The following is a 112,599-nucleotide window of genomic DNA, read 5'->3' on the forward strand; positions in this document are numbered from 1 at the left end:
ATTAACAAAACTTTAATCCATTATATTTGTAGTGTTTGTTTCAAACTGTCAAAGCCAAATCCCGTTTCTAACCAAAGTTTAAATTGTGAACTAATTGGGAATCAAGACCTAAATGCCCAAGAAAAACTGATCTTCAAAATGTGGCTCAGGTTTAGCCAAGAATGCGTTAAACACACTTTAAAACAGTAGACGGCTCCCCCCACGCACCCCAGCCCTGGAGAATCTCTCCGCAGCACAGCAGAGCCAGGGAGCTGCTGCCGTCCCTGGAGGGACAGGGCTCTTCTCCAGTTGCCTGCAGCAGCACCTCCTCCACTTCCCAGCTCACCAGCTTCACCCCCATCAGCTTCTGCCTTCCAGCCTCCGGAGTCAGTGGCTGGACAGGACACTGGGTGTTCCAGAGATGGCTCACGCAGTCCCACTTCAGACTTGCCCAACACTGAGAGGTAATCCTCTCAAGTGGCCTGCTATCTGGTGGCACAGCAGGAAGAGTTTGCGAACAAACAAGAGGAACCACTGATTATTCTACCAAGTGCTAGGCCCTTTACCAACAACGTCTCACATCATCCATCATGATGATTCTTCAGTATAGGTTTTTTCCCACTTTACAGATGAGCTTAGAGCTACTGGCTCAGTTTCAAATAGGAGCCAACAACTGACCTAGAGCCAAGATTTCAATGTGCTCCGACACCACAGCCCATGCTGCCTGCACGATGCTGCATAGCTTCAGACACGAGCAAGGCCCTGCTGCTAAAACCAGAAGGGTTTTGGAGGCCTGGGTACACAGGTACCAATAACCCTTGGGAGAGGTGAGAGATTACTTCGCCCCGTTTTTAGAAGTCACACGTAACTCCTGGGGTCTGTGACTGAAAACTCTGACCTCTGTCTTATCTGCTCAGGTTCATGTTGTAGAATATTTCACCCAAAATATTAGTGGATAAGCAAATGGTCTCAGCTTGGAGACGAGTGTCACCTCATCTGTGGTAAACAGACCATATCATTTGCACAGTTTCACTCTCCCAAATTAAAAATACCACCTGGAGGCAATGAAAGAAATGCCCATCCCTCTACATCAGACAGAAATCTTCTCCTGACCTTGAAACATTCATCCAGGTCTAATCAGTTCTTGGTTTGAAGGCTCCCCAAAGCTCCAATGATCAAATAAGGCTGCCTCATAAATGGTAGGAACTTCACCTAAGCATCAAGTACTGAGAAAATGTGCCTAATGCATGAATCTCTGTGGCCTGACCAGGAACTATAAATGTAGGTCGAATGACACGAGTTCCCCATTCTCCTTTTGGGGAACTGCTCCCCGTTCCTCCCCAAACGCATCCACCTTAAGTGGAGGCCCCGACTGCGATAACCTCGCTCCAGTGGCTATCATGACAGGGGGCACAAGAGGGCAAGCTAACTGCCACTAGGAACATCTGAACTGAACCTGGCGGAAGTGGACGGTTACCGTGGGAAGGAAAAGGCACGAGGGAGGATGATTGCAGGCGCAGGTAGCCGTGCTTATGAAAGAAGTCCACCTCAGTGAACCGGGGAAGTCCTACTGAGAAGTCACTAAATTCATTACCTCTGCCACCAAATTACCTTTGCCCAAGCTTGGTAACGTAGTAACGTCCTCTGGGGAGGACAAAAGTAGTCAGGTTCCAGGCCATGGTTCACATTTCATGTTGCAAAGTATCTTCCATGGAAAATGCAATGATGAAAACGGGGAGCCCGGACGGACGAAAGTGCACGTACACTACTCAGTGCAGCTGCCTTGGTCGCCTCAGGCCCACTTAGGAATTTTTTCAAGCGAAAGAGTAGAAATGGAAGTGTGAAAAATACGTTTATGATTTTGAAGACACTACTATGACCATCCTTGCCATCACATACGTATCAGCTAGCTCAGGAGACAGGTTTGACACCACAACTTGCTACCAAAACCTTTACTAAGAGATTACAAGTAGTTAAACTCCTTGCCAAGGTTTGTAGTGGAGGTGGAGATGGATAGATGGGAAGCAGTTATGTTTAAGGAATGCTCTTTCAGTTCTATGGCAAGCAGAAAGGATAATTACATGTACATAAACCCCTGTCATTTACAGCATGAGCGCTGGACTGAGCTGTTCTCAATTTCCAACCATGCCACTGGGGTTATGACCTTGCTTCCTTATCCTGGTAGTTTTCAATCCAGTGGCACCCTAGAATCACCGGGAAGCTTACAAAATACTGCTCAGGACCCACTCTGAGAAGTTCAAGCCAAACGCCAACATCTCATAATTCTAGTAAAGAAGTTCCTTAACACCTACTCCATAAAACTGTTGTTAGGAATGACGCTTTTAAACGGCTTTGGCAGTTACATGCTCTGCATAGCATGCACTTAAAGGTCAGAGATGTAGCCCTTGATACTTCAGGTCGCATACAGCAAATGGAATGCCTAATGCTTATTATTACGTATCAGAGTCCAATACAAAAACAATGTAGTCAGAATCTTTTGGAGAACTTACACTTTCTTCCAGTTTTAAAATTATGGAGTTAAGGGACTTCCCTGGTGGCGCAGTGGTTAAGAATTCGCCTGCCAATGAAGGGGACACGGGTTCGAGCCCTGGTCTGCGAAGATCCCACATGCTGGGGAGCAACCAAGCCTGTGAACTACAACTACTGAGCCTGTGCTCTAGAGCCCACGAACCACAACTACTGAAGCCTGCATGCCTAGAGCCCGTGCTCCGCAACAAGAGAAGCCACTGCGATGAGAAGCCCGCACACTGCAACGAAGAGTAGCCTCCGCTCGCCGCAACTAGAGAAAGCCCACATGCAGCAAAGAAGACCCAATGCAACCATAAATAAATGAATAGAAAGATAAATAAAAATTTTTTAAAAATTATGAAGTTTAACTTAAGACTGTCACAACCAGTACTAATACTTATTAAGGCAAACACATCCCAAAACAGGGAATAAGAGACAGATGGTAAAGGACAGATATGTGCTAAAAACTTCTTTGACAGCCCAAAATTCTCAAGATTTTCCTTCCGACACTTAGAGTAGACAAGGTTACAAATGTACTTGTAACAGACAGCATAATCTGAATGTTTTCTGGAAGGGTCAACCATCCCAAAGCCCTGTGCTACTAATCAAAGGTAAACGTGCAGTTTTTTGTTCTGCACTGGACTCCTGAAAACACAAAACACTGTGCACAGGGGCCTCGGATGTTACCAAGTGACTAAGTTCACTCCAGCACTGTGGCCTTTCACTGCAATACAGCATACAGGTTCTCCGGGGTGGACTGGAATTCCTGACTTATCTACGGCAGGGAAAGGGTGGTATCTTCTCTGTTGCTTTTAAAAGTGTCAAAGCAAGAATGCACCGACCAGTCAAATTAGCATTTCTAAAACTTGTTTTGCTAGATAAGCAGTAAGATGCAGGCTCTGTGGTTCCTCACAGCTAAAAACTATTAACAGTGTGGCTTTCTTTGCTATGTATATCTAAATTAGATGGAATAGAGAATTAAATGAGCTACCCACCTCCAGCTAGGTGGACTTGATCTCCCGGGGACAATGTCTCACTGCCATGATTAGAAGCCAGGAACCTGACCTCCTGACCCTGAAACTGCTACATGCTAAGGACAGCCTGTTCCATGAATAATTTAACATATGAAATAGTCAAAATAGCTGAAGCTCAAGAGACACAATCTTCCCAGATAAAATCCTTCAAGGCACTCTTTTCCCTACAACTTCAACAGAAATTTGACTATTTCTATTAAGAAAATCAACTTTTCCTTAATGGGTAATATTCAGTATTTACCAGGAACCTCAAAACCATGAAGGGCACTGTATCACTCAGTACAACCTGGTTTTGCTGAACCAGGGAGCGACATTCTCCATTTCTCCCAACTGCGTAACAAGTTTATGAACTCAAATCAATATCTGCACGGGGCACTAAATAAATGCTAAAATCATCAAGTGAATGGATAATGGAGACCAAGATATTCCTAACTATTCAAGGGAAATGCACATCACTACAACGAAAAAAAAAAAGAGGCTGCCTTAAATGATCAAGTTCTGTATCAAGAGTAAAACTGATGTAATGCAACATTACACACTTTGAAGACATTCTCGCCAACACAAGTTAAAGCTGACCCTAATAATCAAGCCTGTAGACCAGGAAATAAAGGGGATATAAACCAGTGAAATGACACCAAAGAAAATCAATTAGTAAATATAGGACATTCAAGAAAATCGTGCCAGTCTCAGGAAAAAAAAAAAAATCAAGCTTATGAGGCGGGAAAAGTTGGTAACTGTTAGGAGAGACTAAGGAAACGTACCAACCAAATGCAACTTACAAACCCTGACTGGATCCTGGTTTGGGAAAACTGGCTACGTAAGGCTTTTTTGATACAACTGGGGCTATCTGAACAGTTGTATTAGGGGTCAGATGGTACTAGGGAAATAATCTCAGATTTCTTAAGCATGACAGTGGTACCGTGATCCTGAGAGAGGACATCTTAGTTCCCACAAGATGCATGCCAAAATAGTCACACCTTCAACTTACTCACAAACGCCTCTGAACAACTGTTTGCTGTTAAATCTAGGAGTGGGTATACGTAAGTGTTCATTGCACTGATTATTCTAAACACCACTTACAAAATTCTTCAGAATAGGATTGTAGGCAAAAGCTCCTCTTGATCCACTCACTGAAGTCACTGATGAAGAAGCTTCAAGAAGCTGAGGAGAAACAGCTATTCTAGAAGTACACAAAAGGGAGGCAGACCCTAACAGGTGAAAGATGCTACCTCCAAACAAGCCTCACTTTTGACAAAACCATTCATGTATCAAGGCAATGTTACTATCTGAAAACTGTTTTTAAAAAGTAGCCTTAAGGACTTCCCTGGTGGCACAGTGGTTAAGAATCCGCCTGCCAATGCAGGGGACATGGGTTTGAGCCCTGGTCTGGGAAGATCCCACGCCACGGAGCAACTAAGCCCGCTCGCCACAACTACTGAAGCCCATGCACTCTAGGGCCCGTGTGCCGCAACTACTGAACCTGTCTGCTGCAACTACTGAAGCCCACACGCCTAGAGCCCGTGCTCCACAACAAGAGAAGCCACCGCAATGAGAACCACACGCACCGCAACGAAGAGTAGACCCCACTCTCGCTGCAACTAGAGAAAAGCCCGCACGCAGCAACCAAGACCCAACGCAGCCAAAAAATAAATAGGATTAAAAAGAAAAAGATATCTAAAGAAGCATTTAAAAAAAAACAAAGTAGCCTTACAACCAAGTTTGACAGCAAAGCATTAATCCTACACAAACTGCTCATTGGCTCCTAGCAATTAGCTCAATATCCCTGTAAAACACATTTTCTCACTGGACTTGTTCAGTCATCAAGGTCAATGCAAAGAAATGCTACCTTATGAAAGCACACTTTGTGGTATGTTTCAAATAGGTCCTTAATTATGTGCGTCAAAGGGTCTCGAACAAAAGGCAACTGCTAGGTACTACAAATGTAGCACAAAGGATGGTGCTACGTTGGAACAAAGCAGTTCTAAATATCTCGTTTGCTGTTTTATGTTTCCCACTTGAGGTTGGAAACCTTGGGAGAAAATAACCTCATGTGCACTGGCCCCCAACCCTGAATTTAATTACATGTAACAGTGATGCCTTTGAAAACAGGGCTTCCCTTACACTGTCTCATGCTTGTGCTAGAAACTAAAAAAAAAATCAAATAGAAAGTAAGCTTGTACTCACAACGAAATGAACCCATGTCGTGTTTTCATTTTCTTGCCTGCTCTGGACTATTAATTTGACCAAGCTGGAATTAGCACAGCACAGCTGAAACACCAAATCTTAACACTGCAGTGATACACCAACATAAACTGACCAGACTTTACATGGAGGGTGAAAAATGCACGCTACATCCAAGGTGAAATCACATGGCGGTGTGAAGGGGGAACAAATGAACTAGCCTGGGGAAGCATGTGCCACTAACTGTATGTAGTTTGGGGTGGGGTGGGGGGACGACAAAAAAGTATAGAGGGCATAGGGTAGGAAGCGTACTTCAAGTTCCCGGCTCTAGGCAGTTGCACACCCTTCAAGCAAGTTAAGCTTCTAGTAACTCACCTATAAAGTGAGTTCATTAAACCAGATGACTTCTAAGGTCCATCTCAACTCTAGCTCAGACCCTAGGGAAAAAAGAAGGAATCCAACATTTCAGATCCCCGTGAAGCCCAGGAAAAATATGAAATGCTAAAACAGCAATGGTATTAGAACTGTTCAGAATGAACACGGAGCTAAAGGCTATCGTTATAATGGATTAGAAAGAATTAAATTTTCTATATCCTTGCAAAACAATTGACCCCAAAGTATCTGAAGCCTGTGCTTCCTTGTAACAGCTATTTTTCATTACTGAAGACATGACTTAGTACAAAAAGAAAAGTCCAAACTGTGAGCTTTCAGTCCTCCACATTCCCCCGTTTAATATGGCATTTTGCACTATATACATTAATGAAAATCTGAAACAAACAGAAAGAACTTTAGTCAAACTCCCCTTCCTCCTCCAGCTTTATTGGATAGTTTAAAATTACATTTCTATTTTCTAGGACTTCAGTTGCTTTTTCCATCTGACTTTTAAAAACTGATTACAGCAAATGAAACACAGTTGTCTAAGTGATATAGTATACAAAAATAACATCTTGATTTCTGTGAAAATGCATTTCTCTGCAATTCCTGAATAGCTCCAAATTATGCTAGCTCTGAGCATAGATGTTTACTCTGGGTTTTAGATTTAGTCTTTGAAAAAATGTGTTCTACACCTTTGCCATCGCCATCTGTTTACCCAGCATCAACGCTGCGGGGAAGTTGTTCCTGTTCAGGCTTTTATCCCAAGTTTTCTCGCATAGCCGTTAACACGCATGTTTGGTTTTTATTTTGTTTACTCCCAGTCAACTGTATGTCCTATGTAGGGCCTGATACAGATGTTACTTGATGTTATTTAACAGCTACTGAGGTCAGACAATCCAAGGCAGTCATTATGCTAAAATTAAAGTTACTTATGGAAGCTCATGGACACTTCCAGGATTGGTTTTTACCTCCTACATGGGAACATATTCGAGAAACCCAGAACGGGCTTACTGGTCTGACTCAACTCTTCCCATTCATCAATCCCTATTCACCAGTGGCGCGGAAAGGGGGTTCTTTAACAAAGCATTATACATAACACCTCTACCAAACTAAACATAAACTTTTTTTTGTAGTTAAATGCAGGAAGTCGGTTTTTTTCCACCCCTTTCCTCCTTTTACACGGCAAGTAAAGCTCACTGGCCTGGGAGTAGCCTCTATCTGCCAACCTTTGGCCAGTGAAGAGGATTCAATCAGAAAAGGAGGGGCGACAGAGGACAGTAATTAAGCCGTGGCCTCGATCGTGCACTCCCGTGCAAGGTGCCCTGACTCGCCACAGCGGTAACAGTTGACTTCACTCGTCTTGCTGCAGTTGATGGCTACATGACCAGTCTCGCCACACCTAAAGAAAGGAAAGTAGAACAACTTCATAATAGCGCTCAGAAAATGCCAAACTGGACTAAAGCAATAGTTACTGCAGAACAAAAAGCAACAATAAACCAGTACAGCTTTGTTTTCAGGACAGTAAGTCTTATTATCCCCTAAACTAAGAGCAAAAAGGAGGAATTTGATAGCGAAGCTACCCAATTGTGCAGCCTAAGGCATAAGACCAAAACTTTTGCCATAAGAGTCCAACCAACACCACAACCAAAACACTGGCCAATGTTATAGTTTCACACAAATTAACCCCTAAGATTTCACAGGCATATACATATCAAAACTTATAAAATTTTACACTTTAACGTGTACATATTATTATATGTCACATTCACAGACAGGCAGAGACTTCTGGTTTCATGACAAAAGATTTGTGTGTGTGAATTACACGGTTTTCTACAAAGTCTCTGAAAACCCCAAATTATTATAACAAAACATTATTTTTGGCGGGGGGGAGGGAGCCCACCCTGCACAGTTAGGCGGGATCTTAGTTCCCTGACCAGGGATCAGACCCATGCCCCCTGAAGTGGAAGCACGCATGGAGTCTTGACCACTGCACCGTCAGGGAAGTCCCAACATTCTTATTTTTAGAACATTAAAAATTCCAAAGTTGTGCTGCGTGCTGCCCAGCTGCCATAACCCACCAGGCATCACGGCAGGACACTGCCCAAGGTAGAGACAGTTCGGCTGCGCCAGCCGGAAACCTCTCCTACGGTCGCAGCCACCTCAGGGCATGTACTATCCCCAAGGCCCTCCCATTTATAGCCAACTCACTCTCCAGGAGCCCCTGCCATGAGCTCTCGGCCAGCAGCACGCCGGCAGCTCACCTGTAGCACTTCACTTTGGTGCAGTCTTTCTGAATGTGCCCGAACTCGCCGCAGGAATAGCACTTCTGCTCGTCGGCGTGGTCGCAGTCCCGGGCCAGGTGGCCGGGTTTGCCGCAGTTGTAGCAGCACTGCTCTCGCTCCCTCTTGGGCTCCTTGCAGTCCTTGGCGATGTGGCCTCCTCGGCCGCAGTTATAGCAGGCTTCAACAATAAGGAAAAGAAGCAGACCAAGACTATAAAACCTTACAGACGCCGCTACGTTCCAAACCATACAGCACACACCCTCAGAGGTGGAAGATCTCTTCCAACACAGCAGTGCATGCTCGTACGAAGAGGAAGTGTTAAATACTTACCATCCTCCTGAAGATCACAATCCTTGGCAAGGTGACCAGACTCACCACAGCGGTAACAGATGTCTGGAAGAGACGAGGAAACAAACTGGAAACCTATTTTGGGCAGAAACAAAAAGAATTTGACTAATTAGACCAGCCTTGATACTTATGAATGCTGAAGTACTTCAAAATTTTTTATTCGACAAAAATACCTCTATCCGAGGTAAAACCACCTCTGCCACGGCTTCTCATTCCACGACCACGGCCCCCACCAGTGGGGCACTCCCGGGCCCAGTGGCCAGATCGTCCACACTTGAAGCATTCATTACTGCTCATGGCTGCAGCCAGATCTTCAAAACATTAAAAATGACCACATTAAACCACTTGAAATTACTTTTAGCTTTTATTCCCCGTTTAGTGTATTTTTGGATAATTATTCCGGAGAAAAAAAAGGCAACCAATATACTGGTTAGAAAAACAATCACATAACTATATATGTAGGCATTATATATCTATTATGAAATATATTAAAAGTGAAAAACACATTGAAAACATTATGTATTTTCATAAACTTGTGATCTTTACAATCATTAAGATTATGCATACATGTTAATCCAATTATTAATGGGATGACGGGACTTACAGGGTTAGTATCCATGAATATCCATTATTAGAAATAATTAGTAACACCTCATTCCAGGTCCAACTTAATGGACATTTTCATGGTTACAAGCCAGTAAACTTTATTGTGGGCAACTGGAAGTCATTTACTGGCTATAAAACGGGAATAAGCCAGTGGAGCTGTAGTATGGACTCTGAGAGTGGATGAAGAAACATTCTCGTCTGCGCCCTTAGCACCTAACACAGTGCCCAGTTAAACTGCAGCACTACGTGCCAATTCAGTATTTAGAGCAGGCACGTTAGAAGAAATGCAGGCAATTCTGTCTCTAGACGGCACAGTATGTTAAAAATATTAGAAAAATGACAAAGAGGACACCAAAGTAAAATACCAGTAGCACTGGGACCATTTTTTCCCTCTTCTAGTCTCCCATTTCCAAATTTTTCTGTAATTTTACATTTAAAACAAGGCAACTTGGAATTTCATAGACGACTCCTTTATTGGGTATTGTTTCAAAATAAAAGCAAAACTCCAACTAAAGCAAATGCATTTTATACTTCTTATGTAACAATCCAAAAATAAGCACGGGCTATTCCTAGAATAGAATAGAATGGAATGGAATAGAACAGAATGGAATGTTGCAGGACAAAGTCCCAGTAAAGTGGCCTTTAAAAAACAAACTAGTTAAAAACAATGTAACCTTTACATTTCCACACTTCCATATCTAAACATTTTTACCCTTATTTCCAGTGTCAAACAATGGTAAACAAAGTTTTTAAAACACGTTGTAGAGCAATCTAGTGACTAAAAATTATGCTCAAGTTTCAAGTCTCCATCATCAAATATTGAAAAGAACTCATTACCTTTCCCAACTCTCTGCAATCAGAGCCAGGATAAATCTTCAGAGGAATCTTTCTACCAACTCTTGCCACTTGCCGTATAAACTTATTACCAATAGGGGGTAGGGGAAAGTGCCTGAATGCATAATGCACGTTTCTAGTCGGATGAAACCAGTCAGTGAAGATTAAAAACGTATTTTTGCAAAATTACATTTGCTTTCTTATACGGGTGCTGGCATTCTAAGTCATGTGCGGGGCTGGTTTCCACCAGAGAGAATACTCATGATTAAAAAACGAATGGCACATAAAATGATCACAAAAAAATGCAGCTTATGGTATGTCATCCTCCCCTCAACCCCATTTTCATTTTGCATCTTCTGTTTACTCGGGACCAATTTGAGCACATTAACTCTTGGTCCCAAGGAGTTCTTTGCACAAACGATCACTTCCTTTCACAAGGTAATCCAGGCAATTTGACAAGTTCTGAGTATTTTATAATTCTCTTATTTCAATAAGATACTTATCTTTTCGAAAAATGACAACCCAATATTCAATATGCATTTTCAAAGCTAAAGAAATGATAGTTCCGGGCAACCTCCCTTTTAGACTGCTGCTTTAAAAGGACCTCTTGTTTCATAATTGTGAAGTACAAAGGAAATACGTTATAATGAATCATCAGATGTTTATCAGTGTATTGAATAAACTCAGCAGTTAAAATTTTAGGTTTACTTTTAGCCTACAAATATTAGTTTAAAAAATTTAGCTACTCAAGAACTGATTAAGCTAAGTGTGGATTTTCCATGAACTGTTTCTCTCTCTTTGGCCAAGCCGACCTCAATCAGCTGGTCTACATTTTCACCGACTCCTTTATGACAGAGAGCTCTTTAGTAACATTAACCCAACTGATTCCCACTATGTTTTTAAGGCATGCTACTGATCCTGGTACTCATCTTACATACAAATGTATTTATAAGGTTATAAGGTCTTTAGAGAATGGCATGCTATTATTCCTTAGGAAAACTAGAGGCGGTAAGACAAAGCTGCAAATCTATCATGGCTCCCTGACTCCCACAGCTCTTGGCTGCGAGTTTGCGGCATGGCACTGCCCTGCCCCCGCCTCTCCCGCCTGTCACAACCTTTTGCAGCCTTCAAGGGCCAACTCTATAAAAGAACCTGACCACACCACCCAGCCTGGAGCTATCCTTAATCCCTAGTAAGACCCAGGGCACTCTGCACTACCATTTTGCTTTTTATCATATTCCTTCAGAGTAGACACCAAGTAATTCACCTTTGAATCATAATACCCCATACAATTATCCTTTTAGTAGCAGTATAACTCAGTATTTTAACTGCTGGGGTCTTTCGGTTTTTTTTTTTGTGGGGGGGCACCAATAGTCATTTGCTGAACGAAACAATTTGTGTTTCTTGTACAGACCCGATCCAATCCAATAAGTACTGACAATAAAACACCTGAATTCTTGCTATCACAAGAGTTGTTGCACCATTAATTTAAAGGAACGATGCTGAGAATTCCCTGGCGGTCCAGTGGTTAGGACTCAGCGCTTTCACTGCCGGGGCCCGGTTCAAACTAAGATCTCACAAGCCGCGTAGCACAGCCAAAAAAAAAAAAAAAAAGTTAACGATGTATTTTCAACTACGTACTCAATGAGGACTGACTACAATCACTCTAAATTCAGTATGTAGTTCAGATTGTCTAGTAAAATCCCCACATGTAACTGAGAAATTTTCACTCCAGGTCACTAAAATCAGCAACCGAGCCAGGACCCCTAAAACTTGCCATCCAGACTCTCAGCAACATTTTATGGAATGCTACAAAACATACATACGAATTTAAAAAACAAATACCGTATTTTCACTGTTGCCAGGCAGCAGGGGAGCATATTTTTCTTCCTTCTGCTGCTAAAAATCATTGCTGTACCTACACCCATGGATCCCTCACACAGTATAAAAAGACTGACCACTTAACCCAGCTTAACCACTTGCTGCGTTACCTCAGGACACCTGACCCCTCTCCTGTCTTGAGGAAGATAAAACTGATCTGTAACCAGATTACTACCAGGTGCCTTGTGCTTAATAGGTGCTCAATTTAAAAAAACGTATGGATTTATGCCCACTGCTTACACAGTTATTCCTGCCTTTCCACTCTTCTCCCAGTTAAGCTGGATTGTAGACAGAGAGGTGAGCACTCAGTCCAGGGAATTCCCTGGTGGCCTAGTGGTTAGGGCTCCGGGCATCCATCCTGCAAGCCGCACAACACAGCCAAAACAAACAAACAAACAAACAAAACCAATCTACACAGCAGGCTTGAAGTGGGCCCAACTCTGCTTATACTCAAGTTTCCCATCTCATAAAATCTACTTCCTGAGTGGAATGGATTAGAGGTAAGACAAGAAAAAGGGTGAATTCCTAATGACTCCACATTGTCAGTAACAGGAATCAGGATCTGTTTCCATTTCGACTGCTGTGTGTCGAATTTTCATTGACATAAATCACACGTACAGACGTGGTAGGAGCACAGACATGCCAGGCAGGAGGAGTAAGGCAGTCAGGACACGGTCTGCAAAGATTCACTGTGAGGGCCACGTAAGCTAAACTATGAGGCCTCGTTTACACATACTGCACTCGTCTAGGCTTTAAGGCTTAAATCCTGGAATTGGTACCAAAACGCAAATGGAATACAAATGTCTTCGTGAATGTAGTTCTACCATATTTTTGATACTAAGAACAAAGCCAGTAAACTACTTAAATCTTAACAGCACACGGTCAAGACTAACAATGCGTTCCAACGAATAAGAGACCATAACTCTCTATAAATACGTTTAAAATAAGTAGCAACAGGCAAGGGGGGAGGGGGAACGTGACATAAAGCAGTTGATGAGGATCAGGTTAGACTGTTTTCCTAACACAGCCGTATCGATTCACATCTGCTGTGTCTCCAGTCACCTTCCCCAAACTCAGGGTTACCCCTGACTCATCCACGTTGACCTAACCTGCACTGAGACCACAGTGGAGCTTCTGCCCCTTGAATGCACTCACCCATTTTTACGCTCTAATAAGTTGGGTCAGAGTTCCAACATGGTACTGAAACACTTCAAACTGCTGAAATAAAGATAAACTACAGATAGAATGGAAGGAAGCAAGTTATATTGTGCACTACCTGCATTCTGGCCAGAATACTGTAGAACAGAGTACAGTCCTGGGAGCAATGCTACTCACACCCATCTCTGCATGTCCCGAAGGGCTTCAGTCAGTAGCTGAACACCTACTGTAAGTCAAGGATTGATAAACACATTATCTGTAACTCCTACAACCTTGCTAGTCATGTATTCCTGTCCCCATTTTACAATAAGGAAACTGAGGCTCTGAGACCAAATGACTTCCCAAAGCCATACAACTACTGGGTTGGCCACAAAGTTCGCTCGGGTTTTCCCATAACACCTTATTTCTAGAACTTTTTGGCTAACCCTACAGAAAGTTCTAGAGTCAGGATTTCAACAGTTGGCTCCAAGTCCTCTGCAGAGGCTTTTGTTAGGGTTAAGTGATACAGTACATGAAAATGCTATCAGAAAAGCACACCAATTTAGAGAAGTCAAAATAAAACTAGAATCGATACGTTTCTAAAAATCCACACCCATGAATGAATTTAAAGCCACTTTAGATTTTAACCTTCTTCCTGAGGCAGAACTTAGGAGTGTCACCACAGACCAAAGACTGGCAACCTGACTTCACTAGTTAAAACCCTCATCTGTAACTATGGGGCCACTCCAGGCGACCACCATACTGCACTCTCAGTCCTAATTAACAGAGCCCATCCACTCACAACGCGAATGTTGGTAGCCACAAGCTCTATTTTATTATTCCAGCAGTTTTTTACAACATGAAAATGGTGGACACTTTACTGTGAATCTCTCAACAGCATGCCCTTACTGCAGCGGCATCTGACACTGGCAGAAGAAGAGTTCTATTAAATGAGACAGTACAGAAAGAGTGTTCTCCACATAGCAGGCCAGGATGCCTTGGCATCAGTCTTCTGCTCTCCACTTACTGTCAGAAGGCTAGGAAGAGGAAAGGAGCCAGCAACTCTTAAAAGAAACTCTCACTCCTGCAAGGGGGAAAAAAAAAAAAAAAAAAGCAAAATCTCTCTTGTGGTCAAGAGTTTAGACAACAGACCAATCATTCCAATTAGTCAAACTGTGGTTCTACTGCCTTTAAGTACCCATTTTAAGCTTCCATTTAGGTACCACAGACTTCAATTAGATTTTAAGAAAGGTAAAAAGAATCCAATCACAAAACTGTATTACAAAACTCACTTATAATACCTTAGAAAAGACAGCATTCGGCCTGTTCCAGATGTTCAAATGCAAGTGTAATAAATGCCCCTTAAGTTTTCCACTAATTTGGCTCAAAATATTTTAAAGAGACTGCACGTATGAAACACCTAGCTTGTTATCAATAGGAAAAGGAATGTGGACCTTTGGTTGCTGAGAAAAACTTACCCAATTTATCTGTGACATATTAGATAAGTACATAAATATATACTGTTAGCTTTTTTCAAATACTGTTGCCAAGAGTTGCGATTTGTAAAAATCTTAAGTCCTTAATTCAGCCCTTGGGAACCTAATAAATTATTCCTTTTATATTCCAGTACAGAGAGCTCCTTGTAGACAAGAATCAGGCTCAACAAACTAAAAACAGCATGAAACTACGTACGCGGCACTTTGTAGGTGTTTAAGCTTCCATCACGGTAATTTTTAAGAAGCATTTGAGAATAACTGCTTTGCAGAGGGGAAAAAAAAAGCCTAAGAGGTAGGAACTTCTTTTCATCCATCTCTTTAGAACCTCAAAACCTTACACTCAACTTACAGGTCTTGAGCAAAAGAATAACAAAGTTCTTAATTTAAATTAAGATTAACTCACTGATGCAGAAATTAACTGGTTATGTTTCTCTCCCAAAACTGGGTCAAACAATAGGAAAAAGGGAAAAACCTGTTTTTAAAAACTTATCATTTGGGGGTACAAGATGAGGACGTAAATTAATCCTCCTGAAAAGAAAAAAAACTAATCCCGACTCTTGGCTTCTTTACCTTACCCTTTCTGTGGATCCCTCTGAATAATGCCTGAAACACACTATCTGAAGTCACAGAGGAAAACTGAGCAATGTTTTCTTTTCCTAAGACCCCCAAAACCAGATGTAATCACTTCCTTTGGAAGTGCCCTGTGGCTGCGGCCATGTGGTTAACATGTGGCAACAAGCACAAGCTTTACCAATAATAAAATCAACACCCAAACCCAAATGTGGGCCATTATGCCATTCTAAAATAGGTTTTCACGTTTGGAAAATCCAAATGGAGGTTGGCTAATTAATCTTCTCGCCTCGTTTTTAGATTAAATTGTATTCGTTTCACCTATCCAAGAGATGATGCAAAGGTTACTGCTGCTGCCATGATTTTGGAAGTTTGACAAATTCATGCTTTTTTCTGATAGCGGGGTTTTTTAAAAGCCTCCGTAACTTAAATTAGTGTTGACTCAAGAAAAGCGGGCCTTATCTGCCCCTTCCCGAACTGCACCGTAAGACAAGTAACTTAGCATGTCAATGACGATAAAAATTCAAGAAGCGGGAAGCTATCGGGAAGTAGGCAGAACGAGTCCCGAAGCCTCACGGGCCTTCCGGCGGGGCGTCCCCCCACCCTAAACGGAGAGCTTCTCCAAGGCCCCACCTAAGCCCACAGAGCCCCTGGCATATGGCCCGCGCCAGGCCCAGCCCCCCTGCCCCCCGCCGCTCCAGGGCCCTCCCCCCACACGGCCCCCTCCCCGCACGTTCCCGCCAAATCCACCCCCGCCCTGCGTTCCGCGGCCCCGGAGCCCCCGCCTCGGCCCCAAGGACGCGCGGCCTCGTCCGCGGCGAGGCTGCGGCCTGGGCCCGGTGGCCCGATTGCAGCGTCCCCGCGTCCCGGGCGGCAGGCAGGGCGGGAAGGCGGCCGGCCGCGGGGCGCAGCCCGGGGCCGGGCGGCGGCGGCGGCCCGTTTCCCGCCTGACGCAGCAGCCGCGCAGGCCGGAGCGCGGCCGCCATCGCCGCCTCCCTGCTCCCGACCCTTCGCCCGCGGCCCCCACACCGCGGCCCCCGGCATGTTCGCGGCCTCACCTTCACCGTCGGAGAGGCCCGCAGCGGCGGAGACTCGGACGCAGGCCGAGAAGGCGGCTCGCGAGGCAGCGGCTGTTTATTTTCAGGGTCCTCGCCTGCGCCACACGCGGGTCTGCACACGGCCCCACACACGCCGCTGCGCACGGCTCTCCTCCGCCTCGCCCACGCGGCCAATCAGCGCGCGGGGCTCGGCCGTCCAATTAGGGCCGCCTGCGGGGAGGGCCGCCCCGCCCGACGCGGCGCGGCGGGCGGGGCTCTTCCCCTGAGCGCGCGGCCCTTCCCGCCGTGCCCCGCGCGCGGCCTTCCCGCCCCGAGACCCGGCCTCTCAGGATCGGGAATGTCGGGGTCCTGGCTCGGCGACCGTTCTGGCAGCAGCGCCGAGGGGCGCCGCGAGGGGGTCTCAGGAAGGCGGTTGCGGTGCGCGTGGGGCCGGGAGGACTCCTCCCCGTGGCGGGCTCCGGAAAGCGTGTGCCCGCGGACCCTGAGCTCGGCGCGGCCGGAGCCCGGCCCCACTTCCGGGGCCTCTCGGTTTGGGGAAGTCGGACTGCCCAGTCACGCAGGTGGCCGTGGCTGCGGCCCGCAGGCCTGAGATTCGTTTGGGTTTTTCTGGGGCCCAGGCAGAGCCCCGGAGGCCTCATAGCTCCCACTTGCAGGACTGATAACACCCCCTTTCAAATAAAAGTCCCTCCCTGGGGAGCGGGCGGGGGTGGAAGGACGGCCCGCAACCTCGGTCCCAACACCCTTGTCACCGGAGGAGCATGTGATGAGTGACGTTCCCTGCGACAGGAGGGCCACCCGGCCTGGGCTGTCACGGTCCCGAAAGGCCTTTAGATTTTCTCCAAAAGACATTGTATATATAGCATAGATATTCTGTCATGGTGGAATAAAGTCAAACTGTTCAGTGGTAAACTAAGAAGTCACAGAATTTTGTGTCCCATTTGGGAATGGCCTTTATTAAAAACATGAAAGAAAAAAAAAAAGGAAGAGTCCCCAGTCTCTTGAGCCCTAAAAGGCCCTAAAATCACTTCAGTCTCATACTAAACTTGGTGTGCTCTTGAGGTTAGTCTGCGGCCCACGTTGGCTGATGCCTGCCAGGAGTGTACTTTTCATTCTTTTAATGACTTACACTTGGAAAGTAAGCGCTCCTATCTTTTGTTATTAAGATGTTAAAACTGGGGTGATCAGTCCTTGTTGGTCGCGTTAGCTCCGCAGGTGGCTGTGTAGACTTGAGCTATTCATTTGCCCCCGGTTTCACCTCATTTGAATCCTAGTCGCAAGGCTGTATGGCTTCTTAAATCATGTTGTGAGGAGGTAGTATAGCAGAGTGGTTAAGAGCTCAGATGCTGAGAGTCAGGGTTAAACCTGATTAAAATCACTTAATTATTGTAAAGCATTTAGCAGATTGTGTCCAACGTAGTGCTCAAGAGAGGGTAGCAATTATCAGAGTGGATGGACTATTTTAAGGACCGATGATTTTTTTAAAAACTTTTGTTAAGGCAATTTAAAGTAAAAATATTTTAAAATTAAGTATGAAAAGTCCCCACTTCCAATAAGATTGAGTTGCCTGGCACTTTATGCATTAAGTTGCAACACCAGAGTTACCAATAATAAAACGGTATTTTGTGCTTACATAGTTTTATTACCAAGAAGCTTATACAGCTTCATGGACTTCCCCTCCCTAACTGTTGAATCTTTATAATATCTTGAGGTAAGGCGTAGTGTGCTAATTGCAGACACAACTAGTGATTTCCTAAGCCCTAACAGTGAGTCAGTGCAACACAAGAGCCTATGTAGGAAGTCCAGCCTGGGTGCCTCCACACCACACCAGGAGGATGAATTAAAATTGTCGTAGGAACCATAAATTAATATTTTCTGACTTGATTTTTGTTTACCATTCCAACCACAGTGCTACATAAAATATTTGCTATTCATTATAGACGCAGGGACTGAATGTTCCTAATATTAAAAAAAAATTTTTTAAAAAGGGTGGGTGTGAAATAAAGATATTAGACATAATGTTCTTCTATAGGTTTAAAAGACTTAAGTAGAGGAATGGAAACATAATGTGGTCTTTGCTGTTTGGCTCTGGGAGGAACAGCTAATGTCTCTCTACCTGGCGTCCAGCTTTCCGCAATGACTACTCTCTACCTGGTGTCCAGCTTTCCGTAATGACTATTATTAATAGAGCCAGTCTGGTCATGAGGCATTCTGACTGACCCAGAGAAGGTCTGGGATGGAGCTGAGCTACAGTGACTCGTGTTGCGTGGATATGCGCCTCGGTACACCTGTTTCACTAGCGATGTTTGAAAATAAAGGGAAAAGGCCACCCCACTCAAAAGATAAGCTGCCAAGTGTATTTGAAGGAAGAGGCTCCTATTATGTTTCCCTCCTCTGGAGATGTATTTTATCCCCTCCTGCCCTCCAGTATTCAGTCTAACCCAGGGTACTGTGCGCAGCATTGCAGGGGTTACAAAGGTGAGTTAAGACACAGACCATGCCCTTGAAGATCTTGCAGGATGACACGGGCCAAAAGAAAGTATTCAGTGTCCTCAAAGGACCAGCTAAAATGCTGTGATTCAGCATGATTCAGGATTCTTTCAAATGAATGCCAGTTGAGCAGCGATATCTGCCAACTCCTAATTTCCGCCTAAAATGCCCGACTGTCCAGCACAAGCCTTAGATCCTGTTGTTAAATGGAGATGATACTGTGTATATCCTTCTAAACCCTTCCGTGTCTTGTTTTCTCTGCCAACAGGGAAATAGTCTCTGACTTTGCTTGGAAAGTATGCAACTAAGGTTAAGGAGAATAAATTGTTTCCACCTCTCATGTCGGCTTCTAAAGCAGAAACATAGCTTACTAAGCTAAATCCTGAAATAGGAAGCAGTTATACAGTACTAATAATAGCTAATAGGTAATATAGAGAGAGTTCTTATTACAGTGCCTGGCATAAAGTAATTACTGTAAAGTATTATCCATCATTATTGTTATTATCATTATCTACTGAGTGCTTACTATACACCAGGCATTGTTTATAACCTCTTTGTAAGTTTTCACAAAACCCCTGTGAGATAAGTACTTTTATTATCCCTATGGGGAAATAGGTTCAGAGAATTTAAGTAATCTGCCCAAGGTCAGAGAGTAAATAAATGACTGGGCAGGCTTCAAACAAGGGCGGCTGAAGTGCTTCACACAAAGCTTCCAGCCTCCCAGTAGTTACTGAGACCGAATCCTGCCATTTCCCATTGACTCCTTAAAGTGACAGAGTGGGGAAGGATAGCTGATGACAAGGAAAGTATGAAACACTGACTAATCATTTAGTGAGCTTTCCATTGGTTGGCTTCCTTCTCTGTGACCTTATGTTGAAACTATCTCTACTTCTGCAAACTAACTGGTAAAAGAAAAACTTTATTTGCAAATAGTTTTAAAGTTTCAAAATAAAACCACCCATCTTTTTTTCTTTAATAGAAAAGTAGATGCATTCATTTTAAAAAAGTAATTTTGGGACTTCCCTGGTGGTCCAGTGGTTAAGACTCCACACTCCTAACGCACGGGGCCCGGGTTCGATCCCTGGTCAGGGAACTAGAAACCACATGCCACAACTAAAAGATCCCGCATGCCACAACTAACAGCCCGCATGCCGCAATGAAGATCCCTCGTGCTGCAACTAAGACCCGGTGCAGCCAGATAAATAAATAAATAAATAAATAAATATTTTACAGTAATTTCATGTCAAGCACCTACATTATTTAAACTTTGAAATAGGTAGTGAATAGCAAGATAATGGTGTGTTTAAATTGTTTCCAAAGAGTATTTTTCAAGATGTCTTATGTTGTGTTTTGAGAGAGCATGATACAGTGTAAAATTGGATCATGTAGCTCTCATAATCTATAAACATAATGTAATTGATTTTTTGGGGGGGGGAAGGATTTTTTATTTATTTATTTATTTATTTTTGGCTGTGTTGGGTCTTCGTTTTGTTCGAGGGCTTTCTCTAGTTGCGGCAAGCGGGGGCCACTCTTCATCGCGGTGCGCGGGCCTTTCACTATCGTGGCCCCTCTCGTTGCAGGGCACAGGCTCCAGACGCGCAGGCTCAGTAGCTGTGGCTCACGGGCCCAGTTGCTCCGCGGCATGTGGGATCTTCCCAGACCAGGGCTCGAACCCGTGTGCCCTGCATTGGCAGGCGGATTCTCAACCACTGCGCCACCAGGGAAGCCCAATGTAATTGATTTTTAAAGATTAAATTTAAAAAGAACTATTATATAATTGGGTGAATAGGATCTAAAATCTAAAAGGACATTTAGTCTAATCTCAGAGTATTTAGTCTAATCCTCTCATTGTAAATTTAAATTTAAAGAAGACCTATAGAGTTGCACACAGTTCCTACAAGTGCTAAAAAGAACTGATGTTTCTTCAGCCATAAAAAAGAAAGAATGCCATTTGCAGCAACATGGATGGACCTAGAGATTATCATATACGTGAAGTAAGTCAGAGAAAGACAAATACCATATGATATCACTTATATGTGAAATCTAAAATATGACACAAATGAACTTATGTATGAAACAGAAATAGACTCACATAGAGAATAGACTTGTGGTTGCCAAGGGGGAGGGGGTTGGAGGAGGGATGGATTGGGAGTTTGGGATTAGCAGCAAACTGGTATAGATAGAATGGATAAACAACAAGGTCTTCCTATACAGCACAGGAAACTATATTCAATATCCTGTGATAAACTATAATGGAAAAGAATGTGTATATATATATACACACACACACACACATACACAACAGAATCACTTTTCTGTACAGTAGAAATTAACACATTATAAATCAACTATACTTCAATAAAATACATTTTTTTAAATATGAAAAAAACCCTGATGTTTTTAATATGAAAACAGGTGCCACCCACATGTCATAAGGGCTGTTACCTGTGCTTGTGCCCTGATTAGTCCAGTTAACTGCAGTGGAGGTAAGAAAAGGAGGGCCCAAATCTAATACTATACATTTCTTCATTGTGTCTCCAGCCCTTTTCTGTGGAAATTTACACAAATGGCCATTCTAGTTTATAAATTAGTAACTTATGAGTTTGGCAAGGATGAATCAATTTCTCAATCTTGAGAAATATACTCAGACTTCAATTTAAGAAACATAAACTTTAGACTCTACATTTTCATAAGGACTATGAAAATGTCCTCCAATTATGAATTATAACTACAAAAGAGAATGTTTGAATTTATACCTGGCTGAAGAATGGCTTTTAGGTAATTAAATATTACAGTCCCCACCCCAAGTGCCACTTCCAAGTGCCCAAATATTACCATCCCCACCCCAAGTCCCACTTCTTTCTCTTCCTCCCAATATCATGCAAATGGTATATATCCTTCTGGTCCATTTTTTATATTACATAAATAAATGTATGTATACATTAAATGTATAAACTTGGGCAGACTATTTAAATATAAAATTTTTATAAATATGTAAAATTTATAATATTATATTGTATTATCTATTCTGTAATATATATTACCATATGTATAAATTATATAAAATTTATATATAATCTATAATATGAATAATTTAATTATATAAATATAGGTTATATATAATTTTTATATATGGTTTATATATATCAAACAATACATACATAGTATCATATCTATCTGCTTACTTGTTTGTGTTCCCTTACAAGAACCTAAGAGCTGCAAGGCAGGGACTTTGTCTTGCTTTGTCTGTTTTCTGCTGTACTTCCAGCTCCTAGAATGGCTCCCTATACATGAAAGGCACTCAAACAGTTGCTGAATGAATAAATATCAATCTTTATCTTGCTTTTCTAGTTTGGTATTATGTTTCTGAGATCTATCCATATAAATGTATATACACACATATATCTGTATTCTTTTTTATAGTTCATTATTTTTTACTGCTGTGTATTATAGATATACTATATTTTATTTATCCACTTCCATATCCATTTCCCTAATGGAGGGTATTTATGTTATTTCCACTCTTTTGCTATTATACAATGTTGTAATAAGCACCCTTGTGTACAGGTCTCCTCAGGCACGTGTGGGAGAGTTTCTCTACGGTATACAAACCCAGAGGAGAGGTGCTGGCAGTGAACAGGCTGTATTTTACGTTTCACTGGTTGCCTGCCATGTGACTCTCAAAGTGGCCATACCAAATTATACTCCCAGCTGCAGTGGCTAAGCGTGCCATGTTTCTCAAATCTTTGCCAACATTTTATACTGTGAGATGATTTAATTTTTGCCTATCTGACGGGTGAAACATGGGGTCTCTCTTGTTTTCTTGCTTCTATTGAGATAATTGTAGATTCACGTGTAGTTGAAAGAAATAATACAGAGAGATCAGATGTACTCTTTACCCAATTTCCCCCAATAGTAACATCTTGCATAATACAATGTCACAATCAGGATGTTGAAGTCGATACTGCCCACTGATTCTGTTCAGCTGTCCTCAATTTTACTTGTACTCTGTGTGTGTGTTGTTTAGTTCTATACAAGTATGTCTCACGCATAGGTCTGTGCGTCCATCTCTCCGCTCAAGAGACTGAACGGCTGCAACGCTGAGTTCCTTCAGAACTCAAAGACATGTATGTTATGTGTATCTCTTGAGGAGGAACTAGGACTCTATTTTATTGCTGAACTATTGTTTCTTGACTGCTTTTCCTTTATTCCTGCATTCCCTCACTTCCCTTAAGAGCCTTAATTACTGAGACCTGTTCAAGGGCAAGCACTGTGGCCAGGCTTCGATCCCAACATGGCTTAGGCCAAAAATGGCTTCTCTTATGTCAAGAAAGCCATGCCGGGGCTTCCCTGGTGGCGCAGTGGTTAAGAATCCGCCTGCCAATGCAGGCGACACGGGTTCGAGCCCTGGTCCAGGAAGATCCCACATGCCGTGCAGCAACTAAGCCCGTGCGCCACAACTACTGAGCCTGCGCTCTAGAGCCCGCGAGCCACAACTACTGAAGCCCGTGCGCCTAGAGCCTGTGCTCCGCAACAAGAGAAGCCACTGCAATGAGAAGCCCACGCACCGTAACGAAGAGTGGCAAGCGTGCGCAGCAACTAAGACCCAGCGCAGCCAAAAATAATAAATAAATTTAAAAAATAATAATTAAAAAAAAAAAGAAAGCCATGCCTGGTTCTCTTTCTCCAGAGACCACCTGCCCTACCTGGTAACACAATCTTCAAGTATTACAAATAAAGCTGCTGTGAACATTTGTGTAAAGGTTTTTGTGTGCACATGTTTCCACCCGGTATCTTGTCTTTTTCCCACATCACAGTGAGGTTGAACATACTTCATACATTTGTAGGCCATTTAAGTTTCCTCTTGTGAGAAAGGCTGATTTGCTCATTTTTTCTATTTTGTTGTTTGCCATTTTCCTACTGACTTGAAAGGGTCCTTTATATGTTCTGGATACCAATCCTTTGTCAGTTATACGATGGACGTTGTGTTTATTGATGGTTTAGTGATCATTGTTTCTCAAAGTGATGTGAAGGGTAAGAATTGATAAAGAATTTCTGAAACTTGCCTTTGGATGAAGGGACAGAGGGGTTTCATTCAGGCTGCCCACACTGTGTTTGGGGAGACGGCTGCCCTACTCCCCAACGCTCTGTAGCACCACCTTTGCCTCTGTTATATGCCAACTATATGTTTTAACGGTGGCATGCAGGATGCCAGCCAGAGAGCATCAAAGCCTCTGCCTGCTGCAGGGCAAACGCCAGGCATCCTTACGTTTGCTTTTAACAAACCCTTTGCCTCATTCAGAGGAGGCATTCAGACGCGTTATTGCATCACAAACCCATGCTTCTCAGCATTTCGACCCTCGGAAGCTGCTGACTTCATGATATACTTTCTTCACGATGCTGCCATTTTCCCCAGCGCTGCAGCCAGAATTTAGAATCCTGACTCACCCTCCAGCCAGCCACCGAGAATGCTGATTATTCTGGTACGGTCAGCGCTCTCAAAGTGACTTTGACGGGGGAAATAGCTTCTGGACAAGCCCAAGCCAGTGCAACCTCAGGTAACAGGGAGGCCTTTTCTTTCCTGACTCTCATCTGCTCAGCCTCTTGTTCTTTCTGCCTTGGCAGATGCAGAAGCCATGCTCCTGCAATCCTGGCCAGAAAGCTGCGGATTGTACGAGCTGGCAGAGCCTGCACTGTCCTTCTGAGCTCAGAGAGTTGTCTTTCCCATCAGCACTGAAGTCCCGGCTGGGGGCGGTACCCACGGTGCAATGGTCTGCAGAACTGAGTTACAATTCCAAATTCGGCTTGCATTTCGATAGATTACCTCATAAAACATTCACTCACCAAAATTATCTTGATTATCTTTTATGCACATTGCACTTCCCCAAATTGCCAATGGAGAAACTGATAACACAGAGTTTCTTACAATTTCCCCTCAACCCACAGCAAAAACATAAAGGCAGGTAATAGGATTTCGAGGAGCATGAAATTTATACCTATAAAATGTTATACCGAATAAATATTAAAGAAAAGAAGCTTTGGATATTCAAAGGTCTGCGGTGAAGGTCAAACAGTTATAATATATGAAAATGCTTTGCAAATTCCACACAGTTTTACCAAGGTAAACTGTGATTAAGATCAGTTTCTGTTAGCCTGACACATGTCATGAAATTCTTTTTCTAGGGCTTCCCTGGTGACGCAGTGGTTAAGAATCTGCCTGCCAATGCACGGGACACGGGTTCGAGCCCTGGTCCGGGAAGATCCCACATGCCGCGGAGCAACTAAGCCCGTGCGCCACAACTACTGAGCCTGAGCTCTAGAGCCCACAAGCCACAACTACTGAGCCCACGTGCCACAACTACTGAAGCCTGCACGCCTGGAGCCCATGCTCTGCAACAAGAGAAGCCACGACAATGAGAAGCCCGCGCACCGCAACGAAGAGTAGCCCTCGCTCACTGCAGCTAGAGAAAGCCTGCGCGCAGCAACAAAGACCCAACACAGCCAAAAATAAATAAATTAATTAATTAAAAAAAATTTTTTTTCTACACTGATTTATTACAAGTAAATAAAATATTTTGGACACATGAATAAGCAATCACAGTATTTCTCTTGCATTTGAAGAATGATTGGAAGTAATTTTTCCCTTTATTTAGGGGTTGGTTTCCTCATTTGATGCAATAAAAGTTCTCGGGGGATTACAACTGACTCTAAAAGTTACTGGTGCTGAAGATTTACCCAAAATGAAGTCTGCTTTGAGTGGCACAGAATTCAAAGACAGCTCTGGACCAAACTGAAGTGAGTGGTGAATTCGATCTTTTCTGTGCTTCCTCCTTTCTTCCTTTTGGAAAATCAAATCCACATCTAGTTTCCTAGGGATTTCCTGAGTTGACCAGGGCCACTTCCTTCTCTCTTCCAGGTTGACCAGCCCCATTCCATCAGGGACTGTCATTTTACAACCCACGTATGCTACGATAATAATAACCTCATTTACATAGCATTTCATGGTTTGCACATAAAAATTCAGTCAGAATTTATCGTGAGATTATTATGTGCCACACTCTGCTGGGCAGCTCCACCTTTGTTACATTATTCAGTCGTTTGTCATCTTATTATTTGAACCTATGAGGTTTTTTTTAAAATAAATTTATTTATTTATTTTTGGCTGCGTTGGGTCTTCGTTGATGCACGGGGGCTTTCTCTAGCTGCGGTGAGCGGGGCTACTCTTTGTTGCAGTGAGCAGACTTCTCATTGCGGTGGCTTCTCTTGTTGCGGAGCAAGGGCTCTAGGCACGCGGGCTTCAGTAGTTGTGGCTCGCGGGCTCCAGAGAGCAGGCTCAGTAGTTGCGGTGCATGGGCTTAGCTGCTCTGCAGCATGTGGGATCTTCCTGGACCAGGGATCGAATCCGTGTCCCCTACATTGGCAGGCGGGTTCTTAACCATTGCGCCACCAGGGTAGTCGTAAACCTATGAGGTTTAGAAATCTCATAGATTCAAGCACCACCTCTCTAGGTGGGATCTAGATATTTAAGTAGGAGACATTAGCACCCTAACCTACTGTTTTTCACAGGGTGAGATGCCTGGATGCTTTAGGTGGTATACGACAGAGCATCAACTAAAATTGTGCCGTATGGTAATAAAGTGTCATCTCAAGGAGAAAGCCTCAGTTTGGTGCTTACCAGACTTTAACTCCTCTGTGACACTTTACCTACCCTATGTTGAGTAGCCGTCTTGGATGTTATCATTTTATTGTGATAACATAATATACAAGTTATGCTGTTTTCTCACTTGTGCAGTAGGGTCTCCTCTTTTTTTTTTTGGACATACACACATAGATGTTTTATTTTATGGCTGAACCATCTGAGAGAAAGTTGCAGATTTTGTACATTGTTTTTACAGAGATATAATTGACATATAACATTATATTAGTTTCAGGTATACATCACAATGATTCCATATTTGTATATATTGCAAAATGATCACCACAAAAGTCTAGTTACCATCCTTCACCACAGTTACTCATTTTTTCCTTGTGATGAGAACTTTTAAGACCTATTCTCTCGGAGGGATAAATTAGGAGTTTGGGATTAACACATACACACTACTATATATACGTTAGATAACCAACAAGGACCTACAGTATAGCACAGGGAACTCTACTCAATATTTTGTAATAACCTATAAGGGAAAGGAATCTGAAAAAATAGATATATATGTATGTATGACTGAATCACTTTGCTGTATACCTGAAACTAACACAACACTGTAAATCAATTTTACTTCAATAAAAAAAAAAACAAAAACACTTCATACCAAAAAAAAAAAGACCTGTTCTCTCAACAACTTTCAAATACGCAATACAGTATCATTAACTATATTCATCATGCTGTACAATCTATTCCCAGGACTTATTTATTTTATAACTGGAAGTCTGTACCTTTTGACCCCCTTCACTGATTTTCACCTACCCAACCCCTGACAACCCAGCAACCACCAATCTCTCCTCTGTTTCTATGAGCTCGATTGTTTTTGTTTTTTTAATTCCACATATAAGTGAGATCATATGGTATTAGTCTTTCTCTGGCTTATTTCACTTAGCATAACGCCCTCGAGGTCCATCCATGTTGTTGCAAATGGCAAGATTTCCTCCTTTTCCTCCAACTGAATAATATTTAGTTGTTTATATGTACCACAATTTCTGTATCCATTCATCTGTCAAAAGACACTTAGGTTGCTTCCAAAAGTTTCCACTTAAAATAAGAATAAAATGTGAGTTAATCTAAAAATAAACATGAAGTAAATAAGAGCAGAGGAAGTACACAAATGTGAAGAGTCAAAAGGATAGGTGGGTATGACAAAAGGGAGTCACGGCTGTGCCAGTGGAGCCAGTGTGGAAACCTAGTGAAATCCAAAGGACCGTCTATCGGCGGAGGAGGAGAGGAAAGTACCCAGGGCAGCATCTTGAGAGCCTGTCGCCTGGCCTGGGGTCTGCCTTTGGGCTCTGACGGGCCTTCAGGGTCCGCTGTCAGAGTAATCTGTGTGATAATCAGGGTGGAAGAAAAGAGCCTCAAGAAATACACTACTGCCATTAAACGTAAAACCCAAGATTTTCTTGAATATGGCAAGAAAGCTGTTGAAGAATCAACACAATGGTCAACTATCCTGGAGGACTGACAGTGTTTTAAATTAAGGGGAAAATAAGAGGACAGAACCAAGCTCCTGCCGCTTCCGTCTTCTGTGTGCAGAGTCTTCAGACAGAAGAAGCCGGAGCAGGGCTGGCGCTGGGACACTCGAATGTCTGCAGACTCGCAGGTCCATCAGCTTTTCCTGCTGCCTTGCTCTTCAGGGGCAGCTGTCTGCAGGGCTGTTGGGTGGGGGTGGGGAGGGGGTGAAGTGTTAGCAGAAGGGACTTTGGAGAGGTCCAGCCCCTGCATGTCGTGTATGTCTAAAAATTCAGTGTAGGCGGTAGGTGGAAGGTCTTTTTAGCCACAGGCGGCATCTCAAGTGCAGAGCAATAGTCTCACTCTGTGTGTGTGTGTGGTGTGTGTGTGCTCACACACATACGCCTGCATGCAGCACCTTACACGCCCTTCATGATTGGAAGATTGGAAGAATAACACAGACGGTAAAAACCCCCTCTCAAGATAAACAACCCCAAGTGTGTTGACTGGGCCTCAGGGGGATCTAAGACCCCACTGGAGGTGAAAGTTGTCTTTGATTTCTGGTTTTTATTTCCTTTTCACTCCCTTTCCCCTTCCTTACTATTATCTTTCCGGTACTCTTAGGTAGTGGCCCCAGCTGAATAGAGCCAATAAATCACTTTCCCCGGAGAGGTTAGGGGACATTAGCCAACAGTCTTAGCTTTTCCAGGGTTTCATCCATGGGTCCTTCTTGGAGACCCCATTAAACCCTTTGTGGTAGATTTCACGGAGAGGCTAGCAAATACAATCTCCTCAAGGCTGTTCACATCATAACCACAGACCCTTACCTACTTTCTTCTCCTACCATCTTTTAAGACCTTTATACATTCTTCTATAAAGGACAGAACTTTGGATTATTATGTAGGGACATAAACAATAAAACTGTAGTTTAAGATCTGCAATAGGGAAAAGAAGAGAATTCTGAAAAGTCAAATCATAGGAAGTTTTGGAAAACACACGGCTTAGTTTCATTACATGATTCTAAACTGTAGACCCTCCAAGGTCAAGGGTAGGCAAGATGTGACTAAGGTTTACAGTAGCAGCTCCTAGCAGAGGCCTACAGGGGATCATTACGGAGTGCACGAGGACTGTCCCCGTCCGCATCACTCCTGAGATTGCCCAAACTGCCCGTGATCCTCAGAGCCAGCATTTCTCAGATCTCACTAGAAAGTTGCTAAGACAAGGCATCTTCCACAGGCTTTTCCTGTTTCCTAAGTACCTTCCAACACCATACCGGTGACAACGTCATTGGCATGGGTTTTATGCTGCCTTTGCGATGATACAGCAGACAATGTGGAATCTCCAGAATCGATATTAATACAAATAGTTTTTAAATGGAACTACCACACAAAGGGAAGGTTGACACTTACCTCACCAGAGAGGGTTGTGAGTTTAGAATAATGTATGTCAGAAGCGCTTTTTACACTGTAAAGTGCTATCCATTTACTAGTTATTACTTGAATATCAGAAAACAACCCACAGGACCTTACAAAGAGTCATTATTCCAGGTCATTTTTACTCTCTGTAACAAAGCATTGATTCTCCAACATTTGTGGTCAGTTAATCATTTTGACAAAAATACCTCAAGACTTGCCATCTCGTTCACTCTTACCATCCAATCCAAGACTTTTATGAGAATAAGTGGGAAGAATAGAGCTATTTTTAATATCCAGATATGCTATAAAAGTCACGCTTTTAGGTCTTCCCTGGTGGCGCAGTGGTTAAGAATCCACCTGCCAATGCAGGGGACACAGGTTCAATCCCTAGTCCGGGAAGATCCCACATGCCGCGGAACAACTAAGCCCGTGCGCCACAACTACTGAGCCCGCACGCCTACAGCCCGTGCTCCCCAACAAGAGAAGCCCCACCGCAGTGAGAAGCCCATGCACCTCAATGAAGAGTAGCCCCCGCTCGCCACAACTAGAGAAAGCCTGTGCGCAGCAACGAAGAGCCAACGCAGCCAAATATAAATAAATAAAATAAATTAAAAAAAAAAGTCACCCTTTTATAGTGTACAGTTCACTGGGTTTCAGTACTTTCACAGAGCCATGCAGCCATTACCTAATTCCAGACATTTTTTTTTAGGGCAGCTTTAGGTTCAGAGCAAAATTGAGTGGAGAGTACAGAGCTCCCACACCCCTGCTCCGGAAATCCTGGCAGCCACCGCTCATCTCACTATCTCCCTAGTTCTGCCTTTTCCAGCGTGTCCGAGAGTTGGAATCATACAGTTTGTAGCCTTTTCAGATGGGCTTCTTTCACTTAGTCATATGCATTTCCGTTTTCTCCACAGCTTTTCATGGCTTGATAGCTCCTTGCTTTTTACTGCCAAATAATATTCCGTTGTCTGAACGTACCACAGTTTATGTATCCATTCATTTACTGAAGGATGTCTTGGTTGCTTCCAAGTGTTGGTAATTATAAATAAAACTGCTATAAATGCCTGTGTGCAGGCTTTTCTGTTGACATAAATTTTCACCTCCTTTGGGTAAATACCAAGGAGTATGATTGCTGGATCATACAGTAAGAGTATGTTTACTTTTGTACGAGTCTGCCAAACTGTCTTACAAAGTGACTGTACCATTTGCCTTCCCACCAGCAACGAGTGAGAATTCATGTTGCTCCGCGTCCTCGCCAGCGTTGTCAGTCTTTGGTTTTTGGCTCTCTGACAGGCGTGTAGTGATATCTCATCACTGTTTTTTTTTTTTTTTTAAGAAATTCACGTTCTTTTATTTATTTATTTATTTATTTATGGCTCTGTTGGGTCTTCGTTTCTGTGCGAGGGCTTTCTCTAGTTGTGGCGAGCGGGGGCCACTCTTCATCGCGGTGCGTGGGCCTCTCACCATCGCGGCCTCTCTTGTTGGGGAGCACGGGCTCCAGACGCGCAGGCTCAGTAATTGTGGCTCACGGGCCCAGTTGCTCCGTGGCATGTGGGATCTTCCCAGACCAGGGCTCGAACCCGTGTCCCCTGCATTGGCAGGCAGATTCTCAACCACTGCGCCACCAGGGAAGCCCCTCATCACTGTTTTTAATCTGCAGTTCCCTGATGACGTATGACGCTGAGCATCTCTTCACATGTGTATTCGCCATCTCTACATCTTCTTTGGTGAGGTGCTTGTTCAGCTGTTTTGCTCATTTTTAAATTGAGTTGTTCTTTTTCTTATTGTTGAGTTTTAAGAGTTCTTTGTATATTCACAATATTTAAAAGTTTCTTTGAGATTTCTTTAACCCACATGTTATTTAGAAGTGTGTGGTTTAATCTCCAAGTATCTGGGGGGGCTTTCCAGATCTCTCTCTGTTACTCATTCCTATTTTAATCCCACATGGTCTGGGAGTAGGCTGGCATCATGTGGCCACCCCGTGTTACAGGGCAGAGTCATGGCCCTGAGTACTGACATCACTGAATCTGCAGCATCGGAGCTGAGTCCAACAATAACTTTAATCTGGAAGGATTAACCATCTAAAAAAAAAATGTCCAAATCTCCACCTCTCTGTGTTTTAAACTGATTTATACAATTTAAAATAAAAGGCTCAGTGTTCAGTAAAGGAAAACTAAGCAGATTTCTGTTTAACAAACCATGGCCTAAATGTACCAAGCCACACGGATTGGGGGTAGATTCCCCTTCTGAATTTTTTTATTGTGGTAAAATATACCTAACATAAAATCTACCTTCTGAACCATTTTTAGTTGTCCAGTTCAGTGGCATTAAGTACACTCACACTGTTGTGCACCCACCGCCACCATCCTCCTCCAGAACTTTCTCATCTTCCCAAACTGACACTCTGTCCCCACTGAACACTAACTCCCCTTCCCCCTCCCCCTCCCCCAGCCCGTGACCCCCCACCCCCCCCACCCCCGCCATCCTTCTTTCTGTCTCTATGGATTTGACTGCTCTAGGGACCTCATGCAAGTGAATCATACAGCATTTGTCTTTTTGTGACTGGCAGAACTTCCTTTCTTTTTAAGTCTCTATCTGACTTTTTATTTCTCCATTTTGTTTCAAATTAAAACTACAACAGTACAAATCAGTCCTGATTTAGCAAATGAACGTGCTGTGTGGAGGTGACCTAAAGACAGGGTAACCACCGTCTCCAGAGGCTGCTGCCTTTGCAAGGATGGTCATTTGCACAAGGAGCTCAAACCTCTCTACTGACCGTGGCTGAGAAGCGGCAGAGCATTATTTAGTTTTTTTTTGCCAAAAGAGAATCTAAATTGTGCTGAATCAGAGCAACTATGAACATTGCTTGCTTTTCGATATTTTACTTTATCAGGCAGGCTCTGAGATAATCAGCCTGTGTCCTGGAACTGTGCTTCTGAGAAACAGATACAAATGAGTTGGCAGAGTCCATAAGCAAAATATTTCAGGCCCTCCTAATCTAGGACAAGCCAACTAACATAAGTTGTGGTTTGTATTATACAAATCTTTATAAAAGGCGAGCATTAATTGGTGCAAGGAAATTTTTAGTCTATAGAAAACGGCAACATATAAAGCAGTTAATGATTTATTCTTGTACTTTAATATTTTACTATATATACTTTTTCATATAATATTTTCTAAGTACCGTAATTTTATCACCTCTTCCTATTGTATATTTATCAAACTGAAAAGTCAAAGCAATAACTGCTGGTGTGTCTAGAAAAAAAATCCAACTTTCTTACATTGTATCACCATAAAAAATGTGGTTATAGTCTGTATGTATAAGTGTATATATTATATATTTATATTATTATGAAGAGTGTAAATATATATTTATGTCTGTGTATGTATGTAAAATTGCACGGTATTTACTGGTTTTGACCAAATTTAAAAGATGGCCTCCAAGTGTATAAATTGTGACAAATAAAAGCTGCCTTGATGATTTTATCAACATCCACCATAGGAGGAAAATTCAAGACAAGATAAATACTGTTATTTAAAAATGGATATAGCCAGGGTAGGGGAGGGAAGGAATGGGAGTTTGGGATTAGCAGAGGCAAACTATTATATACAGGATGGATAAACAACAAGGTAATACTGTATAGCACAGGGAACTATATTCAATATCCTGTAACAAACCATAATGGAAAAGAATATGAAAAAGAATATATATATACACATATATGTATAACTGTACACTTTGCTGTACAGATGAAATTAACACAACATTATAAATCAACTATACTTCAATAAAATTTTTAAAAAATAAAAATGAATACAAATAATTATAACAATATTTTAACTGCATGTGGAGTGTGAACTTGAATGATTCCATATGGACTGAAAATTTTTAAAAATGTTTAAATATAATTAGGAGCTCAGTTTTAAAAGCTCAACATGAAACTTGAGAATATCAGAAATATTGTGAAAATATACTATATAACCATGTTCTTTTATTCCAAGTAGCAAGACAGTCTTCTGAAAAAAATAACTTAGACTTCACACCTCCCAACGTCCTCCACAAAGCAACAAGCCCAGAAAACTTCAGCGACTTGCTGATGGTCACAGAGACAGGACACCAACCCTTTCCTGAAATCCAATAGGCTCTAATAAGAAGGTTTTCAAGGACAGGAGAAAATATACAACAAAACAGAAATATTCTGGAATAAGGGAAATCTGTTTTGCTGACCATTTTTATACAGTGAGATGTATTAGGATTAAGGAGAGAGGTAATCACTACAGAATTAAATACTGACACCAAAAAGAAAAGAAACCCTCAGGTGTGGCACTGAAATAGCCCAGAAATAAGCAGTTTATACAGGAGAAGTGATTTCCTAATCCCTGAAAAATGCTAAAGCAGGCTAGGAGGGAGGTGGCTTGGAGAAGGTTATTTTCTTCACAACACTGGAGTGACCCTTGTACATTACTCCTGGGAATGTAAAATGGTGCAGCCACTGTGGAAAACAGTTTGATGGTTCCTCAAAAAGTTAAACAGAGAACTATTGTATGACCCAGTAATTCCACTCTGATGTATATCCCCAAAGTAATTGAAAACAGGGACTCAAACAGATACTTGTAGGCCAATGTTCATTGGAGCATTATTTGCAGTAGTCAAAAGGTGGAAACGACCCAAGTGTCCATCGACAGATGATGAATAAATAAAAAGTGATATATACATTCAATGGAATATTACTCTGCCATAAAAAGGAATGAAAACAGAAAACAGCAAGTGTTGACAAGGATGGAGAGGAATTGGAACCCTCTTGTATTGCTGGTGGGAAAGTGAAATGGTACAGTCACTGTGGAAAATACTTTGGTGGTTCCTCAAAAAATTGAACATAGAATTACTGTATGATTCAGCAATTCCACTTCTAGGTATAAACCCCCAAAGAATTGAAAGCAGGGAGTTGAATAGACATTTGCACACCGGTGTTCACGGCAGCATTATTCACAGTAGCCAAGGGGTGGAAACAACCCAAATGTCCAACAATGGATGAATGGATAAACAGAATGAGTGGATATACAGTGGATAAACAAATAGTCTGCTTTAAAAGTGAATGAAATTCTGGGGACTTCCCTGGCGGTCCAGTGGTTAAGACTTCCCCTTCCAATGCAGGGGCTGTGGGTTTGATCCTGGCTGGGGAACTAAGATCCCACATGCTGCGTGGCATGGTCAAAAAAAAAAAATGAATGAAATTCTGATACATGTTACAACATGGATAAACCTTGAAAGACATTATGCTCAGTGAAGTAAGCTGTCACGGAAGGACAAATACTGTATGATTCCACTTAGATGAGGTCCCTAGAGGAGTCAGCTTTATAGAGACAGACAGTAGAATGGGGGTTGGCAGGGCGTGGAGCAGGGAGGGGGAAGTTAGTGTTTAATGGGGACAGAGTTTCAGTTTGGGAAGATGAAAACATTCTGGAGATGGATGGTGATGGTTACACAACAACATGAATGTACTTAATACCACTGAACTGTACATTTAAAAATGGTTAAATGGTAAATTTTATGTTCTGTATATTCTACCAAAATAAAAACAAAAGCATGATATATTCACCACCAAAAAAGGGGGGGGGGATGGGGGAATTGAATTCTGACACATTCTATAACATGGGTAAATCTTTAAAACACTTCTAAGTGAAATAAGCTGGACACAAAAGGACAAATACTATACGATTCCACTTACATGAAATACCTATCGTGAGAAAATTCATAGAGGCATAGAGTGGACGAGAGGTTACCAAGGGTGGGAAGCAAGGGCGAGTGGGGAGCTATTACTTCATGGGGACAGAGTTCCTGTGTGTGGTGATGGAAAAGTTTTGGAAATAGATAGTGGTGATGGCTGCACAACACTGTAATTAATGCCACTGAATGGCACACTTTAAAATGGTGAAAATGGCGAATTATATATATTTTCCCCCACCAAAACAAACAAGTAAACAAAATCAAATGAACAAAAAACCCTTCAGTGGCTCCACAGCTTTGCAGAACTCGAAGTGCCTGCATCCTGGCTGGCGGGCAGGGCCCTTCTCTGCCTTTTCAGGCTTCTCGGCTGGTCCTGGCCGACACCCAGTCCTTCTGGCCCAGCTCAACTGGGCCTTCTCCAATTCCCAGTCTGAGTGTCTCACCCAATCCAGTGAGTAACTGGCCAATCCTGAACCACCTACGGCCCCACCCTGCCCCCTCCTAGGCCTCAACTCTGAGTCATCTGGGCTCGCACAGGGGCTGTCTGCTCAGTCATCTTAAGGACCCAGAGAGGAAGGAGAGAGAGCAGAGGTAGGGGCTGGCCAAGGTCATGGCTTAGGACACAGTGTGTGCTCCAGCAGAAAGGCCACAGGACTTGGCATCCGAAGACAGAGGTTCCAGGTCCCCTCTGCCACTAGCTAATAGGGTGATGGTGGACCACCCACTGCCCCTCTCTGGACCTGCTTTCTCTTCTGTAAAATGAGAGGGTTGGACTGGGATCTCCAAGAGTGCTTTCAATTCCAAGCTTTGGGGAATAAACTTGGGCACAGAGTACAGCAAGATAAAAGCAACCCTTTTCCTTTTTTTAATTTGGCTGTGCCGGATCTTAGTTGCGGCATGCAGGCTCTAGTTCCCTGACCAGGGATTGAACCCGGGCCCGCTGCATTGGGAGCGTGGAGTCTTAGCTGCTGGACCACCAGGGAAGTACCAGAAGCAACCTTCTTCAAAGGAGAAAGTTTTCCTGAAATTTTCAATTGATGATTTTATTCTCATCAGAACACCTGGGGCAGCCTTTAAGGTTTCTTGAGAGAGAAATGAAAAAAATTTAATGTGTCCAAGTTAAGAGTTTTGAGGCTGAGTTACACAATAATTTTAGTTATGCAATAATTTCAGTCCATTACAATATTAGGATTTTCATAAAAGAAATTTTCCAGAGGAAATAGCAGTTATTCTTTCTACTCTTAGCCTACAAATGTAAACCTAAGATGTTGAGTAGAATCTGGATATTAGTAATGCATTGTTGAAGGTAGAAGAAACTAAGAGGAGGCAGTAAAACAGGTGTGGCAGTGGAATACTATACAGCGGTGACTCGGAACTCAGCACAACTTCCTACCGCAACGCAGATGAGTCTCCCAATCATAGACTCTGTACGACTCCCCTCTGTGAAGCGTTAAGAAGTGGGTGAAATTAATTGACCGTGCTTTTCCTGATTCCACAGCATTCCAGCATGAGTTAACTTTGGTTTTAAAAATAAAATATGTAACAACTGGAAAAATATTTAAGATAAGATTTTATTTAACTCATCAATTTCACTTCTGGGTATTTATCCTAATGAAATATTCAGTGATGTGCACAACTATTACTTATATGCATTTTCACTGAAGGATCGTTGTTACAGACTGAATGTTTATGTCCCCCCAAAATTTGTATTGAAACTCTAATCCTCAGTGTGATAGTATTAGGAGGTGGGACCTTTGGAAGGTAATTAGCTCATAACGGTGGAGACCTCATGAGGGGGATTAGTGCCCTTCTAAGAAGAGGTCAGGGAGCGAGCATGCTCCTTTTCTGCCATGTGAGGATACAATGAGGGGACAGCTGTCTGCAAACCAGGAAGCGGACCCTCACTAGACACCAGCTCTGCCAACACCTTGATCTTAGACTTCCCAGCCTCCAGAACTGTGAGAAATAAATGTCTGCTGTTTAAGCCAGCCAGATAATTTGTTATAGCAGCCCAGATAAGACTAAGATAATTGTTTATAATACTGAAAAAGAAGAAACAACCTAAATGTCTTAAGGAATTGGTTTTATATGTATAATACATATATGTATTGATATAATAGCATACATATAAACATACGGCAGTATATACATATGCCATTATACCAATATATCAATTCATGTGCCAGAGATATATCACATATATAAGTAAATATAATATAAATTACATGTAAATATATTTGTATTATATCAATATATATTTATTTAACAGATGTCAGTGTATCAATACAGTGGAATGTTATATAGCCATTTAAACTATTGGAGAAGAATATTTAATCACTTAATAATAGTAACTAACATTTACTAGACTCCAATTAAGCATATGTATTATCTCATTTAATCCTTACACTATAACTCACTGTGATAAAATACTTGTATTTATAGATGAGAATACTGACGCATAGGGAGTGAAGTAACTTGCTCAGGACAACCGAGTTAAAAAGTGACAAGCCCAGAAACATATCCATTGATTTTTGCTTAAGTAAAAAATCAGCTATGTAACAATATGTGCAGTATTATCCCATTTTTATTGCTGTAGTTTTTGTTTTAATTTTTTCAAAATATGTGTCTGTGCACATATGTAAGACATAACAACATATACATACATACACAACACACACATAACCTCTACAAAATGCAGTGGTGGGATTATGAGAAATTATGCTTTTCTTCCTTTTGGTTGATGTGTGTCGAGTGGGTCTGTCGAAATATGGTGCAGGACCTTACCGATTACCAGCCCCTGGGGACTGCCCTATCCGAGGGTGAGTCAACATAACACGATACGCGGGGGTTGCTGTTTGCATGGTCCTAAGACCTACAGCAGGGCCAGAGGTGCACCTGTCATCCCTAGGACCAACGTGCCAGGGGTTGCTCATTTGCATGGAGCCTATCAGATCCGAGGGCCACGCCCCACTCTGGAGTTCAGGATCCCTGAGCATGGTGGCGTCTGTACCCAGCGCAGCAGGGCGGCATGCTGTCCTCCACGCTCCAACTCTGGAAGTGGGGGGAGTCTCTGGCTGCGGGCTCTGGCCCTCCCTCCGGTGGGGGAGCCCTTGTCCTGGATCCAACCCACAGTGAGCAAAGGCCTAGACAGCTGCAAGGAGGGGCCACCCTAACATGATACCACCTAGAAGTGATGGTACCAGGTATGGCCTCTGCCCCCACCTCACAGAAATCTGCCGCGTGTGCTGCTGCTCAATAGGATGCCTGGGTAGATTAGATACTCGTATCAGTATGTTGGACAATTTTTGTTAGGTTGAATAATTTTACAATAAATACAAGCCATTTGAAAAGGCTGCCCAAGTTACCACATCACTCTATTACAGCAAGTGGTGCGGCTATAACTCAATTCACTAAATAGCTTTGACAACGTCTACTGTCTAAAGTTTCTTTGATGAAGCATTTTTTCATAAAAACATAATCTGGGGGGAGGGGCAACGTAGGGATGGGGGGAGTGGGAGGTACAAACTATTGGGTGTAAGATAGGCTCAAGGACGTATTGTACAACATTTTGTAATAACTGTAAATACAAAGTAACCTTTAAAATTGTATTAAAAATTTAAAAAAATTTTTTAAATAAAAAAATTGCAAATATTTTTAAAACATTTTGGAAGCATTCATGCATTTAACAAATATTTGGGAGCTGGCCACAAGGAGAAGACACAAGATTCATAAGTTGTGCGTTTACGGTGTGCACATGGAAATCCCATTTTCCTCTACGCCCCTGACAAGGAAGCCCCTAGATTCTCTGCGTCTGTGTCTCTGGGGTGCAGGTGCCCTGCCCTCCCTCTGGCTCTTCTCTGACTCACTCTTATGGCTGCTGGAGGCCAACAGGAGCACTCCCCTCCCTGGGATAACTTGTAATATTCTGATACCCATGATACCTTATATTTATTGGCTGCTCCGTGTGTGTCAAGCACTTTGCCTCCCTCAGCTCTTACCCCTCCCAACAGCACAGCGAGATGCTCGATGCTCTTCTCACTTTAATGCTGAAAAGCACTCATACACAGAGAGGTCGGGTATCGGCCCAGGCAGACCGGCCCCAGCGCCTGCACCCAGTCTCAAGCCCTTACCTCGATGCCATGTCCACCCCCAAAGCATGTATACAGCCCACCCTGGCTGGCCTGGAAAGTTCTCAAGGGAGAAATCCATCTAGGCGTTCCGAATAGCAGCAGACACTACAGTGGCCAAGACTTATTGTTTCAAAATCCAGTTTTTCTCTTGCACTGTTGGTGGGAATGTAAATTGATACAGCCACTATGGAGAACAGTATGGAGGTTCCTTAAAAAACTACAAATAGAACTACCATACGACCCAGCAATCCCACTACTGGGCATATACCCTGAGGAAACCATAATTCCAAAAGAGTCATGTACCAAAATGTTCATTGCAGCTCTATTTACAATAGCCAGGACATGGAAGCCACCTAAATGTCCATCAACAGACGAATGGATAAAGAAGATGTGGCACATATATACAATGGAATATTACTCAGCCATAAAAAGAAACGAAATTGAGTTATTTGTAGTGAGGTGGATGGACCTAGAGTCTGTCATACAGAGTGAAGTAAGTCAGAAAGAGAAAAACAAATACCATATGCTAACACATATATATGGAATCTAAGGAAAAAAAAAAAAGGTCATAAAGAACCTAGGGTCAAGACGGGAATAAAGACACAGACCTACTAGAGAATGGACTTGAGGATATGGGGAGGGGGAAGGGTAAGCTGGGACAAAGTGACAGAGTGGCATGGACATATATACACTACCAAACGTAAAATAGATAGCCAGTGGGAAGCAGCCGCATAGCACAGGGAGATCAGCTCGGTGCTTTGTGACCACCTAGAGGGGTGGGATAGGGAGGGTGGGAGGGAGGGAGACTCAAGAGGGAAGAGATATGGGAACATATGTATACGTATAACTGATTCACTTTGTTATAAAGCAGAAACTAACACACCATTGTAAAGCAATTATACTCCAATAAAGATGTTAAAAAAAAAAAAATCCAGTTTTTCTCTGGAATCCAGACCCTTCCTTTTCTTTCAGCCCAGCTGCCTCTGCTAGGCCCTCACTGTCACCAGCCTGCACACAACCACCACTCACTCAAGTGGAGTCATATTTAAGCCCCTCCACCAGCTCCATACTGACCCGGGGACAGAGTCCAGCCTGTTGCGTGGCAAGCAAGGTTCTCAGTGACCCAGCCCCAGCCAGCCTTCCCAGCTCCATCGCCCACCTCCATCCTGCCACCAAGCTGATCTCACCATGCTGGACCCCTCCTGAGGCTCCACCTGCAAAGGCACTTCCTGCCCTCCTCCAGAGACCCACTGGGCCAGAGGAGCCGGGCGTAGTCAGGGGGACTGATGTAAAGGACAAACTAAAATACAGTGTGTAAATGTTTAAGACCATCCCGAGAGAATGAGGGAAGACTGCTCGGAGGAGGAGATATTTCCCCTGTGTCTTGAAGAATGAGAAGGCATTCACTGGGCTGAGAAAAGCAGGGAGGGAATCCCGTTGTTAATGGCTGTGAAAGGGCCTTTGTAAACTGTAATGAGATCTGTGCTCTACAAACATTACTTTATTCACGGACACAGGCTGAGGACCAGGCTTTGGAGTCAGTTCAGAGCTGGGATCCAGTCCTGGCTCTACCCACTCAGCTCCGAGCTTGTTTACGCAGCTGTAAAGAGGAGGTGGGAGCGGGAAGAGGGGAGAGACGGGACCCCTAAATGAGGTATGGGGATGTGCAGAGCAGGTAACATCGTTTCTAGTTTTTTTCTACCACAAACCAGATAGCAGAGGGTTCTAGGCACACATGGGGCTGCTGTGTCATCCCTTGACCCTCTAGGTCTATTATTAGCCCCGTTTTATACTCAAATATGAAATCATTAATGACGCTGTGCCGGTATTTCTCTAGATTACTGATATATTTTTAAAAAGACATAATGGGGAATGCCTGGTGGTCCAGTGGTTAGGACTCTGCACTTCCCCTGCCGAGGGCCTGGGTTCAATCCCTGATTGGGGAACTAGGATCCTGCAAGCCCGGCGCAACCAAAAAAAAAATATATATCACATAATACATTCAAAACCTAGGGTGGCTCTCTGGGTTATGAGCCCGTGTCTGTGGCCAAGGGTGGAGTGCTGTGATTGGCAGCCTTAACCAAACCACATGGTTAAAGGGAAGAAGGATGGTTACCATCCTGGGCAGAAAAAGAACATAAAAGGCCACCATGTCTTATAAACATAACCAATATTATCTAAAATCTGAAATGTAAAAATGAGTCAAAGGGAAAAAACCACATCTAATCTAATCTCCCTACCAAAAGACAACTACTGATATTGTTTTGGTATATATTTTTTAAATTTTCTATGCATGTTTTTTTTGTTTTGTTTTTCCACCTGGTTTTATAATTTAAGCTTTTGCTCACATATGGCAATATAACTTGTAGATGGATTGTGAGCTAGTAGGAAAAAATAAATTGTGAAAATATTAAAAACAAACAAACAAACAAACAAACAAAAAAACCTAGGGCGTTATTCTTGGGAATTTATTGCAAGTAATTAAATTAATAACTAGAAAAAGGCATGTGCACAAGGATGTTTCACTAAAAAGTGAAAAATTGAGTATCCAAGAGAAGAATAATTTTCATTAATTTATGGGCTATCTCTGGATGCGATATTGTGCAGCCATTAACAATTATAATTTTGAAGACTGTAATACATGAGAAATGCTTACATCTTAAGTGAAGAAACAGAACACGAAAGTACATAGACATTATGCTTATCAGGGAATCCAGAAGCTATAAAAGCAAAGATACTCATATTTGACTACTTGAAATTTTAAGTTTTATGACAAAAAACACTTAAAAAGTTAGAAGACAAAGGATAGATCAGGGAAAAAAATGATAATATCTACAACAAAGGTTAACATCTCTAGTAAACAAAGAATTGCTAGAAATCAAAATCCAATAGAAAAATGGGTAAATGATCTGTACAGACAATTCATAAAAGAGGAAATCCAAGAAGCACAAACTCGGCAGTTGGCGAAATGCAAATTCAGGCAATAATGAGATACTCATTTTCATCTGTGGAATTGGCAAAAACTGAAAAGAATGAGAACACCCAGTGCTTGCAAAGATTCAGGGAAAAAGACATTCCTGTTCATTGCTGGTAGGATTGTGGCCAGCTATGACCTTTTTGGAAAGTAACTTGGTTCTCTCAAAATTACACTCGGCAGCAAAAAGGAAGAAACTTCCGAGATGAGCCACGAGGTGGATGAATGTCCACGTCGTTGGGCCACGTGAAAGAGCCAAACCCGGACAGCTACACACTGAGTGATCCCAGGTACATGAAGTCCCAGGAAATGGGAAACTACATGGGCAGTGGGGGAAAGGCTCTCCTGCGAAGGTGCAAGGACCTTGGGGGGTAGAAAGTTGTGTATCTGGGTTGTGTTGGTGGTGATACTGGTGAATACGCTTGTCAAAACTCACTGACTCATACACTGAAAAGGGGAGCATTTTACTGCATGAACATAGTATCTGCAAAAAGTTGATTTAAAAAACTAAAAATACAAATAAATATGTTCTTTGACCTTGCAAATCCCATTTTGGAGAATCAGGCCCGCAGATATAAAACTACCAGTATATCTTTTTTTTTTTTAAGTCTTTATTGAATTTGTTAAAATATTGCTTCTGTTTTATGTTTTGATTTTTTGGCCGCGAGGCACGTGGGATCTTAGCTCCCCAACCAGGGATTGAACCGGCACCCCCTGCACTGGGAGGTGACATCTTAACCACTGGACCACCAGGGAAGTCCCAAAGTACCAGTATAGAAGAATATATGTAGATGGATGTTTTATCGCAGTATTGTTTTTAGAGGCAAAAAACCTGGAACTGATAGGAATGTTTATCATCAGGAAAATATAATAAATTACAATAGATCCTTAATGTAAAATATTATAAACCCACTTCAAAGAATAAGTTAAATTAGTATCTATCGGCCTTGAGGAATATGCATGCTATGGTAAAAAAAAAAAAAAAAAGTGAGGTGTCAAGAAATGTGCATAGTATTCCATTTTTTTAAAAAAAAAAGTGTATATTTTTTGATATGTCGTTTATATCTGAAAGATATAGAGGAAAAAATATGGATTGAGCACTTCAGGCTGTTAATATTTATTTATTACTTCAGGGGATGGAATTAGACTAGGGTGTGGGGTAGATATAATTTTTCTCTCACAAAATTTTGAATTATTTCAATTGTAAAAAATAAGCATGAATTACCTTTGTAATTCTTTCAAGTCTTAAAGAAAATTTAAGAAAAAAATGATAACGAGTAGAAGGAATCATTAAATGTTTTATAATATAAAATAGGATAAAAATATTAAATGGAATTCGTGCTTTACTTACAACTGGAAAAATGAAATATGCATGTGGATAAGGACCGGTAAGGAGAACTCAAAACAGGTTTTTAGAGTTTTGTGGAGCGTAGGAGTGTGCATTCTTTTTTTTTAAATCTGTGAATGCTTCCGGGCAATAACCAGAATAGTTCTATTATGTAAAATATGCAAAATATGGACGCAGTGAACAAAGTATAGATAGAAAATGCAAAAACTGAAGTGGTTCAGTAAAGATGGCAGGCTTATGAATAATTTTCTTCCATTTCCCCATACTTTATGTAATATTACAACATCTTAGAATAAGAAGTAACTCCTCCCCTCTGAGGAGCTAGGTACTCTTTTCTGGAATCAATGACATTAGGAGAAAAGAAGAAACAAACGTCATCAGCTTTGTCAACATAAACCCCTGTATGGAGAAGGACTAGAAAGAAGAAGGCTGCGATGGATGAGGTTTCTGATTTCTCTTTCCTTCACTGTTACACTGCGAAAAGTACAAATCAGGAGTAGGGGGTAAGCCATTCGCAGCAACGTGGATGGACCTAAAGATGATCACACACTAAGTGAAGTAAGCAGACAGAGAAAGACAAACAGCGTATGATATCACTTATTTGTGGAACCTAAAAAATAATAATACAAAGGAACTTATATACAAAACAGAAACAGACCCACAGACATAGAAAACAAATTTTTGCTACCAGAGGGGAAAGTTGGGAGAGGGCTAAATTAGGAGTTTGGGATTAACATATGCACACTACTATATATAAAATAGATAACCAACAAAGACCTACTGTACAGCACAGTGAACTCTACTCAATATTTCGTAATAACCTATAAGGGAAAAGAATCTGAAAAAAATAGATATATATGTATGTATAACTGAATCACTTTGCTGTATACCTGAAACTAACACATTGTAAATCAACTATACTTCAATAAAAATTAATTTAAAAAAAAGAGTAGAGGGAATAACTTTTAATTTGTGTTTTCCCAGTTGCCAGAGGCTCTATGTTCTTTTTCCAATTATAAAAAGTCTCTGTTTTCAATTCTAGCTGATTGGGTCGTCCCTGAAACACATTACCTCAAGCTGCTGACCGTTGGAAAGCAAATCAGAGACCATGTGGAGATGTGATCCGGCTCCAGCTTCAGTGAGGGTGATTCACCCCCAGTTACAGCCCTGCCCTGGGCAAGGGGGTTGCTGGGTCCAACACATGGAGGGGACACCGGAGCAGGCCTGAAGCTGATGTTCCAGGAAGGAGGCCCGGGACTTCCCTGGCAATCTCTGCCAAGCTCGCGGAGGATGTTTGTGCCATGTCTAAACACGGACTGCAGATTGAACATGACCCAAGCAGGTCACTTTCCCTGCACTTTTTTTTTTTTTTTCCCCCTGCACTTTAAAAAACAAACTCAATCCAAGACTTGATATGGTTCAAATCAGCTGGATCAGGGGGCCTCTCGGGTTGAGAGACGCTCCAGCCACTTCTAATTCAGTTTTAGAATATGAAGAAATATCAAATTGGTATTCAAAATCGTGATATATTTTAAATATTTAGATAATTAACACTTTCAACACACTTGCATTTGTAATAGTGCTATCCTAAAGATGACTACAGAATTATATATACATATATATGGATGGAGATACATATATTTCCTTTCTGGAATGCATAGATACATTTTAGAGCCAGGAAAAAGGATAAGTTTATTTTATTTTATTTTTTTGCTTTTTGTTTTAGGCTGTGCCACGCAGCTTGCTTTAAAGCAATAGCTCCAATTGTTTATTTGAAAAAGTACAGTAAATACACAGGGAAATTTTTACACATATTGTGCAATATTCTCTCTCTATATATATCTGCTCATGGTGTACCACAGGTGTACTGATTTGATGAAGGAAGACAAATTCAAGGTAATATGATAAGCATTTTTTTTAATCCTTCTTTTCATCTCTGACTCACGCAGGCCCTTGTATGGAGATGGAGCTCTTGGAGAATGCGCAACCTGGACACCTGCCCAGGGCAGGCCCTGCTAGAAGACAGCAAGAGCTGCAGGGGGTGGAGCCTGTGACTCGGCATCAAACGACTCAGGTTGGAATTGCAGCGCTGCTCTTTCTTGTGTGACTCTGAGCCTATATCCTCCACAGCGAGATGGAGATAGTCGTAAGACCTGCACAGGCTTGTGGGGAAGGTAAACGGAGATCATGCGCAGAATGGCTTAGCACAAGATTTAGCACAAAGGTTGCTCAAATGTTTACTTCCTTGGACCGTCTCTCTCCGGCTGGACATGAGGATTACGTGGGATGATATATGTGAAAACAAATGTTGGTTATAATTAGAAATGGGCAACAGGGACCCGGAATCTGTGTCAAGACAGCACGTCTGTGTGTAAGATGGTGGTGGCAGGAGGTTTTTGCACTGCCTCTCAATTTCCAGCACAGGGATGCGAACCCTCAAATGCTAGGATATTTTTTTAGCTACCTTCTGAGCTCCCCTGACCTTTTGGCAGTTCCCAGATCTAGCTAGCTTCTTAGAATGCTTCTGGAAATGCAGAGGAGCACAGGAAAGGGGCAGGCCTATGGGCAAGGAACTACAGGTCACAGCTCCTGACGCTCAAGCAATACTTCTGGGCTGCATCCAGAGGCTCAGCAAGGCGTGGCCTGCTCCCTCTGACCTTCCCTCCCTTCTTTCATACTCCAGCCACCCTGGCCTTTCTTCTGTCCCTAAAACACGTCAAGCTGAGTGTTAGTCAAGGTGTATTCCTGCTCCTTCCTTTGCCCTTGGTTCCCTGCTCCTAGAACATTCTGACCCAGATCTCCACAAGGCCGGCTCCCTCTCATCATCTAACTCTCAGCTAAGCTACCTGCTGCAAGGAAGGCCTCTCCTGACCCCCATAGCTAAAGCATCCACCCCTCAACCCCTGCTCACTCTCTGTCCTACTGTGCTATTTTATTTTCTTTACAGCACTTGTCATCATCTGAAATTGTCTTATCTGTGTATTGGTTATTTGATACCTCACAGAAGCAAGAGCTCGCCTATCGTGTCCACACTGAATCCCCAGCATCTGCACACTCAAGAAATACTTGTTAAACGAATGAATGAGTGAAATCTTTCATGGCATCTTCATAGCCGAATGGAGAGCCTCCTCCTGGGTGATCCATGGCAGTTTATTTACTCCTGTATGCAGTACTCTTCCTGGTTGTGGTGGTTCGATACGTCAGTGGTCTCCAATGAACATCAGCCCCTTTGTGGTCCCTCAAGTGTAAATTCCGGGATTGCCCATGTGACTCGCTTTGGCCAATGGGACGGTAGCAAGTGTGCTGCGCACAGAACCTTGGTAAGTACTTGAATGCTGGGGTCTGTCCTCTTGGGACACTGTCTCTGAAGGTCTTGAGTTACTCTGTAAAGAGGTCCAGCTACCGTGATGAAGAGAAGAGACCACAAAGAGGGACAAGTGAGCCCAGCCAGCCCCCTTTTCCAGCCATCCTAGCTGAAGCCCTAGAAATGTGAGAGAAGACGCTCTCTTCACTCACCTTCACCACCGGAGATACCAGGTAGGGCGGAAGAACCACCCAGCTGAGCCCAGCCCAGAGTGCAGAGCCAGGAGAAATATGAAATCACTTTAAAAATAAGTTTGACTTGCTTACTTCAGCAGTAAGTAGCTGAAACACCAGCTTACCTTCCATTACGAATGGTCGTGTGTGAGTCTACGACCCAGAGCCCAAGGCAAAGGGCTGCAACATAGTTCCCTTTGTCTTCCGCACTTTGCCCGGCATCCCACACAAATAAAGTCAATAGTTCATTCAGAAGTTTACTGAACTCCTCTCCAAGCTAGTCTCTGTGCTACCTGTGTGATGGAGAGGGTGCCAGTCATTTTCTCCGTGATCTTTAAGGTCATCCCAGAGGTGTCAGTAGGGCCGTTTCCCAGCTTGTCCCTGGTCACAGAGCTTGTGAAGGGCTGCAGCAGCTGGGCCAGCAGGGGTGAGCTTCCTGCAGACTTTGCAGCTGGGTCACTGACCTCTGCCTGGGCCTTACGTCCTGTACTCTTTCCCTCAGCAACAACTGCTCCTGGGAGAGAGAGAGAATGGGGTAGGTCTGCCTAAACTTGAAGTTCATTCATGTCTTAAAAAACAAGAAACAAACCCTACTCTATACTGTCCCAAACCTATGTTTTTTGGGGTTTTTTAAATTTTATTTATTTATTTATTTATTTATTTATGGCTGTGTCGGGTCTTCGTTTCTGTGCGAGGGCTTTCTCTAGTTGCGGCAAGCGGGGGCCACTCTTCATCGCGGTGCGCGGGCCTCTCACTATCGCGGCCTCTCTTGTTGCGGAGCACAGGCTCCAGACGCACAGGCTCAGCAATTGTGGCTCACGGGCCTAGTCGCTCCGCGGCATGTGGGATCTTCCCAGACCAGGGCTCGAACCCGTGTCCCCTGCATTAGCAGGCAGATTTTCAACCACTGCGCCACCAGGGAAGCCCCCAAACCTATGTTTAATTAGAAAGTCTTATTTCTTCATTTCTTTTTCCCTCTTGGACGAATTAAATAAATCCGAAGTGATGACACAGTTTATCTCAGGTAGATTAGAAGCTATGATTGGTGATTTGAAAGTTAAAAAATTAATTTTACAGTTAAAAATAAATACATTAAAAAAATTTAAGGGAAGAAGTGGGGGTTCTTTTACCCCCAAACTTTTTATTATTAAAAGAAGTCGAATATGCAGACTTAAAAGACGAAAGAATTGTCATTATGTTGCCATATTCACTTATATGTGAATGTGTGTGTGTGTGTGTGTGTGTGTGTGTTTTCCTCAAAGATTTGGAGGAAACTTCAATTCTCCAACCACCACAGCACCATCACACCCACAAAAAGTAACCTCATGAGACAGAGTCTTTGAACACAGGGCTTGGGGGAAAGAGATAACACCTTTGTCTTCGCTTCTTACCTGGGAGCACAGGCTAGTTGGCCAGGGTGCTGGGCCAAGTGTGGGAGGAGGGAACGAGAGGGCTTTCTGATCCTCAAAGGCCGGGCAAAGGCGTGGACTTGGCGCCCTTCAAAGTGGTGTTTAAAACCATTTATGGGAGCGCCCCAGCTCCTGGATTCTGAGCCCGCCTGAGTAACTGCCTTTGCGTTAGCAAGCTCCGGGCTAGCTCACCCATCAGCAGTGTGGAAATGGCATGAAAGATAGAACTGAGTGGGTCTCTGAGAGACAAAACAAACTGTAGCCACAAGTCAAGCACGTGCGGGAAACAGAAAAGATTCAGTGCAAACCATTTCTGCTGTGAATGGACCCAGGTCTTCCCAGGGGGGCGACCTGGGTGGGGACAGTTGGACGGAGGAAGGACATGAGGCTCAGGCAGGGGGAAATTCCTAGCTGTGTTAACTGAGTACGGAATGTGCTGGACGGGCACCTCGCTCTTCCACCTCTGCCGGCTCGGGGTGGTGGGGGTGCCACAGGGGATGCTTCCTGGCCTGGAAGGTTTTTGCAGAAGCCCTCTGTGCCTTCTCTGCAGCCCTATCTCCGTTCCTCCACCCCTCTGGCTCCATCTCCCTCACAGACTGTTTTTCTTTATCTGAGTCCCTAAACGTCCCCATCCCTGTAATGCAGAGGCGATATCTGCTTGCAGGGCAGTTCTCGGGCAGGGCCACACGGGGTGGGGTGGGGTGGGTGACCGTGGCTAGCACATTGTCAGGCACCTTAGAACAGGCCCTAAGTAAACGGTGTCTGAGTCATTTCCTGGGGAACCCCCGCCCTGCTCACAGCTGGGTCCAGCCAATGGGAGATGCCAGTGGGGGCTGGGCAGGCAGGAGGAGAGAGAAACCAGGGTTCTTCTCCCCTCCTCCCTGGCAGGGGGTGGGGTGGGAGCTGACCCTCCTCTGTCGTTCTGGCACCTGCCAACAGCTCTCCCTCTGTGCCCCCGTGCCCAGCAGGCAGCCCCACACCTGAGCCAGCCTCTGGGCTCAGGCAACACCACCCCTTGTCCTGGGGCAGCAGAGGTCTCCCTGTTGCTGCTGCTGGTTTCTGGGTTCCCTGCTCCTGCGTGGCTTCCCAGCCTTCAATCACCTGGGAGACCAAACTCCTTGTATTAAATTCTGTCTGTTCGAAATACCTACAGTGGTTTCAGTTTTTCCTGGCTGGACCCTGGCTGGTACACATGGTAAGTGTTCAGATCAAGTATGTAGTAAATGGATAACTCAGCAGGCTTGGGTAGCCCAAACCCTGCACATTCCATGGAAAGCACTGCCCTTGACTGGCTCCTGGGAGCTAACCTATAGACTCTTGGAATATCCCGCCTGGTAAGAGTGCCTTTGTGTATCTGGAGTCTGGGGCCACGCCAGACAGCTAATGCTAACAATGCGATTTATGTATGGTGAATGCTTATTTTTATTTGCCTGGCGCCTTGGGCCACACTGTTTTAGTTCGATGTGGTTGGGGGGTGGTAGTGGAGACCGAATACCTGTGGTCAGTCATGGGGTTGCTCCCTGCCTACGAGACTGGCCCTCCAAAAAAACCCCGAACTCTGAGGCTCAGATGAGCTTCCCTGGTTGGCCACATTTTGTGCATATTGTCACACATGGTCGCTGGGAAAACTAAGTGCTGTCTGCAGGTCTCCTCTGGGTGAGGACAGCCAGACGCTCTCACTGGTCGCCTCCTGGACCCCGCTCTGTACATTTTTTCCTTTGCTGATTTTATAAATTTATTTATTTTATTTTTGGCTGCGTTGGGTCTTTGTCGCTGCGCGGGGCTTCCCCTACTTGTGGCGAGTGGGGGTTACTTTTCCTTGCGGTGCACAGGCTTCTCACTGCAATGGCTTCTCTTGTTGTGGAGCATAGGCTCTAGGCGTGCTCCATACGTCAATAGGCGTCTATTGAACTCTTCGACTAAGTGACCATTTGCTAGCCAGGGAGTGACCAGAGAAGGTTCGTGTGGGTGAGGCCACTCTAGCTGCAGAGTGAGGGAGGACCAGGAGTAAAACAGGGCGGAGGCGACTACAGAAGCCCAGAGAGACAGGCTGGCGTGTGGACCAGGGGGGCTCAGTAGTTGCGGTGCACGGGCTCAGTTGCTCTGCTGCACGTGGGATCTTCCTGGACACGGCTCGAACCCGTGTCCCTGCATTGACAGGCAGATTCTCAACCACTGCGCCGCCACTTCCAAAGTCCCTCCTTTGCTGATTTTAATCTCTGTTCTTCTGCTATAACGAACTGTAACCACGAGTTTAACAGTTTTCCTGAGTTGTATGAGTCCTCCTAGCACATCACTGAAACTGAGGGTGGTCCTGGAGACCCCCAACACACCAATTAAACAGGAAACTTCGTTCTTCCCAGAGACAAAATGTCTAGGGTCCCCAGAACTTAAGTAACTTAACTGAACTGGATGCAGGTTCCACTTGACTCCAAAGGCCTGGCCCCCGTCACCACACACCATGTACTGCCTCTGGCAAGGAAGGAATGTGGAAGCAGGAAGGCCACTTGACTGAGGAGCTGAAGTAGGGACGGCTGAGGCCCCTCCTGACTCCCACAACTTATAAAGCCACACGCCAATAGGCATCTATTGAACTCTTTGACTAAGCGACAATTTGCTAGCCAGGGAGTGACTGGAGAAGGTTCGTGTAGGTGAGGCCACTGGAGCTGCAGAGTGAGGGAGGACCAGGAGTGAAACAGGGCAGAGGCGACTGCAGAAGCCCAGAGAGACAGGCTGGCGCGTGGACCGGGGGTGGCAGTGGGGAGGGAGAGACAGGGTGGATTCAAGCCACCACACGGGAAGTGGCTGCTGGGCCTCTCCGCTGGGAATCCACCCCCCCTTTCCCAAACCGGTGGTGTCCCGGCTTCAGCACGGAGGTAGGTGATACTGGATAATTAGAGTGAGAAACACAGCATCCTCTGGTCCCTTCCTTCCCCTTGCTTCACCCACCCCAGCAAATCACGTCATGTCTGCTTCTGAATAGATCTGCAAGGGCCCTCTTTTTCTCGCTCTCCACCTCCACCCACCAAAGGTGCAGGACCCGGCACCCCCTCCGCCTCTGCACCACCCGCTCTGTCCCGGGATGCTCGCCTGGCCAGTTCCTTCTCATCCCTCTGGCTCCGCGCGAGATGTGGCTCCTCAGAGACGCTTTCCCTGCCCACCCAGGGAGAGGAGGCCACGCCGTCCTCTTCTACGGCCTCCTCTTTTGTTCTCATTTCAACTTCTTTTCTCACTTTCTCCGACAATCACAGCTAGGACTTGTTGAGCATTTACTGTGTGCCAGACACTGCTCGAAGCATATTACTTCATCTTAGCTCACTTGGTCCTCGTTTACCCAATTCCATTTTAAATTAACTTTACAACTAAGGAAAACAAGTTTAAAAACTACTGCCTCAACCGCCTGCGGGCACGAGGAGGGCAGGGAGCCCGCCTGCCAGGTTATTGCTGATCCAGAAGCCAGGCACACAGCCGGGTCCATAAGCAGGAACTCTGGTTGTATCTGCTGGAGAGGCAGAGAAGCGTGCGGATGGACTGGATGTGGAGACGGGGAAGGAAGGTGTTGAGGGTGGATCTCGGTCTCTGAGTGAGGCAACCGGGTGGCACCATTGACAGAGGTGCGGAGGTCTGCCGGGTGAGCCACTGTGCAAACCCTGTGCAAAGCCCTCTCTGAACGTGGGCTGGACCTGATTACTTGATTCTACCAAGTAGGACATGACAAAAGTGATGTGATGTCACATCTGTAGTTAGATTACAAAAAATTCTGACTTCCATCTCACTAGTAGACTCGCTCTATTGCCCTCCTGGTTTGCACACTCTAAGGAAGTGAGCCGACGTGGAGAGGTCCGCATGGCAAGGGGCCGAGGGCAGCGTCTGGCCAAAGCCATTGAACGACAGAGGCCCTTGGGGCAGTGGCACACAAGGAACTGAATCCTGGCAACAGTCACGCAATCTTGGAAGACCTTCCCCCAGCCTTCAGATGAGACCCCAGCCCCTGTGCAGCCTCGTGAGAGAGCCTGAAGCAGAGGACCCGGCTGAGCTGGGCCCAGATTCCTAGCCACACAAACTGTGGGGTAAGAAATGGATGGTTTTTTACTTTTTATTGTGGTGAAAAGCAGGTAGCATAAAATTTACCATCTTAGCCTTTTGAAGTGTCCTGTTCAGTACTGTGAACTACACGCATATCGCCCCAGGGCTGAACTTCCTGGGGGTTGCCAAGTCCCAGGCCCTTTACAAGCTGCACCAGGGTCACCCTCCAGGGGAATGCCAGTACCGGGTCCCTGCAGATGAAATGTGTCCCCGCCTTAGTCACACAGTGTGACTTGTGTACACGCCACGATACCATGTGTGTGTATTTTAGCTGTTTGTGCAAAGGCAGACTTGCTCTGGGGCCTTTCTGACCACAAAATCCGCGGAACCACGTACAACCCAAGGTTGGTGGGCCCCGCGGGGTGGGTGTAGGGCTCGGAGAGCTCATCACAGGCACTCCCTGTTGGTTTATTGAGCTGTCACTATTCTGTCACTGTCCTCCAGTCTGCTGGCGGGTGGAGATGTGCTCAACCCTTTCTGTTCACTGTCACCAGCTCCTGGTGAGTCACTAATAAACAATCCAGCCCCGCCACCCCTCCTGGAGGGTGAGAGCCAGCAGAGGACTGCTTCTCCTCCTACTTTGCAGCGACAGGAAAACTGTCTCTGGGGAACCTTGAAGCTTTGTTGCAGGCCTATGAGGCTTACAGACACACATCCAGAGAAGAGCAGGATGGGTGTTAATTTTGTTGCTTGGGAACTGAGAAGCCACAAGAAGCTGAGTTGCCTGACACTCCCAGTCCGGGGCTCTTTCATCACACAAAAAGAACACCATGCATTTGCGTGCGGACACTGATTTGACTTCAGATGTTAAGTTTTTCTTTTCAGTCAACCAGCAGTGATCAACGTGAAGGAATGTCTTATTGCAGAAGAAGAATAAACATGGGGTCACTCAGAGCAGGGCTGGAGTCTGGGCTCTGTCATTCATTCACCCCACTGCTATTTACTGACCACTTATTATGTGCCAGTTGTCAGGAATATGCCAGACAAGGAGCTGCCTTCGCAGCTGAAGGTGGAGAGATGACAGTACACAAGTGTGATGGTTAACTTTATGTGTCAACTTGACTGGGCCATGGGGCACCCAGATATCTGGTCAAACATTACCCTGGGTGTGTCTGTGAGGGTGTTTTTGGATGAGATTACATTTAAACCACCAGACTGAGTAAAGCAAACTACCCTCCCCAACGTGGGTGGGCCTCACCCAAACAGCTGAGGGCCTGAGTAAAACAAAAAAAAAAAACTGAATAAGAGGGAACTAAACCTGCCTAACGGCCTTTCAAACGAAGATATCAGCTTTTTTCCTGCCTTTGGACTCAAATTGAAACATCAGCTCTTCCTGAGTCGAGACTGCCAGTCTTCAGACAGAAACCACTACTCAGCTCTCCTCCTCCTCAGACCTTTGGACTCGGACCAGAACTTCATCATCGGCTCTCCTGGGGCTCCACATTGCTGACTCACCCTGCAGGTCTCAGGGACCTGCCCACTCCCATAACTGCACGAGCCAATTCCTTACAGTAGATCTCAACCTCTCTGTCTCTCTGCCTCTATATATACACACACACAAACATACACATCCTATTATTTCTGTCTTTTTGGAGAATCTTGACTAATACGACAGGCCAACAAATGATCAATCCGGACAGTGATAAATTGCCATGAAGAAAGTAAAACAAGATCGTGGAAAAGAGAGGGGGTGGTACTTTAGCCACAGAAGTCAGGAACGCCTCTCTGAGCAGGTGGCCTTTCAGCTGACCACAGCAGGAGAGCAACAGGCACATAAAAAGCTGTGGGGGACGGGCTGGGCAGAGGCCTTGCCCACAGGGCAGGGTCACGGAGAGCTGGAGGAACAGGAAGAACCCCAGCGAGGTTGGAGGGGACCATGGCAGGAGAGTGAGGCAGGATGCAGGGCCTCACAGGCCACGGGGGAGGAGTCTGGATTTTATTCCCAGTGTGAGGGGAATCCTCTCGAAGCTTTTCTACTTTTTTGGGGGGGGGGGGACCGCACCTCACAGCATGCAGGATCTTAGTTCCCTGACCAGGGATTGAACCCGTGCCCCCCGCAGTGGAAGCACGGAGTCTTAACCATTGGACCACCAGGGAAGTCCTGGAAGCTTTTAAGAAGTTGCTAACCCTCTGGCTGCTTTGTGTCCCTAGCTTGCTGTGTGATCTTGAGCAAATGAATGTACCTCTCTGAGCTTCAGTTTCCTGGCGTTGTTGTGACGATCAAATGAGATAACGTAAGAGAATGAGTTAGCGTCCTGTCTGGCGCAAAGAAGCGGCTGTGGAAATGTCAGTTTCTCTTGCTGGTTGTTCAACGGGGGCACTGATTGGTAAATGCTGACATTAGAACTAGTTGGGGAAGTAAAACTGACATGAACTTTCTGGAAACAGGGGCAAAATGTATACCAGAGATGTTTATCACAATGTCGTTTACACGTGGAGAAACTGGAAACAGCTAAATGCCTGAGAGGAAGACGCTTTGGTGCATTAAAGCTAGAGGTGTGGGGACTTCCCTGGTGGTCCAGTGGTAAAGAATCCACCTTGCAATGCAGGGGACACAGGTTCGGTCCCTGGTCAGGGAACTAAGATCCCACATGCCGCAGGGCAACTAAGCCCGTGCGCCACAACTACTGAGCTCGGGTGCCTCAACGAGAGAGCCCGCGTGCCACAAACTACAGAGCCCATGCGCTTTGAACCCCTGCACCACAACTACAGAGCCCATGCACCCTGAAGCCTGCACGCCACAACTAGAAAAGAGAAAACCCACATGCCACAACTAGAGAGAAGCCCACGCACCACAACTAAGACCTGATGCAGCCAAAAATAAATAAAATTTAAAAATAATAAATACATCTTTAAAAAAAAAAACTTGTAGTCAGACAGACTTGGGTTCAAACTTTGGCTCTTCCTCTGCCTCCCCCGGGCAACTTTTGGCAAATCATCGAATTCTGTAAGCTTCAGTGAACTTGGAAAATGGGGACCGTAAGAATTAAATTAGAGAGCTTGTGCAGCCCATAACACAGTACCAGGCACCTGTCAGAGACACCGGGGGAAATGCAAGTACCAAGGTTACCTTTATTTTTTAAAATATATTTATTTTTTATTTTATTTATTTTTGGCTGTGTTGGGTCTTCGTTGCTGTGCGCGGGCTTTTTCTAGTTGCGGTGAGTGGGGGCTACTCCTCGTTGCAGTGTGTGGGCTTCTCATTGCAGTGGCTTCTCTTGCTGCGGAGCACGGGCTCTAGGCGTGCACGCTTCAGTAGTTGTGGCACGCGGGCTCAGTAGTTGCGGCTCGCGGGCTCAGTAGCTGTGGCGCACGGGCTTAGTTGCTCCGCAGCATGTGGGATCTTCCCGGACCAGGGCTCGAACCCATGTCCCCTGCATTGGCAGGTGGATTCTTAACCACTGCGCCACCAGGGAAGCCTGATTTAATTCAATTCTAATTAAAATCCCATGGTTTGTCTATGGAACAAGCAGAGGCAAGACATGCTCTGAGAATAAGATGGAAGGACTTGCCTTCCTAGATACTAACATCAACGCTTATCCTGACTATGATGATTAACGCGGTATGGAATTGACACAGAGATAGACAGACTGACAATGACACAGAACAGGAAGCCCAGAAACAGACCCACAGAGATGGCCCTTGATGGATAACATACAAACAGAATATAAATGGAAGTTTGATATGGGGCAAAAATGGCATTGCAAATCAGTGTGGAAAGAAAGGATTATTCAATAAAATGTGTTAGGCAATTGATTATCCAAATGGAAAAAAAATGAAATTGACTCCTTACCTCACACAATAAAAAAAAAAATGTATGATGAAGTCAGAACTTAAATGTGAAAGGCAAATTTAAAATCTTTGGAAGAAAACATAAAACTGTGCTGTTCGATACAGCTCAATATAAAAAAACCAAACAACTCAATCAAAATATGGGCAGAAGACCTAAATAGACTTTTCTACAAAGAAGATACCCATATGGCCAACAGGCACATGAAAAGATGCTCAACACTGCTAATCGTTAGAGAAACACAAATCAAAACCACAGTGAGGTATCACCTCACACCAGTCAGAATGGCCATCATCAAAAAGTTTACAAATAATAAATGCTGGAGAGGATGTGGAGAAAAAGGAACTCTCCCACAGTGTGGGTGGGAATGTAAATTGGTGCAGCCACTATAGAGAACAGCATGCAGGTTCCTTTAAAAAAAAAAAACTAAAAATAGAACTACCATATGATCCAGCAATACCCCTCCTGAGCATATATCAGGAAAAGACGAAAACTCTAATTCAAAAAGATACTTGCGGGTCTTCCCTGGTGGTGCAATGGTTAAGAATCCGCCTGCCAATGCAGGGGACACAGGTTCGAGCCCTGGTCAGGGAAGATCCCACATGCCGCAGAGCAACTAAGCCCGAGCACCACAACTAGTGAGCCTGCGCTCTACAGCCCGAGAGCCACAACTACTGAGCCCACGCACCGCAACTACTGAAGCCCACGCGCCTAGAGCCCGCGCTCCGCAACAAGAAAAGCCACCGCAGTGAGAAGCCCGCGCACCGCAACGAAGAGTAGCCTCCGCTCGCCGCAACTAGAGAAAGCCCGTGCACAGCAATGAAGACCCAACGCAGCCAAATAAATAAATAAATAAATAAACACACACCTGTAACTACTAACACCCCCCCCCAAAAAAAAACCCTGGAAACAATTTAAATGCCCAGCAATAAGAAAACAGGTAAGTATGTTATGGTTTATTCACAATGGGGTATTATATAGCAGTGAAAATGATGAACCACAGCCAAGTATACTCAGGATAAACCTTGGATAGTGCTGAGGACAGCAAGTCACAGAATACTACCTATTGTGTGATACTATTTTCATGAAGCCCAGAAGCGAGCAAAAACTACAGGGTTCATTAAGCGTCTACACGTACGTGATTTTTTTCAAAAGGCAGGGAGACAATAAACTAAAACCTCACGATGATAGTTACCTCTGGGCATGGGCAGGGCATGACAGTGCGGGGGGACTCTGGTTATTGGTAATGTTCTAGATCTGCACTTGGGAGGTGAATTCTTGGGTGTTATTGCATTGCTATGCTCTAGAACTTACATGTGAACATATACTCTTTCGTATGCATCAAATATAAATAAAAAAGTAGTAAAGGAAAAAAAGTGGCCAATTTTCTCCTTTTTTTTAAAACTTTGTTGTATTGTTCTAATGTTCCCTCCCCTCAAATACATATGCTTTTTATCCCAATCAGAAAAAAAAGAAATATATTAAATTACCTGGGAAATGTCTCTTGATAAATTCAGGAGTCGTTTGCAAGTAGAATTGTGCTAAAGGGCTCAAAAGAAATGGTGTAAGAAAGCATATCTCGGTGGCCATCTAATAACCGTGTGTCCAGGGCAAAGCTTCCTGAAGGTGGCTTCACCCTGAGACTCCCTCTCAGTTGGTGGATTGGGGTTCAGGGAAGCAGCAGTCTTTGGAAACCCAGCTCTGTCACTCAGCAGCTGTGTCTCCTTTGGACACGGACGTAACCTCTCTGAGATTCATTTCTGTGACTATGAAAGCATAATGATGTTTACTTTGAACTTTCTTCTGGTGGTTAAGGATAAAATACATGAAGTGTCTGTCCCCTGGTGAGTCCTTGCTAAATGCCAGCACTTGCATTGTGATCCCCTGCCTCAATAATGATGGTAGCTTATTAAAGAGTAGCCCTTGACAGTTTGCAAAGGTGTGCATTGGGAGGGGGGGGGGTTATATTCTTTATCTCATCCTTAAAAAGTCTAATTTTTTAAAATTCTTTTGGCTTTTTTTTTTTTTTTTTTTTGCCCACGCTGCGAGGCTTCAGGGATTGAACCTGGGCCCTCAACAGTGAAAGCGCCAAGTCCTAATCACTGGACTTCCAGGGAATTCCCAAAAAGTCTAATTTTTATTACTAATAATGACTTACATGTCTAGAGCACTGGCTGTGTTTATAAGCATTATATAATAGTGGGTCCTCAGTAAGTGCTGAATGAATGAGCGCATGAGTGAGTGAGTGAATGAATGAATGCTCTCAAAGCGGGAGCAGAGAAGAAACAGGGAGAACTCTCTTATAAGGCTAGAAGCCGCCCCTAAAGCAAAGGCAGCCGTGAGTCTCCCTGTTACCTTGGAGACAGACAGGGCAGGCCCAGGACTCTGCCTGGAATCATGCTGGTGGGCAGCCAGGGCCTGGCAAGGGGCCCTGCTCTTGGTGAGAGGTCCTGGCAGAACCTCTTCCTGCTGTGGCTTCTGAAAAACTAGAGGTAAAAAGAGAGAGTTGGTGCCACCTGGAGGGCAAGAGTGGACACCTCAGAGGAAGGCTGGGGAAATTCTTAGTACAAAACAGTTTTTTTTAGTTTGGGGTGGGGTGTGGTGTCTGTGTGGTGGTAGTGGTGGTGAGAAGGTACCATTAAAATAATCTCTGCCTTTTTAAATTAAATGTTTATTAAGGTAATTGTAGATTCAGCTGCAGTTGTGAGAAATAATACAGAAAGATCTTTCATACCCTTTGTCCAGTTTCCCCCAATGGTAATATCTTGCAAAACTATAGTACATAGATCAATGGAATAGAATTGAGAGTCCAGAAATAAATTCACACATTTATGGTTAATTGCCCTTGAAAAAAGTGCCAACACAATTCAATGGGAGAAAGAACACTCTTTTCAACAAATGTTGTTGGGACAACTGGATGGCCACATGCAAAAGAATGACATTGGGCCGAACCTCACACCTTATACACAAACTAACTCGAAATGGGCCAAAGACCTAAATGTAAGAGGTAAAACTATAAAACTCTTAGAAGAAAACATAGGGATAAATCTTCATGACCTTGGATCAAGCAATGATTTCTTACATATGACACCAAAAACGTAAGCAACAACAACAACAAAAATGAATAAATTGCACCTCATCACAGTAAAAAACTTTTGTGCTTCAAAGTACACCATAAATAAAGTGAAAAGACAACCCATGGAATGAGACAGAGTATTTGCAAATCATATACCTGATAAGGGCCTAGTATTGATTATATAAAGAACTCATAACTCTATGATAAAAAGATAAATAACTCAATTTAAAAATGGGCAAGGGATTTGAATAGACATTTCTTCAAAGAATACAGATGGCCAAAAGCACCTGAAAAGATGCTCAACATCGGGGCTTCCCTGGTGGGGTGGCACAGTGGTTGAGAATCCACCTGCCAATGCAGGGGACACGGGTTCGAGCCCTGGTCCGGGAAGATCCCACATGCCGCGGAGCAACTAAGCCCATGCGCCGAAACCACTGAGGCTGCGCTCTAGAGCCCGTGAGCCACAACTGCTGAAGCCCACTCGCCACAACTACTGAAGCTCATGAACCTAGAGCCCGTGCTCTGCAACAAGAGAAGCCACTGCAATGAGAAGCCGGCGCACCGCAACGAAGAATAGCCCCCGCTCGCTGCAACCAGAGAAAGCCCACACACAGCAATGAAGACCCAACGCAATCAAAAATAAATAAATAAATTAATTAATTAATTTAAAAAAAAGATACTCAACATCATTAGCCATCAGGAAAATGCAAATCAAAACCACAACAAGATACCACTTCACTCCCACTGGAATGGCTATAATCAAAAAGTCAATAAATGTTACTGAAGATGTGGAGAAACTGGAAACTTTAATACACTGCTAGTGGGAAAATAAAGTGGGGCAGATGCTTTGGAAACCAGGCAGTTTTGCAAAAAGTTAAACAGAGTTATCATATGACCAGCGTTTCTACTCTTATATGCTCAAGAGAAATGAAAACATGTGTCACACAAAAGCTTGTACACAAGTATTCACAGCAGCATTATTCACAAGAGTCAAAAAGTGGAAACAGCCCAAGTGTCCATTAACTGATGAATATTAAATAAACAAAATGTGTGTATGTATATGTATATATATATATATATTCATAAATGCAATAGAATTCAGCAATAAAAAAGAATGAAATACTGATTGATGCTGTGACATGAACCTTGAAAACACTATGCTAAGTGAAAGAAGCAGACACACAAAAGGCCACATTGTATGACTCTATTTACATGAAATACCCAGAACAGGCAAATCCACAGAGACAGAAAGTAGATCAATGGCTGGGGCGGGGAGTGAGGGATGGTGAATGACTAGTAATGGAGACAGATTTCTTTGGGGTGGTGAGAATGTTCTGGAAGTAGTGGTGATGCACGCTCAACTGTCTGAATATACTAAGAACCACTGAAGTGTACATTTATAAAAAGGTGAATTTTAAGGTATGTAGATTATATCTCAATTTTTCAAAACGAGTAAAGTTAATAAAAAAACAATACCACAAGCAGGATATTGATATTGGTACAACCTACTAATCTTATGCAGATTCCCTAATTTCTCCTGTACTTTCAGTATCCTGTGTTTCTACAAAGGACTCAGCAATTATCGTGAAGAATGTATATTACAGGGACTTCCCTGGTGGTCCAGTGGGTAAGACTCTACACTCCCAGGGCAGGGGGCCCCCGGTTCCAAAATAAATAAATAATAACTAAATTTTTTTTTTAAAAAAGGAATGAAGTACTGATACATGCTGTAATATGGATGAACCTTGCAAATATTTTTTTAAAAAGAATGTATATTACAGTTAGAAAATAATAAAAACCCTACAATTACGTATTAGCTTATACAGAAAGCTGGACTCACAAGCCACAATTCTCATTATAAAAAGGAGGTATTATAAAAATTGCCCTTGGTATATAGTTCTATAGAATTAATATAATATAAAAGGATATTTATCTCAACACACTTTACCTGTACTTCACGGTCTTAACACAACAACGCAAATCTCTGGTGTTCTTTTCTGGTTTTTGACCATGAGGCATACTTATTTCACCTTAATTACGAACACTTTTACACCCTGCTTTTCCCTTTTAACGTCTCATTTTGCTTAAGAGGTTTGGATACTGCCTCCCAAGTCCTCAGAAATATCCCTTTATAAGGGTGTGGAATATTTCATCCGATGGATGCACCACAATTCCCTTAATCATCCCCTTACTGCTGGGCATTTAGGGTGTTTCCAGTTATCTTGCTGCAAACTGCTGCAGTGAGCAACTTGATTTTCTTCCTTTGGATGATTTCCCCCGGATAAGGAAGGGGTGGGGTTACTGATTAAAGATTTTGCACATCTTTCTGGCTCTTGACAATTTCACGTTGGCGCAAGACCCCCGCCTCCCCTCCCCCGCGGCCCCGGGCCCCGGGCCCCAGCTTCTGCAAAGCCGGACTGCAGAGGCGGGCCCCTGCGCATCCGGGGTCCCCGCGCGTTGCGGTCCACGCCCCCCGCACCTTGGGCACCGCCCGCGCCGCGGCTCACCTGGACTCCTCCCCTCGGGCCAGGGGACTCCGTCTCGGTGTCGCGCAAGTCCTCACCTTGGCCTCGGGGTGTCTTCCCAGGTCGGTGTAGGTAACCCTGGGCGATGTCTGTCTCTCTTTCGCGTCCTTTCCCGCCCCCAGCGCCAGGCGGCGCATCCAGCAGGTGCTCGATAAATACCCACAGATTTAAAGAGCAAGTTGACGTTGCCGCGCCCACCTTTCACTAAAGTCAGATCCCTGGAAGTTAACCAAGTACCAAGCAGTTCGCACCGGGAGCGGATGTGAGGGGGTGGGCAGAGGTGAACTGTAGGAGCCCATTCATGCAACAATTGTCTGAGCATCTACTGTATGCCAACATCATCCACCGCAGGGAATAAAAGACAGTCAAAGCGGTAAAGTTAAGAATGTACTTAGTGTGTCAGACGGCGATTCGAGGTAGGCAGAGAAATCCGGCAGGGGAGGGGCTGAAGTGAGGCGAGGCTGGCGGGCCTCCCGGAGGCGGTGACCAGAAGAGGTAGCACCTCGGAGGTGGGCGGCTGCTCGGGCCAGCGTGCTAGGGCCTCGCCTCCGAAAGCACGTTTAAACTCCCGCCACAGGCAGTGAGGCGGGAACGAATGTACCGAGATGAGGGCGTAAGGCCCCGAATTAAGCCCCGGCCCCTCCCGGCAGGGACGGGGTTAATGCCTCACGGGGCGAAGCGGCCCGGGTGTGCGCATGCGCGGAGCGCGGAGTGCGCCTGCGCACAGCGCCGGGCGACGTGGCCGGCCGGAAGTGGCCCGTGCGGAACCCCCGGAGGACCGCCTTTGTCAGTCGGTCTGTCCTGCGCTAGGTGCTGGTTCGTGCCCCCGCCGGCACCACCATGCTGAAGAAATTTGACAAGAAGGACGAGGAATCGGGTGAGGGGGGCGAGGCCTGGGGGAGGCCGGACCACTGCCCAGGCTCTCGGCGCCCTCCCCGGAGGCCTCTGTCCCGACCCGAGGCCCCGGGAGGGACGGGGGCTTGTGCGAGGGGCTGCCGCCGGTCAATGGCAAGCCCTGGAGAGCCCGAGCAGGCTCCACTGCCCCGCACTCGTAAGCTCGGACCGCGATTCTCTGGGTGACCTTGGGCGGGTCGCACGTCTCTCTGGGCCTCACTTTCCCCGTCTGTCAGGGGAGGGGGCCGCGCGCGATGCTCTTGTGGGGATTCGCTGGAGCTGCGTCGGTGCTGGCCAGACTGGGGAGCACAGTGTCCCGTGGCTGAGAACCCTGACTCTCATGCATTTACCCAGTAAACATATATTGAGCGCTTACTGCATGCCAGGCTGTACTGTGCCCTGACATTGCAGTAGAACAAGTGAGACGCTCAGTGCTCGAGCCGGGAATATTAGAATGGTCGCGACGTAGTGGAGGAAACAGACGTCAGTCAGATACTGAGGTGTGTAACTACACGTGTGATATCTGCCAAGCACAGACCCTAGTCGCTGGAGGTGGGTCCCGCACGTAATAGGGACTCAGTTAAGTACCAGTTGCATAAATGAATGCAAGACGTGATACTCCGAGAGGCGCACAAGGACTGTACCAGGGCTGCTGGGTGACTGTGAGTCAGTGGTTTGGGATGGAGGGAGCCCCCCTTGCAGGAGGGTGGCTGGATCTACTGGCAGGTTGTAGAGCTTTGGTTGCCGTTCAGAGGAGTTGGAACTTGACTAGGTCGGGCACTGGGACATGTTTCCCTTGGCTACGTCTGGGAGAGTTCTGAAATTCAGGGTCACAGCCTGTGCTCAGTCGTGCCTGTTCTCTGACTGCAGGCGGAGGCTCCAACCCATTCCAGCACCTTGAGAAGAGTGCCGTGCTCCAGGAGGCAAGTGTCGTTTCCTCCCGTCTCTTCCATCACGAGCGTTCCCAGTCGGCATGCGGGCGCGTTCAGAGTGCTGGTTTAAAGGACAGCCGGGGAGAGACCTGCTCCTGGAAAGACGGGGGCACTTTGTTCCCGGGGAGGGTTCATTAGGCCTTTTTCTTCGTCTTCGTTTCTCTTTCTAGTTAATTAATAAGCGTTGCCTGAGTATCCGTTAGTCACTAAGTCAGCACATCCTCAGCTAATATTTAGGGAAGATTTCAGGAGTTGTTAATAGGTGAAGTAAGAAAAAAGCAAAACAAGACTCTTTCCTTATGAAAATAAGGTTGGGCAAGTGTATTTATTTGCCCTGGGCATTCTCAGACCTCGAACGTGCTTGAGGGCAGTCAGGGAAGGGAAATAAACTCAGCCAGAAGGTAATATCCTTGGTCGCTTCTTCCTAGGCCCGCGTATTTAACGAAACTCCTATCAATCCTCGGAAATGTGCCCACATCCTCACCAAGATCCTCTATCTCATAAACCAGGTAACGGGGTGAGGCTTGGGGGTGGGGAAGATGGTACTGGGGTGTGTTGGGGGGGGGGCACAGCCCCTGTGTAGTTGTAGCCAGCGGCCCAGCTCTGGGTCCCTTCAGCGTCCCACTCCGCTGTGTCGCCCTGGACGGAGCCCCTGCAGGGTCCGAGGATCTGGCCTGGGCTGATCTGGCAGGAAGAGCATTGTGGCCCGTCTGTCCCAAGCTGAGACTTCTTTCTTGATTAAAACAGGGGGAGCACCTGGGGACCACAGAAGCAACCGAGGCCTTCTTTGCCATGACTAAACTCTTTCAGTCCAACGATGTAAGTGTCCCCACCCCAGCCCTCCCCCAGAGGGGGCAGCTCTGACAGGGTGGTGGGAGGGCCTCCTGTCAGCGAGGCTGCCTCATGCTGCGCCAGGGGTCAGAGGGCTTTTCGCATCTCTTGCCCAGCCCACCCTCCGTCGGATGTGCTACTTGACCATCAAGGAGATGTCCTGCATCGCAGAGGATGTCATCATCGTGACCAGCAGGCGAGTCTTGGTCTCTGAAGGATCCACCGACACAGAGCCCATCTTCTCACGAGCGCCAGGCGCTCAGACTTCGGCTGACGCGTTGCCCGCGCCCTTTTCTCCTTTCCTCTCCTGTCTCCCCCGTCCTTCAGTTACCCCGCCCACCCGTGGCGGCCTCCAGAGAGTGGGCGGTTTCCCTTTTAATTCTCTGGCCTGAACTTAGGCACAGAGCCTTCCTTCCCTTGATTCTTCTCAGTCAACTGAGGCAGCCGGAAGTTTCACAAAGACTCTAGCGAGCACCAAGAGAAAGCCCAGGAAGGGTGCACGTCGGGGTCTATATACCCGGGGAGCACAGGCAGACTCGCTCGCTAAGGCCTGCTTTGCTCACTAAGTGTTAGGCTGAGGGATTCAGGGGACAGAGTGGACCGAAATATAATCCCTGGGCTCACTTCTCTTATTTCTTCTTGCCACAGTTTCGGGGGGGACGTTATACATTCGTGTGTAGGTTCATTTAGACAACATTTATCGTCTGTCAGCCCCCGTGTAACTCTGGGAATAGAGCAGCAAACACGACAGGCATGGCCTCTGCAGCCCCAGATTTTACCGAGAAGTAACCCAGCAGACAGGCATTAGGGAAGTGTGACGGCTGTGAGAGCAGATCAGGAGGACAGCCAACTTGAATTTGGGCCAGGAAAGGCCTCCTGGAACTGTCTGAGTGGAGTCCTGAGGGCTGAGTGAGAAATAGGACAGAGGTGGAGACGAGGGGGGCAGTGCGCCCGGCTGAGGGGGCGCAGGTGCCAGGGCCTGGGGTGGAGAGCGCAGCCTGTTTGGGGACATCTCTGTGAGGGGCTGATGGGGATGGCAGCAGGAAGCCTCGGGAAGGTTTCAGTCAGAGCGGGGGAGTGACCTGGTCAGTTCTCAGTTTTATGCAAAACCCTCTGGCTGCTGTGTGGTGTTTGGCGGGGAAGGGTTAAGAGCACAGAGAGGACGCCCGTTAGGAGACTGGCGTGGTGACCTGGGGTGGGCAGGGCAGGCCCGGCCCCTGCGTGAGGCCATCGCCTTGTCCCCGCAGCTTGACGAAGGACATGACCGGGAAGGAAGACAGCTACCGGGGCCCGGCCGTGCGCGCCCTCTGCCAGATCACCGACGTGAGTCCCCCGTGGCCAGCTCGGTCACCGCGGGGTCTCACCCTTCACGTGCTGTAGCTCGTCCCCGGCTCCTGGGAGGGGTGCGGGAACACAGGACATGAGCCTGCTTCCTCCCTCCTGGCCGCCCCTCCTCCACAGCCTGTCACCTGCACTCCTGAGGGCGGCAGGGACTGACCGGGCCCCCTCCCGCCCACCGCTTGTCCCCGCAGAGCACCATGCTGCAGGCTATCGAGCGCTACATGAAGCAGGCCATCGTGGACAAGGTGCCCAGCGTCTCCAGCTCTGCGCTGGTGTCTTCCCTGGTGTGTAGCCTCAGCAGGGGCCGGCGGGGCTGGGGGCGGGGGCTGGATTGGGAGACTGAAGAAACATCAAAGTCGCTTTCCAAAAGAAAAAAAAAAGCTTTGTATCCCCAGATCTGAGAGTCCCACCCCCTTCTCAGTGAAGAGCGCCCGGGGAACTCTGGGTCAATTGAGGGGCCAGTTGGACAGCCTTGACCCGTCCTTTGGGGTGACAGATTTTTGGAATTTGAGCCTGGCAGGAAGTCTGCCAGGGCAGGGAGAGTGAGGGTGGGAGCTGTCCCGAGTCTGTGCACTTCTCAGAGGACCCGGACGACAGAGGGGCCCTGGGCCGTGTCTGAGGGAAGACCCAGAGCCAGCTGAACTGTGGCCAGGCCGGGAGGTGTGATGGCAGAGCACCCTGCCTGCCCACCCCTCAGTGTGCCCTGTGCCCCGCAGCACCTGCTCAAGTGCAGCTTCGATGTGGTCAAGCGCTGGGTGAATGAGGCCCAGGAGGCGGCGTCCAGTGATAACGTCATGGTGCAGGTGAGCAGAGCGGTGATACTGAAGGTACTTAGGCTGGTGGCCCTGTCCTGGCCAGACAGCATGGACTCGTACCACGGAGACCCTGGCGGCCCCTGGCTGGAGCAGGCTTTCATCGTTTCGTCGTGGTGGGGAGACTTGGGGGGTTTGGGGAAAGAATCCAGGGCACCCCTTGCAGGGGGAGTTGGGTTAGAGACGTTACTAGCTGGTACCGAAATATCGAGTATTTTGATAACCAGCCGAGTGTTGTTTTGGGGCATGCGACATAGCTGACCTGGCCCGGGCAGGCGGAGGGCCTTTGCCCAGCTGGCTTTGTTAGTGACGCATGGAAGCATCCTGGTGGGGCTTTCGTGTGCTGCTCTCTTCTTCAGTGACTTCAGCCAGGAACCCCTTTATTTCCGTGAGTCTCAGTTTCCTTGTCTGTAAAACAGGAATGGAAGTCCTTGCCGCACGAAGCTGTGAGGATAAAATGAGAGCCTCTGTAGCCTCTGCCCATCTGGCCGTTACCTGCAGCCTCCCTGTGTGGGCATCTGTTCCCTCCCTCTGCCCTTTGTGCTGGGTCTCGTCTCCAGGACCGGCTGTGGCCCCTCAAACCCTTCCCAGGGTCAGAGGAGCTTCCCACGTAGAAGGCCCTTGAGTGTCACCCTGGTCAGGAATTAGGAAAGAGCAGAGGGGACAGGAGGTAACTCCGTGTGCCTTCCCTCTGCAGACCTAGCCTTGCCGGCAGCAGCCACGAGTCCTCGGGCAGGGCAGTGGGGGCAGAAGTACCTGTCGCACGGTGTCACACGTAAGGTCTGACGCTGTGACGGCTCACGTCTGCACAGCACCTTACGACACGTGTCCCCCTCGAGGCCTGGCTCCCGCCTTCTCTTTCTGGTCAGAGACACCTGGTCTCCTCCTGTTCTTCCATCTGTGGCACCTGTTGTCCCCTCCACACCTGCACGCACGCTGCCCGTCGAGGCCCTTGCTGAAACTGGGGGCGGACGAGGACCGCAGACGCCCAGGTGGCTTGTTGGGCACGGTCGCACCCAGGCTCTGGAGGAAGCGACCGCGATGCCCATCCCGGAGACGAGGAGGCCGGAGCCCAGAGGGACCGTGACCTCCAGAGCCCCACAGCCGGGGGCCCGGCCTCACACGCCTGTGCTCTGCCGCCCGCTCCCGCCCTCTAGTACCACGCGCTGGGGCTCCTGTACCACGTGCGGAAGAACGACCGCCTGGCTGTCAGCAAGATGATCAGCAAGTTCACGCGGCACGGCCTCAAGTCCCCCTTCGCCTACTGCATGATGATCCGCGTGGCCAGCCGGCAGCTGGAGGAGGAGGACGGCAGGTAGGGGCACTGTGTCCCCGCTCACGCCACGCGAGGCCTCGCCCGTCTCCCGGGCGGGCCCCCCAGCGTCCTCTTGCCGCCTGTTGTCCCGCAGCCGCGACAGCCCGCTGTTCGACTTCATCGAGAGCTGCCTGCGCAACAAGCACGAGATGGTGGTGTACGAAGCCGCCTCGGCCATCGTCAACCTGCCGGGCTGCAGTGCCAAGGAGCTGGCCCCGGCCGTGTCAGGTGACCAGGCGCTCCCCACCCAAGCCCCGCACGGCTCTGCCTGCCAGGAGCTAGGCCCTGGGCCAGGGGGCGCGGGAAAGAAAGGAAATGCCCTCAGGCGGGCCGCAGGCTGCGGTTAAGAGAGGGCATCAGTCCCCAGGCAGCACCTGCTCCCTGCCGGGCCAGGACCTCTCACCTGGGCTCTGGCGGGTGGCGGAGGCGAGGTTCAGAGGCGCTCTGCCGCCTGCGGGTGGCTGCCGTGGCCGGAGGGCCCGGTGGAGGAAGCCCGCATTCATGCAGCCGGGGCCTGGGCCGTCTCGGGGAGGAGAAGGCGGGCTTGGCCAGAGTCTGGACAGGAGCCTGGGTTTGCAGTCCTGGCTCTGTGGCGGGGCAGCCGGGCGAGCCTGGGCGAGCCGGCTGTCCTCTCCGCGGGAAGGATAGCAATCGTGCCATTACGCTGGCAGCGTGGTGCACGCGGCACCTGCGCTCTGGGCGGTCGTGCAGCAGAATCCGCTGGGCTCCCGCTGCTGTCGGGCCAGCTGCCGAGTGATCAGTGCCTTGGTCGTGCAGGCCCCTGTGCTGAGCGTTGAGATCTCACTGCATGTCGGGGTAGCAGGCACGTGACGGTGGGCTAAGTGGTTGGTCCTGGAAGGCGGGTGCGTTGAGAAGTGACTTGGAGCAGGAGAGAAGGGGCAAGCGTCCCAGAAGGACAGACCTAGTAATGAAAGCCATGATGTTCTGGCCAGAGAGTTCCAGCTGCAGAGGCTGAGGAATGGTTGGCCCTCCTGCTTTTCTCGTGTTCTCCAGAATAAGGTTGCAAATCTGTCAGGCAGAGATGGGGTTCACGTTTGCAGAGAGAAGTGTCTCCTCCTCCTTGGCGACAGAAGCAAAAGAACTAACTGAATTCATTCCCTGGTTCGAATGTTTGTTCTTTCTTGTTATATTACTCATGTTCCAGAATAACGAAAGTCAAACAGAGAGACCTTTTAAAATAAGAGTTAAGAAAACCGTAAATAAGTGCTGAAAAAGTATAAGAGAATGGAAGGCAAGTTACGAGGAGAGGCGCGTAGATGCTGCAGAAAACAGCAGTCATGTTCGCCTCTCCAGCGAGCGCACGCGGAGCCTGAGCTTCCCGAGGCCAAGGCGCGGGCTGGGGCGGCCGATGCTCTGCTGGGACTGCAGGGCGGGCAGCCCCGGATGTCAGTCCTGGTTCTGCCACTTCCTGGCTGCTGGCCTTGTTCCTTCAGTTGCTCTGCCCCTTTGTGCCTTGGCCTCTGTGTCTGTGAAATGGGGAGATACGGGAGCTGCTTTGCAGGCGTGTGGGGACTCGCGGGGACACGGCAGGCAGGGCTCAGCCCTGTGCCCGGCACTGTAGGCTCCTGCGTGTGAACTGCCGGGCGGTTGCAAGCGTGCCCACGGGGAGGACGGCTGTCTCCTTGGTTGGGGTGGTGGCACCAGCAGGGAGACAGCTGGACGCAGCCTCAGAGCCCTTGCACGTGTGCCCCGCCGCTGCGCCCGGTCCCTGCCCCTCGTGGGGGCCCCTGGGCTTCCCGGCAGCCCAGCACCCGTATCCGTCTCCCCGCAGTGCTCCAGCTCTTCTGCAGCTCCCCCAAGGCTGCGCTCCGTTACGCCGCCGTCCGCACCCTCAACAAGGTGAGTTCGGAGTGGGCGGAGTGGGGCTGGGGGAGTGTCTCCTGGCCCCCGCCCTGCGGGAGGTGCAGCCCTGGTCCGCCTCTGTCCTCCGGCGGTGACGCGAGCTCACCCGAAAGACCAGCGGAACCGTGGGGGGCCTGCTGTACCCCGTCCCTGTCCTCATCTCTTTCCTCCCGAATCAAAACAGGTAGCCATGAAGCATCCATCTGCGGTGACAGCTTGTAACCTGGACCTGGAGAACCTGGTTACAGACTCGAACCGCAGCATTGCCACGCTGGCCATCACCACCCTCCTCAAGACGGGCAGCGAGGGCAGCATCGACCGCCTCATGAAGCAGATCTCCTCTTTCATGTCGGAGATCTCGGACGAGTTCAAGGTCCACAGTCCCCGCCTGCCGCGTCCCCGCTCCGAGCCGGGGCGGGGGTTCTGGGGGGCTGGTGGGGCGGAGGGCTGGCAGAGGTGCGCGTGACGCTGCATCCGGCTTTTGTCCAGCGAGGTCAGCAGCCTCCAGGCCAGCTTGTTAAGTTCTTCACTGTTTCTTGTGCGCTTGCCGTGTGCTGGGCAGAGTTTGGAGAAAGGGGAACAGAGCAGTGGACAGACCAGTCCTGCTCTCGTGGAACTTGCTTGCTGGGGAGGGGAGGTGGACAGTCAACAAGGCGGGGACACGGTAATTTCACACACTAGTGCAGGGAGGAGACCCCACAGGGTAGGGGTTCCAGGAGGAGCCGCCCCGGGGAGGTACCTGGGAAGACGCGGGAGAAAAGGCAGAAGCAAGTGTGTTGGGAACAAGAGGAAGGGGCTGAAGTGCCAGGTTGGGGGCTTCGCGGCCAGTGGAGCCATGAAGTCGGAGCAGGTGGTGGCGAGACCGTGGGAGGCCCGGGGGCTCGTGATAAAGAGCTGTGGTTTTAAGGAAGCTGCTAAAGCGTTTTCTGTAGCGTTCTCTAAACTTTTATTTTCAAACAATTCACAGAATGTTGTAAAGAAATATACTGAGAATTTCCGTGCTCCCCTCCCCCAGCTGCCTCGTCCTCCAGCACCCGCAGGGCCACAGGACAGTGTCACGGCACAGGCACAGGCCGCAGCTTACTCACCAGTTACATGTATGTGTGTGTGTGTGTGTGTGTGTGTGTGTGTGTGTGTGTGAAACTCTGCGTAAGATATAGGATGCTCAACTACACCACCACCAGGAGACTCCCTGGCGTTCCCTGCATAGCCACACCCATCCCCTCCTCCCCATCCCTACACACTGTTCTCAATTTCTGTAATTATGTTATTTCACAACAGTTACATAAACGTTAGTATGTTGTTGGAGAGCTTTAATCAGGGTAGAAGGCAGACAGACGGCAATGTGAATGACTGTGATAGAGAGCATGGTGAGTTCTGTAGCAGGAATGACGCAAAGTAGGCAGAATAAACTCTGTGGGTTATAGGAATACTTTGTAGACTGTGGAATGACACAGTGAGACTTGCGTGTGGAGAGATCCTTCTCAAGCTGCTGGAGGGTGAACTGGACTGAGGCTTGGCTGTGGGAGTTGGGCAGAGAGGCGAAGGCACCCGCAGGCCTGGGAAGCGGGAGGGGGGCTGGTCTCAGAGCCCCTGGGGAACAGAGCCAGGTGTCGGGGCGCCATGTGGCAGCTGAGGGCGTGAACGTCCTCAGAGGTGAGTCCGTGTTCTGGTTTGGGCTCGCGGTGCTTTGGATGCGTTTGGGGAAGGAGGGAGACGGTCTGGGCTGAGAGGAGGGAAGCGGGGGTAATGGTGGTGATCGCGGCCGAGTTTGAGGTGCCCATGGGCACCAGGTGCGGTTGTGTGGTAGACATTTGGAAGCACTGCTCTTGAACTCAGACCAAAGACGAAGATTTGGGCGTCGGGGGCATAGAAGAGGTGGTTAAAACCACGGGAGGAGATGAGATTGCCAAAGAGACTGAGAAGAGAAGAGGGCTGGGGCCAGAGCACCCCAGGGGGCAGCCTGAGCTGGAAGGCTCAGGGGTGGGAATGGTGGGGGAGGGGAGGAGCAGCACAGGTGGGCTGGCGGGGCTGGCGGACTTTCCTGGAAGTCTGAGTAGGGGGACCCAGAGTCTGGATCTGGGCCTCGGGACTGCTGTGCGTGCCTCCCTGTCTGGGGGGCTCGGGGCTGCGGGCCCCCCGAGGGTGGAGGTGGGGCTCCCCTCGCGTCTCGGCCTGTTGCTCCCAGGGCCCGGCCCTGCCTGAGGAAGGACTTCGCTGGCACTGGGTGCGTGAAGTAACCACCAGGTGGCGGGGCCGCTGCTCACGCATGTCTGTTTGGCCCAGGTGGTGGTGGTCCAGGCCATCAGCGCACTGTGTCAGAAGTACCCTCGCAAGCACGCCGTGCTCATGAACTTCCTGTTCTCCATGCTGCGTGAGGAGGTAAGAGCAGGGCGCTCGGGCGCCGGGTCTCCTGTGCGGGTGGTGGCCTGGCCGCTGGCTCCACGCCCAGCTAGTTCTCCGGTGTACCTGGTCCACCTGCTGGCCGGCTGCTTTCCTGGTGCCCGCGGCCCTTGAAACTCCTCATGGGCTGGCAGTGTAAACATGCACCGATCACTGTGATCACACTAATAACCCTAGTGACACGCTACCCGGGCTCTAAAGACCCAGCAGATGCCCCAAGGTGATGCTTGTGTAGAAGATGGGAAACCGAGTTCTGTCTGGTGTCATCTCGCGTAGAAATATTCCAGCCATTCCAGGAGCTCCAGGGTGGTTTCTTGGGAAACTGAGGCTAATAATGTGACATTGGTTCTATTTTTGTTCCTGACATGAATTAGTGATTCACGTGGGCCACCTTTCTTGGTTGTCTCAACAAAACCGGTCCGTTCAGAGGAGCAGACGCAGAGTGTCCATCAGTAGATCTGGTCCCCGGATATTTGGTGGCCCTTTGCCGCAGCCCCAGGTGGGCCCTTGGACCAAGGCAGTAGAGGAACCGTTGCCTTGGGTGCCTTTGGGGTTTCCAAGAATACGAGAAGGGAGCAGGGTTTAGGGTGCCTTCAGCCGACGGCCCAGCACAGTGGAGACACCACACAGCGTACACGATCTTGTGATCCTCATAACAGGCCTTGTTGTAGACATCATTTTCTCCCTTTAAAAATCTGGGATCTGAGACCACCTGCCTGTGGCCACCTGGTCAGTAAGTGTCTGGCTCCAGAGCCCGTGGTGTTCTCCCGGACCTCCCTGCCTCCCAGGACAACATGTGGCTCCACGGAAGACAGCGTGAGAGCTTCACTCATTAGAACACAGCACTCAGACACCGAGACCCTGCCTGCTAGAAAAGGGTCTGTCTCTCAGCACACGGTGTGTCAGCCACGAGCCGCTGCAGGTGAAGCCCTGATGCGGTTACTCTGAACCTGTCAGTGCCCAGTCAGCGGGCGGGCTGCAGAACCGGTGTTATAACTAGGGCACCTGCTGACAGAACAGCCTTATTGAAATGTAAGGTGCATGTGTAATTCACAGAGCGTATTTATTCTTCACAATAACCCATGAGGTCAGTACGCTAATGGTCCTTGTTATGAAGGTGCCTGAGGCTCAGACAAAGAGAGTGACTTATCACGGCTGTAAAACAAACTAATCTGAGAACAGGGGCCAGATTTGACCCACAGACAAGTTCTACTTGGGTTGTGCAGAGTTTTATTACACATTTTGAATTAGTAGCCGTTATTTAAAAATCAGGAAAACCACCTTGATAGATTTCCAGTTTCTCTTTAAAAACTTCTAAGACCTGGCAACGCTAGGCTGCGTGGTGATTTCGCTCTTTAGATGGTGTTTAGATGGCACTGTGCACGGCGCCACCGTCCCATCCAGTGTGCTGCGCATTGCCGGGTTACGGCCAGGCACCTAGGGGGCATCTCGCCACTTCTGTTATTAAAGTCTTTAAGTGGCAGAGCATAGATTTGACCCAGGATCGTTTGTCTCTCTACTGCCCCATTCTGCCTTTTTTTAAACTGTCATAAAATACCCACGACGTAGAATTCCATCATCTTACCTGTCTTTAAGCGTAGAGTTCAGTATTGTGCAGTACATTCACACGGGCATGCAGTTAACCTCCAGAACTTTTCCATGCTGGCAGAACGGAGCTCTGTTCCCATTAAACACTAACACCCCACTCCTCCAGCTTCCACATCACCCATTCTGCCTTTATCTCAAACTTGGAAGGAACATGAAGTCCCAGATATTTCTATTAAACCATCTACTCTTAGAGCAGGAAGGGCCCCAGCGAGCATTCAGCCTGAGCCTTTTGTTTTACACAGAAGGGAGGTAGAGGCCGGGAGAGCCGGGCGCTCGTCACCAGGTTCAGTGCCTGGACCGCTGTGCCGGGTCCCGGTTAGGCTCTTGCAAGAGCAGCCTCGGCACTCAGCTCGCCCCTTGTGCCGCAGGGCGGCTTTGAGTACAAGCGGGCCATCGTGGACTGCATCATCTGCATCATCGAGGAGAACGCGGAGAGCAAGGAGACGGGGCTGTCGCACCTGTGCGAGTTCATCGAGGACTGCGAGTTCACCGTGCTGGCCACGCGCATCCTGCACCTCCTGGGCCAGGAGGGGCCCAAGACCAACAACCCCTCCAAGTACATCCGCTTCATCTACAACCGGGTGGTCCTGGAGCACGAGGAGGTCCGGGCAGGTGGGTCAGAGCAGGGCTGCCCCTGGGCCCCGGGCTTGCCCTGGAGTAGACGCCCCAGCAGAGGGCCCTGAGCCCCCGGGGGGACACGGGCACCTGGTGTTCTTGCCTCACAAGCTCGGTGTTCTATAATCTTGTAGGAAGGACCTTAGATGTTTGGGCGTCATCTAGGTGAATGGTTCTTAACCTCTAATTCGCCTTAGTGATTTTTTTAAGTGCCACTGTATGTTGTCATTTAACTTTCTTTCTCTCTTTCTCGCTCCCTTTTTCCTTTCTTTCTTCCTTCCTTTCTTTTTAGTGTTTAGTTTTTTATTTTTAATAGTAGCTTTGTTGAGATATAATTCACATACGATAAAACTCACTCTTTTAAATGAGGGTGCAATTCAATGTGCAACCATCATATTCTTAATTTTACTTTTAATTTACTGCTCTTTTCTTCTCATGCCCTCTCTGGACAGATGTTCCTCTTTCAGCAATTGTTACTCATTCCGTAGTAGTTTGTTCTCTCGTTTATGGTCGGGTACTGCTTCCCTGCGAGCTGAGGCCATTTGGATACAGAAGTTGAGGGCAGCTCTCGTGGCCTCTTAGTTAATGCTGAAAAGGACTCCTGGGACCCAAGAACAGGGCTGCCTTCCCCGTGAGAGGCAAGGAGTTGAGGCCGGGTGGTGTCCACGTGACCGAGGCTCCTTGTTTCATGGTGTCGGGTTGGGCCTGCCGGGTCGGGGCTGCTTGGCTCTGGATGGCCCGTTCCGAGCCCTGGCAGTAAATCGTGTTTGCTTCATAAACACAGGCGCCGTCAGTGCTCTGGCCAAGTTCGGTGCGCAGAATGAAGAGATGCTGCCCAGTATCTTGGTGTTGCTGAAGAGGTGAGTCCGGGCCGCGGGCCTGGTGGACAAGTGTTCCCGCGGGCCCAGGCGGCTGTCCTTGGTCTCTTTTTAACTGAAAAAGGGGAGAAAAGGTACACAACTACTGATTATAGGGAAAAATGGAAACACAGAAAAGTATGGGACTTCCCTGGGGGTCCAGTGGGTAGGACTCTGCCCTCCCAATGCAAGGGGCCCAGGTTCGATCCCAGGTCGGGGAACTACATCGTGCACGCCGCAACTAAGAGTTCCCATGCCGCAACTAAAATCCTGCATGCCGCAACTAAGACCCGGCACAGCCTAAATTAATTTTAAAAAAAAAAAAAGCATGAAAAACAATGTCATGCAAAAACCCCTCCACCTAGGCATTAATTTGAGGTGTTTTCTATTTTAAAAAACAGCTTTATTGAGATATAATTCGAGACCCATACGATGTACCCATTTAAAATGTATAATACGATGGTTTTAGTACATTCAGAGTTGCATAACGATTGCCACAGTCTAAGCTGAAAACTTTTTTTTTTTTGGCCATGTCACGTGGCTTGTGGGATCTTAGTTCCCGACCAGGGATGGAACCTGTGCCCCCTGCAGTGGAAGTGCAGAGTCCTAACCACTGGACCACTGGGGAAGTCCCGACAACGTTTTTAGCACCCCCAAAAGAAACAGTGTACCGATTAATAGTCACCACAACTCCTCCCAGCCCCCCAGCCCTAGTCAACCACTCGCTTGCCTTCTGGCTCTGGATTTGCCCGTTCTGGACACCTCATATAAACTCAGGCATACAGTGTGTCGCCTTTCATGTGTCTGGCTTCTTCATAATGTTTTCAGGGTTCATCTGTGTTGTAGCATGTGCCAGTACTTCATTCCTTCATATGGGCAAATAATATTTCATTGCATGAATAGACCACATTTTGTTTGTCCGTACATCCGTTGATAGGCATCTGGGTTGTTTCCACTTCGTGGCTGTTGTGACTAGTGCTGCTGTAAACATTTGTGTGCGACTTTTTATATGACATGTTTTCAGTTCTCTTGTGTGTATACGCAGGAGTGGAATTGTTGGGTCATATTAAATTCTTCTGTGATGTATGCTGTGGGTATAGGAGATTGCCTCCCTCACTGGGTGGGCTCTGGGGAGAGGGTCCAGGGAGTATGAATACGGCCACCTCCTAGTTAATTAGAGTCCCGGGGGCCCTTCTGTGCATTTGATGCCTGGGTCCACGTTCCGAGGACTGAGCCTTAAGAGACCTGCTTCCTCTCACCGACCTCTGCTGAAGCCCTGCAGCACCCCTCCTGCCGCCCTCCGGGGCCCTGGTCAGGAGGACCTTGTGTTCTGGCCACAGGTGTGTGATGGACGATGACAACGAAGTGAGGGACCGAGCCACCTTCTATCTCAGTGTCCTGGCGCAGAAGCAGAAGGCCCTCAACGCAGGCTACATCCTCAACGGTGCGTCCTTCCCGGCCGGCCCCGACCCAGCCCCCGACGGAGCTGCAGTCTCGCTGGGCAGGGGGATTCGGAGGCAGGGCGCTCTCGGGGCTTTCCTGGCACCTGCAGAGCGTCCCTGTGACCTCAGGAGACCCAGGGCCCTGCGTTCACAGCCCTGTGGGTGGAAACAGCCCAGTGAATTGAAACACGAGTTAGTCATAGAGCCTCCATTTGCAGAGTGCTTTACCCTTTTTAAGTCCCTCTCCTATGTCCGTTTACTCCCCACATCAGTCCTGCGAAGGACGATGTCATGAGAAAGTGGGACCTCAGAGGCCTAAGTGGTTTTCTCAAGGTCCTACAACCTCGACTCCAGGACCTCAGTCTCCCACTGGCCTCTAGGTCTGACCGTGTCCATCCCTGGTCTGGAGAGGGCTCTGCAGCAGTACACTCTAGAGCCATCGGAAAAGCCTTTTGACCTCAAGTCTGTGCCCCTGGCCACCACACCCATGGCAGAGCAGAGAACAGGTAAGTAACACCTGCACTCCTTTCGTAGGCCCTCCGGTCCAGGCCTCCGCTGGAGGGCCTGCGTTGGCTGCAGAGTCACTAAACCTGCCCAGGATGGATGGGGCTGTGCTGGGCGGAGGGAGTTATCCCGTCTGCCTCTGGCCGCAGGAAATGAAGACACGTAGGCACAAACACGTGCTCTCTTCCTCACGTGCTCTGTACTTCACACTCTCGGGGGTAGAAGTGATAATCCCTGAGTAACAGCACCGTGGTCAGCACTACCCTGGCCCGTTCCTGGAGTTGTGGGTCACCATGCCTGTTTGTTCCTGCAGAAAGCACCCCCATCACAGCAGCCAAGCAGCCTGAGAAGGTGGCAGCCACCCGGCAGGAGATCTTCCAAGGTGAGTAGTGGTGCTTGGTGGGGCTCCCGGGACTGCGGCTAGGGTAGCGGTTCTTCTCCGGGGAATTAAGAGTAGGAACTGTCATCGGTTGGGTCTCTCCTGAGTGCTGGGCTCTGAGAGCATTTAGACAGCATGTTTGACCCTCAGGTGGAGGTTATTGGGTCCATTTGGTATTGGAAGATTTGGATGTTCAGAGAGAGACAGTGATTTGCCCAAGTTTGCACAGCAAGAAGGGGCGGTGGGGGTTGGCGGTGGAATTAAGATCCAGCTCCAACTGGCTCAGAGCTGCCTCGGCCTTGGTTCTGAGGCTCAGTTCCCTGAGGCCCAGGCCAGTTCAGGATGTCTGATGCCACATAGCTGACTCAAGGGACACGGTCCTTTGTCTCGGGTTCCAGATGTGTTCCGTCCACGTTGTCTTGCAGGGTTTTGGTTAGGTTTTCATCTGTCCCTCTGCGTGTTTTAAGGGGAGAGGCTGCGCGTCCAGTTGCCAGACCACGTTATCCACTAGATTCCTACCTTTGAGGCCTAGCACGTGTCCCTCGTCCTTGGTGATGCCCCCCCCCGACTCCTCCCTTCTCTTCCGTGGTCCTGTGCAGTTCTGCACGTTCTGTCGTCTGTATTCTCTGTCACTGCACTTAGTGCCTTCCTTCCTCACAGTAGGCTCCCGATCATCGTTGAATTAAATTAAATCCCACCTTTTCCATTCCCTTCCCGAACCCTGTCTTCCATCAACATACTGTCTCAGATTCAGCAAAACTAGGATCCTGAGCCGACTGGGATCACTCTAATCCGAAACTTTTCCTTGTGTGTTAGTTCTCTCTTGCTGCTGTCACAAGTTACCACGAAGTTAGTGGTTTAACATAACACAAATTTATTACCTTGTTCCGAGGACAGAAATCCAAAATTGGTTCCGCCGTGTTGGTGGTGCCGAGCTCCCTCTGGAGGCTCTGAGGGGTTCGTCTTTGGCGGCCGCCTACATTCGCTGCCTAGAGCCCCCGTCCTCTGTCTCCAAAGCCAGAAGCACAGCCACAGTCACATCTCTGCCTCTGACCCTCCTGCCTCCCTCTCACCAGGACCTTGTGGTCACATTGGGCTCACCCAGATAATCCAGGAGACGCTCCCCATCTCAAGATCCAACGTAATCCCTGCAAAGTGAGGGAACATACTCACAGATTCTGGGAATTAGCTCGTGCACATCTTGGGGGGCCGTTGTTCTGCCACGCCCTCCAAGGAAGACTCCTTTGAAGCCTCTTTGAGGGACTCAAGCCCATTTGTAAACGACCTTCCGAAGCCTAATGTTTATTGATCACATGTTAAGTTCCAGGATCTTTGCTAGATCTTGACCTTTATTGCCTCTTTTATCTTCACAACAACCCTGTGAACAAGATTATTGTATCTATTTTATTGATGAAGAGTCTGAAACTCAGGGGCATTAGTTTATAGCTACTAGCAGAATCCCCCAGGCAGTAAGGGGCATGTCCGCAAACTTGATGCCCAATGAAATAAATTCCCATAGAAAAGCACTCTGGGGGCTGATGCTCACAGGGGTCCTGAATGTGCCTCCTAATATGTAAGCTGGCTCTTTCTGGGCTTTTTATCGCCTGCACGTTCAGAGGGCTGAAGCAGGCACACAGGCTGCCTCTTTGTGGGGGGAGAAGGCCAAATAATAATAATGCCTTCTTTCTCTCCCTATCCCTGAAATGTGAATCGAGTACCTACTCAGGCAGAATATCAAATCCCTGGCCTCAGGCACAGTTCTTTTCCACATGGAGTTCAAGTTAACTGGGAAGACAAGTTAAAAATCTTGAGTAGTGGTCTTCAAATATCAGTGTACATCAGAGTCATCTGAGGAAACTTGTTAGAAATGAAATTGGTGGATCCCAAACCCAGAGATTTTGATAGAGCCGATCTGGGGTGGGTCCAAGAATCTGTGTTGTTAACAAGCCCTCACCCCCAGGTAATTCTGACACAGGTGATTCATGACCACTCGGGGGGGAATTCTGCCCCTGCCGTAGAATAGGGGCAGCTGCCAGACGCCTTGTTCACCTGGACTCGCCAGGGCTGGAACCTGGCTGTGGGCCGCAGGGAGAGGCCTTACCAAACGCCCACCGTCCACACTAGGTTGGGTTTTCTGCAACACTCTGCATCTGCAGCCTCTCCTTTTGGGCCACCGTCTTAACTGCCACATGTCTAAGACCAGTTTGTTCTTTCACCTGGTTCCGTGGCCATCACAGCATTCAGCTCCTCTTAGTCTTTTCCCAGTCTCCCTCTTTTAAGAATCCTCGCTGAGCTTCTAAGGTTGAGGGAGTCTCCACATGGATTAGGCCTGGGACGTTGGGCCTAGTGTCCGTTGGTTGCTCTAGCGTCTGGTGTGGGACAGCGGGACGGAGTGTTTCGTGTGGCTGGCACAAGCTGAGCGGAGGGAGGGAGGTGAGGAGACGCTCGGGTGTGTTCGGGAAATCGGGAGTGACTGCTTCAGTGAGTGGGAGAGCTTGAGGACCAGGCCTGAGGATTGGTTAGCGACATCGCTGAGTGAGGTGTGGTCCGGGGGTTTCAGAGCAGCTGGCGGCAGTGCCGGAGCTCCAGGGGCTGGGGCCCCTCTTCAAGTCCTCGCCTGAGCCCGTGGCCCTCACTGAGTCGGAGACGGAGTACGTGATCCGCTGCACCAAACACACCTTCCCTGAGCACATGGTCTTCCAGGTGAGCTGGGGGGAGGCCCTCCCGCAGGGCCCTGGCACCCCACGTCAGTGCTTGGAGCCCAGCCCGATGCCAGATCCACGACCAGCTGCTGTGTCCCTCGAGTCCTTGATGCAGGGCCTCTGTGGCTCCTGAGTGTCCATGTGCAGACGGGGGGCCTAGGACGGGGGCCTGGGATGGGCGTCGGCGTGGCCCTGGGGTGAGAGGCAGGACCTCCTGGCTGCTCCTGGGCAGCAGGCTTGGGTCCAGGGCAGTGTCTCAGCGCCCACCCCCCGCTCCCTGGTCCAGTTTGACTGCACAAACACACTCAACGACCAGACCCTGGAGAACGTCACCGTGCAGATGGAGCCCACGGAGGCCTACGAGGTGCTGTGTTACGTGCCCGCCCGGAATCTGCCCTACAACCAGCCCGGGACCTGCTACACGCTGGTGGCCCTGCCCAAGGAAGACCCCACGGCGGGTGAGCCCCTCTGCAGATGCCCCCCTGGCCTTGTGGGAGCCCCTGGGGGTGGGGTGGGTGGCTTGTGCACCAGCTGTTTGCTTCCTGTCAGAGCTTCAGCTCCTCGAGGTCAGTCCCGAGAAGAAGAGAAGGATGGCTAAGTCCTGGGGGCTTTTCACACATCAGCTCATTTCCTCCTCATAGACCCCTGGGGAGCAGGAAAGTAAGACTCGGGTTAAATGGCTTGTCTGAGTTCACGTGGCTGGTAGGACGCAGAGCTCAGGTCTGCCTGGTCCTCAAACCAGGACTCTCTCATTGTACCAGGAGAGAGCACAGAGGAAGGCCCAGAGACAGGCACAAACATGGACCGTCCCAGGTCCACTCCAACCAAAGAAACCAGTTGCTCTTTCCAGGAGCCACCCTGCAGCATCTCTGCCTTCCTCTTTCTTCCTTCCCTGTGAGGGCAGCTCCTGGGGGCTGCAACCTGGCTCTCCTGCCTTCTACAAGCCGGTGCCCTCTGTCCAGATTTGTGGGGCCGGGTGGCATTTGCTGCTAGTGCAGATGCAGCTGAGGCCTAAAGGGCAGGCTGTGGCCGCCCGCCCGCAGAGGACCTCACCCGACCGCCCGGCCTTCCCTCCCCGCAGTGGGCTGCACGTTCAGCTGCATGATGAAGTTCACTGTCAAGGACTGCGATCCCACCACCGGGGAGACCGACGACGAAGGCTATGAGGATGAGTATGTGGTAAGAAGCTGGGGCAAGGAGGCTTCAGGAGCTGACAGCCAGTCTTGAAGCATTTTCTTGCTGGTTTTGGTTTTGAAAGAATTTTTTTTTTAACTTAAAAAAAAAATACATGTTCGTGTGTAAAAAGAAAACTTGGGAAATACAAAAACAAAGTATACACAAACAGGAAAACATTACCCATAGTCCTTGGGAATGACTGGGGTGGGGGAGAAGTTGTATCGTTGCGGTTATTCTGTACATTACAGATCTTGCTGTGCTCACTTAGAACCAGAGTGTATTTTCCTGCCATTACAAATACCTCATAAACACAATTTTTAATGACTTTAAGATACTCCCTTATCTTAATATATTCTAACTCACTTGACCTCGTATTCCTTAAACACTTGGCATTTGTGATTCCAAATTTTCACTTTAAAAAAAAATTTTTTTTTTTTTTTGGCCACACTGCACGGCTTGTGGGATCTTAGTCCCCCAACCAGGCATTGAACCTGGGCCCTTAGCAGTGGAAGCATGGAGTCCTAACCTCTGGACTGCCAGGGAATTCCCAAATTTTCACTTTTTAAATGCTACATTAAGCATCCCTTTGGGTACAAATTTTTATTTGCATTTCAAGTTATCTTCTTAGGACAGATTCCTAGAAAAATAATTGGGTCAAAGGCTAAGCCTGATTTTAAGACTTTTTTGAGGGACTTCCCTGGTGGCGCAGTGGTTAAGAATCCGCCTGCCAATGCAGGGGACAGGGGTTCAAGCCCTGGTCCAGGATGATCCCACGTGCCGCGGAGGAACTAAGCCTGTGTGCCACAACTACTGAGCCTTCGCTCTAGAGCCCGTGTGCCCTAGAGCCCATGCTCCGCAACAAGAGAAGCCACCGCAGTGAGAAGCCCGCGCACCACAATGAAGAGTAGCCCCCGCTCGCCGCAACTAGAGAAACCTCGTGCACAGCAGTGAAGACCCAACACAGCCAAAAAAAAAAGGACTTTGATTCATACTGTCAAATTGCTTTCTAGAGAAATTGGATCAGTTTGCATCTGCTGGGCAGTCCTTTCATGCACTGAAACGGCCCTTCCAATTCCAGCTCTCGGAGCTTGCATGGAACTGAGTGCAGGGTTGTTCTGGGTTTGCCCAGGTCACGGTGGCTCAGTGCCATTTGAGTGCAGACCCTGATACTAAACCTGGGATGGAGATTGTCAGAGCCCTCATGTCCAGAGGGGCAGTCACTGAATACAGCTGGTGGTCACTTGTGTCCTCCCAGGTCCATTGTTGAGGATGGGCCTTCCCTGAGCCAGCAATGACCTAAGGGCGGGAACTGCCCTAGGACAGGAGGGCTGGGTCTGGGGCATAGCTTCTACCGTAGGAGCTGAGTCCTACTTGTGAACACCTTACACATGCACAGGAGTAGGGGCTCAGTGAAGAGCTGTTGGGTGAATGAATGGGAAACGTTTATGTACAGTTAGTTCAAGGTGGGGGGCAGTGTGACGTGTCGGCCCCAGGGAGGACACGGCTGAGTCACAGGATGCGGGCCTCCTTCCCGTCCAGCCTGGCACTTACTCTAGGCTTCAGAGTGATGTGTTCTCACAGCTGCCACCCGAGGATGAGGACAGTGGGCCCTCCATATCTGTTGGTTCTGCCTCCATGTGTTCAACCAACAGATAGAAAATATTCAGAATTGGGGTGGGGGGGTGTCCCAGAAAATTCCAAAAAGCAAAACTTGAGTTTGCCACACAAGGCAACTTTTTCCATAGTGTTTGCATTGTACTTACAACTATTCACATAACATTTACATTGTGTCAGGTATTATAAGTAACCTAGAGATGATTCAAAGTATAAGGGAGGATGTGTGTAGGTTAAATGCAAATACTGCAGCATTTTATATAAAGGACTTGAGAATCTGTGATTTTGGTATCCGAGGGAGTCCTGGAACCAGTCCCCACAGATACTGAGGGACGGCTGTAAACGGGTGAGGCGTTTTCTGCCGAGGGGACACCACTTGGCTGTGAGCACCCTGAGGACAGGGAGCCGGTCAGGTGGTGCCTGTCCCCTGACCACAGTGCCTAGCAAGCACCTGCGGCTGCGCGGTGGAAAGGGGCGGGCGGCCAGAGCGGAGCAGAGGTTCGGAGGTGTCTCTCCCCTAGAGCTGTGTGCCTAACGCGCCCCTGCATCTCCCCAGCTGGAAGATCTGGAAGTCACGGTAGCTGATCACATCCAAAAGGTCATGAAGCTGAACTTTGAAGCAGCCTGGGATGAGGTAGGGGATGAGTTTGAGAAGGAGGAAACATTCACCTTGTCCACCATCAAGACACTTGAAGGTAAATCCTGGGGATGCCATTTCCGGCTTGCTTGCCTTACAGGATCCTTGGCTACTGTTGAAGAGCTCCCCCCGTCCCCCGCCCCCAAGTCCCCAGAGATCCAGGGCCATGTCTAGAGCACGTACTTCAGATGCCACTTCATTAAAAACTGCAGAGTGGGGTCAGGGGATGGGGGAGTGGTGGCGGCACCAGGGGGAGGTCGTGGGTTAATAACACTGGGATTTCTCCCGACAGAGGCTGTGGGCAATATTGTGAAGTTCTTAGGAATGCACCCTTGTGAGAGGTCAGACAAAGTGCCGGATAACAAGAACACGCACACGCTGCTCCTGGCAGGTAAGCAGCATTTCTGGTGGGAAGGGTCTTGATGCCACTGCATCCTGGGCTGAGGGCTCCCCCTGGGAACCTGGGAATTCAGAATTCACAGCGTTGAATGTTCACAGGGCATAAAGAGACCTGCAGTGGAATGTCTCCCTCCCAACACTTGCTGCCAGTCATTCAGTTTCCCTTCCACCAGGCACCCAGTGTTAAATGATAAAGGATGCTGTAGATCCTTCCTGTGATCATAGGGATGTAAAGGCAAATGTGGACACATTTCCCTTTTTAAACTCAAATGTTTATATACAGGTGGTGTATACATTGTTCTGCACTTGGGTTTTCACTTGATGGTGCATCTTGGAGAACTTCCCTATCGATACTCAGAGCTTCCTCTTTTTTTTTTTTTTTTTTTTGACGTAACATGAAATTTACCATTTTAACCATTTTTAGGTGTACAGTTCAGTGGCATTAAGTACATTCACATTGTTGTGCAACTATCACACCATCCAACTCCAGAACTTTTTCATCATCTGAAATTGTGCTCATTCTTTTTTGTAGTTGATTACTATTCCATTCTATGGATGGACCATATTTTGTAGAACCAGTTCATGTATTGATGAACATTTAGATTGTTCTAGTCTTTTTTTTTAAAATACGTTTATTTATTTATTTTTGGCTGTGTTGGGTCTTCGCTGCTGCGCACGGTCTTTCTCTAGTTGCGGCGAGCGGGGGCTACTCTTCGTTGCAGTGCGTGGGCTTCTCATTGCGGTGGCTTCTCATTGCGGAGCATGGGCTCTAGGTGCGCGGGCTTCAGTAGTTGTGGCACACGGGCTCACAAGTTGTGGCGCGCGGGCTCTAGAGCGCAGGCTCAGTAGTTATGGCACACGGGCTTAGTTGCTCCGTGGCATGTGGGATCTTCCCGGACCAGGGCTCCAGCCCGTGTCCCCTAGCATTGTCAGGCGGATTCTTAACCACTGAGCCACCGGGGAAACCCCCCCCCCCGTGTAGTTTTACTTTACATTTCTTGTATATTGAAGGAAGTTAAGTATCTTCTCGAATGCAAAGTGCCATTTGTATTTCCTTTTCTGTGAATTGTTTTCAGATGCTTTGTCTAATTTTCTATTGGGTTGGTTGGTCTTTTTTAATAGGAGTGGGATTTTAAGCACTTATCATGGAAATGTTCAAATTTACACAAAAATGGAACCCCCAAGTACTCATCCTCCAGCTGCAACAACAGATAGCGGCTCTACCTATACTCATTCTCCACCCCCAGATTATTTTAGAGCAAACTCCATATATAGACATTTCATATGTAAATGTTTCTGATCTGTATGCTTCTCTAGAAGCTAATGACCCTTTGTTTAAAAGGGAGGCGATACGCTTATCACACACCTAAAACAATGAACGAAAGGAAATTTTTTTCTGAGTGTTTATAAACAGGGTTAGGAAGTAGTTCTGCTTCAGTGCCCTGCTCACAGCTGACAGCCCCCAAGCCCATCATTTCTGACCACAGTGAAGCAACCCAGTCCCCCGGGGTTTGCACACACCTGCGCTGCGGTTTTGTCATGGTGGGGCTGTCCCTTCGTCTGTGCTCTTAGATTCCGGCAGCGTGTGTGAGTGCCCCTGTGATGTCAGACACAAGCCGTATGTGTCCACTAATTCATTTTAGCTTGGCCGAAGCGTGAAATACAGCTAGTAGAGTGATCTCTGCTGAGATCATTGATGATGCTGCAGCTCAAGAGGTAAAGTGACGTGCCCAGGGCCTCACGCAGGGATTTCAGCCAGTGCTCCTGGTTGCGGGCCCCTCCCGCCTCAAGCCCCAGAGCTGCCTTCGCCAGTTGCTGCACGTGCCCCTCTCAGCCCAGCTCCCAGCCCCCTTCAGCCTTACACACCTGTCCTTCTCACTTCTCTTCCAGGCGTATTCCGGGGGGGTCACGACATCCTGGTGCGCTCCCGGCTGCTGCTTTTGGACACAGTAACAATGCAGGTGACAGCCAGAAGTTCAGAGGAGCTGCCAGTGGACATCATCTTGGCGTCTGTGGGCTAGGAGGCCAGCCTGCATAGGATCACATCCTACCCTTTCCCCCCCAACACTGTGCAGAAGTCAGGCCTTCCTTATGAACCCAGTGGAAACTCCTTTCCAAGCCAATTGTATTCAAAAACAATTAGGAATCAATGAGTTTTTTTTTTTTTTTTTTTTTTTAATTTAACCCCTGCCCCAAAACTCCCTGCTGAGGGTAACTTTCGAAAGAGGGGGATGATTTTAGCTTGTCCTAGAACTTGCTGCCTTGCCTGCCAGGGAAGGGACATCTCAAATGAATAAAGTGCTTGCACCACCTCTTGAATTGATCCCCTAAGGAACCATCTTATCCCTATAAATAAATCAGCATGTATTTATTGAATGACTGCTACTTCTGCAGACTCGTGCTTAGGGGTCCGGCTTCCCTACCACCAAGAACACCTCCGCGTCCCCTTTGCACCTGCAGCCCTTTGCCATTGTACTTACCATGAGGGAGGACCCTCTCACTGGCCTCCGTCCGAGCCCCATGCCCAGGAGCAGGAGCAGTGCAGGTTTGCTGAGGGAATGACAGCAGCTGGCAGGCGTTGAACCTTTGCCCTTAAACCACCCTCCTTTTACAGGACATGAGTGAGGCCGGAGGGTTTGGGTGGATTACCTGGCTGTTGCCTAGTGCCGGGTCTGAGGTGGCCGGTGCACTTCCGCCGGAGGAACAGCCCTTACAGAGCAGAAGTCACTCGTTTCCTCTGCTGGGCTTTTAAACACAAGCCAGGTGGTTTGCCAATTTTGTGGCTGAAATACACCTGTAAAGCCTATTTTTAAAAAACATAGGCCTCCACCCTTAGAGATTCCGGTTTGGGGGTGGGGGAAATGGGCCTTGGAAAGTGTTGTGGTGCCCACCGAAGTTTCAGAGTGACTTGTGCGATCCATGGCAGTTTTCCTGATGGTTTTTCAATTTTTGCCCGAAACTACGGGACGTTAGTAGGACTGCGAAGTAAAGAAAATTTCCCGATTTCACCCCTACGAGAACCCGGTGCCCTGGAGTTGTGGTTCCCGCTGTACGGAGAGGGGGCTGCAGGCCCCCGGGTCGCATCTAGGGTCTCTGCCAGCCTGCACCCTCGGGACCCTTCCCGGCCCATTCCCGAGGTTCGCCCTGGGAGGGAGTTAACCCCGCGGGGGAACGGCCCATACGGAGGACGAGTCCTCGAGACAATCAGCGGCTCCTGCTCGGGCTCCTTCAGGATTGTCAGGTCCCACAGCCCCAACCCTCTGCACGGTGCGGGAGGGGAAGAAGCCCCAGCGCTAGGCGGAACCGCCGGCCGCTGGGGGTTGGGCCGGCCTGCTGGGGGCGGGGCCTGGCGCGGGGGGCGGGGCCTGGCGTGGGGAACGCGGGCGCGCTGAGAGCGACGCGGACGCTGGGCCTGAGGTGGAGGTGAGGAGGGGACGGGCGGACGGGCAGGCGGGCCTGAGGGGGAGGCGAAGTGGGACGGACGGGGCCTGAGCGGCGGTGAGCGGGGCCGAGGCGGGACGGGAGGGCGGCGGGCCTGAGAGGGAAGTGAGACCGGACGGGCGGCGGGGGTGGGGTGGGGGTAGGGGTGGGGGTGGGGCGCGGTCCTCGGGGTCAGCGGTCCCGGAGGGAGCGGGGCGGAGCGGGGGAGGCCGGTGCCTGCGGGGCAGGAGGAGCCCCCGGCCGAGAAGCTTCCTTTCCTCGCCCGGCCGGGCCGCGGGGCGGGAGGTGTCCCTGTGAGCCCGGCGCGCGGGCCTGGGGTGGGGGTAGGGTGGGGCGGGGCGGGGCGCGGAGGGAGACCCAGGGGGCCGAGACCCGCGTCTGAGGCGCTCGAACCCCGTCCTCGCGTCCAGGGCCCGCGGTGTTCGCAGCGCCGAGGATGTGCGGGCGGACGTCCTGCCACCTGCCCAAGGAGGTCCTCGCCCGGGCCTGCGCCTACCGGGACCGGCAGGGCCAACGGCGACTCCCAGAGTGGAGGGACCCGGACCGGTACTGCCCGTCGTACAACAAGAGCCCGCAGTCCAGCAGCCCGGTGCTCCTGTCCCGGCTGCACGTGGAGAAGGTGAGCGCGGACCTGCCCTGCGCCCGCCGCTGCGCCTGTGCTGACGCCTCCGGGACGGGTCACTGTTCCTGGGGCCCCAGCTGCGTGCTGCTCTGCACGAGGCGCGCCAGCCCTGCTGCCTGCCCGGTTCATATGCATTTGAAAGCACTGTTTAAGGTAGCGTCTTTCAGACCTCACTGATCATCAGGGACCTTTCAATATCTTAAAAAAAAAAAAAAAAAAAAAAAAAGGATTTCCATGCCGCTTATGAGTCCAGCGAAGTCAGAATCTCTGGGCTTAGGGCAGGATTAAGACTAGCTAGTCTAAAAACACCTCTGACGTTTCTTGAACATTTAAGTTTCTATTCTTTCTGCTTGCGTCTTCAATCTTTTTATGTTTGTGTTTTACTGAAGCTAGGAACAGAGGTATTTGCTTTGGTATTATGAAGTGTAATTGCATTCTTTATCTTGGTACAATCTACTTCTGTAGTGTTGGAGTGGCCCATAATTTATAATCATGTTTTGGTTCTTGGCTTTATCTCCTGAAAGAGGGGGAGTGTGTGTCTGTATGCATGCACACCTGCAGTGTAATAAAAATGCTTCATTCCAGAAGTTAGTAGTTCTTCCATGTCTTAAATATTTTAAATATCCTTGGTATGTTTTTTAAAATCCTGATTGTTTCCATCTTGGATTTTTATTCTTTCTGATCCATAATGCTTAAGTCACTTGATACAATTGATTATACCCCTGCTGCATACTCTTCAGAACTGTTGTGATAATATGATAGTCAAAAAAGATTCATTTTTCCGTTACAGGGATCAGATTATTTTAGAAAAAAAAAATACCAGATGACTTTGATCTTTTTGGTTGAATGAAGCCATTTACATGAAATAGTTTATTCTCGAGCCATTTTTAGTGGATGCATACTTGTTGAAACTAAACAGACTTTTTTTAATGAGAGGCAAATCAAAGTAAAATCAATATCATGGGGAACCTTGACTGGGAAAGGAAAAAATAAAACGTTTCAGAGGGAGGCATAATTTGAAGAGAAAGAAGGATTAACTGTGTGAGGTTTCTTATTTTTTAGCCTTGGTTCTCTTTGTTACCACATCATTAAAATTATAGAATGAATGTTAGCTGGAAGAAAACTTTAACAGATGTAAAGACAGAAGTGTAGAAAGATTGTGAGTGGTCCTGGGTTACCCAGGCAGTGAGGGAAGAGCTGGTACCGAGGTCCCGTCCACTGTTCCCACTCCAGTGGATACTTCCTGGAACTAGGAATGGGGAAGGTGGAGCCCCTAAGCACGCATAGCCCTCCTCTTCTGTCAGTGATGTCAGTTTGCTGATGGAATGTTTTGACTCCACATCTCCAATAAATTTTATAAAGATTGCTAGGGTTTCCTAATTTTGATAAATATTTGAGGTTTCATTTATCTGAAAATGAACATCGTAAATTGTAAAGCGAAAATAGAACTATTTCAGATCACTAATCCGTATCATCAATGTCAGCACATGTGTATAGATTGTAACATTTGCATTTGAAGCCACTGACTTGCAAGTTACTTCCTCTTTCATTTATCTACCCCTGGTGCTACCAGCTGTTCAGGTTACAAGTCCAAGAGGGTAGAGGAAAAGATGACTAATATTGAGCAATATTTTCAGTATTTTGGCTTAGAAGCGGCTTTCTATTCATTGCTCCCAGTATGGGGCAGCCCTGTATTTGGGTTTGGTTTACAATTGTCCATTGAACACACTCAGGTTAAAGGTGATCAGTGGAATTCGTACGAGCATGATTTCTCAGCCTTGGCACTATTGACATTTTAAGTGGGATAATTGTTGTGGGAAGCTGACCTGTGTCTTGTAGAATGTTTAGCAGCGTCACTGGCCTCTACCCAGTAGATGCCAGTTTTCCCTAGGTCATCATAACCAAAAATGTCTCCTGACATTGCCAAATACCCACACGATATACCCACTCGATGCCAGTGGACCAGCCCTCACCCCCGGGCTTGGTGAAGTGAAGGTGGGGGGGGGGGGGGGCGGTGTCATAATTGTCCCGTGTCCAGAACCTCAGATCTAGAGTTTTGTCTTGTAAATTTCTGATGCGAGATTGTTTAGTTGGCTGTGAGATAATGTTATCTCTTATTTTCATTTATGCTTTGTGCAGGGAGCCCTTCTGCTTGGAAGGTACATTTGACACATTTGATTCCGGAAGAGAAAGAGGATTTACAAAAGCTCTGTGTTTTCACACATTCTTTCTCTTCCTTCCTTCTCTACCCTACCATTTCTTCCAGGATCACCTTTTCCTTAGTTATCCTGCGAGCTCGTTTATTGGTTTTAAAGGCTGCTTCTGTCTTTAAGGAGGAAGCAACACATGCATGTATATATGTATGTATGTATATATGTATGTATGTATATATGTATGTAGGTATGTATGCATGTATATATATGCATGTATATATGCATGTATATATGTATGTATGTATGTATGTATATATGTATGCATGTATGTATGTATGCATGTATATATGTATGTGTATATGTATGTATTATGTATGCGTGTATATATGTATGTATATATGTATGTATGTATATATGTATGTATGTATGTGTATATGTATGCATGTATATATGTATGTATGTATGCATGTATATATGTATGTATGTATGTATGTATATATGTATGCATGTGTATATGTATGTATGTATGTATGCATGTGTATATGTATGTATGTATGTATGCATGTATATATGTATGTATGTATATGTGTATGCATGTATATATGTATGTATATATGTATGTATGCATGTATATATGTATGTATGTATATATGTATGCATGCATGCATGTATGTGTGTATATATGTATGTATGTGTATATGTATGTATGCGTGTATATATGTATGCATGTATATATGTATGTATGTATATATGTATGTATGTGTATATGTATGCATGTATATATGTATGTATGTATGCATGTATATATGTATGTATATATGTATGTATGTGTATATGTATGCATGTATGTATGTATATATGTATGTATACATGCATGTATATATATATGTATGTATACATGTATGTATGTATGTATGTATGCATGTATATATGTATGTATATACGTATGTATGTGTATATGTATGCATGTATATACGTATGTATGTGTATACGTATGCATGTATATACGTATGTATGTATGCATGTATGTATATATGTATGTGTGCATATATGTATGTATGTATGTATGTATGTGTACATATGTACAGTTGATCCTCATTCTTCATAGATTCTGTGTTGGTAAATTTGCCTACTTGCCTACTTTGTAACCCCCAAAATAATACTCATGATGCTTTTGTAGTCATTCGTGGACATACAGAGTGGTGAAATATTCAAGTTACCCAAATATGTATTCCTAACTGAGATCAAGTAAGATGAAGCTCTACTTTCTTGTTTCACTTTTTATACTATAAACAAGTGTCTTTTTTGAGATCTGTTTATTGCCATGTTTTTTGCATTTCTATGCTTTTTGTTGGTGATCTTAGTGTTTAAAATTGTCCCCAAGCATAGTGGTAAAGTGCAGGCTAGAATTCCTAAATGCAAGAAGGGCGTAATATGCCTTACAGAGAAAATACATGTGTTAGAGACGCTTCGTTCAGGCATGAGTTACTGTGGCTGCTGGTCATGAATTCAACATTAATGAACCAACAATATATGTTAAATAAAGTTTAACATATAATAATAAATATGTTAAAAACACACAGAAGACAAGGTTGTATATCGATCAGTTGATGAAAATGTTGTCACTATAGGTTCCTGGCAACCTAACGGTGTTTCCCCTAAGAGCTGCAGTTCAGTGTTCCCTACTTCAGTGTTCGTGGCAACTTGGTACAACCTACCTGTCATGTATAACAAGAATGGGTCTGTGTTGTGTATGTGTGTGTGTGTGTGTGTGTGTGTGTGTTTGTATGGCAAGGGGATTAACTAATACAGGCAAGATATTGAAAGAAGTGGGACAGGATCCTGTGAAGAGCACAGTGGAGGAATTAGCTTTAAACAAAAGGGAAGCCCAGGACTTCCCTGGTGGTCCAGTGGTTAAGACTCCGTGATCCCAGTGCGAGGGTCCCGGGTTCGATCCCTGGTCAGGGAACTAGATCCCGCATGCTGCAACTAAAGATCCCACGTGCTGCAACTAAGACCCGGTGCAGCCAAATAAATTTAAGAGGAAAAAAAAGGGAAGCCCTTCTAAGACACTACTACTGACAGGTCCCCTCTTGGAATTCCATCCTCTCAACTTTTTTCATTCTGCTTTTATCTCTCTAGGAACTTTTTGTTGGACTGCACTTTTTCCTCATTTCTCCTTTTTGTTTTTGTACCCCCAGGTTTGATCCTGTGATTGATTTGCTCTCTAAGAAACTTTATCCTAATGGCTTTACCAGTCACCTTTGTATAGAAGATTTTGCTATTTCTTTTTCATCATAACCTCAAAAAATATTAAACTACAATTAGTGAGCTTATTCTATGCCACACATCTAACCTCATAAGTAGCAGAGAAGGGACTTTTGAACCAGGGTCTTCTTACAAAGGCCGTTTTCTTTCCTTTATACCAGAGGTTGGCAAACCATGGTCCTCAGACCAAATCTGGCTCACTGCCTGTTTTTATCAATAAAGTTTTATTAGAATACAGCCATGCTCACTTGTTCTTTGGCTGCTTTCACACTACCAACGGTGGCAGAGTTGAGTTGAGTTGCAGCAGAGACTGTGTGGACTCAGAAAGCCAAAAATATTTACTGTCTGGTCCATTACAGAAAAAGTTTGCTGACCCATTCTCTGTACCATGCTGCCTCTCTCCTAAGCTTTAATTCCACATGCTTGTTGGACATAGTAAACCTCTGTCTGTGGATTTTATTCTAGTAACTCAGAACAACCTTTATATTATGTTCACCAGTGAGGAATTAGGAGAAGGCATTGCAGGCATGGTTTGTCTCTTCCCTGGAGTCTGGGGCCTCAGCTGAGAAGGCATTGGGGCTAGAATCATCTAGAGCAGGAGGCAGAAAACTAGGGCCCTCTGATCATTTTTGTAAATGAAATTTTATGGGACAGAGCAACATCCATTTATCAATTGTCTATGGCTGTTCTGTCCCTATAATAGCGTTTATAACAAAGACTGTAAAGTCTACAGTACTTAATATTTAGCCTTTTAGAGAAGAGTTTACCAACATCTGATCTAGAGGCATCTTCAGGGCTTCCCTGGTGGCGCAGTGGTTGAGAATCTGCCTGCTAATGCAGGGGACACGGGTTCGAGCCCTGGTCTGGGAAGATCCCACATGCCGCGGAGCAACTAGGCCCGTGAGCCACAGCTACTGAGCCTGCGCGTCTGGAGCCTGTGCCCCGCGACGGGACGGGCCGCAATAGTGAAAGGCCCGCGCACCGCGATGAAGAGTGGCCCCCACTTGCCGCAACTAGAGAAAGCCCTCGCACGAACCGAAGACCCAACACAGTCAAAAAAATAAATAAATAAATAGAGGCATCTTCACTCTCTTATCTGGCAGTTGATGTTGGCTCTGAACTGGGGCTTTTGACCAAAGCCCCTACATGTGGCCTCTCCACAAAGCCTGGGCTTTTTCACCAAGGTGGCTGGATTTCTTATATGGCAGCTCAGGGCAGCGAAGGCAGTGTCTCGGCAAACAAGGAGGAAGCTGAAAAACCTTTTCTGACTTAGCCTTAGAAATCATACAGTGTCACTCGTGCCACATTCTGTTGGATAGAAGCAGGTCACAGGCCCGTCCAGATTCAAGAAAAGGGCACATAGGTCCCCCACACAGCTCTTGATGGGAGAAGCGTCAAAGACTTTGGGACCCTTTTTCTAAGCTGCCACAGACTTCCCGCTGTTACCTGAAATTCAACATGTGATCTTTCCCCACATCAAACTTCTTTTCGGATTTTTCTCTTTTGTTCAGTAGCACCGTCATTATTTCAGGCTTCTGGGCCTGAAAACTTAATCATCCCTGTTTTCTTTGTCCATTTGACACCACAATTTCTTTTCTTCTTTTTTCTTTCTATCTTTTGAATGTCTTTTATTCTCACTACTGTCACCAGACCTACTGTACCACCCTAGCAGAACCTAAAATGTACTCTCTGCTCACTGGTGTCTTCCAACTCAGTGTAGTACACCGTGAGAATAGTGTGTGTGCGTGTGTGTGTGCGTTTTAATCTATAGATTTCATCAAATTCTCAAGGGACCAGTTACCCCAAAAAAGTTTAACAACCATGTGTTGAGGGTGAGGCCCCAAGACTACCCCCACATTCGGAGGTGCGTTCGAAGGACTCAGCATGTGACGTGGCTAAGCTTTATTACAGTGAAAGCATACACAGTAGAACCAGCAAGGGAAAAGAAACAAGTAGAAATGTGGAGAAATTCATGCACAAGCTTCCTTATCGTCTCTCCTTCCTGTGAGGGGGCACACCAAGCATGTTTTCTCCCCAGCAGTGAAAAATGTAGTAACGTGCAGTGTCTCTGCCCAGGGAAACCCATTAGAAACTTAGGCGCAAGGTTTTTGTCGGGGGCTGGTCATCTAGGCACTCTCTGCCTGGCAAGTACCAAAGTTCTAGACTCCTAGAAGGAAAGCAGGTACTCAGCATAAACCTCATTTTTTGCACAAAGTAGGCATAGTATACCATCTTTATCAGTTAGGGAAAGGTGGAAACACTAAAAATCCAAGTTCTCAGATCCTAACTGAGGGCCAATCCTGTAAGCAGGCCTTCCTACAAATAGCATCCTCAGGCTTGCTATAACTTGGCTGCACAAAACCACTTCCTGCACATTCTTGACACGGCCTCTAATTTCATATCTGGTCTTCCCTCCCATCTCTTCTCTGTCTGATTCCTATACCTCTTGTGGGATCCAATCCAAGAACCACCTCACCCTATTCCTTCCCCTCTGCCCTTCCCAAGGAGTTGATAATACTTCTCCATTCCATCTCTCACAGATCACTCTCCACTGAACTTTTTTGACACTCCTTGTGTGTACCACTTATATGGCCCTTAGCCTATGGTATCTTATCACTTCATATTTTTAATGTCTGTGTGGCCTCACGAGTTATAGTGCAAGCCCTTTGAGGTTAAGCACCTTCCATGTGCCCCCATACTACCCTATGTATCCCTTAATCATAGCATGTACCTTTTTATATGATGGTTGCCTGTAACGTGTGCTTCTTGAGAGCTGGGGCCATGTGAAGTGCAGGGCCTGGTACTATGTCTCTCCTGCAGTAGGCACTCATTAAAAGTTTACAGAAATTAAAGCTCTTTGTATCCCCCATCCTACCCAAGCAGAATGTCATACATTCTAATAAATATGGTTGCTAGAGAACTCAAATTACTCACATCATGATACGTCATTAAAATTGTTTTCAAGTAGAATCTTTCCCTATTAATAATCCTCTTTGTATTTTGATACTAGTAGTAATGTAATGCATGTACTGAATTAGTTTTTCTAAATTTCATTATGATCTCCTCACTGGATCTTAACCTTTTTCGTGGCAGGGCGCAGACTCATCTGAGCGTATCATTGCTCCCATGCGGTGGGGCTTGGTCCCATCTTGGTTTAAAGAAGCTGATCCTTCCAAGCTGCAGTACAACACTAGCAACTGTCGTAGTGATACCATAATGGAGAAACGGTCCTTTAAGGTAGGTAGCTGGTCTAGGGAAAAGGCACATATTCTGATATTTTATCTAACAGAACTATTAGTGCCTTATATACCTGAGAAATAGTTCCAAAGTGTGTTCCCAGTTTTTAATGTAGAGTGCTGTTCTCTTTATTACTGTGTGACAAAGCATGCCAAGACAACAGTTTATTATTTCTCATAATAAACCATGGGCTGCCTGGGCTCAACTAGACAGTTTTTACTCAACCAGAGGTTCTCATGTAGTTCTAATCAGATGACAGCTGGATGTCCCAGGTGGCTTCTTAACCCACATGTGTGACACCTCAGCTGGGATGAGTAGAACAACTGGAGGCCTTTCCATGTGCCTGCTAGGGGGTGTCAAGGTGGTCAGGCATCTCACATGGCATCTGGCTTATCCAGAGTTCACCATCCAAGGGAGCAGGGCGGGAGCTGCAGGGCTTTGTGACCTTGCCTTGGAAATCATAACAGCGTCACTTCTGCTGCGTTCTGTTGGTCATACAGAGCCAGCCTGAGATCACTGAGGGAGGGGACTACATAGTATGTGAATATTGGTAGGCGTGGTTCTCTGGGGGGCCAGCTTTGGAGACTAGCTACCACAGTGCCTGTTTCCTGCTATGTACATTATTTAATCTTTTCAACATCTGTGTAAGTGTGACTTTATACATAAGAAATGTGACATACAGAGGAATTAACTGCTCTGAGGTCACACATTGGCAGATCTGAGATTTTAAGTCCATGAAACATGTTTCCATCACTAAGACCATATCTTGCTCATGTTTTCCCTCAGGTGCCTCTGGGAAAGGGAAGACGCTGTGTTGTTTTAGCAGATGGTTTCTATGAGTGGCAGCGATGTCAGAGAACAAACCGGACGCAGCCCTACTTCATCTACTTCCCCCAAATCAAAACAGAAAAGGTATCATCAGCAGTGTATATCTGTGTCTGTGTCTTTGTGTGTTTGGTATGTTCTCTGAGCTTCTTGCATTTTTGGTTTGATGTCTTTCCTATTTTTTTGAAAATTCTCAGCCATTATCTATTCAACTATTTCTTCTGCCCCATTTTCTCTTCTCTTTCTGGCATTCTAATTATATATGCGTTAGACGGTTTGATATTGTCCCATAGTTTTTGGATGTTCTCTTATGTATATTTCATTCTTTTTTCTCTGTGTTTCAGTTTGAGTGATTTTTATTGACCTGTTTTTAAGTTCACTGTTCTTTCTTATTTCACTGAAATTGCTTATCTGCCTGTTCATGCATGTTGTCTACCTTTTCTATAAGAGCTATTATATATATATATGTAATACATAGCTAATATATATATATAGTAATTACACTTAAATTCCTGTCTGATAGTTTCAGCATTTGGGAAATGTAATCTCTTGAGTCTGGTCCTGTTGATTTCTATATATCTTGGCAATTCATTGGTTATTTTTGGCTTTTTGTATGTCTTATAATTTTTTATTGATTGCCAGACATAGTAGATAGGACAGAGACTGAGATCAATAATATTTGTGTCTGGAAATGGATATGTTTATTCTTTTTTGGCTGCCTTGGGTCTTCGTTGCTGCGCGCAGGCTTTCCCTAGTTGCGGCGAGCGGCGAGTGGGGGCTGCTCTTCGTTGCCGTGTGCGGGCTTCTTATCGCGGTGGCTTCTCTTGTTGCGGAGCACGGGCTCTAGGCGCGCGGGCTTCAGTAGTTGTGGCGCACGGGCTTAGTTGCTCTGCTGTATGTGGGATCTTCCCAGACCAGGGATCGAACCCACGTTGCCTGCACTGGCAGGCGGATTCTTAAACACGGCGCCAGCAGGGAAGTCCCTGTTTATTCTTTTATTAGGCCATTAATGTCCGAGGTTTAGTTGATCTTGTCCGGAGCTGAACTGGGTTTGGTTTTGTTGTGCACCACAGGCTTTAAATATTTCTCTGCTGTCACCTTGTGTTTAGGGTAAGGGTTGGTTTTCCAGAGGGTTTTTCTCAGTAGCCCTGCTCCCTGCAGCTGTTGCTACGTCCCTTTGAGCCTGTGCCTTCCAGAGGCTCTCTCCATGCTCTTGCCCCTCCCCCAGAGGTAGACTGCTGTTGCTTGTCATTTGGTGTGCAGGGAGGTGGAGAGAGTTCTCCATTGTCTTGGTTCAGTCTCAGTCTTAAGCAGAGCTGTGTCCCCGGCTCTCAGGCTCAAGCTTTCTCAGTGATCCTGCTCCTTCCCCAGGGGCGTAGAGGGTTTTTTTCTTTTGCCCTTTTCCAGCTTCAGGGGGTCTTTACCTGTATCTTAGGAGCGATAGGATTTATCCCTTTTCCCCTTGGCCCCTTAAGGTTTTTGTTCTTTAGAGGAGAAGTGACCAGCTGAGGCTTCTCACCATCCCTGAGGCAAAAGAGCTCCCCGTGTCTAGCACACATTGGCAAGGAGGCTTTCTCCAGTCCCCTGCCCCCAGTCTCTCTCGATAGCACCTGTGGAGGGTGGTCTGCAAGCTGAGGCAAACTTCCCTGATGTCTGCAGCCCCCAGGGGTTCTGTGCTCTCAGGCTAGCCCACACTCTGCATCGAGCAATTTGATGATAATTTTATCTGAATTCTTACCTGCTACATGAAGGAGGCCTTGTTTTCCTTCTGTTACCACTGGGAAGCCAGTACTGGTGTCTCATCTCCTCTTGGATGACCCTGTCTTTCCATAAAGTTCAGGTTAATTGGTTGCCCTGTGACCTCAGTTCTCTGACGAGTTTAAGTTATGATTATTTAGATTCTCTACCTTTTTTTTTGTTAGGGTGGAGGTGACACTTTCCAGCCTTCTGTATTCTAGGCCTTGAACTGAATCTTAAATGGCAAGTAAGAGTTGGCATGATGAAAAAGGGAAGGGAAGACCTTTGGGGCAGAGGAAAGTTGCTTCTGCGAGATAGAGGGGCATGAAATTGCATGAGGGCATCATTTAGAAATAGCTGGGCTTAATTCAAGTTAACATTGTAATTGAAAGCCGGAATGATTATCCAGATCATGGAAGGCCTGAATATCCACTGAAGGTGTTAAACTGTATTGTGAAAGCATTAAGGAGCCATAAATCTATTGCTTCAGTGAGTATCTGCCACCAAGCCTCTTTCCTTCTGCGACAGTGGATCAAGAGGACCCGTGCTAAAGGCATGGGCTGAATTACTTCTAAAATGATCGCCATGCTCTCAGGTCTGTAATAGTACCCAACCTGCAGGGGGGAAGGCGGCTGCTGAGTATCTAATCTACCGTGGATGTTGCTTCCAGTCAGAGAGCATGGGCGCTGCAGATGGCCCTGAGGACTGGGAGAAAGTCTGGGACAACTGGAGGCCGCTGACAATGGCCGGGCTCTTTGACTGCTGGGAGCCCCCGGCGGGAGGAGACTGCCTGTATTCTTACACCATCATCACAGTGGATTCTTGCAAAGGCTTGAATGGCATCCACCACAGGCAAGTCACACTTCTCATGCCTGGGTCCAAAAGGATTCAGGGCAGGGTTTGTCCTCTTTGCTTTTAGATAGGCAGCTTCTGTACGCACAGATTTAGAGAGTAGGAAAGTAAGACAGTTGCTTCACAAAGTATAGTCAGTTTGGCTGTAACATGATATGCATTCCTAAAAATCACCACACTATGCAAAATTGCACTATGAAAACCATAGGACTTACGGGAAAAGTGGGACTAAGGGGACAACACTTAAAAATTTTGTCAGTGACACAGTAAAAAAAAAAAAAAAAATAGGAATCTAGTAAAAACAGTACTATCGCTCCATGCATTAAGTGGTTAAGAAGTACATAGATATTACAATAAATATGGCACTTTACCTTAGAAAGACCTGAAACTGACTTGTGGAAGTGAGTGTCGCAAGAGTTGCAGCTTGTGTTATTGTGCAGTGGTAGAAGGAAGATTCTGCAAAATTATCGTCTTTTGCAGTCTTAAATCCTGGGGCATGTTCTTCTGCCTTTGAAACGTTGTTCCTTCGAGGCATGCCTTTATAATAGATACGTATTTAATCAAAACTGAACATTTTGGTCCAATGTGTGGCCTCCTCCAATTAACTTCAGTATCACTAGTGGAAATTCCCTAACAGCATCTTCATCTGTACTCATGTCTTCTCCCAACAGCTGAGAGCTCTGGAAATGGCAGCAGTGTTTGGGGCCACCAAAACAGCCATTACTAGCACTAAGAGGAGCCACCTCTGTGGTGTTTGTGTGGTCTTTGTGTATAGAGAGGGCATTCTCTTTGTGAGAAAGCTTCCAGTTTTTTAGTTTTTTTACTGTTCGGCTTTCAGTCCATATCTTTCCATTGCTTCTATTCCTTCAGACCTGGCTGGTATTGACTTTATAACACTTCTTGCAATTGTTCCAGCCGTGGATGTTCCTTTTTTCCCAGCCCTGTTACTGTTGTGGATCCTTTATGTCTGTTGCTCGGGAGATATCACATGTTCTCTTCTTGCTTTCAAGACGCTTTATTATTATTTCAAGCTTCTCGTCAAGACTTACAAGTTTTCTGTTGGCATGCACTGCTTAGCGTGTTTGAGCCAGGAAGCTTAGACATGTTTGAGATGTTGAATGAATAGTTTTTTTAATATAGAGAAAAGTTTACAAATGCAAAATGAGAACAGAACACAACTTTGGAGGATAATATGCAGTGAGCCAAGGTAGCCGGCAGTGTTTGAGATGTGTGCATTTTGTGTACTCTTACAAGGCTCAGTTCAGCGGGGTGCAGTTTTCTGTGTTCACTTTGTGTTTCTCACAGACAAAACCGTATATAAGCAAAGGCAAAATCTGCATTATGTTCTAATAGATCAATCACATTGGAACAGATTTTCATTTTAAAAACAAGCGTTACAGGACTTCCCTGGTGGTCCAGTGGCTAAGACTCTGCGCTCCCAATGCAGGGGGCCCGGGTTCGATCCCTGGTCAGGGAACTAGGTCCCACATGCATGCCGCAACTAAGAGTTCGCATGCTGCAGCGAAGATCCCGCACAAGGCAACAAAGATCCTGTGTGCTGCAACTAAGACCCAAAGCAGCCAAATAAATAAATAAATAAATAATTTAAAAATATATTTAATAAAATAAAAAACAAACGTTAGCAGAACTGACTATACTTGTGTAACACTTTCACAGTTTTTGCCAGATCTGCGTGTCCTCAGAAGTAATTTTATGATCTTTTGCGGGAAAGAACGCAGTGCTGCACACACTGGATTACCGATTTTAGCCCTCTTGTCCTAAGCGTTCTGTCTGAAGTGATGCTTTCATGGGATATAATAGTTCTAGTTTTTGCTAATTCACCTTAAAATAAATTCCTATTTCATCTAATCTAAGATTTTGTACCACTATTTTATACATTGTTAAGAAAAATAAAGTGCTGCCAATTATTGCCAATTAAAGTGTGATACAGTGCAGAGATGCCGTTCATCATAAAATGCATCTGGATTTCAAAGATCTTAAAATACCCTTTTTTTTCCTTAATATTTATTGATTTATTTAAATTTATTTGGTTGCCCCAGGTCTTAGTTGTGGCAGGTGGGCTCCTTAGTTGCAGCATGTGGGCTCCTTAGTTGTGGCATGCAAACTCTCAGTTGCGGCACGTGTGTGAGATCTAGTTCCCTGACCAGGGATCGAACCTGGGCCCCCTGCATTGGGAGCTTGGAGTCCCAACCACTGCACCACCAGGGAAGTCCCTTAAAACACTTTTTAAAAGTACCTGTTTGGAGGAATTCCCTGGCGATCCAGTGGTTAGGACTCTGTGCTTCCACTGCTGAGGGCCTGGGTTCGATCTCTGGTCAGGGAACTAAGAATCCCATAAGCCGTGCAGTGCGGCCAAAAAAATTAATTAAATTAAAATAAACTAAAATGTTTGACTTGTTGAAGTAATAATAATTATTAAAATAGATGTTAACGCATTTATCTCCTATCTGTACCACCCACCAATGAAGTGTGTACATTCTTTGCATTGGCCCAGAACATAAAATTGGGGGCTAAACAAGGGATCTTTTCCTAACATCTGCTGGGTACCAGGAGTCATCTGAGGCAGGCTCTTTGCTTTTCTGAGCCATAGTTTCTTTTTGTTCACAATTATATAAATAGCTCTTTCTTAGATAAATCTTCCATGGGTGATAAGGCTGGAGAGTATTATTGATAGACACGTTTTCCAGGGTTTATTTTCCCTTTAAGTCTAGGCTGGAGTGTCGTAAAGGTCACCAGTTTGCTAGCGTGTACACTGGAGTGGATCCACTCATAGCACGGGGCACTGTCTTTGCCATCTGACTCTGTTAAGCTGGCTCTCCTGGTGTTGAGTTTTGTGCCCTGTTGGTCCCTGGGGGTGGGGGGGTGGGGGGGACACCGGGCAGCAACTGGCACGTGAGGCGCGGAGGGAGGGTGAGCTGCTGCTTGGGGCAGTTTGCGCTTCAGCTGACCAGGCCTCTCCCCGCCGCCCCCCACCCCCCACCCCCGCTGCTCCCGACCACTGTCTTCACCGCACGGGCTAGGATGCCTGCCATACTAGATGGAGAGGAGGCAGTCTCTATGTGGCTGGACTTCGGGGAGGTCTCAGCTCAAGAAGCTCTGAAGTTAATTCACCCCACGGAGAACATCACCTTCCACCGAGTCTCCTCCGTGGTGAACAGCTCCCGGAACAACACTCCTGAGTGCCTGCTTCCTCTCCGCTTGCTGGGCAGAAAGGTAGGGCCTCTGACTGCGACAGTCCTTCCTGAGCTTTCTGCCTGCCGTCGGTGTGACCTGTTCATTTCATGCTGTGACCTTGCACAATCAGAGACTGAATACAGACCACCCTAGATTCACCTTCCTCGTGCACGGCAAGGTGGACCAGGGCAGTGACTCTCAAAGCGGGCTGTGCCTCGGGAGTCCTCAGGAGACCTGTTGCAAAATGGAAATGCCAGCCTCTATCTAGACCTACTGCTTCAGTATTCAGGGCTGGGCTTGGGCTTCTGTATCTTTAAGAAGCTGCCTTGGTGGGTCTGATAATAAGCCAAGTTTGAGGATTCCTAATCTAGAGGGTGATTGTGAGAAGGACAAAGGCGCCCTTGACCATAACTGTATCTCTCGCCAACCAGATGTGTGATTTATGTCTGTTTTCTGCACCTCTGTTTTCCCAACTACAAGAGGGAGGAGTTCCAATCCTCTTTCCCCTTCAGGGGGATTTGAGAACATTCCTGCCGTGAACTTTAACTTCTTAGAATTGGCGGGGATCCAGATGATGTATTTTGAAGGGAAGGTGAACAGGCAAGAGGCCTCGGTGAGAAGGAAGTCCCAGAGCAGAAGCTGGCCCCTGCTGATACCCGGGGTGAAGGTTTAGGGGCAGCAACTGTTTGTCAGTGGCACAGAGGGACCTGAAGTAAGACGTGGTCTGACTGTTCCAAAGTAGGCATCTTAGGGTGCCTGAGAAGTGTGCAGGACAATGACGGCTAGAACAGCTGCCCCCTTCCCCACTTTTCTAAAAGTTTATTAAGTTTTCATACTCACTGTCAGTGTCATCCTTTTTCTTCAGTTCTCTCGAACTCCTGCTCCCCTGACACTTTTTTTCATTACCCGTCTCTAAAAATGTCATTGTATGTATTCCTTTTGCACTAGACACTGCCCCGTTTCTGCCATGGTCTTTACTCCAGAAGAATTCACATTCTGGAGAGGTGGCATCGTGTGAACTCAGAAGCTTCAGTCCGGGGTTGGCGAAGGTGTAGAGGAAGCAGAGGGAGCGGGGCTGGTAGGGGGCTGTGTGGAGGGCGGTGCCGCGGGAGAGAGCTGCGCTCGGCCCTCGGCTGACTCCCGCCCTCCAGCTCACCTCCCCACCCCACGCTGCCAGGTCTTGGCTGAAGCACACACTTTTCCCTGACACTGCTTCACTGTCTGCCCGTGTTCGGAGTGCCCAGCGGCCCTCTTCTCCGGCTGGCCCCGCACACCTCCTCTGGGAAGCCTCCTCTGGGAGCTGCTCCCTCCTCCTTGCAGCCCTTGGAGCACACTCTGCTCCTCTCCTCCCACTCCTGATGAGGGGCCCCAGCTGGCCCTTGGTGACATTTTCCATGCCGAGGTCAATACCTAATGCCTCTTCCCCTCTTTCTTCCCTTGGAGTTGGCCTATTTCCAAAAGCTTGAGCTGGTGGTTTGAGCTTTTCCTTCTTTCTCCTTAGGAGCTCAAGGCAAGTGGCAGCAGCCAGAAGATGTTGCAATGGCTGGCCACAAAGTCACCCAAAAAGCAAGACACCAAAACACCCCAAAAGGCAGAGTCAGATGTGCCCCAGTGGTCCAGCCAGTTCTGGAAGAAGAGCCCGCTCTCCCCCAAGAGAGGCGGCGCTGACCTCCTGGAGCGATGGCTGAAGCGGGAGAAGGAGGAGGAGCCTGTGGCCAAGCGGCCTCACACCCAGTAGCGCAGGACTTCCAGAGGCCGAGGCCGAGGTGCGCCGCGCTGAACACCACGGTGACGACAGGTTGGGGGGGTGGGTGTGGCTTGGAGGAGGTAGCACAGTGTTAGTTAACAGTTGTGGCTTCTTGGGGGAGTGGCTGTCCTGACTGTGACTGGGAACCCCCAGTGGGGTGGGTGGGCAGCCTGGGAAAAGGGAGAGGCACCACCGTCAACTCATGATGGGGGGGGGCCCTTGTGGCCACGGCTCTCTCCTGGAACCCCGGGGACCCTCCCTCAGAGTCTGACCCTGCTGGCAGTTCTCAGCGTCCCCTGGTACTGCTTAGCAGAGGCTGTTTTCTGTTTAGCCTTCTGGCTCTTTTCAGTGCTTTGGAATTAAGTTCTTAAAACATTGTATTTTTTTCTGAATAAAGTGTTTGATAAACTGTTTACATTTCAGAAAATGCTGCTGGTGGGAAGAACTCTGGATCTCATTGTTTTCTCCTGGCATAGTCCTAGGGAATGGTTTTGTCACAATGTGGGGCATTGGGGTTTTTGTGGACAATACTGCTTTTCTGGAAACAACAAAAAGGCTTGGTGGGGCGCTCTTTATTGTGTCTCTGTTCACTCGTAATACTTGAAAGTTGCCCGAATCTTTTAGCTTAAAACCAGCCAGAGTGCCTGCCAGACACGAGGGGTTGCAGAGGCCAAGACCCCTGCATGGGGAGCGTAGGATCTGGGTGCGAGCCCTGCCCAGGTTCGCGGCCCCTGGGTGGAGCAGCGCACGGAGGGTGACACGGGTTTGGGGGCCATCCGGCCCAGCCTGGTCAACTCCCCCGCGGTTTGTTCTGCAAGCTCGTCCCAGGCACCAGTCACTCTGTAATTAGATGTTTGGGTGGTTGTGACTGTACGCCTCCCCACCCAGATGACTGGGTCCGTGAAGGCAGGGACCGCTTTCTGCCCACGTGAACAGGAGGCCTGCAAAGGCTCCTGCAACGTAGCTGCGCACTAACTGCGCGCGCAGCCCTCCAGGCTTAACCGGATGCCACGCCTCGGGGGGCGAGGAGCGGGCCGCCCACGGTGGGGGCGCCGAGGCCGAGGGGCCTTCCCAGGGGTCTGGGGACAGCCTCCAGGAGGGCCGCGCCGGGCACGCCCCCTCCCCCCCGCCTCCGGGCGTCCGGGAGACGGAACCCGCCAAGCGCAGTCCTGGCGGCGGAAGGGATGGGGCGCCTCCGTGCACAGGCTGCCGTGCGCACGCCGCCGCCGGGCCTATGCAAATCAGGGATCGCAACCTCACCAATCAGAGCGGGGCCCCGGCGCTGTTCCTGCCAATGGGGGCGAGTGGCGCCGGCGGGCGGGATCCCCGCTCCAGACCCTAGGCCTCCAAATTCTTCCGGTGGCGGCGGCGGCGGGGGAGTGGCGGGTGGGGTTTGGAAACCAACCTCGGCGCGAGGGGCGCGGGGCGGTTTCCCGGGGCCTGCAGTTTTCTCTGGGCTCTTTGGCACGGGTTGTAGTAAGAGATCTTACAGATACAGATACCTTACCAGAATGTTGACTGTTAACGACTTTTGTCGTATTTGTTTCAAGTTTAATGAGCGACGAAGTAAAATTCCCTTTGTTTCTCCCCGCTTTTCCCCACTCTTTTTCAGGGTTTTCAGTTTGGTGGGGTCTTTTACGAGGCAGAATAGAGTGTCCTCAAGAGCCTGTGTCCTTTTCATTCAGGTTTTTATACTTTGACATACATGTGATGTTAAAAGCACATTCTTGTATCAAAACATTGTTTTGTGATATTCAGGTTTACATAAATGGTATCATCTTGGGCATTTCCTTCGGCAGTTTTTTCCCCCTATCTGAGTCATCAGCTTTACTAGGTATTGCCAAGTTGCTCTCCAAATTTTCACTAGTTTCAGGGGCATGTGATTACCATTTTCCCACCTTTTGCCAATACTTACTCCTGCTTGTTAGAGCAGCATAGCATCCTGTCCTGCCCTTTGTTTTTGTTTTTAATTTATTCATTTTTTATTTTATTTTTATTTTTGGCTGCGTTGGGTCTCCTATCGTGGTGTGATCTAGTAGACCAGGACCCCCAACTGTTCTCAGGGCAGGAGGTACAGCTCTTGAATGAGGCTGTCTGGCCTCTCAGCTGGGCTCCCTCTCGGCTGGCAGGCCCTCCTCACCCCACCCTACCTGCACGATGACCAGGCTTGGCTCCAGGCCTTAGGGGACCCTTTCCTGCTCTGCAGCCTTAGAGCAGGCAGAGGGTCCCCTAGACTCCAGATTCTAGTAGATGGGTGTCTCCCCTGCTGCTGTCTGCGGTCCCTCTGGATCCATCTCTTCCTGCGAAGCTTGTGTACCTGAAGCACAGTCCTGCTTTGTATAGAAGCAAACAGAACAGACGCAGGCAAGGGAGGGGCTTGGCCCACAGCGCACAGCTTGGCATAGGTAAGTTGAGGGCAAATCTGAGGGGCTCCTGGCCTGGGAACGGTGTCTCAGTTTGGAGAGTTTGGACAGGACCCTGCTTGCTGCCAGGAGAGCCCAGAGGGTAGGTCGGTGGTGGGAACCAGAGAGGGTAATGCGTGGCCTCAGACTCTCTCCCTCTTCTCAACCAGAATGAGGAGCACTCCGTGATGGGAGGTGTGGAACCTCATTCCTTGGGGAAAGGAGCTTTGGCTCGGGCTGCATGGAAGGGTCCCTAGTACATACAAAACTGACCAAGTCCTTGGTCCTCTCTGAGACTTGGTTTGCCCGTCTCTGAATCAGGAGAGTGGGTGCTCACAGTTGAACTCCCAGGATCCCACAGCCACAGGTGCTGGTTGTTGGAGACTGAGAACCTACCTCTTGTCATGGTGTCCCTCATGTGGTGATGGGTGAGGGTCCCCCTTGCGTCCCGGGGCTCCAGGGAAGAGAGGCATGCTGCAGGCTCCGCAGGCAACACTCCCAGCGGGCAGTGGAAGCTAAAGGACTGTCTGGAGGAGCTGGGGCTTCAGTGAAAGGGGTTGTATAATCACACTGAATAACACAAAAAGTTTTATAGGGCAGCCAGGCTGGGGCAGGGCCCCAGTGCCACACTTTTTGCCCCTGATGGAGACAGCCAGAAGAAAGCCAGGGGCTGGGAGAGGCAAGAGGAGGTGAGTGAGAATAAGGAAGCACATATGTGCAGGGTGCACTGAGCAAGGCTCTGGGGTCCTAGGAACAGCCCTGTGGGAGGAGGTGGTCACCCTGGTGCAGGCCCTCAGCACGAGCAGCCTGGTCTCTGCTGTCACCACTGTGTGGCGTCCTTTGGCTCCGGCTCCATCAGGACACCACCATTCGAAGCTTCTTGTCTCGTGAAGCAGCCAGAACAGCCCACATAGAAGATCAAGTTGAGTGATCGCAAAGGTGGGGACTGAAGGCCACACTGAGTCACACATGATTTTGCTTGGGCCATACAGTATTTATTTTTAATTGTGATAAAATACACAGGACGTAAGATTTACCATCTCAACCATTTTTAAGTGTACAGTTCAGTGGTATTAAATACAATACATTCACATTGTTGTACAACCATCACCACCATCCATCCCCAGAACTCTTTTCATCTTGCAAAACTGAAATTCTGACCCCATTAAACACTAACTCCCCATCCCCCGCCAGCCCCTGGCACCCACCATCCTACTTTCTGTCTCTGTGATGTTGACTTCTCTAGGGACCTCATATAAGTGGGATCATACAGTACTTGTCCCTTTGTGACTGGCTTATTTCACTGAGCACGCTGTCTTCCAGGTTCATCCGTGTTGTCTCAAGTGTCAGAACTTCCTTTTAAGACTGAATAATATTCCTTTGTGTGTAGAGACCACACTTTGTTCATCCATCATCCTTTGATGGACACCTGGGTTGCTTCCACCTTTTGGCTGTTGTGAATAGTGTTGCTATGAACATGGGATCTCTCTTTGAGTCACTGTTTTCAGTGCTTTTGGGTATGTTCCCAGAAGTAAAATTGCTGGATCAATTCTACGTTTGATTGAGGAACCTCCATACCGTTTTCCAGCAGCTGCACCATCTTACATTCCCACCAACAGGGCACAAAGTTCCAATTTCTCCACATTCTCACCAACACTTGTGTTTTTTTTTTTTTTAATGGTAGCCATCCTAATGGGTGTGAGGTGGAGTATTTCTTTTTCTAAGCCCACATTTTAAAAGTGGGAGGTTTCACAAAAAGAAGTTTATAGTTTCCACATAAAAAATTCTCAGGAAGGACTTCCCTGGTGGCACAGTGGTTAAGAATCTACCTGCCAATGCAGGGGACACGGGTTCAAGCCCTGGTCCAGGAAGATCCCACATGCCGCGGAGCAACTAAGCCCGTGCGCCACAACTACTGAGCCTGTGCTCTAGAGCCCTCGAGCCACAACTGCTGAGCCTGCACGCCACAACTACTGAAGCCCGCACGCCTAGAGCCCGTGCTCTGCAACGAGAGAAGCCACCACAATGAGAAGCCCGTGCACCGCAACGAAGAGTGGCCCTGCTTACCGCAACTAGAGAAAGCCCACGCGCAGCAACGAAGACCCAACGCAGCCAAAAGAAATAAAATAAATAATTAAAAAAAAAAAATTCTCAGGAGGCGGCTCTGATGTCTGAGCCCCGGTGTGGGACCACTGCCGGCCGGGGCACCCTCCTGCCAGGCCTCCCTGGATGGCCCACGCCCCTCCATGCCTCGGGAGGGGAAATCAGAAACAGGTGCTCCTAATAGGTCTGAGAAGGCGGGAAGCTCTGTCCACATTCCGCCGCATTGCTGCCTGGAGACCATCAGCAGGACTCTTCGGGGGGGTCTGTGTCCTCCAGCTGGGCAGGCTGTCCTGCCCGGCCTGGGGCCTGTGCACCTCTGTGTCTGAGACCCTGGTGCAGTTCACACGCACCCATTCTGTAGTGGGGAATCATGATGGCTTCGTACTGTGTCAGTTTGGCTGCACTGCGCTACCTCTCCCAGAGCGCCCTCGCTTCTAGGTTTCCCGGTAGTGTGGGCCACAGGCAGATTCTTGCCAGATTTGGAAGGAAGCAACCATTTTGGTTGGTGAGCTGCTGATTTACCTCCTTGTTGGGAAGTGGCACCTGGGCCTGCAATTACTGTACTTGCCCTGGACTCTCCTTCAGTTTTTCTGACTACTGGGCCGGGTGTGGACATGTTGAGCTCTGGGTGAAAGGTCTCAGCTTCTGCAGGATACCCTCATCGCCAAGGTCAGAGGCAACATGGACATGGGTTTCAGTCCTGTGCTCAGTGCCAGGCCCTGTCCTGGCAGAGGACAGCTTTAGCTGGGTTGGTCCCCAGCAGTTGAATGGGTGGAGACCCCATTCTTTGGGTCGCTCGGGCTGCTCGGCCTGGAAAGGGGCCTTTGCAGTGTGTGCAGAGGTGTCCGGGGCCCAGGGAGAAGTAGGACCCAGGAGCGCAGAGGGTAGACCCGAGACCCTGAGGAGATTCACAGGGAGGCAGGGTCCCAGCCCTGTGAGAGGAAGGAGGCGGCTTCACAGGAGGAGAGAGCGCTACCCCAGGGGTGCGAGGAATGGAGACGGAAACCTGAGACCCTGGCCAGGGGTGGTGTGTTCAGACCGCCCTGGTCAGCAGGTGAGTAAGAGAAATCTTTTTTGGCTCTGTTTATAGATGAGGGAACTGAGGCTTGGAGAGAACACTCTTGCCCCAGAGAAAAGACCATGGTGGACCCAGGCCCAGAACCCTGACCTCATCCTCTGCGGGCCCCGCACCCAAGTCCCCCCCATCAGTGGGTGCGGGCCTGGGCTGTTGCTGTGCCCTGTCGTACAGACAAGAAAACCACGTAGTCCTTTGTCTCCTTTGCTGCACAATGGTTACCTCCTCCAGGGCCTCACAGTGTCACGTGCCTTCAGTGTTCACCTGGAATTGAGGCCCCTTGAAGCCAAATCCAAGAGACACAGTAAGTAAATGGGCTCCCCCGCTCTGTGCAGGAGCTGCGTGTGGTGTCAGGGCAGAAAATACACCTTCAGCACCAGTAAGGTGAGTGTTGGAACATCTCCCTCACTGGGCTGTCTTGAGGCTGAGGTCTCTAGCCTTCCTCAGAGTGCCTGGCACACGCCGAGTGTTCATTCAACTTCAGGATGTGGGACCCATCTACAGAGATGCAGCTCGGCCGAAGGGTCTGAGTGAGCAAGTTGGGAAGGTGGAGGACCTGTGGGTGGAGGAGAGTGGGACCCTAGGAGAGTGGTTTTGAGGAAGAGCAATTTGAATAGATGACAAGGTCCAGGATATAGGCATGGGAGGATAAAGTGAGTTAAAGGAATGAGAGACCAGATTGCAAGTGACATAAACCCAATTTCAACTAGCTTATGTGAAAAGCAAGTATCAGCTCACAGAATAGCCAGGTCTGTGTAGCTTCAGGCATGGCTGGATCCAGACGCTGCATTAATGTCCTTAGTTCTTGGCTCCACCTTTATGTCTTGGCTCTTTTTTCAGGTGGGTTTTCCCTATGTGTTGACAAAGATGGCCACTGGCAGCTCTGGCCCCAGTGTCCCTACCCTTAGTGATCCTGGGTGAGAGAGCACCTCTTTCTCACTAGTTCCAGGAAGTCTCAGGATTGACTCATTGAACTCACTGGGGTCAAGAACCAGTTTCTCCAATCATTGTGGCCAAGGAACAGACTAAACACTCAACAGCCAGGTCTTTGGTCGTGTGACCATCCCTGGGACTGGACGGGTCAGACCCCCCAGAGCCGTGTGGCCTGAGAGTAGGGGGGTGGTTTGTCCCCAGAAGAAAACTAAAGTGCTTTGTATTATCACAAGAATGAGAGATGCTAAGTGGAGAAGATAGGCCTCGGTGTGGACAACAAGCCAGAGGCTAAGTCTTCAGAGAATGGAGGGGGGCGGTGGCGACAGGAGGAGGGTGTGGGCAGCAGCATCAGAGCGAGAGGCTGCTGGAAGAGCCAGTGGTGTGAGCAGTGAAGGGCGGATTTCAGTGGGAAATCTGGAAGGACAGTGCGGAATAAGGCCGACCTGAAGGGCACTTTGGGGCCTTGGAGCTCCCGGGATGTCTTCAAAGGATAGAGAGTCAGTAGGGGTGGAGCTCTGGTCAGGGAGGACTCTGGGAAGGGGAGGTGGCTCAGTGTGAAGGGTTGGGCAGGAAGGAGCAGTGTCCACATGCCCAGGTCCCTGCAGCCCTTCCCAACCCTCTCTGAACCTCAGGGCCACCTAGGAGAGGGTCAGAAACCCAAGCCCCAGGCCCCAGCCTCAGATGCTGACTTGGACAGCTGGGGTGAGCCCAGGTGGCATCTGGGCTTGGGTTTCTGGTTTAGGGAAAGAGGGTGTGGAATGGGAGGGCTCCCGTTTAGCTGGTCAGGAGCACCATCCCCCAGAACCCTGGGGAGGCTGCGGCCTCTCACTGCTGCTGGCTGCTGGTGGCCTATTGGTTGGCTCTGCAGGCAGCTTGGGACCGGCTGAGGCTGGCACGGTGGCCCTGCAGCTGGGCACGGGGCACACTGCCCCAAAATCAAAACTGCAAAGTAGATGAAGCTGTTACTTATCAGTAAGTGGCCAGGATATGGGCTGGCAAGGTGGGTGGAGTTCCCAAGAATTGAAAACAGCCTTTGCCCTAATGCCAGCCAGATCAGGGCCCCATCTGGCTCTCAAGTGTCTCTCTCTGAGCTTCTGCCTTGAGGGCAATGATGTGGTACCCCTGTGACTTCTGTCTCCCCACTTCTCCCACACTGACTGGAAGCTTGGGCAGGGCAGGCACCTGTGCTGGTTCGGCCCGCTGCTGGGTCCCCTGGGCCCGGGCCAGGGCAGGGCAATAACACACTGGCAGCTGGCCGTGCAGTTCCCTGCAGCAGGAAGCAGTGGGGAGAGCCTGCAGGAGGTGGAGAGAGACTTGAAGTGGCACTGGCTGGCCACTTGCCCAATGTGGGAAGGGTCTGCCCTGTTACCCAGCCTGTGTGCCAGAGGAGGGTAGTGGCTGCCAGGCCATGGGCGGGGTCACTTGCTGGCCAGGGGCTCTTCTCCAGCGGAGATCCCCTGAAGCTCTCACCTACTTGCTCAGCCTGGTCTGTGCGTGTGCACTATCCTAGAATGTTGTCTGGCTTTCCACTGCTCCAGGGCTCTCCCTGTTTTGCAGGGTTGTCCCTTCACAGGAACATCTGTCAGAATAGGCTTCAAGTCTAGTGCCCAACTAGAGGCACAGCTATTCCATATGCTGGACGCAAAGGGTGGGAGGGTGTCCCAGGGCTGAAGGTCATTCCTGCCAATTTGTAATCCTCTGGGTCCCGTGTGC

General features: G+C 47.5%; 3 protein-coding genes across 11 annotated transcripts; 2 read left to right on the forward strand and 1 right to left on the reverse strand.

Annotated features, from left to right (window-relative positions):
* Positions 1 to 6,428: 6,428 nt before the first annotated feature.
* Positions 6,429 to 62,602, reverse strand: LOC118904061 (CCHC-type zinc finger nucleic acid binding protein). 8 transcript variants are annotated; one of them, XM_036869761.1, is made up of 6 exons: positions 16,311 to 16,461; positions 14,214 to 14,270; positions 8,923 to 9,039; positions 8,711 to 8,803; positions 8,360 to 8,561; positions 6,429 to 7,497 (listed from the first exon to the last, which is right to left on the reverse strand). In XM_036869761.1, exons 3-6 carry the CDS (start codon positions 9,023 to 9,025, stop codon positions 7,380 to 7,382), a joined length of 516 nt encoding a protein of 171 aa, XP_036725656.1. In that variant the 5' UTR covers positions 9,026 to 9,039; positions 14,214 to 14,270; positions 16,311 to 16,461; the 3' UTR covers positions 6,429 to 7,379. The 8 variants fall into 8 exon arrangements, with proteins under 8 accessions (XP_036725656.1, XP_036725652.1, XP_036725654.1 ...); XM_036869757.1 differs by having other exon boundaries at positions 8,902 to 9,039; positions 16,311 to 16,460; XM_036869759.1 differs by lacking the exons at positions 14,214 to 14,270; positions 16,311 to 16,461 and adding an exon at positions 61,955 to 62,602 and having other exon boundaries at positions 8,360 to 8,558; positions 8,902 to 9,039.
* Positions 62,603 to 62,693: 91 nt separating this feature from the next.
* Positions 62,694 to 86,672, forward strand: COPG1 (COPI coat complex subunit gamma 1). Its single transcript, XM_036869755.1, has 24 exons — positions 62,694 to 62,849; positions 63,737 to 63,789; positions 64,227 to 64,307; positions 64,546 to 64,617; positions 64,746 to 64,825; positions 65,877 to 65,952; positions 66,162 to 66,254; positions 66,687 to 66,773; positions 67,940 to 68,097; positions 68,192 to 68,325; positions 69,890 to 69,957; positions 70,145 to 70,333; positions 72,247 to 72,342; positions 74,340 to 74,583; positions 75,371 to 75,446; positions 76,784 to 76,887; positions 77,266 to 77,391; positions 77,703 to 77,771; positions 80,329 to 80,471; positions 80,757 to 80,928; positions 81,552 to 81,649; positions 83,817 to 83,955; positions 84,190 to 84,288; positions 86,187 to 86,672. The coding sequence occupies exons 1-24, from the start codon at positions 62,813 to 62,815 to the stop codon at positions 86,315 to 86,317; spliced, it is 2,625 nt and encodes an 874-aa protein (XP_036725650.1). The 5' UTR covers positions 62,694 to 62,812; the 3' UTR covers positions 86,318 to 86,672.
* A 982-nt stretch (positions 86,673 to 87,654) lies between these two features.
* On the forward strand, positions 87,655 to 104,786 carry HMCES (5-hydroxymethylcytosine binding, ES cell specific). 2 transcript variants are annotated; one of them, XM_036869737.1, is made up of 7 exons: positions 87,655 to 87,719; positions 88,148 to 88,356; positions 95,874 to 96,017; positions 96,804 to 96,929; positions 99,250 to 99,431; positions 102,473 to 102,665; positions 104,128 to 104,786. In XM_036869737.1, the coding sequence occupies exons 2-7, from the start codon at positions 88,174 to 88,176 to the stop codon at positions 104,362 to 104,364; spliced, it is 1,065 nt and encodes a 354-aa protein (XP_036725632.1). In that variant the 5' UTR covers positions 87,655 to 87,719; positions 88,148 to 88,173; the 3' UTR covers positions 104,365 to 104,786. The 2 variants fall into 2 exon arrangements, with proteins under 2 accessions (XP_036725632.1, XP_036725633.1); XM_036869738.1 differs by lacking the exon at positions 87,655 to 87,719 and adding an exon at positions 87,733 to 87,794.
* The last annotated feature ends 7,813 nt before the right edge of the window (positions 104,787 to 112,599 follow it).

Source organism: Balaenoptera musculus, chromosome 11, assembly GCF_009873245.2.
Source record: "Balaenoptera musculus isolate JJ_BM4_2016_0621 chromosome 11, mBalMus1.pri.v3, whole genome shotgun sequence".
Classification (NCBI taxonomy): Eukaryota; Metazoa; Chordata; class Mammalia; order Artiodactyla; family Balaenopteridae; genus Balaenoptera; species Balaenoptera musculus.

Coding starts and splice junctions, on each gene's coding strand:
- LOC118904061 (XM_036869756.1), bottom strand. CDS start 9,025: ATGAGCAGTAATGAATGCTTCAAGTGTGGACGATCTGGCCACTGGGCC. Junction 8,804..8,901: donor TGGTTTTACCTCGGATAGAG/GTATTTTTGTCG, acceptor TGCCCAAAATAG/GTTTCCAGTTTGTTTCCTCG. Junction 8,562..8,710: donor TTGTGATCTTCAGGAGGATG/GTAAGTATTTAA, acceptor TCCTTATTGTTG/AAGCCTGCTATAACTGCGGC.
- COPG1 (XM_036869755.1), top strand. CDS start 62,813: ATGCTGAAGAAATTTGACAAGAAGGACGAGGAATCGG. Junction 68,098..68,191: donor CTGGAGGAGGAGGACGGCAG/GTAGGGGCACTG, acceptor GTTGTCCCGCAG/CCGCGACAGCCCGCTGTTCG. Junction 81,650..83,816: donor GCTATGAGGATGAGTATGTG/GTAAGAAGCTGG, acceptor GCATCTCCCCAG/CTGGAAGATCTGGAAGTCAC.
- HMCES (XM_036869737.1), top strand. CDS start 88,174: ATGTGCGGGCGGACGTCCTGCCACCTGCCCAAGGAGGTCCTCGCCCGG. Junction 88,357..95,873: donor CCCGGCTGCACGTGGAGAAG/GTGAGCGCGGAC, acceptor TTTTCGTGGCAG/GGCGCAGACTCATCTGAGCG. Junction 99,432..102,472: donor TTGAATGGCATCCACCACAG/GCAAGTCACACT, acceptor CGCACGGGCTAG/GATGCCTGCCATACTAGATG.